This window comes from Plectropomus leopardus, chromosome 2 (genome assembly GCF_026936395.1).
Source record: "Plectropomus leopardus strain MGB_pleo_1.0 chromosome 2, ASM2693639v1, whole genome shotgun sequence".
Classification (NCBI taxonomy): domain Eukaryota; kingdom Metazoa; phylum Chordata; class Actinopteri; order Perciformes; family Serranidae; genus Plectropomus; species Plectropomus leopardus.
The window spans coordinates 18,114,423-18,222,011 of record NC_142177.1 but is presented as its reverse complement, the minus strand read 5'-3'; the positions used below and the strand labels follow the sequence as shown (position 1 = coordinate 18,222,011).

General features: G+C 41.0%; 5 protein-coding genes across 20 annotated transcripts; 3 read left to right on the top strand and 2 right to left on the bottom strand.

The window, feature by feature from the left end:
- The first annotated feature begins 1,703 nt into the window (after positions 1-1,703).
- id1 (inhibitor of DNA binding 1, HLH protein) lies at positions 1,704-2,943 on the top strand. The gene is made up of 2 exons (XM_042496544.2): positions 1,704-2,175; positions 2,400-2,943. Exons 1-2 carry the CDS (start codon positions 1,813-1,815, stop codon positions 2,433-2,435), a joined length of 399 nt encoding a protein of 132 aa, XP_042352478.1. The 5' UTR covers positions 1,704-1,812; the 3' UTR covers positions 2,436-2,943.
- Positions 2,944-7,718: 4,775 nt separating this feature from the next.
- On the bottom strand, positions 7,719-49,372 carry ncoa3 (nuclear receptor coactivator 3). 3 transcript variants are annotated; one of them, XM_088086905.1, is made up of 23 exons: positions 49,234-49,372; positions 29,947-30,014; positions 26,841-26,945; positions 26,424-26,584; positions 25,027-25,127; positions 24,629-24,803; positions 23,825-24,016; positions 23,479-23,565; positions 22,960-23,103; positions 21,332-21,479; positions 20,619-21,205; positions 18,731-19,710; positions 17,824-17,947; positions 17,400-17,639; positions 16,931-17,143; positions 15,926-16,043; positions 15,615-15,786; positions 12,953-13,324; positions 11,805-11,951; positions 10,607-10,868; positions 10,321-10,513; positions 9,896-10,130; positions 7,719-9,445 (listed from the first exon to the last, which is right to left on the bottom strand). In XM_088086905.1, the coding sequence occupies exons 3-23, from the start codon at positions 26,924-26,926 to the stop codon at positions 9,434-9,436; spliced, it is 4,749 nt and encodes a 1,582-aa protein (XP_087943031.1). In that variant the 5' UTR covers positions 26,927-26,945; positions 29,947-30,014; positions 49,234-49,372; the 3' UTR covers positions 7,719-9,433. The 3 variants fall into 3 exon arrangements, with proteins under 3 accessions (XP_087943031.1, XP_087943047.1, XP_087943037.1); XM_088086921.1 differs by having other exon boundaries at positions 10,616-10,868; XM_088086911.1 differs by lacking the exon at positions 49,234-49,372 and adding an exon at positions 48,838-49,039.
- A 2,431-nt stretch (positions 49,373-51,803) lies between these two features.
- zmynd8 (zinc finger, MYND-type containing 8) lies at positions 51,804-75,606 on the top strand. 6 transcript variants are annotated; one of them, XM_042503116.2, is made up of 21 exons: positions 51,804-51,887; positions 61,080-61,147; positions 61,949-62,094; positions 63,887-64,108; positions 64,311-64,424; positions 64,946-65,011; positions 65,207-65,299; positions 65,395-65,482; positions 66,354-66,409; positions 66,538-66,615; positions 66,735-66,850; positions 66,935-67,434; positions 68,873-69,007; positions 69,166-69,321; positions 70,594-71,127; positions 71,574-72,092; positions 72,885-73,078; positions 74,105-74,185; positions 74,296-74,374; positions 74,482-74,721; positions 74,893-75,606. In XM_042503116.2, the coding sequence occupies exons 2-21, from the start codon at positions 61,123-61,125 to the stop codon at positions 75,066-75,068; spliced, it is 3,618 nt and encodes a 1,205-aa protein (XP_042359050.1). In that variant the 5' UTR covers positions 51,804-51,887; positions 61,080-61,122; the 3' UTR covers positions 75,069-75,606. The 6 variants fall into 6 exon arrangements, with proteins under 6 accessions (XP_042359050.1, XP_087943003.1, XP_042359033.1 ...); XM_088086877.1 differs by lacking the exon at positions 51,804-51,887 and adding an exon at positions 56,025-56,140 and having other exon boundaries at positions 63,965-64,108; XM_042503099.2 differs by lacking the exon at positions 51,804-51,887 and adding an exon at positions 56,025-56,140.
- A 1,265-nt stretch (positions 75,607-76,871) lies between these two features.
- dido1 (death inducer-obliterator 1) lies at positions 76,872-100,799 on the top strand. Of its 7 annotated transcripts, none has more exons than XM_042503084.2 (17): positions 76,872-77,022; positions 78,947-79,044; positions 81,182-81,300; positions 81,625-82,705; positions 83,931-84,333; positions 85,154-85,513; positions 88,492-88,711; positions 91,636-92,197; positions 92,318-92,477; positions 92,646-92,762; positions 92,876-92,989; positions 93,344-93,506; positions 93,611-94,061; positions 94,323-94,470; positions 94,594-94,683; positions 94,786-94,981; positions 96,407-100,799. In XM_042503084.2, the coding sequence occupies exons 3-17, from the start codon at positions 81,219-81,221 to the stop codon at positions 100,189-100,191; spliced, it is 7,932 nt and encodes a 2,643-aa protein (XP_042359018.2). In that variant the 5' UTR covers positions 76,872-77,022; positions 78,947-79,044; positions 81,182-81,218; the 3' UTR covers positions 100,192-100,799. The 7 variants fall into 7 exon arrangements, with proteins under 7 accessions (XP_042359018.2, XP_042359009.2, XP_042359025.2 ...); XM_042503075.2 differs by having other exon boundaries at positions 92,876-93,037; XM_088086844.1 differs by having other exon boundaries at positions 76,906-77,018; positions 92,876-93,037.
- A 1,142-nt stretch (positions 100,800-101,941) lies between these two features.
- Positions 101,942-107,270, bottom strand: LOC121961468 (opioid growth factor receptor-like). 3 transcript variants are annotated; one of them, XM_088086887.1, is made up of 9 exons: positions 106,840-107,270; positions 106,624-106,809; positions 106,272-106,334; positions 105,655-105,693; positions 104,537-104,591; positions 104,186-104,264; positions 104,036-104,102; positions 103,804-103,952; positions 101,942-103,714 (listed from the first exon to the last, which is right to left on the bottom strand). In XM_088086887.1, exons 1-9 carry the CDS (start codon positions 107,164-107,166, stop codon positions 103,366-103,368), a joined length of 1,314 nt encoding a protein of 437 aa, XP_087943013.1. In that variant the 5' UTR covers positions 107,167-107,270; the 3' UTR covers positions 101,942-103,365. The 3 variants fall into 3 exon arrangements, with proteins under 3 accessions (XP_087943013.1, XP_087943015.1, XP_042367400.2); XM_088086889.1 differs by having other exon boundaries at positions 106,624-106,779; XM_042511466.2 differs by having other exon boundaries at positions 106,624-107,268.
- Positions 107,271-107,589: the final 319 nt, after the last annotated feature.

Sequence of the window (107,589 nt, the reverse complement as noted above, 5' to 3'; positions counted from 1 at the left end):
TGTTAAAATAAAGCCTCTCTCTCCTCCCCTCTGACAGCCCGGGCTCTGCAGGTGCGCTGGGCGGTAATCTCACCCCGCTGCTTTAAGGTGATAAATGAACGACAAAAAAGCTCCGGAGCCGGTTTGTTCTCAGGGCTCCGCGCGCCACGCAGGTGAATGGAGGAGTGCGGAGTGCGAGCTCTCTTGTTTGACGTCTCCATGGAGACCGCCCGAGCGGCGCCAGGCTGACAGGCGTCAAGGCTCGGATGAATGGGTGACGTCACCGCGCTGGCGCCTGCCAGTCTGCTCGGGCTTGTTTGGACAATCTGGGGGGAAGATTCAGAGCAGAGCGATGCGATCTGAGTGTGCACACAAGGCTGAGCACACACTGCAGAAACATGTGAAGGAATCCGTGAAGCTGCTGCTGCTTCTGCTTCTGCTCACACAGGGCAAAAAGAGAGTCTGTGCTGCGAGAAAACTGCAGTTTGTGAGCATAAAGACAGCTTTGAGTTTAAAAAGGCATGGAGAAGTGGTGTGGGAATGACTGCGCAGACTAGTTTTCAAAACACTCAACAATCTGTCCTCTTATAGTCATCTTATTCCTCTGTTGTAAAATACAACACCAACATACCGGGAAAATGTATACAGTATTATAAACGCATATATTTTAGATTAAACTAACTTCAACAGGTTAAAGTTGCAGGTATTGAGTGTGACCTCCCCTTCCGCTTAGCATGTCTTGAACTCTCTGGAGCACACAATATGACATTTACAATACTAATACTGTGGTGTATTTAGACCTACACCAGGCTGTATTCAAGACATGCCCAAAGCTCAAAACTGACTGTAAGAGCTTGACATTTGTCTGACTTTTTTGGTATACATATGCAGAGTATTGTATATTGTTTATTGATAGTATCTAATGACCCCCCCCCCCAGCTAACTTTCGCTTGTTTCCTCTCCACTCAATTTGCGTGACTTACTTATGTTACTTATGTTTCCCCATATTTTTAAAAAGAAATCAAATCATTTTTTTCAGGTTTCAGATTAAAGTAATTGCGAAAGGTGTTTTAATGCAGCACAAGAAAAGTGATGTCAATCCAGGTGTTAAAGGGTTAAACTAATGATCTGATACATTAAATAAACTGCCACTCTGTTTAGTGGCATTCTCTTACAGTTTCTTCTAAACAAACTTCTTCATCTTAAACCAATTAAAGTGGACAGAGAAGTGAATCTTTTCCCAGAATTGTTTCTGTCTCATCAATTGTCTTACTTTACTGTACCATTGTCACCCACATCTGCAGTGCCATCAGCAATTGTGAGCGGCAAATCTAGGGCACTGTGGTAGCCTAATTATCATTAGCCATTCATCCTATTCATCCTGTCCTATCCCACACACATTCTCACAGCGCATACCCATGCATTCACCACCCCTTGACTGTCCCCAGGCAATCTACACCTGCAGAGTCCCCAAGCCATGGACAGCTGGATTCCCACATATTACCCATAAAAGACACACATTTGTTTCCATTTGTAACGCCATCCCTCAAACAGATTGTAAATCCCGATAACCAGGCGCGAGCGCTCATTGGTTGAGAGTGCTGCTGTGGACCGACCCATTAATACAAACGCAGCCGTCTCATTGGCTGGCTGTCTTCAAACTGGGCGACTGTGGCACGCCCCCCGGCTCTGCTCCGCTATATATCCGATGAGGTTTGCCCATGTGGATGTTGCAAACTGTCAACATAACCTTCCCAAGATCTCCAACAGGAGGACAAGCTTTTTAAACTACTATTTCTCTCTGTGGAAACTAAACCTCCTACGCTAATCAAGATGAAGGTTGTCGGATCTACCTGCGCCCTCAAGAGCAAAGTCGGCGGTGAGGACATGGTGCGCTGCCTGTCCGAGCAGAGCTTGACCATCGCCAAGTGCAAGATCCCGCTGCTGGACGAGAAGATGACCGCCTTCCTTCACGACATGAACAGCTGCTACAGCAAGCTGAAGGAGCTCGTGCCCACTCTGCCCACCAACAAGAAAGCCAGCAAAGTGGAGATCCTGCAACATGTCATCGACTACATCTGGGACCTGCAGGTCGAGCTGGACGAGCCGGAGAAGAGCCGCCAGCACTCAGCCGGCAGCGTCACCCGCACACCGCTGACCACGCTGAACGCAGAGATCGCCAGCATCGCAGTGGAGGTAAATATCTCTTAAATTTTGCCGCATATTAAATCTCAGAGTGGCTCGGTGTCATACGGAGCTGTGTGCACTACTCTATTGCATGCAGTCAAACGTAAACACGCGTGCTTAAAGTTGCCAACTCCATGCGTAAAAGTTCCCTTTACGCACCGGTTTCCCTGTGACTGCTTTAAATCCACGCAACGCAGATGTCCTAATCAGTTTTTTCTTCTCTCTCCCCACAGAATGGATGCTCAGATGACAGGATTATGTGCCGTTAAGAGCTCGTGGAGCATCGCACCATCACCCCACAGCGAGCACCGCGAACAACCAACAAGGCTATCTGATGTGACCACATCTATAAAAAACCTTGAACTGTGCAGGGACGTTAAAAACTCCCAATGCTAGATTAAATAACGTATTGTGGACATCGTCCGACGGAGAGGATCTCTGTCACTCAAGACTCTCGATTGATCAGAGGGCCCTGAAAGAAGAAGACCGGTGGTGTCCAGATATAGACTGGGTTAGCCGGAGGACCAAGACATGTTCAGTGCAACCAGCATCGCTTGTTGCTTGTAGAGTTTCTTAAGAAAGTTTCTGTTACGCTCTTTGTATCTTGTGTAAACCATATAGAGATATTCAACATTTTGTCAAAGAAAAAAGTAAATTTCTCAGATTCCTGAGCGACAACCTGTATTGTATATTACAATGCCACATTATGTGAAGATATTGTTTTCTTACAATGTACCTTATTGGTGTTTTTATTAAAACAAGACAATTATTTTTGAACATGCATTTCTCCTGTGTTATTGTGTGTGTGTGTGTGAGAGAGAGAAAGAGAGAAAGACATAAGGTGCTGTGTCACAAGATACACCTGGATGAGTTTCAGTGTTGATTTCCCAACAAAAACCACAGTTGTGAAACATGACACTGAGATGATTATTATGGGCTGTTATAGCCTTATTATCATGGTGATTAATAGCAGAGAAACTAATACTCATCTGACTTGCTTATCTTGGTATTTTGGGTACTTGGGGAGTGTGAAGTGGTTGTCAATAAGAAGTGTTACACCTAGAAAAAGCTGTTAAAGTCATTCAGGTAACATAAAACTAAAACTGGTGGTCAAGATAATGGCTCAAAGCCAGTTAAACTGGTAATTTGCCTTTCTATGGGTCATTACCATATCACATTACAAGAGGAAGTCTCATGTTAAATCGCCAAGTCTTAAAGATCCTGACAAATTGAAGCTGTTTGAAATTAAGTTTTAATAAAATCATCAATGTCATGACAAATTTTTATTCGAAAGGCTTTGCAGCTCTTAACAGATTCGCTGTCAAAGATAAAAAACGTGTTAAATTGGATTATCTGACGAGAAAAATGAAATAAAAGTTTGTTTAACTCCATAAAACATCCATTCAAATATGGTGTTTCAATAAGTTCTCGTGTAAATCAGCAGTTTTTTAGTCTCCCCCCGGCACTGCAGGGGTTAAAATGGCTTTGGCGAGGCGATTCGTTATAAGATTTATTCTGTCTCCCTGGTGCAATGTTTTTCCCATTTCCCTGCGGTGCGATGCGCACAGCTGCAGCCCCGGCGTGGCCAGTGTGTGATTGTGTTTGTGTGATAGCTTTGTGCCAAGGGCAGGGGAGGGCGGCGGGGCCCAGACTGAGCGGCGCCTCGGCACACCTGGGGAAGTTCAGGTTAAATAGCTCCACATTCCTCAACACACAGCTGATTGAAACATTAACAAACAGTAATCCACGGGCCAGGCCGCAGATGGGCCGGGAACCACGCCAACACTCAGAGAGAGAGAGAGAGAGTTGCTCTCGGGTAGAGATTCCCACAGTACACTCGTATGGTCTAAATTTACTATTAATATATACACTTTTTTCTTTTCTTTTTAGAGACGCACACTGCTGGCGCTGTTAGAGAAGTGTCCGTTAGTAAATGAACAGAATTATTTAACAAATACAATTCTTTGATGATTTCTGTTATTTTGAAAAGAATTTATAGCTCTGAATTTCTAATCACATATAATCATCTACATGGCACATAAACATCACTGTTACATAATCTGGTGGAGCTGTGCAGAAAATGAACACCAGGCTCCATAATAAGGCTGTAGTCGAAATTTCATTACCATTAAATCCAGTGAAGTCCATGTCCTTGATTAGATATTTATTCAATTCTTCATTATTATCATTATTTTAATCCGCCCGTCTATAAACATAAATAAGACCTCATGTCCCTTCCCTTAACATGGTTGTAGTTAGTGCCCTCTTGCGAGCATTAAATGAACTTCAAGACAAAAAGTCTGTTATTAGCTGCTAGTCGTAACAACTGGTGAGTCTGTGTAGACATTAGTGGACAACAGCGCCACCTTGTGGTAACAGTCAAATTCCTGCTGACAGACAGTATATATAGGTTGCTAAAATAAAATGTACTGCACATTTTAATTCCATAAAATTCTAGTTTGTACTCATACTCCATTAGATTCACAGTAGAACGTATCTATTTTCTTTCATGGATGTATCTGTTTAGTATGCTCAACATATTATTGCCTTATTATGACTTTATGTCTGTGGATGTTTTTCTTTTTTGTTGCTATGTATAATTGTACTGCTTAGACTACTATTATATATTTCTTTTTTCTCCTCTTTATTTAGGTATTAGTCTAGCATTCACATTGTTTTATACCTTAAGTAGTCTGTACTTTTATTTTATGTTTGTACTGTATTTTAATGTGCAGGAGGACAAGTGGTACATTCATGTGCTTCTAGTGGGGAACCTTGAATAAACAATATACCACGGTCATTTACAAAATTCATACATGTCATTCCTATGGGTTAACAAAGTCCAAAAATACTTGTAAACATGAACAACTCTCTCCCAAATCAAAAAAGTAGAGTGCTAAAACTTAAAAATGTGATGTCATTATGTATGAAATGTGGAGGTGCTTCACAGACAATGAATGGTAAAAGATTAAATCGAGAGCCCCCAGGGGATTGTTCTGAGTATATAGAGACATTTTCTGTTTCAGGACTGAGAGCACCGCAACAGAATAAAGCTCATTTGGGGTATACTAAAAGAAAACACAAAATCAGGCTTCCATTCAGTGTGTGTCGAGCAGCTCCAGACGTTTGAGACTTACCTCTCTGGTGTCTGGCTTTGACAGAGAGTAGCTCGTGTTCACAAATATTGACTGAACTTTCCTAGTCCATGGAAATAAAATACGAGAATTCCTAATTTTGTGATGTTTCACTTTAAGAGAGAATTCTAGTACATTATAGTCCATTACATTAATGTGACAGCTATACTAGCTTACTTTACATTCAAAAGTAAATGATTGTTTAAAAATATAATGCATTGTTATCAAATAAAAACATTAAATAAATAAGCACACTGAGTGTTATTTCTTAACATTAGTACAATCTTGAGGAACTTGAACTTGCCAGTTTCTCCATTTGATGCTGCTTGAATGTTATAATTGTCTCAGATGAGTTGCTGGTTACTCCTCCTAAGAGAGATTTTCCCTCTCATTGAGTCAGATGGTTTCATTTAAATAGCTGTTTGAGACAATTAGAGGAAGTCTAAAAGTATGTACATTTTAATTTAAAAAGTTTGAATGCTGCTTATAAAGTTGTGTAGAAAAACTTATTTTTTTTTCTTATTTTCAGCTACATTTATCATCTCCTGAACCCCCAGATGTGTGCTGTGACCCAAAGGAGGCCTGACGTTTTGGAATCACAAGCTAATGATCTCAATATGTCTGCAGATTGACCATCCAGGTTTTTTTATGAGAGGAGGAGCGGACGGTATATTATTATGACCTTAATGGTATACAGTGCAACAGCAACAACGATTGTTAATTTTTTTTTTTTTTTTTTTGGCTCTGCAGACACAAATAGTTCCAATGGCTGGAAGTGACAGGTGTTGCCTAGCAACACAAAACTTTTTTTCCTACAAAGAGGCTGCTACTTTGTGTTAGTTATGTCTACATGTTATATGCAGGGCAGCTGCTTAGTATCATGGACAATTATCTGTGTTTACGGTGAAATAAGTTGTGTGTCTCTCTTGACTTACCGAGGCCAGTATGAGGAATCCTCACCGGCTCGGAGCTGCAGTCTCCGCCGCTGCCAGCTGTCTCACATAGCCGAGGAAACTGGTTCCTGTCACCAGTGAACAGAGAGGACAGGTCAACCTTAGAGACTCTGCCGGGCGAGACTGTCAAACATCCTCGTGCCGGTTTAAAAGGGTCCTCCTCTCCGCACCACATCTTCATAACTTTATTATCCACAGTCCTGAAGCGCCATGTTAGCCAGCTAGCTATACTGAAGCGGCTAAGCTAAAAACAACAGCACGGCTAACGGCTCCACACGTCCACAGAAAAGTCCTCACAGCGGCTTGTTGAAGTGAACCGCTGCCACCAATGTAACCGAGCACCCTGAGTTCGCCTAACTTGATAACTAATAAAACAATAAACGGGAGGGAAGACGGTGTGACAGCTCCAACTCCCGCACGCGCACGAGCCTAGAAAAGAGTGGAAGGTGTCCCCCATTAGTTTTTTTACCTCAGATATGGCAACTCCAGAGGGACACACAGCAGACCTCCAGATCAGTCTTACATTTCTGTCTACAGTGATGTTGGATAACTCCCGACCGTTAATGTAGGCCTCTTTAACGTTTAACAGCGGTTAAGGAGTGATATGTGAAGAGTTAAAAGTCCAAGTGATGTCGTACTTTAAATCAACACTTGTGGAACGTTTTTTTCTTTTTTATTGCTCTTTTTGATCCTTTTGTTTTTTTTGTTTGTTTGTCTTCTGTACATACGGTACATATCTTTATTATCATTATTTTATTTTATTTTATTTTATTTTTGCTGCTGTAAAAAACAATTTTCCTTCACGGGATTAATTAAGTATTTATTTCTTTTCTATTCTATTCTATTCTATTCTATTCTATGTCTCTAGACCAAATTGTTTGGTAACTAACTGTTTAATAATTGCTAAGAACACTGTACTTTAACTTATGTTGAATTTTGTATACAGGACACAGGACAGGTATACAGGACTTAATATGGAGTATTTTTAATGTGTGGTGCCGCTGAATTTCCTTAAGTAAAAGATCCCAATCTTTTTCTACTACTTTGACTCAGTGTATCACATCTCTATTTATATCTGTTTCAATCACTACTCTCCAATACAGGACACTTGTGCCTGTGTGAAAACTGTTAGGAGTTAATGCATCACACACTGTTTGGGCTATATGGAAGCTTAAATAGGCAATTGAATTGAAGTTTTCTACTCTCCAATATAATTAGCAGGGTCCAACAAATCTAATTAAAACAGTTTTCTTTCTGATCTGAAGGCAGGAATGGATAAATTCTGCATGAGCATTGTGCTATAACCTGACAGCAGCAGCCTCATCAGCTTTGTTTGATCAAAGTGATTATTTCGTCAGTGCAACAGACTGGCTGATATTTACTGTTACTAGAGTCAGACTGAGGAAATTGCAGTCAACATCAGAAGATAATCAGAGAAGATTATCCAGAAAACCGGAGTCAAAAGTGTTTAAATAGAAATTTGTATTTACATCAATATCAACATCAACAGAAAAAAAATCTGTAATATACATACTGTAAAATGACAGCTTATCTTACCTCCAAACAAAGAAAAACAAAAACAAACCAAATGATCTCTTGCCTCTTTTTGCACTTCATTCAAACTACAAAGTTTCTGTTTCCTGAAGTAACAAAATCTGGACATAAAATTAAGTCATTTTCCTGAAATATAGAAGAGATATTGATATGTCTTGAAGAGGATTTCATTCCATTGGCATTTCTCTTTCACAGCAAAACATGCTTTGTTTTTTTCTGGATGTAGAAACATTCTGCCCTGGGATTCAGAGTTTCCAGTCCTCTTCGCACTGACAGCCTCCCACTGTGGAACAACTTAGCCCCATGCTCCTTATGCTTACAGTACAAAACCATCAAATGTTACAGATCTGTGATATGTACCCATTTACCATCAGACTAATATAACGCATATCATAAAAAATGTACACCAGAGAGCTCAGAAACTATACAGAGATGTGGAAAAATATCTTTGGATTGCGCATGTTGAGAAGGTAGATTCAGCGAGTTGATAATAACAGTCAAAATAAGATGGTGTAAATAAGAATACACTTGACACATAACTGGTGGGAGGGGGAGAACACTGCAAGGACTTGTTGGTACAAGGAGGAGTTCACTGTACGGCAGACAAAACCCGTACAGCTCCCATTAACAAAATCCTATTTTATAAAATCGACAGTCCTGACAGAGTTCACTTCTGCCACTTTCCAATAAAACCTCTGACAGTGTGAAAGCTCAAACCTTCAACTCATCAGATCCTCGTCACAAGTAAAAGTGCCTCGCCAAAACATGAAATACATGAGTTATCTGAAAATTAAAAAAAAAAAAAATACAGCATTCGGAAAATGACAAAGGAGGGAGGGAAACCCCAAACACACTTGCAATATTTGCAAGGGCATTAAAAAATAAAAAGCAAATCAACCAAATCAGTAATGACCTATGGGACACAAAAATACAACCAGGTCTCATACTTTGTGCAATAATGGGCCTTTAAAAAGCATGTTTGATATATTTTGTATTTACAATTCATATTCACAGAAGACATTTGAGACATCTAATACTGCAGTACCATTTGTTTGCTTATAACAGGTGTTATGATGCTCAGTTACAGTCTAAAGCATAGAGGCAAGAGTTATTGCTCCAATCTGCATAACAGAGTAAACTGTGCTTATAGCTTTCAATGACTTCAAGAATGAGGCGCACCCAAAGAGTAAGAAACAAAAGAAAAAACAAAAAAAAGAAAGAAACTCATTGTTGTGAAGGCATTGAATCTCTAGTAAGGCTGTAATGATGAGGAAATATTGCATCGATCGTTGTTCCACACAGAGGCCTCCAGGTAAAGTGCAGCCACAGCTCGTTGTACCATAGTCCCGTTCTGCAGCCTGGCCGTGACGCTGCCCGACAGCCCCACGTCACTCACATCAACACACACAAACAAGCGCTCATCCACATACACTGATATTTTGGGTTTGTCCTTGTAGTCCACTTCTTCCAGGATGAGCAGCATGTTTTGCCGAGTGTCCTGCATCATGTTTTTTGCTGAAAACTCCCACATGTGTGTTTGTGTGTGTGTAGGTCCAGCTTTTCTGGGGATTCAAGCCACTCCGCCACAGCTGAAAGGCGCCAGATTCTACTGTCAGCCGTAGGTCTTCAGCAATACTTCTACAGAGAGAAAAAAAAAAGTAAGATTTGTGAACTCTCCTACAGGTTCTGAATTTTCCTTTGCCATGTCCATGATATCTAAAGTGTAACCCCTTTTCCACTAACATGGAATGGGATGCTATATAGTTTAGACATTCACACATGCACTCAGGAGCAACTTGCGGTTCAGTATCTTGCCCAAGGATACTTCCAACATGCAGACAAGTGAAGTTGGGGATCTAACCACCAATCATCTTATTATTGGACAACCATAAAAAACAGTCAAAACAATATATGATCAAAACTTTGATAAATCTAAACCATTTCCAGACCTGAAAAACAGTTGTTTTCTAATTCCATTCATTTTCAATTTCAATTTTTAATTACTCTCCATGCATTACAGGACCATGGGAACCCTAGCTGACCCTCGTGTTAAGCCACTTAACTCCTATGTGTCATTATATAACCTACCTGATCAGGTCCCATCGGCATTCTGCCCATTCCCATGGGGTTCATGCCCATCTGACCTTGCATCTGGCCCTGCATCTGGCCCTGCATCTGGCCTTGCCTCTGTCCTGGCATTTGGCCCATCTGTCCTGCACCGGCCCCGCTGACAGGCCCAGGTCCACCCATGGAGTTGTTCATCATCATGGGTCCAAACTGGCCCTGGTTGCCCTGCTGAGGAAACTGTTGCTGCGGGTATGTGCTGGAAAACCAGAAAAATAACAGACGTTTTGAAACAAGTCATTTATCTCTATAACTTATAGAAATATCACACAAGGAGAAGGATTTTTGGTGGTAATTTAACTACAAACCAACACTTGAATAAGTGGTTATTCTAAACAATTTAACTTAAAGAAGCCTGATTTTAGACTAGGAAGCCTGACACTACATACTTGTTGCGTGGCATGCCGCCCTGTGGCCAGCCTTTCATGTCTCCAGATGGGTACATGGGCCCTCCCTGTGGGTTGCCCTGCATCCCCTGCATCATGTTGTTCTGAGGAGGACCTCCCATTCGTCCTTGCATCATGTTTGCTGGTGGACTGCTACCTGGAGCCATGAATGATGGGTCCCCCTGCTGGCTCATGCCTGCAAGTACAACAACATGAGAACAGTGATGAGTGTAAAACCTGAATACCCCTCAGGACGAGCCAATACAGAGCGCTGTATTAGTCAACTCACCATAGTTACCTCCATAGTTGAAGCCCTGCTGTCCAGGTTGGTTCATAGGGGGGCCTCCCATGGGGCTGTCCATGCCTCCTGGTGCAGTGACATTTGGAGGAGGGCTGAAGCCTCTTGCTGCCCCTTGCCCCTGCCCCTGCTGTTGCTGCTGCTGCTGCTGCTGCTGCTGCTGCATCAGCATCATCATCCGCTGCCTCCTCATCTGCATGGTCATCATCTCTCTGTTGCGCTGAGCAATCATCTGGGCGTTCAGGAAGCCAGGCTGCAAACAAACAACAAACAAATACTTAAACCTTAATTCTACAAATGACTGACATTATTATGATTATTAATAATAATCAAAATAAGGTTATTTATATAGCACTTTTAGCAACACAGTTTACAAAGTACCTTGACAAACAAATCAAAGCAGAGCGAATAAACCCCAGACGCAATATAACAATAGAAGTTAGACAATAATGCAAATCAAGGGCCAGACAAGAGTTAAGGTAGAATAAACAGGAGATTGGAGACAGACGCATTTGAAAAATACAGTAACATGATAAAGGCAGTAAACATAGAACACTGATAATAATATAATTATTAATAACAGAAGAAAAACACAACAACATCACATAAAGGCCAGTCTATAAAAATGGGTTTTAAGAAGTGATTTAAAAGAAGTCACTGGTTTTGAGAGCCTTATCTCCTCAGGCAGGTCATTCAAAAGCTGAGGGGCCCTGATGGTAAAGACACAGTCACCTTTAGATTTAAACGTCAACTTTGGAACGGTCAAAGGAGCCTAACCTGAGGATCTAAGGCTGCGAGTTGGCTCACATGGGAACAACATTTCTGTTATGAAGCTTAGGGCCAGACCCAGACGAGCTTTAAAAGTGGTCTGTAAAATCTTAAAATCAATTCTAAAATGAACAGGGAGCCAACGAAAAGAAGCCAGGATCGGGAAGATGTGATGTCGTCTGTTAAAACCTGTGAGAAGCTGAGCTGCTGTGTTCTGAACTGGTTGGAGGTGGGAGAGCTATTTTTGATTGATTGAGAGGAGGGAGTTACAGTAATCGAGTCTGGAGAAGATGAATGTGTGAATGAATTTTTCTAGGTCAGAGTGTGACAGTATGGTATTTAATTCTTGAGATGGCTCTTGATAAGAAAGTGGCAAGTAAATGAGCACTGCATTCGATGTAAAGAAGTGCTGACCACATACCTGACCCCCCATGGCTGCAGGCTGCATGCCCTGTTGCATGCCAGGCTGCATCCCAGGTTGCATGCCAGGCTGCATGCCTGAATGCATTGCAGGGTTTCCTCCGGGAGCATGTTCCATCTTCATGCCTTGTCGGGTCTGGTTCATAAACTGCCAGATGATTCAAGATAATAATTTGAATTTGTTTTGAACACAAAACAACAAAAATCTAAAATCAAAAATAAATACAAATGTTGTTTAATCAAGAAAAGTAAACATAACATAGCATAACAAAGTCTATAAGCAAACATAAATGAAGTAAATCAACCAAAAGCTATTACAAAATAAAATAATGAAGTGGGAATGTGTATTTGTAGGATTGACTGTCTGTGTGTGTGTGTGTGTGTATGTTTAAAGTGTTTGAAAGCGTGTATGTACAAAAGCATACTTATTTTCAGACACTATTTTTAATGAGAGAGAATGAGAGTAGGTTTAAAAAAGTCTAATATGATTAGTTTCAACAGTTTGGTTAATCAGACAGGACCTAAGCCTATTTTTTAAGCTCTTAAGTGAGACAGACTGGAATGCAGTTTGAATATAACTTTTCCACAGCTGAGACCTCCTGCAACAGAATTCATATAGCCCAGAACGAAAACAATGGGAGGTGTAACCCTTTTGCGTGTCTCCCTGTTATAGTTATGCACATCACAGTTGAGTTGAAAAAATACTTACAAAACAAGTCACGGAAAGCGTATAAATGAAAATAAGTTTTTGATATTTATTTTGGTAAAAAAGACTGAGCCAATTGAAGAGAAGGGCTGAGTGTTCTGCCCTACTGTTAAGTGTGGAAATTCTGCAAAACCTTTTTTGTAGAACATTAAGCTTATGGAGGTGAGTGGGATACATTTCTCCCCAAGTTATACTGCAATAAATAAGGTAATGATAAATTAAACTATAATAAAGAATTAATAGAATTTTCTGGTGAACTGAATATGACTCTTCCAGGTTTAAGTTTCATCAATCAGTATTCCAAGAAAACGAAAGACAATTAAATATGTATATATACCAGCTATTTTTTTTGAAATCATTATTTATGTTCACTATTATCGACATGCACAAAATGACCTGCTGTATTTTAATATAACACTATTGATATCTGTGTGTGTGATCACCTGCTGTCCCTGCAGTCTCTGCTGCAGCTGCAGTCGGAGAGGCTTGGTGGCAGTCATCATGCGAGGTCGCATCATGTTTGCGCGGGGGTTGCCCATGCCCCCCATTCCTGCCATGCCAGGGAAGCCTCCTGTCTGGCCCACTTGATTCATCATGGGATTAAAGCCTCCAGAAGACTGTCCTTGCATCGTGTTGCCGCTATAACTGGGCTGCATGCCCATAGAGGAGGGCCCTGGCGGTCCAGGGTAGCCCTGGTTATACATGGGTTTCTGGTCCATGCCTAAAGAGGAGTCCGGCCCTGGAAAAGGCTCTGATGGCGGGCGCTGACCCTGACCTCGGTCCGGGCCCTGCTGGTTGCCTTCAGGTCCCTGCGTCTGGGGTACAGAGAAGTTGCATGTAATCTTAACTTTACTGCAATACCAACACAAAGCTGGATAAGAGTATTTATGTAATTAAACAACTGTCAGAGCACAGACATAAACACCTGCACAACAAGAAGCTATAAAACACTGACAAGGTAGCATTTAGTTGGGGATTGAAAGCCCAAATTTAAATCACATTAAACACAATTGTCTAATTAGCTAATATAAATTAATCCTCAACTCAATATAAACTTGAATTGGGAGAGAAACAAACTGATTTGGTTTCAGGAAAACTATGGTCACATGTTACCATTTTCTGTTAACAAAAAGGAATATATGATACACTGTGTATATTAAAAGGATAGTTCATGTTTTGCTACGTTCATGGTGACCAGCGTATTAGTAAATCCTTCCACTAACATGGGAAAGTATATGGAGAAGTAAAGTTCATCTGAAGTTCTTCAACTCACTGATCCCAACATAGTGATCCCTAAAGCAGCGTTGGGCAGACTGATGCTCCTGAGGACAGTGGGCTGGAAGAGCAAAAGACACAAGCTAAGGGGAAAGTGGTGTGCATGGAGGCAGAAGAGGGATAAGCAGGCCAGCCTGCTCGCCAGGTTAAAGGCTAACAAGACCATCACTGACTACAACAAGAGAGATGCGGAATGACCCAGTGACCCGTCTCTCCCTGATGGCCTGAACACAGTCTATGCCCGCATTGAGGTTTCCAACACTTCTCCCAGCACCAGGTGAGCTTCCTCTCAGTGTGTCCCCCGAGGATGTGAGGAGGTCGCTGCTGAGTCAACCCGTGCAAAGCAGCAGGCCCGGACAACATCCCGGGATGGGTTCTGAGAGACTGTGCTCAAGAACTCTCAGGGGTACTGACTGACATCTTAAACACCGCAATCTCCCAAGCTGTCATGCTGATATGCCTCTCTACCATCATCCCCCTGCCCAAAACTCAGCAGTGACATGCATGAACTACTTATCGTCCAGTGGCTCTCATCCCGATATTTATGGAATTCTTTGAACGGCTGGTTATGGCCGGCATAAAAGACACCATCAACATCAACTTGGACCCCTATCAGTATGTCTACAGGATGAACTGTTCTATATCTGATGCAGTTTCATCTGTCATCCACTCGGCTCTCACCGATCTGGAGAGCAGGGATTCCTATGTCTGCTCTTCCTGAACTTCAGTTCTGCCATTAACATGATCAACCACAAACTGCTGCTGCTTGGACTGTAACCATCACTCTGAAACTGGGCCCAGACTTTTTGACAAACAGTCCACAGATTCTGTGGCGTCTCATACTTCTCCATCACTCTTAACACTGGCTCCCACCCGGTATGTGTCCTGAGCCCATTGTAAAGTTCTGCAAACTTTACAATGTGACGGCTCGGGTACAGTAGATGTACCCGAGCCGTCACATTGTAAAGTTTGCAGATGACACAGCTGTGGAGGGACTGATCTCCCACAATGACGAGTACAGACAGGAGGTGGAAAAACCAGAAGACTGGTGCAGAGTAAATAACCTCTGCATCAATGTGAGGAAGACAAAGGAGATGGTTGTGGACTTTAGCAGGAGAGGTCACCCCCACAGCTTGTCTGCATCAGAGGAACAGCTGTGGAAATGGTCTCCAGTTTTAAGTATATGGGGGTGCTGCTACTGCTATGGTGCTGCTCTGTTATTTCTTTTTTTAACTTGCTGCTATGTTTTTTTTATTACATTGCTTTCTCATATTATAGGCCTTCTTAACATTATTTTGATATAAATCTCAGGTATAATGTTATTCTAATTTTATTTACTTATTATTATGAAGTTCTAGATATTTAAGACTTTTGTGGGGTGGCATGGTGGTGTAGTGGTTAGCACTGTCGCCTCACAGCAAGAGGGCACCAGCTTCAGACTTTGGGTGGGGGGACATGTTGACATGTTCTCCCAATGTCTGCATGGTTTTTCTGAAGGTTCTCTGGCTTCCCCCCACGTGCCAAAGACTTTGAGTTTATGTTTACTGGTGACTCTAGATGGGCTGTAGGTGTGAATGTGAGCATGAGTGGTTATCTGTCTCTAAGTGTCAGCCCTACGATAAGTCTGGCAACCTGTGCAGGGTGTACCCCGGCTCTCGCCCAATGACAACTGGGATAAGCGGTTATAGACCATGAGTCAATGAAGCCTTTTGTAATACTGTCACTTTATCATACGCTGCTGAACCTGAAACACAAGTTTTGTTCTTTTCATGTGTCAACATGTACAGAATGACAATAAAATGACCCTTAAACATTGAGTGAGTCTTGTACCTGGCCTACTATTTCAGGGATGCCTAGGGCTCGGTCTATCTCCTGCAGAGCAATGACATCAGTGGTATTGAGCAAAGAGTCCAGCTGATCGAGTAGTGCCCGCTCATCACTCGGCCCCTCGCTGTTGACTAGGGGCCCCAGCAGCTCCTCCAGAGGGTGCCCAAACTGGTCCCTAACACAAGAAATGATATAAATATATCATTTAAATAAATAATTTAAAGAGTAAACGGCAATCAAAGACACTATTAACGCCATCTTCTGAATTTAAGATCTCTTTAAATAAGAGGCATGAGGTTGTGCAAGAAGTTAACCTGTTTGTGTTACTCTGCGGTCTGTCCATTCCCATTCCAGAGTCTGGCCAGGAAGGGGATTGAGGTGGGTGCCCATGTCCACCAAATGGGCTCATGCCCATATTGGCTTCATTGGTACCTGTAGAGGAGAAAAAGTGTAGTGTATGATCAATATAGCGTGGAAACAGTGACTACGTTTACATACATACTGCTAATCCACTATTATTCTAAATGTGACGATAAAATGAATTTGATGCAAGTCATGTCAACAGCTTATTCTGTTTTCATATTCTGAATTAGGCCTTATTCTGAATGAAGCATTTTTTGATAAAGATGTGAGATATGCCGATGTTATTCAAAATTTTGGGAGCATTCATTGGACATGTACACAGCGCATTCAAAATATGTCTCAACTGGGGTTTTTACCACAGTTTGCAACACACAGCCTCTTGTCTGTTTACTGTCATCTTTGTATGTTGTCATGGATGCACTGTACACAAACCAACTTTCCCATAGTTTGCAAGGCTGTTGGATAGAGATGCAAACCCAAAAGAAAAGCCCACATTTCTGGTCAGAGGGAAACAAGCCTACTTTTTTACAATTTATGAAAGACTCAGATATCAAAAGTTTTTTGAACATGCGCAAATATTGCAGCCCCAAAATTTCAAGAAGGTGCCTGAAGCGGCTCCGGTTATTCCACTTTTCCATATTTTGACACAGTAATTGACATGTTAGAGCATGTTAATCTGAGTATGCATGGCTGCTTGTAAACAGAAATATTAGTGGAACATTAATTTTCATGAGCCATGTAAACAGCTTAGTAGTTATGATTTCGATTTAGGAGTGATGGCAAAAAAATAACATTTTGTGCTTGTACACATCAATGTTGAGTCAAATAATCCACCAGTCAATTCCCCAGAAAAGGGTTTCATTTCTAATATTTAAATTTCTTAATTAAATTAAATACTGACTAAGTACAAGCACCAAACATTCACTACTTAGTTTTATACACAGCATGTGACATACCCATATCCATGAGTTGCTGCTGCAGCATAGACCTGTTCTTTCCAGGTACACTGTTGGACCGGTTGATCATGGGTCCTCCCATTGGACCAGAGCGACCCATGCCAGGATGTCCTGGTCCACCCACAGGGCTGCCGCTGGCCCTCGGCATCCCCCAGTCCCCTGGCGCTGACATAGGAGGCCGCTGAGGCATTCCCATACCTCTGCCCATCCCTCCTGATCAACACAGAACATAAACATAGAGTGTAAGTTTGCTAATGAGCTTAGCAACATTGTGAATACTGGACCAAAAGCTTCTTAGTTATCCGTAGTTATGTTTTGTTGGTATTAGTGTTGTATTGCGTGCCTCTGCCCAACTCGGGACAAATAAAGTTATTGATGGATATCCCCATAATGTCTACTGTGCAGGACCCAAGTCGTCATAGAAAGCCAGGCTGTCTTGGTCATGCTAAGAAGTAAGTGTTTAAGTTACTTGTTGGATTGCCCCGTGGTGGACACACACTCATGCCCCCTGGAAAGCCATTCGGAACGAGCCCAGGTCGGATCGGAGCGTCCATCTTCTCCTGTTTCACCAACGAGGGACAGGGGACATTCCGTCTCCCGGCCAGGCCACCTCCTACTGCTACCTCTCCACCCATGGGCTTTGCATCCATGGACAAGGCTCTCTGATAGGCACTACGCTGAGCTGGAGGCATTGGGCCTCTCTCGCCATCTGAAACACACACAAATCAAACTTTTGGTTAGTAACTGACAGCCTATATGCCAAGGTAGCTATGACCAGTGTGTGTGTGTGTCTTAGTATTGCATACTCTTCTGTGTTTTTCAACATTAAGCAAGAACCTTTTGCTGTCCAGCTAGATCTGATCATGATACACCAACAGACTGACATGACTTACCATGTAAACTGTCAGGCATATTTCCCTGCTTGTTTCCCACTTCCTTTCCTGCTCTGGAGTCTGGTTCAGGGTAGAAGCCAGAGTTGTTTCTTGGGACTCCCAGAATTGTCTCCAGGGTCTCTGCCTGAGTAATCGAGACACGAGAATGATGAGACAAAAAGGTCGTTCTAAGAATTTTAAAGTACATCTTAAGCCTGATTTCCTGGAGGGAACTTGACACTTTTGATGAGTGTTGCTTGAAAAAATATACTGAAAACTGTGCCACTTGACACTTTCCTTTCATGTCGTGCACCTGGAAAATTTTGTTATGGCACCGACACTGTAGTATTTAGTCACACAATGTGACTGGGTCATCACGGTGGGCCTCTCTGACACATCTACTGGAGTTTCGTGTATCCCAGTCTGAGCATCATAGGTCCAAATCTGGTTGACCACATCATCAAAATGGTTGACAGACATCCGAAAATACAGACAGTGCATCTCATCATCCATGCACCAAATTTGTTGGACACTGGACATTGATTGGACATTTGATTCAAAGGATGCACTGACCACCTAATTAGAAGTCTGAAGAGACTTCTACTAAGAAAACAACTAATTGAATAACTCACATCTCTCGATCAAAATGCAAAACGATACAAAGTAGTACAATTCTAGATACATAACAGACAGGTGTGCTAGGAATATATATATATATATATATACACAAACACACACACATATATATATATACCATTGGGGCTGGTGGATAGCATCTGATTAGCATGGAGATGACAGAAATCTTTTCCCAAGCATTTATAGAAAATATGTGGCTCTTTACTTTCTGTCAAGCAACACTCACTCAACCTGTCATGTCCTGCAACATAAATCAAGTTGAACAAAATATAAATATAGGCAAGAGCTTTACCTCATCAGATGGCTCCAACTTGACCTTCCCATCCATGCAGTGGGGGTCAGAGCTGGTGACCCCCGCCCCCTGAGCTCCTCTCCCCTCCAGCTCCTCCAGCTTTGGCTTGATATCACCGCCTTCTTTCGAGTCATCCTTATTGAGGAGGTAGTGCAGGAGGGCGTGGGGCTTCTCCTTCTTCGGACTGTGCTGCTCCTGTTTAGGTTCTGATCCCCTGACCCCTCCAGGGGCCACAGGCTCCGGTAGCCCTGTGTCTACGCTGCTTTTCCCAGTGGCCTCAGCTGTGATGCGAGCCACATCGTCAGGAGTGTTGCCATTCTGCAGGAGCTTGTGGAGGATCTTGTGCTTCTCCTGCAGTGACTGACTCGATAAATGTCCTGTGCCGCCAGAGGAGGACACAGCGCCATGATTCCCCCCCGTGGAGGAGGACACTCCTGTTGACGAGGACGGGCTGGTGACGCCGGCCATTCCGTCTTTAGCGTCAGGCGTGGAACTGGGCCCAGAGCTTGGTGTGTGATTAGGTGGCACCAGCTCATCTGTAGGGGAGGTAAGGAGCTGCAGAAGCTTCTTGTGGCACTTGGTGTCAGGGACTCGTCGGTTGGGTTCTCCCCCGTTTGGACCCGCCTCTCTGCTGGCCTGGCTGTCTGGCTTGTCAGGAGGGCCCTCGCTTGTTGGGGTGTGTGGATGCTGCTGAGACTGCTGCTCTCCCCCGGCCCCCAGTGAGCTGCCTGGGCTCTTGGAGTCAGAGTAGGCTGGGAGGTTTGGTTTACAGGCTCCCCCTGGTGCCTGGTTGGTGGAGTTGATGCTCGGGGAGCTGTCAGGCTTGTGAGGTGGAGGAGAAGTGAGAGGGGAGGGCATCGGGTTGCCCACTCCCTCACTAATGGCTTGGAGGGCATTCAAGGAGCTGCTGGAGAAAGTAGTGCCTCCTCCTCCACCTCCAGAGTTTCCTGGATGACCTGAGCTCATAGGAGAGTTCATACCTGCAATTGACACAACCAGAGACATGTCATCCATCCATTAAGTTAATCTTACCACACAATAAAGAAACTCTGTGAGTCTGTCTGTGTGCCTCGAGAACATTACATCGGATCTACTTAACACTTGATGGGTGTATTGCTGGGGACTCAAGGACATGACGGGACATTTTCAATATTAAAAATATTTTAAGAAAAAAATGCAAACAGCCTCTGTGGCTCTGTGCAGCGGTGGGGGTGAGACTTCAGGGTTCTGCAGTCTAAATGAGCATGTCTTACTGAAAGGATTACATCATGTTTCTAGCTGCAAGTAGCTGATCCTTGGTGAGTTTCTCTTTGCCATACCTAGAACACTAATAACTTTACCGCCAGCGAAAAACCTTGGCTAATTAAACCCATGATCTACTTTAAAACTGCAGTGGTTATGCCAAAGCAAGCAAGAAAACACCCTCTTTGGAAATGACTACCTCCACTAAGTGTATTTCAATTGGTTTGTAGCTACCATAACCAGTAGCATGTCTCTATCAGATATATGTAGTAGTACAGTGTTTTGCTCTAAAGGAGTACAGTAAAAAGTATACCAATGAGTTTCACACACAAGTGTTTTAATAGGACCTTTTGTACTTTATGTTGGGGTACAGTGAGTTCAATATTTTTCACATCTAAAGATCATAGCTGTTTGGGGCCTAGCTGTGTTGCTCAGGACCCAAAGAAGTGCAATGTGGAGTCTGAAGTTGATTGTTTGAGTGATTCTGGAGAAAGCTGCAAGCAGCAATACCACAGGCAAAACAATCAATCTGTTCCAAACAGCCATGTTCATAACGGGCACTGCACAATCACAAAAACTGTGAGTTAAGAAGTCTTTTTACATGTAATCGAAATTTTTTAAGAGTTCTACAAAGTTTCGTTCCTACCTCCAGGAGAAAAGGGGCTGGCACCCATCTTGGGGCTTCCTCGGACTCTGGGTGAACCCATAACATTGTGTGGGGGGCCATTTATCCCTGGACTGGCCTGAGGTGGGCTGGTCATTCCCATCCCGTACCCTCCACTTGCAGGTCCGCCTCCCCCTCCATGAAACTGACCCATCTGCTGATGTTGGTGCTGCTGCTGATGCATGCCATGGTGGCCCATCTGATTCATGGGCCCCATCTGGTTCATGGAGTTCATGGGGGAGTTCATTGGATGCATGGAATTCATTTGATTCATCTGATTCATTTGACCCATGTTGTTCATCTGATGCATGGAATTCATTTGATTCATCTGATGCATAGGATTCATCTGATTCATTTGATTCATCTGGTTCATGGGATTCATGCGGTTGCCCCCAGTGTACGGAGGCACTCCTCTTTGTGGCATGTTGCCCTGTTCAGCCATGCTGTAGCCTCTGTTCATGCCCATTCCCCCTCCTGAGCCCATGTTCATCTGTTGGTTCGGGTTATTCACTCCCATGTTTTGGGACCTCATACCACCACCCTGGTTTCCACGATAACCATTAGGTTCCCTAGAAGGGAATACAATTACAACAAATGAAAACAGAAAAAAATCAGCGCATAAACATAGTCTGGCAATCATCAAATTCAGGAGGGAACTTTTTTTTTGCTCGTTGCAATTGTGAAAGCATTTGTACCTTTGTAGCAAGTGTGTGGACAGAAAAGAGTGTGGTTCATTGGTGTTGGGATTCCTGCAGAGGTCACTCCTTGTCTGAGCTGTGACTGGGGTGCCATCAGAGAGCGAGAAGCGGTAAAGTGGTGTCTCTGCATGGCCATTGTGGAAAGCTAGAGTAGAAAAAAAGAGGAGTTAAAAACCTCAAAAGAGCTAATAACATGACAAAGCATTCGCACACTAACAACAAAAAAGATTTCTAAACAACTGTCAAAGTTTGTGGGAGGAACTTTAGCTGTATTTCCACACAGTTGATACAGTATATAATGAAGTTCTGTAATGTGAAAGCTGGGAATAGTCAGAACCTGTGATGTGGTCACAACACAGATCTTTTTTCCACATGACACAAAGGCATGCTAAAAAATATTGCTCAGCCTTCAGTTGCCAACACTGGTAACATAAAACTTCCATGTAGAATTCTCCACAATTAAAAGCCTTCCAGTGTTTACTATCTGCAACCTTTTCATCTAAAGCTGACTGTATTAATATGGCAATTACAGCTGTCTTAAGTCATCAAAGAGGATCAGCAGCTGCCGTCTGTTAGTTGAGTAAGAAGAAGACAGATGGAACAAAACTCCAAACCACAGAGACTCTTACATTACACACTAGTTACAACAGTACTGAAAATTGAATATATATATATATTTTAAAAAATATGTTTTCTTTATACCACCCAACAGATACATGTGTGTTATTATCAGGGGTAGGTATCGGTACTTAATACCAAGGAATTAGCCAAACAACCAAGTACAAAGAAGTACAAAAAACTTTTGTATAGAAAAAAAAATAAGACTATTTGTATGGTTTCGCTCGCAACCATTTACTGCAAGTGTTCTTCCTTTTACTGCAACATATGGTGGGCACACTTCTGCTGTAGCTTCTACCCATATAGTCTGTGAGGTGGTGAGGTCGTGCTCCATGTTTTTTTTTTTTGTTTAATTGTGAAATGCAGTGACAACAAAACAAGTGAAAACAAGCACAACAACATACAAGCAGTCAAGAGAGGCAAACTATGACACATACAATGAAACTAAAGACAGCGAAACGAAACAATACAAAACAAAACAGAGATACAGCGCGTGCGTGATGTATCTATTGGCGTTGGCAGTTCAGTGTGCCGAGATGCCACCAAAATGTTTGAAAATATGGCTATACTACACACCTGTGGCATCTGGTAGCATTTAAAAAAAAGGTATATAAAGAAGTACTCTATTTGTATTGGTATCACTTTAAGAGTATTGGTGTTGGTGCTGGTATCGTAACTTTTTAAATGATACCCAACCCTTTTTATACGTCATTGTGTCTTACAAATCTGGTAATGTCTCCTGCTGTACTGGAGATGACTCGTTAATAGTCTGAGCCTCTTATTCATCTAGCATGGGCCATGTCGCACATACCAAACATGTTTATGAGGTGACTTGTGTTCTGCTGCATTCCTTGTATACTTTTGTGATTGCTGTATTCTTTTTGACAATGCTCACACCTGCCCTCCTGGCGTCCATAATAAGGGATCACAACTTTGCCAAAGTCTGTGACCATGATTTCATTCTAGGTGATTACAGGTTAAAAGTTAGGAAGTGCAGAAATATGTACCATCTTGATAGTGTCGTTTGTAAGACCACGGTTGTCCTTCACTTCGATTTAGGAACATCTGCAGACAGCGTCTCACTAGGTCCTCCCACCCTGGACGCATTGTGGTGTGAAGAGAGGTGTTCTGTTCAATTTCAATCATTTTACCTGCAAAAGAAGATGCACCATTGGGATGACACAAAAGATAATGGTTAGTGATGAAGCTTAGATGTTGTGTATATGCATAATGCTGTGAATTAAGAATCTAAGATGTACATCTTTAAATATCAAGTGACATAGCTTGAAAGTTACATAGTCTTAACAGCACAAGTAATGAGTATAAGTGGGGAATTTTATAGTTGATTTTTTTAAGAAGTACACAACACCAACTAATTCCATCAATCACAACATATACAACCTAATCTGGTTTGACTAAGGTTTTTTTTAAGTCAGTGAGGCTAACAAACATTCCAAAAGGTCATGTAACATGTACACAAAATGAATACACCTGCATCTATTAGATATGTCACAAATTAAACTTACCAGACAGTTCATGTCGTGTGCTAAATCTCTCTGTCCTCTCCACTGCAATGATGCGTCGTGCCACACAGATCATACATGACTGCAAATCTGAGTACAGAGACAAAGCATTGTGAAGTAACCACTGCTTAAGAAACTGGACATTCAAAAATCTTAGGGTTGTGGTATTATGTGCAACATTTAAGTACAAACTCATATTACAGTAGAAGTTAAATGCAAGCCAAAAAGTAACTTGGCAATCGAAACGAGTCCTACATTTCAGCTGCCTGTTAAACAGCACATGCATGATTACATGTAAATCTGTTATCACATAGGAAAGTGAATATAAACTTTTAACGAAGAGTTTTACCTTCTCCCTCCTCCATCATGGCCCGGGGCTGAGTGAGGGCAAAACACTGCATGGTCTCGTAGCGCTGGCCCCCGGGCCGCTCTTCTGACATCCCATGACTTTGACCATGAACAAAATTCACCAGCATACGACAGTTGAAGGTGTGGCTCTTCTGCCGGGGTGCCTCTCCACCCCACGACGCACCGTTTGGTGCTACGAAAAGAAATAGCATGACCACGACTCTGTGTTAGTATGTGTCCAAGAGCATTCAGATGCTCAGGTGTTTAATCATTTATAGATGTGTGTCTAAGTGACTTTGTTTGAGAGTTAACTTAAGTTATAACCCTTGCAAGGCAAATTAATAGGTTCCCAATTACAAACAGTTTCTGTAGAAAATGTCACAAAAATGTGCTGATAGAATTCGTTAAAACAGATGCTGTATTGTGCTCATTGTCCTCCAGTAAGTTTGCTACAAGTGATGTTATGTAGCCTGAATGTGATTTATGTGGAGTAAGTACTGCACTGAAGTGACGCATTTTCCTTATTAGATAAATGCTGTGCCATGGATCTAATTTATGCCGATGTGAGGAGTGGTTCATGTGGATTGTGAGCTGGGAAAAGTGACAAAGAAGAAACTTTAGAAAACTTTTGAGTGTTCAGTTTGTGAATGGTATTTGATGTGGCGGGAGGCAGTGGAATGGATGTGATATTGGGTTAACCCCCGCTGTCAGGTCAAAGCAGTCAACCTAGAGGAAAGACTGCAGCACTAGGTCTGTGTGATCTTGAATGTGTTTGCACACACACATGTATAAACCCCTGTCTCACCATTAGACTTGGGGAGATTCTTGTGAAACTCCTCTCGGTCTTCGTCATGGATGATGTTGTACACACTAGTGTTGATCAGCTCCTCCTGCTTGTACTGCAGGTACTGCGTCACGTTGTCCGACACAAATACGATGCTGCCCTCTCGGTTCACCACAAACAGAAAGCCATCCAAGGCCTGAGGAGAGCAGGGCCACAAAAATGGAGAGTTGAATGGAGACTTATATTTGAATATAACATTATATACTATATCTGGTTACCATGTCTGCCCCGTTGTACACCGGCTGAGACACTTCTATCAACTCTAAGTAAGCGGTGACAGCAAAGCACTGGTCCAGCATATGGACCAGGAGCTAATTAGTGTTTTTCTTTTGCCCCCCAGTGATTGTCCCCAAGCTGACCTGTAGGAGCAGTGGTCCCAGATGGTCCTTGTCAATGACCCCTTGACCAGTGGAAGACACATCCGCCTTCTGGACATCGTCATCACTGCAAGAGCTCTTTCCTAAGGACAGACGGAGCACATCACACCATTGATGACAAGAATGATACTTTTCTGATAGCTATCGAGACTTTTGGATTTCTTATTCGGTGCTTGATCTGTAATAAATTATTTCTATGGTGTGACTCAACTGAAACAGCCGTTGTTTTTTCAACCACAGTTTATGTTATTTTATAATGTTTTCCATGATCAGACTATGATGTACAGTTAGCTGTGGGAGCTGCTTCCTTAATACAGTGAAAAAACATTTCTCTGGCCAGCAGGTGGCACCCTGAGTCACGGATGAATGATTAGCATGCCTTTCTATTTTTAAAGTCAGCATGTGTCTGAGGCTTTGTTAGATACCACTCTATATAGCAGGGCCATCTGTGGTGCGAGACACTGAGCAAGATGACAAATAATATGACACTGGATTTAATTCAATTTCCAACCAAACAAGCTGTGTGAGCAAACAGAGCTGAGAACGCAGTGGCTGACATAAAAAAGGCAACACCAGAGAAACTGATTGCAAAGATGTGTAAACAGGGGGAGGGAAAAGGTGTGTTAAATGGACAACAGACAAAAAAGACAAGAAAAAAAACAGTGGCCCTCCATCATTCCCATCATGTAACTATGGCAACCTGGCTGCATAACACTGAGGCCAGCAGTAGCCAGCTGTGACCCTCTGGGTAGATTCCAGTATGATTGCTCTCTCTCTCTCTTCCTTACCCACTTAACCTCACAGATCTAATCTCAACCAAGCTAAAACAGGTGGAAGAAGATATCCTCTTTTGCGTATCCAATCATGTCAAATCTGCAAAACGATTGGAAAATGGCCTGTGGATAGGAGCAACTCTCTGTTAGGTCTGATTTCTGAGTCACCAGTGTCATTTGTCTCCCAGGGAGAAGCATGGTTTGGCACTAACAGATACACGCTGTCACAGTGACAGCCTTGAGCCACGACCACCAAGGATTGGTCTCAATTACTGGTGTTCGTTTACTCCCAGCAATACAAACAGCCCAACTGGCTGTCAGTCTGAAGCGGCCTGGCCATGAACCAAACACACCACTTCATCACTGGCATCATCTGTCCTGCAGCAGGGTACTTGACGAGATTCAGTCAACTCAATTCACCGTTTACTCCACAAAACAAAAACAGACAAAACATTGAGACAAATGTAACAATAAAAATAATAATATGAATAATAACGATATTAGTAGTAGTAGTAGTATGAATAGTATTAATATATTAATATGAATAAATAATAATAATCATAACTATTTTGACCAAGAGTGTATGGTATGTGTGTATTGAGGTACCTTGCTCTTTGATTTGTCTGATCTGTCTCACGGTCTCCTTGAGGATGGCACATTTGTCAGGCTTGACGTTGAAGCTGTCAATGTTGGAGAGGTTTGCAGAGATGAGCTCTGCCAGCTCCTCGATGTACTTGCTCTCCTGTTCCCTCCGACGCTTGTCACACCTGCCGTGGAGCCAAGGGGATTAGACATGTTGCCATGACAACCTCACCTCCCAATGCCCCGTCCGTATGCAGGCCATACGGCCTTGGCTCAGATGCTTCAGATATTTTGCTCACAGCCGACACGTTTGAAGCAGCGGTGGCAGAAGGAGGTGGCAGGTGGAAAGGAAGCGAGCTCATGCACTTGCTGACATTCACATGAGAAACAGCAGCAAACAAAGTGGACTGATATGTGATCGACAGAAGTTACAGCACTCACCCTAGGCCTGGTGTGTCACAGGTGGACAGTTTACGTTTGCGGTCGGAGCACAGTGGCTCCAACGAGTTGTCTCCTACGCCACTCATCTTCAGCGCATATCAGCACCTGCAAGCACAAAACGGCACATCTTATATACATGTAAACACACACATACAGGGGGTGCAACATGATCAGAGGGAACAAACTGAGTGTGGTCTTATGAGCTCATATGTGTGTGGTACAATCAAATCGAAGGATAAATGTGGATTGGAAAGTGCCCTCAGCTGTTGTCTCTTTGCAAAGTTCAATCAGAAATTATGCCAAATTCAGGCAAACCTTGAAAGCTTAGTTGCAAGTTATGGAAAAAAAAAATCTAACAAATCCCCAAGCTATTAAGGTTACAAATTAAATGACTTCTAAGGGAAGAGTAGATTGTAGATTTCTACAGATTTATGAGGGTAGACTATCCAGTTGGTAAAGCAGCCTTGGTTCCTGCTTAGTGCTTGATGGGAGTGAAATCTCATCTGTTCCACTGCGAGGAGCGACTGATGATGATGTAGTGATTTGGAGCCTCGGGGGAGATGGGTCATCCTGCGTTCAGCCAGCCTGCCCGCTAGAATGATACCACTCTGCTAGCAGGGGCAACACATATACACACTGCATATACAAACTGTTTCCAGTACACTTGCATGTTCAGGCATGTTGTGGCACATTCTACAAGAGAGATGAGCTACTGTCCAAGCAAGGCACATATTCACCAGCCTGTCTCTTTGTCTAACTGCCTGGGACTGCAAGGGGAAAAATACACACTGCTGAGGCTTGTGGAGCTCAGAAACTAACCAGGCGAGGCCCCACCGTGACTTTCAGGGACAAGTAAGAATTTACTCTGCATTCTCCATACTGGGCTAAATCTGCTCTTTCTTCCAATAGATTTTACTACTTCCCTGACATACCATCCTTAGACAACCCCTCCATCTCTGGGTGTAGCAGTCGTAGGCTGAGGACCCTGCCCTTGTTTTCTTGCTCTGGCATTGCCCTGCGCCTGACCCCCTCAAAGTTCACGTTAAAGGAAACCTCTGTAGCCAGCCTCTAAGGTCACTGCTCTTTCCTATTCCCACCCAGAAACACACACAAAGCTGTAGCGTGCGGCTGCACAACCAGATTGTTCCACTACAACTCTCTCCACGGCTCTGTGTCTGCATGTGTGTGTGCGTGCACACCAAATGCTCCTGAGCACAGAGTGAGCTCATTCCTGAGTGGAAAAGTATAGAACGGATGGGAGCCATTATGCAACTCCTGCTCCGCAACTGCAGGCTGGGACATGCAGCCCAGTCACCCACCACCAGTACTCCTGCTAGAGGAGCACGAGAGTCTCAGACACGCACTCCGCACCATAAATCTGCACTGCATGCTTCTTGTCTGTCTACCTTTCACCACCCCTCTCTAAATCTGCCCGTCCTGCTCCGGCTGTGACTCTCACTGCCTTCCCTCCTCTCTTTCTTCCTTCCTTCCTTCCTGGTTTCTGTCCTAAGGCTCACCTCTGCAGCAGTGGAGAGAGATGACATCAGCCCTCAGTCAGCCTCACATCCTGAAACGGACAAACAGCAGAGCTGGGGGCTGCTGGGGGCCTTTTTGAGAACAGGGAATGCTCAGCAGGGTAGCACAGTTTCTACTTTGGTCATGGGGAAACAATGTTGAAAACTTCTGAGCTTCTAAGCCTCTTTTTTTTATATGTAACTTTGCCACAACAACTATGGCAGGGGTGTCCAAACTTTTTTGAATGGGGGCCAGATTAGATAATATGACATACCTGGGGGCCAGCTGCTTCTTGCATTATGTGGGCTATTTTTTTTTTTTTAAATCCAGTAAAAATGAGACAACTGTTGACTTACTGTAGGGCTCTGTGTTGGCAAGAATTTGGCGATACAACACATACCATGCCACAGGTTGCGATTCAACATATTGTAATATCATATAATATTCTCTAGATATATTTAATATATATAATATTCTATTATTAATATTATATTATCCTCAATATTATAATATAATGCAATAGTGTAAACAATGTGGTATATTGTGGAATTTTTTAAATCTCATTTTAAGTAAAACTGTCATAAAGACCACTCCACCATATGCAGAAAATTTGAGTAGAAAAAGTTAATGTTTTTAATGTAATGAGAACATTAGGATCTGTATTTATCGCAGCCACTGTATAAAACTAGGATTATGTTGTTAGGTTGGAGTGGAAGAGTCATATGACTGAAAACAGATTGCAGCACTGCTATCTAGCAGTCAGGGGTTTAAACATAATACATGTAAACTATTAATTAAAAGACCAACATTGTACTGACTCTCAAAAACACTGTATCACAAAACATAAAATGGCATTACTCAGTTGTACTTATATATATATATTTTCTTTCACTGCTACTTTGCTGTGGCCCTGTCTGCTAACAGCAGGAAATGTCTGCTGTTAGGTTGCTGTTCGCTTGCTTGTTTACTGTCTGTTCACAAAAACACATTAGCTCCACCTGCGTAGTTCCTACTTGGTGCATTTTTACAAACTGTGTGATAGTCCTGCATTGTGAGGTGAATGTAAAAAATGCAAAGTGATCTGGCTTTATTAACCAATAAGTGGGACCACATATTGTATATTTTGAACAACAAGCCATGGGTTGTTTAAAATATGTCAGGGGGGCAGGATTGGCCCCCGGGCCAGTCTTTGGACATGTCTGAATTATGGTATCTCATGGGATTTTAAACAAAACGTGCTGTGTTTTTTTATGTCCATATTTTCAGTTTTGAAAAGTTAAACTGAAATCTGAAAACTGACAACCCAAGTGCACCTCACTTCTAGAGCAGAGAGAAACTACAGCCCACCAAACCCACAGATGAGTCTCAACAGGCCTGGCAGTATGCCACTGACCTGAATCAGCTTCATCTGACGATGTGAAACTTGCTCAGGAACAAGATATGTTGCACACACAAACAGCAGCTGCCCATGTGTGAAATACAACATCTCAGAGTTAAAAATAAAAATGGTCTGCACAGATTGTCTACCTGGGGTGTGTGCATGAGTGTGAGTGTGTTTGCGTTTGTTTTTCTGCATGTAACACATGCTCACCTTGACCAGCACAAGCCCCAGTCAAGCTCCATTCAGGGTCTAGTGTCGCTTCAGTGTCTCAACATCTCCTGAAAACACAAACAGGAAATAAAATGGTCATGAACTGTTGCGTCCTCTGAATGTTTAGATGTCAACACGACTCCATAATGGCTCCTTATGAAAATAGCACAAGCTCTTTGTATGTTTAGCTTTCACAGAAATTCATGGGAAAAAAAATGATTTCTAAAATTGCACAGGAAGCCACAGCAGATAGCATCCTGTTTGCGTCCTCCCCTCAGCCTGTTCCACTGCGTCATCACTTCCCTTTCCTGGAAATGTGGCCACTCATCCACTCCATTTACATATGCAGTTTATCAGGCTGGACCCCTGCCCTGTTGTCCTGGTTCCTACTCACACCTTGTATTACTACTAATATCCATCAGAGGCTTTTCAAAGCTCAATTAGCTCAGCATTAAAATACAAGACAGTGTGTAAGTGACCCTGTCTTCAAAGGTCAGGAAATTCCAACAAAACATCAGATGGTTGCTGACACTAAATTCATACTCTCATTGGTCAAAGAAACTTCCATGCTGTGCATATAACCAAGCAGGTGGTCTCTTATTTGTAGCTGCATCATTAATTATGGTAAACAAGAAGCTGTCATCTTTCTTTCCTACCATTTGTGAAAAATATATAGTGCTTATATAACTTTGAGAAATGCGTCAGACACTGCACATGTGCTGGTTACCATTCTGTCAAAGCTTCTTTAACCTTCAGTACTTTCATAATCACAGCAAAAAAGCCCCTCTGGGATTTTGTGTTTTCTCATCAGAGCAATTGGATAAGCTTTCATCAAAGCAAAAGAGAGGAACCTCTCTTTAGCTGGCCAACAACATCTATGCACAGTTTCACCATTTCAAAACAGCTGTTACAATATTATACTTAAACACCTTTTTGTTTGATTTTTTTTTCTGACCACATTTTCATGTCAAGGGACAAGCCATGGGAGGGCCAGGCTCTCAGTGTTTGGGTACAAACTGCTCCCAAATCCAGTGACCTTTAGTACCACCATGCTACTGCCACAGATAAGCCTGTCAGATGTTCTTTCCTTAATGAAATCTAATAATAATCACACTGCTCTAAACACAAAGTCTTCATAATACAGCTAAAATCATCTTAAACACACATGGAGCTCAGTGGAGTGGAGGAAAGGCAGACAGTTGGTGAGTTAGAGAGCTGATCATGACTGCACTAGTTGCGTTGCAGTAAATAAAGGTTTTGCAAATAAAAACACCAGCTGATGTAAAACAAAGGATCATATTGTGCTCCACTTAGCTTAATAAAGCCAATTCTGATCAGTTAAAATACGCCTTGATCGGCCCCCATACTGATCTTTGCTATTGAATCGGGACATCCCTTGTTTCAGTTCTGCAACCTCACCGCTAGATGCCACATAACCCTACAAACCAAACCTATAAGATTCACTGTAATACAACTATCCCTTACTGGTGACCACAAACAACATGCTAAAAAATATAACAGATAAAAAAACTGCTTGAGCTCCTGAAAAGAAAACAAGTTCAATCATGATATCTCCATTCAGGTTCAGTCTTAATGGTCAAAAGTCTAACTCACAATCATCCCAGCCACACATCAGTAATTGCGAGCCTGCAACCTACTCTGCCCACAATTTGTGTGTGTGTGTGTGTGTGTGTGTGTGTGTGTGTGTGTGTGTGTGTGTGTGTGTGTGTGTGTGTGTGTGTGTGTGTGAGATCCTCCACCACAGACCACTGATCACATCAGTCCTAAACGCAGGGCTGCTACTGAGCTAATGCTGCAGCTGAATAATTTAACACAGAGAAAGAGAGAAAAGCGTTCCCTTTCTGTCAACTGTCCAAACACAGTTTAATAATTCTGACTCCACTCTTACGGAAACCAAAACAACATATCAACAATTCACAGATTATTTCTGAGCATCATTTAGTTTTGTGGTATCCTCAACTCTCATTCATGTCCACTATTACTCTTAAGCTTTGCTAATGGCTGTGTTGTCTGTCCTTGTTTATTGACACAGGCACAAACACACACATGCCACACGTGAATGAGCAACTTCTGGAAGTGAGATGTAATCTAAACCAGGAGATATATGCAGTGGTATGAATATGGGCCGCAGCAGGAGGAGGAGCCAAGGCAGATTGAGTAGAATAGAGAGGGGGATGAGGCGGTAGAGCAGGGAGGGGGAGGGGAGGAGAGAGGAGACACAGTGCACTGACATAAATAGTGCTGGTATGATATTGGTAGCAATACTGTGTATTAAACATTGAAACATAAAACATAAACATAACATTGAAACATAAACATAACAACATAAATTTAACCTGTATATTTGTGTTGTTTTAAAAACACAAAGTATTCAAAAAACTGCCTAAAAATTAAAATCTCTGCTTTTGAACCAACATTTAAAGTTATCTACTTCAATGCAGTACCATAAAAAACAAACCAGTCCTACTGGAAAGGATCAAAATATTAAGGTAACTGTAAAATGATAAATAAGTGCAAAAACAAAAAAGTTGCACATGGCTAATGTTGACTGATGCTGAGTAGAGTAAGTTATGCATTATTGTTGCCATCGGGTCCAAGCAGGGTTTTACCTGCAAGGCTAGCAGGCATCTTTCAGGCTGCTACCAAACAAAACAACTTTGTGATGGCTGGTATTGTCTTCACCTTAATAGTCTGTATGTTTGTGTGTGTCATCATGGGAAATTGTGGACACAGTGACACTTGTTTGGATGTCTGTCTGTCTGTCTATGGAAAGATTTTGTCACTGTGATAGCACAACTGTGCAAGTTATGAACAAAATGAAGGTCAAGTTTGAAGATGGATGTTGTCTGTACGAGGGTGGTAGAAGCAGGAAGGTAGAAGTAGGGAGGGCAGAGGGCGGTCTGATGAAGACCATGTAGCTTGAAACGTCACTTCGGTGGTAATTATATTAAATATTCATGGGAGCATTATGTTATGTGCAGATTTTTTTTTTTCAGGAAGGGCCCCAACTTGAAGTGCCTGGTACACATTCATTTTAAATCACTGTATAACAGCTGAAGTGATCTGATTGTAATATGGTAGATAGTATTTACTCTATAAAACAGTACATGTACTGTCTGCAAATCACATTTAGAAATAAGTACCAGAAATTATAAAATTTCAGTCATGCAACTCAACAACTGTCAGTGATGATGCAAACTAATGATGAGCAAGTGCTCAAATTCAAAATTCACGGTTTGCTTTATAGTTAACTATTAAATGTCTGTTTCAGTAGTGAACGAGTGAACGAGGGAATGATTTCAGAAAGTTAAGTGTCGAGTGTACTGATGAGTCCTTCTTAAAGCATTTCCAGTCATTTCTCCTGAGAAGTGGAGATGAGTGGTGCCTGCCGCTTAGCAGGGTTTACAGCATACAAGTTTACAGTTGATTAAGTCAGTGTGTTTATAGATCATCTGATTATGTCCTGTGAAACAAACTGCTAATGTAATGAATAAATAATCCCTTTATCTTGTTTATTGCTGAGAGAGTCTCACAACTGCCACTGAAGTAGTGCTTATGTTTTACAGTTAGCAAAGTTCACTCAAAACCATGACATGTTATGAATTTGACACTTTATCAATTAAACATGGCTATACTATCTTATGAATTTAACAGTTAATCTCTGAAATGACTGACCATATTGAGTTTTAACGGTGAATTTGCTTGTTCAGCTGGTCAGAATTGATAGTGAGCAGTTAAAGGACAGACAACTTCTCTTGTACTACAAACCTCTTTGACTGTGACCGGTTTTGCTTCATTGCAATCATGCCATACCCATCATTCAGTATGAAGTATATAGTTCATCAATGACATGATTATCTGAGAATGACATAATCATTACAGGCCTCAGAGCTCTAGTATCAAGCCTCACACGGACTAAATAAAGGAAATGTAGGGAGCATCCTCAAAGGCAAAGGCCATATATCCCTTATTTTTGTGTTCTCGCAAGTGTTTTACATTCAGGTCTAATCTGAATCACTTCAGCAATTCTGCAGGCTCAGTGAAAGACCGGGGAGTTGAGGAGATACAAACATGCAAAGCAACTAATGCTAGCTAAATTAGCTGACAACTCTGTGGTTATTTTGCTATCAGATAGAAACAGCACTCTTCTTTGCAACTAATAACATTACTCATTCAAGTTATTGTTTGAATATGTGAACGTGTTTGAAGGGACTATATGAGGGAACACATGAATGAGTGTTGTTTTTCTCTGTGTACATTCTCGGTATAAGCAAGAGAGTCAATTCCCTTTGTGGAATAAAAACACATTCTCTCACAGATATGCTGCTGATGCGATTGCCTTGGTCAAGTTGAATGACACTGCATTTTCGCACGCTGTAGTATCAGTTAGTATAATAAAAGTATATTCTTTTCGATACCCAGGCGCTTGGCTGAAGGCCAGAAAGGCAGCAGCGTCAGTCCGTCAGGACCAGAATAGTGAGGAGGACATTCCTGCTCAGCCTTAAATAAAGCCTGCAATCTGAGCTCCCTGAGACAATGAGTGGCAGGCCCAACAATAAACACTGGCCCACCCAAAACAAAGATCACACAAAGTGAGGCACACATACACACAATTACAGACCCCCCAAAACACACCCAAAGCACATGTGTCTTTATTACAACAGTGTGAGTGTGAGAGTGTGGAAAAACACTGCAAAAAAAACCCCCAAAAAAAGTGTAAAAATAATATTCGCTTCTTTCTCTTCAAACCCATGGAGGACTACTAGTGGCATTTAGCATTATTACTTCACTGCTGCACTCAAACACACAGACACCACACAGACAAGGTTATAAAGCAACAAAAGGTGACCACTAGAGTTTAGAACATCAAGCGCAAAAAAGAAACAAGAGGACAGAATGACTTCCTGTTTTTCTTCAAAGGACTTCTCCACCTCCTGCTGAGCATACATACAGCTACTGGGTTAAGTGCAACTGGAACTCAGACAAACCCCAGTCACGACCAAATCCCCAAATTAAAAGTCATGTCTCTCTTAATCAAAAATTATTTAATACAAAATAGATTTGCAAACTGGGTCCTCTTGGACTTCAATCATGAATATAATTAAATAATTGAAGAAATAACTTTATTATTATATTTCATAATATAGTTTATATTATGCTGTATGTTTGGATTACAGTTTATATTGCCCCTCTCATTTAAAGAATCACCTTCAGTTTTGAGGTAAATCAATTCATAACGTACTAAAGTATTGGTGATATGAATTTCATCAACTCTCATTTTCTGTGAGTGCCAAACCAAGAAGTTTTTCAGCAAACCTGAACGATGGAAACCTGTTTGTGTAGTCGTACATGTATGCCTGCATACGTGACGGGAAAAAAAAGAAAAAAAGAAAAGCAATTTGGAAATTTAGACCCCTCAAGCTAAACAGATTGTTGTAATGTGAGCTACAGTTAAGCTCTCTATCCTCACTGTAGAATGGGTTGCCTTTATAACTGGTTTGATGTATAACACGCTGAGGAATGTATTATCTATTACAACTACTAGTAATTTTACACAAAATAGAATACTAACCTCAGCAATGTGGTTAAAAGGAGCACCTTGAGGAGCTCTTTAGCAATACTCAACCTAATGTGCCACTTGGTGCAACTAAATTTATCTAAATAAATCACAAGCTTTCCATGATGTATTAATGAGGTTGTGGCGTACAGAACAGCTTGGATAATCACAAACGAATGAGCTTTGCATGGTAACATCGGCCGCTTAATTTAGAGCAGATAAACATGCTATTACATCGGTTCCTTGCACCTTTCTGCTTGTTTTTCCAGAGAGGTATCCAAAAAAGCTGTGATCGGAAAATCAGGGGAGGGGTTTAGCAGAGGGTCATTGGCAAATTGTATTTCTTTAGCCCTTTTTTAACAGTGACACTGCAATACTGCCATAAAGACAATCCATTATTATGCTGTCTTTTTTCTCTCTCTTTTTTTTTTTTTAACACTGAACCATACAACGGCGGCATATTGCTGCCATAGTTTATGTTTTTAGATGTATGTCATTGTTCCAGAAACAAGAGACGTGACATGTAACACAACAATGTCAGCGTCTAGTGACATTTTACATAGATTTTGATTTAACTCTGCGACTACCTCCGCTGACAGCTCAAAATAATGCCTCCCCCATTCCATATTTGTATGCTTTATACAGAACAGCAAGGCTGAATAACTGCACAACATTTCTGCCCTGAGCGGGCTGTCACTTAAATGTCTTTACTTCAGTGTACAAAATATGAAAAGATAGAGATCCGCACACCAGGGAGCTCCCCTTCAAGGATTTTATTCTGCAAAATAAGTGACATTTCGAGCCAAAACGCTCTTCTTCAGACTTACTTCAGTGTGTGCCCAAATTGTTAGACATTTCACATATTTGCATGTACCAAAACTCCTGTGCTCCTCTGACCCTCAGCAAGGAAAGAAGGTAAAAGAATTGGCTTGAGTTGAAATCAAATGGCCTGTACAACCAATAAGAAGAGCTGCTGTCGTAACAAACCTCTATTCGTTTGAGTGAATGATGAGTCAAAGTGATTGGTGCTCTCTTTGCACTTTTTTTGGTGCATTTTTTAAAGACAGTTCTGTTTACGTTGTAGATGACAGATAATAAAATTTAGAGAGATTTAAAAACTAACTATACATTTTGAATCCAGAATTTGAGTTAGGAAATTATCCTTGCCAAAGTGCGACCACAATTTCTGACACTTGTGAACTTTCAATGCTGTCAACTCCATGGGACCAAGAATTTTGTGTGCTTGCACAAATTCAGGAAAAAAAAAAGCAACCATGGATGATATTACTGCTCTTGCTTCATATAATTTAACACCATATTTTATTTTGTTTAGAAGTGATCCATCATCTTGATAGTTTGGGGATCTCCCCTTAATTTTGAGGGAAGATAACTTCCAGAAGCAGACATTTTTCACAGTCAAATGCGCCCTTGTTGGTAAATATCGCTCAATAGCTGTTTTCCTGCCAAAATCACACATGATTTTGATGAAACATGGGGGAGTGGGCCTAAACTGGAGTCAAAAGGTTTAATGGCAAGATGGAGGGTGCCGCCACACAATGTGATTCAGGGATAGGGATGGGGAGGACATATGTCAAGCATGTGTGTACAAGTGTGGATTTTGAAATAGTGAAGCTGTAAATTGTTCAGAGAGAGACTCCATTTAGTTGCTGCGGCAGCTGTGAAATTCCAGCAAGGCTTAAAAACCAGACTGAAAACACAGGCTGTGTATCTGCGCTTGTCTATAGTGTGTCTGGTTGTAAAACAAGATGTCTCTGTCTCTTCATTCCTCTGCATATCTTTTATATGATGGCCCATTCAAAGCATGTCCGAGTTCTGAACTGACATTCGATTAAAAAAAAAAGCAGAATTAATTTTATTTCTGTTTAACCAAATTCACTCACTTGTTTTCCAACTGAAATGCCTCAACAAGTCTGATTTTGAGTGCAAGTCACTCAAGAAGCAGTTCACAGTGGAATAAAGCACACCTTTGAAAACCATGGTGTGACGCAAATGTCAGAGAAGAGGACGGGGAGGTGGAGTAGGGAAAGCAGACAGAAACACACCCTCACAGAAGCTTTTTGGAGTTTGTAAAGTATTCAGAAGTGCATCGGTTAGAAACCCCAGTCCTTGAGGAATCCAATTTAAAGGCTTAATGAAGGCCTAAAATATGTGGCTAACACTGCATTCACGTTCCTGTCACATGACCGCATTTCCTGTGCTGGAAACAGGGGTGGAAATTAGCACCAGCTACTGGCCAAATGTTGGTAAGATAAGCAAGTGGCTTGTAGATATCACTCACGAGCCAAAGAAAAATGGTATTATACTGTAATGGCTGGTAGATTCTGGAAGTAAAATAAGTTACTTTCCAACCCTGGCTGGGATGTCATACTTCCAACTTTGATAGGTTCATGAGCTTTAAGTCCTACTGAGGAAACAACATGGACGCTACCAACAGTTTGAGGATATATATATTACACAGATATTTGTTAAAAAAAAATCCCTACTGCTAAAATTTACTACTAAACTACTAAAATATTGTTTTATCTGACTAATGCTGCTAAAAGGTTGAACCTTAAATCATATTACAAATTACATGTGTGTAAAAAAATTGATAAGCGGTATGTAAATTACTAAAAAGTTAATCAAAATCAACCAAACATTTACTTTCGTCCGCCATGTTTCTGCACATAAAATATCAAATCGGTAACTGGTGTACCAAAATTTTCCCAGACTTTCCCACTTGTTCTTCAGACTTGAGGGAGCGTTCATGTGGATTTTTACAGTTAATTCTGTTACTCCGTTACAGCACGAATGCAGGGTAACGCAAATGTAGTCTGTCATGTTCCACAGATTTAAACACTTTTCAGATCTAATAGTCTACGTTACACATGATTTTTGCAGATGAAAAAAAATGTGGGGGGAATTATCAATAAATTAAATACTACTGAGCCCATCTGCAACTCATTTACACTGACTGCAAAACAACTAACTGTTGACGGATTTTCTATTAGAAATTTTCTCATAAAATAAATTCACAAGGTCACATAAAAAACATCATTCAATAAATAAAAAAAAACAACAGTTACTCGTCTTGGTGGCTTTTCCCTCAAACTTGTAGCGTACATGGTGCCTACAGATAAATGTGGATAGAGAAGATAGTTCAGAGCAGAGAGAAACTGCCTTCACAGGATTGCTTTTTCCCATAGAAAAAAACATCCCCCACCCAACGCACACAACACAAACAGATCTCAGACAGGCTGTGCGTGCATCTCCCCGATTTTCTCACACAAACTGCATCGTGTAGAAAAACCAGGGAAAATAAATGAAGGTGGAAACAAAGAGATGGCAGATTCCACTGTGTGTGTGTGTGTGTGTGTGTGTGTGTGTGTGTGTGTGTGTGTGTGTGTGTGAGACAGAGAGAGTGTGTCACACATGCATCTACGACTATCCATCATTAATACAGACAAAGAACAGAGAGGACCAGGAAAAGACGCATGCGGGCACAGATTCAAACAGTCTAAAAAAATCTTTAACAACCCCAGTATTTTCTATAAGCCTGACATGTTGGTGTGTATAGCGAGGTGATAAGAGTGAGGACACGGCGTCATCCAGAGGATACCACAGCAACCAAACAAAATGCAGGCGGCTGTGATCACACAAGGCTAATATTATGGAAATTAGTTCATTAATCAATGGCTAAACAGCCTTTTATCTGGAGAGCCAGAGCGCCAGGGCCTGATCAGCCGCCATACTGCCCATTGTGATAACACACACATCTTCACTGGCAACTGATAGAGATGCAGTGAGAGAAGAAATCTCATGTAGTTTCAGATAATTCAGTGTGAAGATATGTCAGCCATTGTAATTACTTTTAAATGACCCAATGTTGATATTAAAAAAGGCTGTGCTTGGTTTAACTTTCAAAAGCAGTGTGTGTTTGTGTACACGTCTCAACTGTGCCACTCAGTAGAAAAGCAGATATTCATTTTCAGACCGCAGCGCAGCCAGCTCTGACGATTTTCTCTCTCTCCTTCCTCCCTCCCTTTCCCTCTTGTGTCTTTCTCTCCTCCCTCTCTGTGCTCCCTCCCCCCTCCTCTTCCCACCGTCCCTGTTGGATTGGTGGAGTAAACACAGGAAGAGAGCGGGCTCTGTTCCACCACGCCAGAGCTGGGGCTGGGCGTTCCTGCAGAGCTCCTGCGCCGGGGTCAAAAGTTTACTGTGGTTTTCATTTCACCTTTCCTCAGCCAATCACAGCGCCACACTGCAGCGCCTGAACTCTGACCCCTGCAAAGAATTCCACTCAAAAGATGGTCTGACGCCAGTTTCACAACTGCACCCCCTCCCATCTCCCATTTTTCCCTTTACTACTCTTTTTCCTTTCTTTCAACTGGCCAGTTTCATGTGTTGACAGAGCCTAGGTGAAAAAGATTCCAGAAATGAGGTACGGAGGGTAACGGAGAGCTGGAGCAGAACCGGGGGGTTTAATCCAAGCAGCAGTGCGTTGCTAGAAAACTATCAATACTTGCTTTCTTTTATTTCCCAGGGTGACAAACATTTAAACGTGGCTTCATAAAAACCAAAATGACACAATTTACTTAAAAATCTGAGAATTACAAGCATCATTTTACAGTCTGACACATGTGTAGGGAACATTTAAGTTGACTTTGCTTCAAAATCAGTGCCATAAAACCCACAGAATAATTGATTATAAGGACAGAACATAAACTTAATCCTTGTTTACTTGATAAGATGCTTTACTCTACTCTTTGGTTTTGCTTCCTAATGTTCCTTCATCTACCATTCTTTACAGAGCCTGCCACACATTCTGCTCACCACATGCTGCTCAGTTCCAGGTTAACACTATTAAAAGTGTGTTTAAATGACTTATGAGGACAGGCTGGATACAGGGGTCACAAGGACCAAGTGCTGAAAGACAGACAGGGAGAGCAAATGGATGAAAAGAAACAAGGCGCTCTGCTGGACGTGTATCACAACACTCAGGAATCTGTTTAGGAATCAAATCAGAGTTGGACAGTCTGACTGAACACACACACGCACGCTGAGCCATGATCCAACAGTGGGTTTGTTTTTGTCATGGTGACACTGCACTCTGTTCCCATCTGCTGAGTGATTAAGCCTGCACTGCTAATCAAGTCCCTCACACTGTAAGGGTGTAGGCAGAGGACGGCTCACACTGATCGAGCTGACACATGCTGACACACACTGACACATGCTGACCTGTCCTTTAAAATGCCTTCTTCGTTGTCTCACACACACACACACACACACACACACACACACACACACACACACACACACACACACACACAAAAAAAAAAAAAAAAATCAATGTTCCTGCAGAACCAGATACTGCTTCTTATGGAAACACATTTAGTTGTGTCAGTCAATGTTTGCATGGAAGAGCCGGTAAGGTGCTTAAAACTGGAATCAACTTTTGTCAAATCAAATATGATCCTACACCTGTCCATCAGTGGACCTGTGATTGTGTAACAGTAATGCTGCATTCACGTGAAATTCAGCAGACGGCAAACTGGATGTCATTTTAGTGAACACGACCAAATTGGTAAAATTAGGTCACACCAGCAGAGAATACTTAGAAGTTAAACATTTTTACCTTTTTGCCGTCACCCAGAATTGAATTTTCAACCAAATGTTGCCCACTCAACGAGAAAACATGGCCCATCTGGACAACAGGAAGCTAATAATTGTGGTGCAAAAACACCGAGAATTGTATCATCAAAATTTGAAATTCTACTAAGATGTTACAGGAAAGGCGGACATATGAATTAACAAATACAAATGTATGAATAAATAAATGACTTTTTTAAACGTTTTCCAGGGAATTTAATGATCATTTTTAGTTTGCAATAAAATATGAGGAGAAAGCTTCCTTTTATTGCTATGTAAATTGCTACAGTAATTACATAAAAAAATAAACACAAAATTATGTTATTTACTCCAATTTTTTACACATAACTATAGCAACATATTGTCATGCGTATTATATTTTGCCGTCCTGCCATTCCGTCTAATTTTCTTCTTTTTTTCAAATACTCCAGGAGGTGGTCTACTATCTGCCTGATTCCATATGAACACAGCATAAGAGTGAGAATTTTTTCAAACTAATGTTGCCATCCCACATAGTCGCAAAACTAAGCTAAATAAATATTTAGCATCTATAGAGGCCTCAACCAAAGAGACTTCTTAGACCGAACCAAGAAGGCCAAGTTTACTACTTCTTTTAACTTTGACCAAATAAGCCCCTACCAGATCCACTACTGCTGTTTTTACCTTTCACAATAAAAGCTCACCTCAGACAGACTGCCAGACACTGCTCTGGATCAAAAGGATCCTGCTAGCTGTTGCAAATTTGCATCCCTGCTGACAAAATATTCAAATCATAACCTTTTGTAGAACAAGTGTTGCAGCTATTGCACCTTTGCATTACCACCAAAATAAATTTCACATTTTTATGTTGTTTATCCATCACTGCAACCCAGTGTTAAGTCCTTAAGAGTACCAATAAGTATTAATTGTCCCTGGTACCCATTCTTAAGGACATCAGTTTCAGTTTGCTCTTCCTTTAAGATAGTCTTCATACGACTGCATTACTGTGCTAACGTATTGCAGCTCATGGTATGCTACTGGTGTTTTGATGAGTAAAAATGAGGCTGAACAATAAAATGACTGATAAAAATAATTTTGTGCAGGATCGAAATTATGACCACCATCATTATTCTTCCAATTTGGAAGTAAAAGCTGTTATATTGAACCTAAACATGCACAAAACACAAAGTGTCAGTACTGTACCAGGTCAAGTTTAATTGTAGAGGCAAACATCTTAATGACAATTATTACCAAACAAATTGTGTAGCCTTCATAAAACTTAATTTGCAGCCAACTTATCTCTGAGGCAGATGAACTGATCATTGGTCCCTGTAACATACATTAAATGCTACATTTTTAAGTTTAATAGTAATGTATTCCAATGTGTTTTTTGGCATTGACACAGTATGTGGAGGTAAAATACATTTTCCCTAGAGTATCTACAGACATGTTTCAATACAATGACTAAACCCATTACAAAAAAATATCAACATGATCACATCTTCAGGGAAAGGAAAATATGGTATCCTGTTTCTTACAGTTCATGTGTGAAGTTCAACATGATGATAGACTTCTTACTGTTGATTGGGTACAAGCTGTTCTTGATGGTAGCGACATATCTCCTGCATATCGGTGAAGCAGGTGATACAGTATGAAGGCTGTACAAGGGTTAGTTAATTGGACAAATATCTGCAGTTGGTTTTTTGGAGGATTTTTAAGATTTCATTTTGATAAGTTAATGGTCTGCCACTAAAGAATGAGTGAGCGCTGCTGCTTAAGAGACAGCTCGAACATCACTAAAATGAACTGCAAACACAGACTCTCATTCAGCTAACTAACCCAGTAACACAAAGAGGCCTGCAACAGAGTAAGAACTGGGGAAAACAGCATGCAGATCAGCATATTTTCACAACTAACTCTGTGAATTAAGGGTTTATTTCAACCAAGCCAAAGTTGGTGAGTGCTGGAACAGTGACTAACCATGGCAATTTCTGTGAGTTTAATATTGTTTCTGTTGAGCCTGAATAACGTGTGTTTACAACATGTTAGCAAAGCAATTAAGAGGTCTTAGTTTGGTAAAAGAGAGAAACTTGATTTCAGAAAGGGGGCATGAATACAGTATATCAGCTGTCACTGGTTGTTGGGCTGATGGTGGCCAGTTGGACAAATTGTAAATATGGCCAAACCCTAGGCTGCTCAATTTAACATCAAAATGTAACTCAGTAAATCTCTTTGCTGTTGTTTCTTCAGTTAGGTTTTAGGTAGAGCATCTGATTGCAAAAATATGTCAGAGATTCAATTATAAGAATTTTCAAATGGATTTCACAGTGACATTTTAAGAACTGGCAAAACTTCAAGATAATGTTTTGCACATTTTTTGCCTGTGGATTAACGAGTAAGGAATCTTCTAGTCAGTCTGTTTTGAAGTAAAATAAAATACAAAGTAGTAAGTATTAACCAGTGAACATTGTACTCTGTACTGACTATCTTGTTATTACATCTTCTTGTAATTACTGTATGTGCCTGTCTGTCAAAAGAAATGTATTGAATCTTACAAGACCATGTGTGTTTACTTCTATATTGTGCCAGTACACACTTATGCTGATCTGCCCCACTGATTGTGTTTTTGGCCCCCACAACTGCCAGAACTCTGCCATCTCTGCTTAAAACCAAACTCATAAATTGCTCTAAATAACATTTAGCTTTAATCCCATGTCAAGGGTGGCCACATGGAACAGTGTAGCACAGACGCTGGTGCTAATTGAACAGGGACTTTACTTTTCTTATTTTAGTCCTACCACAGTCATATAGAATCACTTGTTCCAGTATAGCAATAGTAATCAGATGCTCTCATATATGAGCACCACAAGAAACAGGCTGAATGGAAACATGGTGATCACTTGCCAGAAGTAGAGCCAGCTCCATACAAAATACTGGGCCGGACTATGAGGCCAACTCTAATGTGTGTTGTTTTGTATATTAAACACTGTGCCGATGCAAACTTGATGCAATCGTGTGACGATGTCAGGAGGAGGTAACCTTTTCATTGGAGTGTTGCCTTAACAACAAGCCACATACACAAGGGTGACGTCACCAGGCAGAATGAGAAGCAGTAAGTATAAGAGGAACATTTTCCACTTTATCCAGAAGGAGAGAAAAAAAAATCAGTCCAATTAAGAAATGAGTGTTACAGTGAAAAGAAATGGTAATAAATTATCCGACACATGCCGTGCCAGTGTTGACATGTTCAAGTAAGTCTGGAGCCTTTAACGATGGTGTGGAAGTCTGTCATTCACAACTTGACTTTACTTTGAACTCAAAGCTGCAATAAAGAAGAAATTACACTTGTGGAAAATCAAAATGCCTAGCACAGAGCTGTGAGCAAATGTCTGCACACTTGCTGCAATTTGTGGTAATTTCTTTTAATGAAAGGAGCTTTCAAATTACAGGTGAGCTATAAGATCGGAGGCCCGCAGCGCCTCTTCGGTCCCTGCTTGCACGGTCACATACGTGCGCATATCCTCTTGCAATTTGCAACTGCAGCACCATGCCAGACCAGCTGCCTCTCAATCCAGACAGACCCAGAAACCACACCCCACTGCCACATAAGTCCAACATCAAACTGTTTCATCTTGCATGTACAGAGAGGAGGAGGAACACAATGTAAACAAAGGAAATAAATGCAACAAACCATCTGACATTGTTATATAGGACAGGGTTAGGTGAGCTCTGTCAAAAAAACTAGGGCAGAGAACCTGTGCACTCTGAGGAGATCAAGGCCAAAACCCTGATTTGGGCTGCACAGTAACTATTTAACCTCATATGCATTTAAAGGAGCTAGATGGGACAAGAAACTTGTAAACAGGGAGAAGATGGAGAGTGCGCATGTATCAGTTGAGAAGTTCATCCAGAAATGACAGTGTGTCTTTTCTCTTCCCCTCTTTACCAGTCTTTCTTTCTCCATCTCTTTACACTGAATAACAGACAGAGAGAGCATCTGGTAGCAGTTATCTCACAAACCAAACTTTTTTTCACCCTTGCTGTCTCTCCCCCAAAGCATTTTTTATAAAAGGGGGCCCTAAACAAAACACAAACAAGGTCCTGCTAACATTTTACAATGGTAACAAAACTAGGCCAGGGAGCTACCCTCCCACTGGCTTGTTCAGGTGAACCCGTTTTACGAGCATTCTTCAGCTGGGGGAGCGAAAGTTAAAGGGGGAGTTGAAGTTAAAGAGGAAGGGCAAGGAGGGGAGGGGGGGACAAAGCTCTTGGCACCCCCTTCCCTAATAAACTCTTGCCTTCGTCCAATCAGCGAGAACTACAGAGAGTGAACTGTTCCAAATCCTTGCTGGTTATAAACTGGAATTGGGTGCAATGATTGCTTCAGGCTGCCCGTTTGGCTTTTAGAAGTGTGTGCATGGCTCACATATGGCTCAGCTAGCCTAACACTTGGGTATTACCTCAGAGTTGAAGAAGAGGGGACTGAGGGGATGAATGAGATGTGACTTCAAATAGAGTCGGAGTGCAAACTGCACCGCTTGACTTTGGACTCAGTGGGACGGCTGTCTGGCTTCCTCTCACTAGTGAATAACAATCTGGTTTCAGTAGTGCTCATCTCATATTCTCACTCTCACTTGTTTAGGCAAAGTAGCTGTAAATATTTTAGCAGTGGAAACACGACTGTCTTGTTGAGCAGAGTTTTCTATATTTAGCTCTACAGAGGTAGGCAGAACCTACCTGTTGAGTACTGCCACACCAACACACCTGTGATGGGGTATGGGCACTTATCCAAACACAAGGACAGATCACTGTCACTGCATGAGTGACCTTGAGATGTGGGGACTTAACAGGATGTTTTACACAGCTTGAACTGACTACAGGAAACTTTCTTAAACCTTGGTTGTAAAACAGCCTCCAATAACAAGTCAAGTCTGAATGGTATGGAGTAAAGCTTTGGAGAATCCAGTACAAATTTGAATACTCTAATTTGGAAACAAGTAAATCTAAGTAATATTATAGAAAAATCAAATAGTGGAAAATATTAAGATGTACTTTCTCCCTAGCTGTGAGCTATCCATCAGAGGCAGCATCTGTGGTATATTCCTTGACTAACCCAACACTACCTGCACTGCTGCCAAACACAAAGGTACCAAGACCAAGGAGTCATATTTCAATTAGGAGAGCAATCAGGCTTTCCTTTCAGCTTTGTGTGTCATCAAGAGTCTCCTCAGAGCGGCTGCACACCCACACAGCTATTAATCTTAAATTGTACACATACCACTTAACCGATTGGCAGTTATTCGAAACGAAACTTATTATCTCGGTCTCGATTTGCACACACAGACTGACGAAACACGAAAAGAATGCCATCTATTCAGACATCAGTGACACAAAAATGCAGCTTGACAAAGACAGATTAGAGACTGATATCAAAAAGTGGAAAGCACTCCCCTTATTTTTTCATCCTTTTCTATGATACCAGAGAGTATTGACAACTTGACATAGCAGAAATATTTACCCATGGCTGTTAAAAGGTTGACCAAGCAGCAAAATGAAATTAAAAATGCTGTGAATTTTTTGGCCTCAAGTTTTTAATTTTTTTTAAAAAGATTTAATTTTGAACTCATTTATGAGCACTAATGTTACGCAAGATTTCTAATTCAGCGTACCGAGTTGAAATTCACTTTGGACCTACTGTGCTTCCATATCTATCTATAATTACACAAGTGTATAGTGCTTATAACACAGTGGGCTGGAGATAGCACTCAAAGGGAAGAGAGCTGGAATCAATACAAAGAATCAGAATCGACAAAATCCAAACATTACCCCAAATACTGGGAAGCTAAAGATGTAAAAATAAATAAATAAATAAATAAATAAATAAATAAATAATCATAAAAACCCTCAAATGGACAAATCTTTTATATTTCTTACACGGATATATTCTCTGACAAGCCTGACCCAAGATGTATTCCGTTTGGTAACAATCTCACAAAAAATGCTAACAAATTTACATTAAAACCAATCTCTATGAGTAATAACAAAACAGCAGTTATGACACAAAAAAATATACTAATTCAATTATCAATCAGACAATGTGATGTAACCACAGAATCTGCCACCAGAGAGAGACTTCTCCCCGTCCCATGAGAAAAAGTGATAAGTTAATGAATTATTGAGAGCACAGGGGCCAGCAGACAAAGAGCAAAAGCCATGCATCCCAGTCACTTCTTCACCCCATCTGCAGTCAAAGAATCCCCCCAAAGATTGATTCATTGTTAACGCAGCCTGACACCCTGTGTGAAGGAGAAAGAAAGTGGCAGATAAAGGGACAGAGAATGGGGGACAGAGGGCTCCATTTGCCAAGAATATGAGCAGAAGCAGTTCATTGGACAGATTCCCACAGTGGTCATTCTACCACTTACAAAAATACCACATACGTGGGCTTGAGTAATGGCATTCCATCAGACTCAAAATAAAGACAAGTTAGCTCATCTGACGGCTGAAGACTGCACAGCACCGTGCTCTCTTTATTCTCATCTTAAATGCCCACATTACTGAGATATTGCAGCTTATTTAACAGCATGAAATCGCATAAGCAGCTGCATTCATCAGTAAGCGTCATCCTACTGAGTAGACTGGGTGGCAATATAACAAAAACACCTAGATGATTTCAGACACTCTCACGTGGGAATGAGCATTGAGCTGTAAATACCTGTAAGTATTGGCAGGGATGGCCCCAGGCAATGAGAGCGACAGCACACCTTAACCTCAACCGTTTGAGCAGAATGACTAACCTACCTCCTTATTGTCTGCCTGCACATGAGCACACTCTCCAACAATGTCCTCTTCCCACCTCAGAAACTGAGTGCTCAGCATACACCATGTCGAGGGAAAGCAAACCTGGACTCTACCTGAACCCTGGGAGTGATCACCCTCCCCTGCATTGAAACACATCCATCTCCCTCTGCCAGCCTGTCTCTCTTTCTCACACACATGCGACTAAATATGATTTATCAGCGGTGAAAACCAACATTTATCATACTGTGATGGGCCATTATACCAGCCATTACAATCACGGATACGTAATCTCACTACAGCCATGCAAATAAATAACAGATGCTGAGGATCCTCCAGAGCAGCCACACTGAGCTGGTCAGCTCAAGTTTGGATGTCAGCAGCAGTGGAGGACAGTGAAAATACTAAGGGGTTGATCATGCCTTACAGCTGATGAACATCAAAAATGTTTTAACCACGAAGAAAATAAGTTTTTGAAAATGTAAGCATCGTTCCTTTTCTAAGTTTTTTGTTGGCCTATTTGTTATTAGACGGTGTTGCATTTGTACGTCAGTTTAAAGGTAAAAAAAACCAAAAAACTATTACATAAACAAAATGCAGGTACAACACATCATTCACGTGCTTGTACATTCAAGGTGAAGGGTAGGAAAGAGTAACAAACAAGCAATAAACAAATGAATTTTCATTTTATTTCCCAAAGACAACTACTGCGGTGTAGCGAGCTGTGAACACAGACTGCAGCTCCGCTTGTACCGAAACTGTAAAGCAAGTCAAACCGTCTGATAAAAAAAATAGAGCCCAAAGCTGTTAAGCTGTGTTGTGTACAGTGATCACCGTCCAGTGGCTCTACAAAGTTAGCATTTTAAAACACAAATGAGTTCACTCACCATCAGCAGCGTTGTGTATTAACGGCTAACGTTGGGGCTATTGCACCCCAGCGAATCAGAGAGCCTGTATCTCGTAAACTTTGTAGCTAACGGATAATGGAAACACAAACGAACACCGTAACCGTTGAAATGGCATTTTAACAAGAAATGCCGAACGTGAATTATCTTCATATTGTTAGTTTTGGAGCCCAATAATATCATAAAAGACATTCCATAACAAATAGACAGCGGTAAGGTGGTTCGTTGTATCACGGTAGCTTAAAAAACCACAGCCTGCTCGGAAGCGGAGCAACACCAACTGTCCCTGAGACAAAACTGCACGTTCAAACACACACCGCCGTTAGTGTTCAAAACTTGGGTATAATTAAATCAAAAACTAATTGCAAAAAAACTCACCGGCTTCGACGCGTTCATTGAGTAGAGCAGTTTCTTTTACGCCTCTACAAACTCTCCGCCATCTTCAGCAGTACCGTGTTTGTTTAAATGCGAAACACTCCCAGAGCGGAGGGAGCCAGCTTGTAGCAGAGCGACAAGGCTGCTGGGTAATGTAGTCGTTCTCTTTCGCGAGCCTGATTAAAACGGTTTGACACGTTCTGCAAACGAACTACACGTACGTCAATACCCATGGGCGATATGAGCAGCAGTCACTGATATTATTAGGGGAGCGATTTAAAAACTTATTTATAGGCTGGCAGAAAAGCAGCTTTATGCAAATGACTTATCATACCCCTAGAGTATTACAATATTATGTTATTCACTTTGCATACAAGTACAACATATGTTTCACAAAATGCAAATAACTGAGTGTTGTTTTAATTTTTTCTGAGACTTTACAAATGTGCAGGGACTTTGAGAGGATGCATGATGAGTAATGCTTCCTGAATCAAGCAGGATTAAATGTAATTGCCAAATATTAATTTTCAATCATGATATAATCACTAAACAGAGCACTCGATGCACTGCATTAACACCTGGCTTTTCAGCACCTTTCAGTTATGTCAGTTATAAATTGAATGACAATAAGTGCCCACTTGTCCTTTCCTGTCTGAGCATAAAACTGCAATCTGCTTAAAAATTTTTCGGTGAAAAAATTGAAGGGTGTATATACAGGGTCAAAATATTGTTACTTTTTTGTGTTTAAGTACAAGGCTGCTGAGAAGGTTCATTACCAAAGTCACAGCATTTTATGTTGTGCTACCAATTCATAAAATTTACTCAGACAAAGCTTTTGTTGGCAAACATAGTACTTCCTGAAGATTTACACAATTAGTAAAGATGGTTAATAACTCATTTGTACATTATTCACAGTACTGGTGCAAAACATGTTTAAATAGGCTAAAGATCAGTCTAGATTTTTTACTCATTGTTTGTTGTAATGTTCTATGACATTTAATGGCTCATGACAATTACCTAAGAAAAAAAGCCTTGTGCATTTTTGTTGTGTGTTTTTGGTTTGTTTGTATATCTGCCTGAGTTAGAGAGCCTCAATTACATTCCATGGACACCCAAAGAGGGGCCCAGTGGCCCTCTGTTTGTGCCCCTTCCCCCACAAAACATGGCAAACTGACCTCCCCCCTCAATGAGTGTGAGACACTTTATCCCATCCCCCCCTCCCCACTCAGCCTCTCTACTTTGAAAGGACAGGAGATAACAGTTTGAAAGAACAGGAGATAGCCCCATACTCATTAATGTATTCAGATTAGTTTACCTGCAAACAGCTAACAGCATGCCTTTCTTTGCTCCAATCCTATTTCCATCCCCCAAATTCTCAACACTTTACAGATGCAAAAGCACAAAAACATCTTGCATAACCGTAATCATCTATAGCACAAGTTATGACTTAATAAGGTGACAACAAAGTTTGTATTTATTTTACAAGTTAAAAGTTCAGTTCAGGTTTCTCTGCTGTATTCTCTATTCAACTATAACAATAATCAAAACAAGTCACTAAAACACAGTCAAATATATGTATGATCAGATTCTGATCCAGGTCTTATACACTTAAGGGACTGTGCATTAATTATCAGAGGAGGGAAGTGGCTAGGGTGTGAATTTTTTTTTATACCTTGACCCTCCACAAAGCTACAGATATTTTTTTTCCTTTAGCCTCCCTGCGTGACTGGGGGAAAATGAATAATGTGTCGAAGGTCTGCCAGAAATTAAAAGCTGAAACGATTCTGGCCATGATTAATGGTTAAATTTCAATGATTTTTAAGAAAACTTTTTTTTCAAACCTGTCAGAGGAATTTGGGGTTCAGAGGGAATTTAGAATAAATACAAATACAACCATACAACCACAACCAACCAAGTTATAGTACCTTCCCCGAAGACAATTTTAAAAATTTATTTATAAACAAATTAATTAAAATTAGATATATTAATTATTTATAATATTATTCTAATTATTAATTATTATTATTAGCTATTATTTAAATTATATTTAATTCAATCAATGTATTTATAATTATCATTATTTTTTAATTAGGTGACATGCCTCCCCCTTTTTGCACCACCCCTCCCCTCTCATAAACAGTGAACAGTCTCTAATCAATCATCTCTTTTTGGGAAAAGGAGAAAAAAAGACAATTTGTAAAATGTCTTAAATGACAACATGAATATGATCTGTTTAACTATCGCAGAAACTACATAAGCCTATGTCTGATTATTACTCTAGGCTCTAAGTCTGGAGCGGCGGATAAAAAAAGCATTTTTTTACCTAACAGAACTCTCTGCAGGTACACAAATGTATTTTTCATTGGCAGCTCAAATAAATGTCAATGCCATTGTGAAATATAAATAAATCATAGGCTACTGTTGATTCAGACTTCAACACAGCACGTGAGATTTAAAGAATACAACAGTCCTCCTAAAACGACATTTACATGTATTATATTCAAGGCCTTGAATCCAAGGAGGACTCAAAACCCTTCAAGGACTGAGCCGAGCAGGGAAAGTCTAGCTACGGCGCCATCTTGGGGCGAGCAGGGCTCGGTACCAGTCGGTCACTTGTGAAGCTCGCGGGTCGTCGTGTGCAGTCCTGACACTTACCGGTAAGTCACAGAGGAGACTGACAGGGGTGACAGTGATAACCTGTAAAGTAAAGCGAGATAAGGATTTATGTGTGGTGTCAGCAGAGTAACCATGTTTTTGTCGTTCAAACATGTGATAAATGGACAGGCGTAGCGCTTTCACGTCGTCCTCAGCTGAGAGTCCCTGTTTAAATTTATGTGTTTTTGGCGGAAGCTCATGGCTAACATTAACTTAAGTTAACTCACTAGCTAATTAGCTAACCTTACTGCATGTCAGTTATGCAAATATAAGCATCATTTGTCACAATGTTTGATTAAACTTCGCAATTTTATAACGTAACTTACACTGGGAGTAGGAAAGGCAACCTTTTTTTTACTTTAAAAAAAGGAGTCACTTTATAATATAGCTAACGTTAGTTTACTAGTAGAGAGAGACTAGCTTGCTAACCGGAGTAAGTCTAGCTTAAGTTTTCATCTTTTAACATTTAAACGTTGTATTGAGCAAATTTGATGTCCCTACTTTTCTGACAGCCTACATTTTCGAGGCTATTCCCTCCTCCAAAATTTTTAAATTCAGTTTACCATTCTGACAAAAAGATTTTTTCTTTATTCAGTGCACCGTCTGTGTTTAGCTAACACATGTGTCATTGTGTAAACATCTCTTCCTGGCCTGCACTGATTTTAGAAACTTATACCGTTGGTGATGTCCAAAAGCAAGGGTGGATAACCAGTCAGAAACTTATTAAATCTGTTACAAAGTCTAGTTGTAAGATGTAATAATAATAATAATGATAATAATAATAATAATAATAATAATAGAACATGCCCCCCCACCCCCCCCCTCCAAAAAACTAACAAACCAACAAAAAAGACAATAACAACAACATGAAAGAGGACATTTACAGCATACATTGATCCAGAAAAGGCATAGTAGATGCAAAAAATATTACTAGAAAGTATGGAGTTAAGTATCTGACGCTTAAAATTTTCCAGCAGATGTCCCCCAAAGCTATCATGTGCCCTTCAAGTATTAAAACAAAACATAATGACAGAAGTAATAAAACATAAAGGAAACCTACAAAAAGCAGCAAAGCACCGGCATCATTAAATAAATCATCAAATCATAAATCATTAAATAAATAAATAATAAAACATAAAATATGTATGAACTGATAATAAAATGTACAATAATCAACAGACCATAGCATAGCAATGACTGAAAATCTGTATGGAATAAGATGCAGTGGATGAATTTAAAGTGTGTAAGCTAGTATAAAAATATTTTAAGAGCAGTTTTGAATTCTGTAATGGAGTCCAGTATGCCGATGTGAGGAGGAAATGAGTTTAGATTAGTGAGTTTATTTAGTGAGTTTAGTTTAATTTACCTTAGATGTTTGGATGCTGTATAGAAGAAGGCCCTAGCACCGACTGTCCTATGTCTTGTTGACAAGGGGCACACAAATGGCATATTCCTAAAGAATGTTTTTTTTCTTGCTCTTAATATACTAACACAGAAATAGATATACAGCTAAACAAGACAACACAGTGACAACAACAATGAAAACTGTACACATTTAAATGATAGCAATAATCTGATGGCCTGTTTGGACAAAAGGGGTAAAATGGGATACCTGGTCAACTTATTTTTTCTCTACATTATTATGTTTGAGAATCTCTTGGAGAGTTTGTTTTGGGCTTCTATAAAGTTTTCCCACAAGAGGTCGCTGCTGTCTTTCTTCCTGTAGAAGGAGAGGCCACAGCAAACTGAACAGTGCAGGCAGGTGCTTCTTAGCAGCCTAATTACAATAAGCTGAGTATAATTAACATTATCACCAAGTGAACAAACATAGAATCCCCTTATATAATATTTGAAGTACAGAGAAGCAATCATTTGTTTTACCCCCAAAACAAGTTAGCCCAAAATATTGAATGCTTCATACTATAATACATGACATGGGGTAACAATATTCATGTCTGTCTAAAGTTTTGAATAACCTATTCTGCTGTTTAATGTTAGGTAGATTCACTAAGTTCCATTTTAGTTTTCACAATGAGCATTGAGCCTAGTCTACAAACAAGCAGTTACCAATTAATTCTTATAGATTTGAATTGTTATGTCACAGTTGCAGTACACAGATGAATCACACACACACACACACACACACACACACACACACACACACAATAGCACAAAAAAACAAATATCAAAACACAAGTGCTAACATAAATAAAAGTAAAAAAGTATGCCCTAAATAAATCTGTATGCATACAGCGTGGCTATTTTTTTAATGTGTATAAACTCAATATCTATGTAATTTGCTTTGCTAGTTTTTCTACAAAGTTTGCATTCAGTTCTAAATGTTTACATTTGATATTGCATAAATGACAAATTTTTAGCTATAAAGTTTGAATCTTTGGTTCACTCCCTCACACATTCAGCATGTCTGACTTTTAGCAAGACACTAAATCTCTCTGCTGCTTGCTGTGTCTGTGCTGACAACTCTCTGGTATGTGTGTGATAGAGCTGCATAGGCACTGCATAGTGTTGCTCGAGTCAAAAATGATTTTTAAGACTGTGAAATATGTAAAAAAAAAAAAAAAAGACTTCTGCCTGTTAAAATGATAATGTATTTTTAAAAAATTAGTTAATTGTTAACAAAATGGTGGAAGGGAAAATAAACATCAGATTAGGCGAGACCCCCCCCCCAAATATTGTAAAAGCTGTGCTAACATTTGCCAATGGACAATAACTTGTGTAAAATGAATGAATTTTCAAAAGCAAACTTTGAAGTAATTAAAGTGTACCTCAGGGATGACATTTTTCTGTAGGCATACGTGGAAGTAGCATCCCACTGGTTCCCTCATCAAAAAGCCAAGGAGATTTTTTTGGGATTATTGCAGAAAATAAGCTTTTTTGGTAAACAAATATTGACATGTTTTGTTCAGCAAAACAATCTTCATAAATGAACATTTCTTTTATTATTGTGAAGCCTAAATGCAATCGGCAGTAGTAAAAAGCTAATGTTAAGCTATAAATGAACTACACAGTTGCACGACTTAGCGTCCCTACCACCACAAGGCTGTGAAGCCATGTTTAGCATGGTGATGTTCTATAGTCTGATTTAGCCACTTGTCAGTAACCACCCTTTTAAAGACAGAAAAGCTTCAAAATTTTAGAAGTGGGCCATTTACTGACTTAATTAAGTTGTAGAACATAAGCTTGTGTTTAACCAAGGACCTTATTTCAGGCATCTAACCAAAAACCCATTAAAAGACCACTGATTTCAAGAACAGGGAACTGGGAGTGGTAAAATGCTAACTCATGCCTGAGATTTAGGACTCATTACTGCAGCACTCTGTAACATTAATATTAGTTCACATGTCTCCATATAATGTACATTTGGCAAACAAAAAAGTAACCAAATGGCTCCTAAAATGGCAAGATTGCAATAAATGCAGGACAGTTCTGCTCATAGTGAACTCTGGGCCCCGTATATTTTCCCCACTGAAAATCTTGTTAAAATCTTGTTGAATTATGCTCCACGGTTCAATGGTATTATCGAAACTGAAAATTACTGTTTCTTTAACAGTGTAATCTTGGCCTTTTAGTTGTTAAGATACAATCACACCAGTTCAAAAGCCAGCGTCGGGCAAATCACATGGCTGTAATTTAGTCTGCATTTTTAACATTGTTGTTCAGCCTCTATAGGTCAAAGAAACAAGAGTACATTTCATTCAGTGCTTGTTTACTAATTGCTTTTATTTGTATCGCACTTTTTATCTTTCACATAAAGGCTGGTTAAACTTGAGGGTGGGAACTCGTGACACAAATTCCTCCTTAAGAACACAGCCGCAGGACAGGCCTGTCCTTTGTGTGCACATCTGCTGCCTACCCATCGCAGCTATACCAGAGGCCTACTTTATAGCAAGTTTATTAAGCAACAACAGCTGTATGGAGTCGTATTGGTAGAAAAAAAATGTGTGCAGAGGCGTACTATTTTGATCTGGGCCTAAGTCCTCTTGCTCTGCGTTTTAGCTCGCCTGTGCTAAACAAAAGACAAGCAGCCAGGAAATGCACCAGCCAATCAGCAGCTGCCTTACATTCTGTCGGCATGCGTGGCCAGTCTGAGTGTGCCTTATATCAGAGCACTGAGTTGGACAGCTTGGAGAGCCGTGGCTGTGCTCTGAGCAGGGTGAGGGCTGACAGGACTGTCCTCCATGTTTTAATAAGCATTGACATATCACACAGAGTTTGTAGCCATGCATCCACAGAGGTAAGCCTTATTTTCATTCTTTTACATACACAACACTGTTGATAAGGCACCAGCCACTGTGTGTGTGATCCGTGCCTGAGTAATAATACAGGTTTTTCTGACAGACTGGGGGAGGGGGAAGAGTATTTCACCCAACAGCATAGGAGTGGAGCTTGCAAAGTATAGCATGGCACAGTACAACAGGCTGCTAACTGGCTGGCTGTCTGGACACATACAGTAGGAGGCCACAGGTCAAGCGTAAGGTCATTGTATATTCATAGCATACTGACTGAGAAAACCTGCTTTCTTTTGTCAAGATCAAAAGAGGATTGAGTTTTTGTGGCCGCCCCTGGCCTGTGCTGTCAAGATGGCAGGCCTGGTGAGGGATTCAGGCAGGATGGGAGAGACAGGGAGCAGTGCAGAGGGGAGTCCCCAGAGGAATTAACAGATGGTAAACTGACAGCACAGCAAGTTTAATTTAGGCCTCAAACTGGCATGAGAGCCAGGCAGCGGGACAGTGTTGTTAATTGTTTGCCAGACTAGCATGGCAATGAAGAACTGTAAATTGCCTAATTTTTCCAGAGTTTACCCCAAAACCCAGTTCATCTCACCGCAGTTCCCTTTTTTTCACTGGGTTAATTAAAAATGCATGCTTTTAACAGGCCTAATCCTGTAGGCTGCTCACCAGTTTTCTAAAATACCAATTGTCTGTGTACTAAATATGCCGTAGCTGTTTATTTATCACAGGGTTGGAGGAATTGCCTGAGCCTAATGGTGTGCACTGCCTCCCAGTGTTGTTCTGTGCTGCTGAGTGTCAGCCATTTTAGAGAGCTTCCCCTTTCTGTCCCTCTGCTCCAAGCACACTGAGTATTTGTATGTAAGAGAGAAGGAAAGAAGGGAAGGACTTCCTCTGAAAAGGCTCTGCATAGAAACCTCATCCCATCCAGAGAGGCTTGAAAACCTGTTTGCAGTCGACCAGGTTAGATCTAATTCTCTTTATATGTGATGATGTTGGGGATCTGTGTGCATGAATCAGATAAAAAAAAGATTACAATTGTTTTATGATTGTATCTTTTTCTACCATTTTATCAGTGTTGTTATTATTTAATATATTCTAGGTGGCATATCTGATATTTATTTTGTCATTATTAGTAGATGATGTTTGACAAATTAAAATACAGCCAGGGGAACTATGGTCTGGATTTAATGGTGCGCATAATGTTGCTTGACCAGAGTTCAGGAGCAGTCTGCATTGACTGCAACAGCAAATCCCCTCAGTGTTTTGTGAATGGTGCTTGGTAATTCGTCTAATCCCTTCATTCCACTGTGGTGTGTGGATTGGTGTGGGCACCCTTAAATCTGCATTACACCGTCAAACACGGCCTATTTAGTTTGATGTCTGTCTCTGAACTATACACCAGTTGACATTCTTGGACCTGTGTAGATGATGGTGTTGGCCTTGACATTTTTGGCCTAGATGTGTTTCTGTATTGAAGAATGGTTTATACTTGTGTTACGCTGAGCATGCACTAATATGTTTTGTGTGCATTGTTTGTGTTTATGCTTTTAAGTTCTGTATTGATTACATGAAATGCATACATTTGGTCAAACAGAATTAAATTCCACAGAAGGATGGAAAATATATATTATTGCTCTCATTTTTAATATTTTTCATCTTAATGTTGCTCACACTGTCTCCAGGCTGATATTGATTATGAGACAGTTTATGTTGAAGAAGCATAGCAGAGAGAGGTGGTGAGGGAGGAGGTTATGTCTTTCATGCTGTCTGGGAGGCCTGTGACATTTTCAGTCCTGTCTTTGTGTCCAGTGTTAGGCCCATGCTCCATATCAACATGCTGGGGCACATAATAAGCTGCATGTGGTCTTTTACAGCAGATTCGACTGGTGCCGTGTGTACGTGCTGTGTGTGCGGTGCGCACAGTGGTCAGAGAGAGAGGGAGAGAGAGAGAGAGAGAGAGGGGGGGGGAGAGAGAGTGTGTTCAAAATGGATGCCATACACATACACTGGCTGAGAGCACAGCGAGGGAGGAAATCTGATCCTCTCCCTGTCAAGCCTGTAGAGCTGCATCTTACATGTCTGATAAAAGGCACACGACCCGTATATGTCTGTGTGGGGTTTAAAGGGAGCGAGAGACTCGGTTTTCAGGAGGTTTTTAACAACAGTGAGGAGCAGTCCTCTCTGCATTGCAGCACTGTGGCTGAGGAGAGCGGGGAGAAGAGAGCCTGTGTGGCACACCGAGCTGAGCACCCAATCAGGCACCTCCGTGTGGTGCTCAAGCCAATCGGCAGCCTGCAGCCGAGGTTAAAGATTGACAATTGCAGGAGAGAGCAGCAGGGAGAGAAGGCCTTCTGGGAAACCTGGACCCATCTTTTCCCTCATCCCCCAACGCCCTCAATAATTGAAAAAGATTAAAGAATAGGCTGAAGAATCTGTATGTGAGTAAGGAAAAAAAAGGTATGCTGTTGATTTCCTACATTGAAGCATGGGTGTTGTGGCAGTGGTGGGTGTGGAAAGGGTTGAACCAGTAGGTTACAATAGGCTGTTTGTGTGATCTGTGGTCTTTGATTTAAAAATGTTTTTGTCAGGATGGGCAGCATTGATTTGTGTCCTTGTGCCTGTCTCTGTCCCACTCTTTGTCTTTTGATGCTGTATTTCCTGCTCTGGACAGGACAGGATGTTGCTGGGCTTGATTGTCTGAGGCTGTCCAGACAGGTTAGATGAGGAGGCCAGTAAAGCCATTTCACTGCACTCCTGTCTATCTCTGCAGATGTGCTGTGCTCCTGTCTGATATTTCATCCTTCTTTAGTGATGGAGGAGGAGAAGGGGCGTTGATGAACAAGATTGTTGAAAAGGAAGCATTATTTTTGTGTTCATTGAATTCCTGCTTATTTTTCACACAAACATTCAAATGGTGCTTTACTCAAGAGTAAAAACTGGCAAAATAGAAGCCATCTGAATGGTGAGGCCGCTGCATTTGCAGTGGCGTCAGAGACAGTGGCAACAATAATAGGATCGACAACAGGGTGCCTGCAAACCAAGGTGAATCATGTTAAACTGATCCTGAGAAAAACCTGTTGGGCAGATTTTGAATAGGAGGTGGTTCACAGCAAATTGTAACTTGCATTTCGAGGAAACGTTTTTCATCAGATCTGGGACTGTGATTGTGCAATCAGTCATGATATGCTGTCTGTTATTAGGCCACTTGATCATTGAATATTACATGGTTTTAAAACAACAGGGAAGTCTGAACTACATGCTTTTCACCTGCTGGATGTCAGATGGTTCAGACGCTGCAGATTCTACTGTACTGTGTTTTCACATTTCCTATTTATAGATCCTCGGTCAGTGGAGAAAGGTGCCTGCTATTTATGATTGGAGAATGGCCCTACACATTGTGCCGCCTTTGCTCCAGTATTGGTTAACTTTCGATGTAAATGAGTTTAAAGTACATTAACAATATATCACAAAGGTGTGGTTTAATTCTGCTCTAGAGCTTACCATTTTTTGCATGTCTTCAAGCTGTTGATGTATGGTGTGAGTGATGTAAATGCAATGTTATCAGCATTGTCAGTCCTGATGGGTCTTGAAAGTTGTATTTCATTTTTGGTAAAATGACTTTAAAGTACCTGTACCATGTCTTGCATGTATACAGTATGTCTGATATTTTGGAGACAGGTTTCCAGTTGTTTTCATGCAGACTATTGTAATGTGTTGTTGTGTTTGTTAAAGTCACATGACCTTTAGCAGAGAAGAAATTGCTGAAAACTGTGTTTTTGTTAACTGCGTACAGTGCTGCTGGAATCATACTCTTAAAGTCATATTTCAGTATTTCACTTAACAATGAATGGTTGGTGAAAAACTTTCACAGACACAATCATCTAGCATCCCATAACTGGTGATAGCTTTATTCACTGACTTCATCATTCAAAGCCCTTGAAACCTGTGTTATAAGCATAGCACTTTGTCAGAAGTAGTGTTTTGAAGATGTGTTTTAATACAGTTTTTTAAAAAGATGATTTATGATGCTTGTGTTCCCAACTGAGCAGCCCAAATCTAACAGAGAACTAAAATCATGTCGAGAGACAGCCTGCTGTAAAAAATGGACTGTTCTTTTCTAGAATAACCCCACTGTGGTAGTGTGAGTGAAATTTATTAAGAAGAATATGGAACTGCTTAATAAAAAACCTCTGCAGGAATGTTTTACTGACTTGAAGGTCCTGTGTTTACAATTTAGGGGCATCTAAATTAGTTACGAGAAGTAGTATATAATATTCATAACTACGTTTGCATTAGCTTATAATGACCTGAAAATAAGACATTTGTGTTTTTGTTACCTTAGAATGAGCCGTTTCTATCTACACATAGAGTGAGTCCTCTTCCATGGAGTCCACCATGTTGTTCCACAGTAGCCCAGAACGGACAAACCAAACATTGGCTCTAGATACGTCCGTTAGCGTTTTCGATATATACCAAAAAAGGATTTACATTTCCTCTAATGTAGCACACAACTGGAGGGCAAAAATAATCACAGTTGTTCCAATTTGTTGGCACATCAATCAGTTGTGTTTGGTGATATGAAATGGTCAGATTTTAGTTCAGATGCAAAACTTGGCCTTCAGTGGCGGTGAACTTGCTAGGCCAGTAACTTTGGATGTTGCATGTGCTAAGGACATAATCGTTCATTACACATAAAGTTTGGCATTTTTGGGAGCGTTTCTTTTCTGTTTTAATCAGAGCTGACAGGAAATGAGGGACAAACATCTTAAACCCCTCAGTCACCAGGATGTCCCAACTAAAATGTGTCTCTAAAGAGCATTTTGTTCAAATTGACAATTACAAATAACGTAATGATAACAGCATAAGTAATAGATGTGAGGATTTTCAGCTGTAGGTCAGGCTTAACTGATAAACCTTTTATGATGCTCTTTTCTGCATCAGTTTATCAGGGGAAGAGGATAAGTCTGAAATTACAAGAGAAGGAATGGAGATCTCAACACGATCCAAAGGTAAGAACACGCTGTACAAGTTTGATTTTGGATAGGTTGGCAGAGCTCTGTGTCTCTACTCATGCAGTGATGTGTAAAGTAGTTGTTGAATTGGTATTATATTAGCCTATAAACTGTATGAGGTGTGTTAGGATTCTTCAAATCCATGATTCAGTTTATTTATTTATTTTATTTTCGAATCACTGATGGCTATGCCACTGTATACTGTCATGTCGTGATTTGTAAAGATCATCATTGCTGTGATATTACTGCCATATATTTCCTGGACCATATGAGGGCCATTTGGTCAATTAAAAATAATTTATTTAAAATGTAATAATAACTGATTTCACTAGTCAATTGGGAACAAAAAAGAAGAGTCACTAGATGGCAGAAGGGTACTTTACAACACCAGCTTGCATTTTCTCAGTTTGCTTTACGTTCACTTTCGCTTCACTAGCGTAAGCTACAAACTAGTGTTCCGGTCAACCAAGCATTTGTTGTTTACATAACTAACATTTCATGTTCGACTCCGGCAGTGGCCATGGTATCTGGAAAAGTTTAGCTGCAAGCCAGCAGTAACCATGCTGCTTCGTCTTTAAATTGTAATTTTTTTTCTTTGGCCGAATGCAAGGGGGGGGGGTTATTTCAATCAATAATCAAAGCATCTAACTCTCCATGCTTACTAACTTCAACCAAGATTGATTTCTTAGAGTGTAGGATAACTGAGGTGTGTCATTTCTGTTATTTTCCTGCTTTCAGAAGGCCATCAGTGTGACCCTCTGGGTTTATGTAATTTTTGACCTTTGTCTGCATTTCCAGACACAGGGTCATCAGAAAGGGTGACCCAAAAACGAAAGATACCGAGTCCCTCTCATTCGTCTAATGGTCACTCCCCTGCTGAAACATCCCCCTGCCCAGTGAAAAAGAAGAAGAAACCAGGTGCTGTTAGCAGCAGCAAAGACCAGGTAACAATCACCAAGAAACAGGATTTAAACCTGCTATCAGCCTGAACTGTTGTTTGGTTATAATATTCAGACTTAAATTAAAACAGCATTTGAGATTTTGTTTCAATCATCAAGAGTTCAGTCTCTTTGATGAAAGATGTGAACAAAGCAGTCTCATGCACAGAGGAGTTGCACACCTGTGCCAGTGCACGGCTGTTAATGCTGAAGTGATTAAAATGGAACGGTTTTAGCAAAAATGCATGTGTTTTGGGAAATACGGCTAGATAAATGAGTCTTGGATTATACTGCTCGAGTTGTGTGAGAGTTTGTGAGTTAAGTTATGGTTTGATATAGTTTTTCTGTTGTTAAATGCGTCCCAGTTTTGCAGAAACACCCTACTCCACCTCAACAACACTAGGCACAGTTAAACACATCCCCACCTCGAAGCTGCCCAGTATTACCACAACTGTTGGCCACTTTGCAGCTCTGCTGGGGCAGATAGTGGTGAAGAATTAATTTCATTTCTCATAAAAAATGGGATTTTGTGTATTTTCTTCTTCAATGTGCCCCTTTTGCCATTGTCACCAGTATTTGTCAGTTTGCTCAGGGGTTAGGACAAAGTGATTTTGTGTCCTGCTTTATATTATTGCTAAACTGGCAAAAGTGGCACTATACACTCTCCTGTGATACTTTATAATAACTTGTTACAATTCTTTCCTTTTGTTGCATACATTTAATAAGATCTAAACTGTTCTGTATTGTGGTTGTTTGCAAGACTATGGGTATTAGAAATCTGAATAATGGCACATCGTTCCATATAACTTAGACTCTTTGCACTTTAATACATGCTGTTTTAATTCTAGCTGTCATAAGTCCAATTCCTGATTCCATCAGAGGCTAAATATTGTGATATAATAACAATATATCACAAGTTACCCTGTTATTTCCACGTCTTGTCGGCTTCATTTAGAAATATAATATATTTTAATATAAATTAGTATTTCAAGAACAGTATGAGGCATGTTATTAACATGTTATGTCACTGTTCTATTTTATGGTGTTATTATTTTAGAGTATGTCACATGTCTGTCGTATGAATATTTTTGCACACTTTTACGTAATTGTTCAATCTCATTGGAAACTACTGGTAATTAGAGCTGTGTTTTGGCAACAATCTGGTGACATTATATGTATTATGATGCAGGGGTTATGATCCAGTGAATTGTGATAGTGTAAACAGGGCAATATGCAATGATTGTTTAAAATCTAATTTTAGGAAAACTGTTAATGCTAGCACGCCTTCATGACTGTGTCTTTCATATGTCTGTGTTTCTTTGCTAATGATATGTTGTTGCTTTGGAGTGGAAAAGATAGATTACAAAACATCTATCTAGCAGTCAGGGAGTTAAACACAATACAAAATGAACCACTGCCAGGAATATTTGCGTGTAAACTATTAATTAAAAATGAATACAGTCTTTTTGGTAACTGATACAGCATTGCAAAACACAGTATCATAATGTCCACATTGTTTGCCTGTCTGCACATTGGTGATGGTTGTGTTCTGAAACACAGACTCAAATCAGAGACCTGAACCTAAAAAAACGTGGCTTAGAATAAATAAACGGACCTGGTGTCTTTAGAGGTCATTTCTCATCTCATCAACCAGCAAGTCAGTGTGTAACACAGCAGTCTGTGTTTTGGACCTATGTGTGCCTCTTTTGATGCTGTGTGTGCATGCCTGCTTGGCTTCTCTAATCTCTGGCCTGATTTTGACTTCCCCAACTTTGTCTTTCTTTTGCCTGCATTCCAGTCAGAACTAAGACATGGTCCCTTTTACTATGTGAAGCAGCCAGCACTCACCACAGACCCTGTTGATGTTGTACCGCAGGACGGCAGGAATGACTTCTACTGCTGGCTGTGCCACCGCGAGGGCCAGGTGCTCTGCTGTGAGCTCTGCCCCAGGGTGTACCACGCCAAGTGCCTCAAACTACCAGCCGAGCCCGAGGGCGACTGGTTCTGTCCGGAGTGTGAGGTACTCACCCAGGAGTGTGTAGAGTGTATGGGTGTTGTGAACCACATTTCAAAGCCTTTAGTTAAAACCTGTGTAATATTTGTCTGATTATGGAGGACCTATAAGTAAGTTTGGACCTATGTGATTAAAAAAAAGTTAGGCCTGCATACATTTTGTGCAATAATGGAGTAAGGACAACTGTTTTCCTCTCAATGTCTTCCAGAAAATTACAGTTGCTGAGTGTATAGAGACTCAGAGCAAAGCCATGATGATGCTAACTATAGACCAGCTGTCTTACCTCCTAAAGTTTGCCCTTCAGAAGATGAAACAGCCAGGTGTAAGTACTCTGGTCCCTCTGTCTTTTTATGGAAATTATGCTGCCAAACTGATGATATTGTTTCAAGACAGAGAGTCTAATCACAGATGGGGTATACTGTATATTCTCATTTCTGCCTTTTCCAATTGAACATTCAAATTCTGCATTTTCGTTATGCTTGCATAATGAAAAAACAGCTCTTGAATCTTGAATTTTGAGATTTATCACTTGGATATTGGCATGTGCTCTTTTCTAGCCAGTCTTAATTTTTAGATTGCTTGTGCAACCAAAAGACACGCTTTTGTTCTGGCCATCATTTTTCCCATGAGTCGTGCCAGATGTTAAGATCTGCACCCTCAAGTACTACCTGTCCACATTTCAGTCCAGCATGATATATGATTGATTTGCATGTGCAAATTATATCAAATAACAAAACTAACAATCGTAGTTGTACTATAATGGGCCTGTCATGGCTGGAAACCATGAAGGTGAAAGTGCTAGCTGGTGGTGAGGATACAGCTGCCCCTCTCACTCTCTTTCAGGATCATCCCCGCTTGTCATCTCGCTCCCCCCATGCAGCTTCCACGCAGAGAAAGACTTTTAATTGGGTAATAAATTACACCACTAACAAGACCCCGTCATGATTTCTTCCTCCACTGGTTTTCCTCCTTTTGTTTGAAGCGGCTTTTAGATTTTCTCAGTAGTAGCTTGGTGGTAGCATGTTCATTTGCGGTAGAGGGGAAGGTTGTTTAGTGAATTTGGCCCGAGAGTTTATTTTTCTTTCTGTCTACCCTCTTTTATAGACCGAACCATTCCAGAAACCCGTGTCTCTTGAACAGCATCCAGATTATGCAGAGTACATCTTTCACCCTATGGATCTTTGCACACTTGAGAAGGTAAACTCATAAATCTGTCACTTCTTCTTCTTTTTTTTTGATAACACGAATGTATAAATGTTAAAAAGTTATTTGCTTTGCTTTTTGCATTGCAGAATATTAAAAAGAAAATGTATGGCTGCACAGAGGCCTTCTTAGCAGATGCAAAGTGGATTTTGCACAACTGTATTATATACAATGGAGGTATGTTTCACAGTGTGGAAACCATAACAAGAATAAGCTTGAGTGACACAAATAAAATTGATATCATGCTATATAGTTTTAGGGCCTGTGTCCCCACGGTGTTGGGTAGTGCGTCATCCCAGCACTTCATAAAAAAAGCCCTTCCAGCGCTCGTTTTATGAAGTGCTACATGTCGTGGCCTTTGCTTCTGTGAAAATATCTTCACATTAACGTTTGCTTGGTAGCTATCATAATGCTAACAGTTAGCATTAGCATAATGTTAACAGAGGGATGACTACACAGCTAACACAAAGGTTATTATGGTACCTTGATAACAGCTCAACACAAACCTCAGTGCCTGGCTGATCTACTACAGCAAATAGTCTTTTCTGTCTTTGTTATGATTCAGTTTTTCACTGAAACTTCATATAGCTTGGGATAACTAGCGAAAGGAGTGGCAGTAACAAGACCAGCACCTTACCGAAAAGTTCAGAGATTTTCAACTGGAAGAGCTTGGAGTGGTTGCACAAAAAAGCCACAGTGCTCTGAAAAATATGCTTGGCGCAGCGCTTTTTCTCTCAGCAGCTGCGTACGTTTTTTCCTCACTGGGAAGAATTGAAAAAAAGATGCAAGAAAAAAAATGCTATGCTAATTGATGTTGGTGATATCAGCTGTCTTCCAGTGTTGATTATCAGCTGTCAGTTACTTATTTTGTTAGTTTTCGTTTACAGTTTGTTCAGAATAATAAATTAGAATAACTGAATTTTGTAAAATGATAACATACTGGTATTATTACAATACAATTCCATGTGATTATTAAAAAAAATATCAAGTATTGAGCTTTCTAGTGACTATTTCTATTGTATAACATAAACCTATGTTCTTGTTTTAGGGAATCACAAACTCACAGCTACAGCTAAAGTGATAGTAAAAATCTGCGAACACGAGGTGGGTGTGTGGGTTGGGTCCAAAAATTTTTTATATTTGAGCTGGATTTTGATTTGCTGATTGATTAAAATCCCCAGACATAACAGCTGAAACTTCATTTCATTTGTCTCTTGATTCTTTAATTGCAGATGAACGAGATTGAAGTTTGTCCTGAGTGTTATCTGTCTGCTTGCCAAAAGAGAGACAACTGGTTCTGTGAGCCTTGTGTAAGCTAGCTGAGTAACTTGACGTTTCTGTTGATGGTTCCACCAGGTTGTTTACCCTTTTAAACATAAATCACTGGAATACAACCACTTAGTTCCAGTGTTTTACTGTATGTCTGCAGAGTAACCCACACCCTCTAGTGTGGGCCAAACTGAAAGGATTTCCATTCTGGCCTGCTAAAGCTCTGCGGGACAAAGATGGACAAGTGGATGCGCGCTTCTTCGGTCAGCACGACAGGTATCAAAACCATTCGTGCATCAGCTGCTCAGTTACTTGGGCACATTTCAAACTTTGTTTAAAATGTCACATTTTATCCCTCAGGGCTTGGGTTCCTTTAAACAATTGCTACCTCATGTCCAAAGAGATCCCATTCTCTGTGAAGAAGACCAAGAGCATCTTCAACAGCGCCATGCAGGAGATGGAGGTCTATGTGGAGAACATGAGGAAGAAGTTTGGAGTGTTTAACTACGCCCCCTTCAGGACACCCTACACTCCTGACAACAACTTCCAGATGCTGCTGGATCCCTCCAACCCCTCATCCACCCCGATCAAACCTGAGAAGCAGGAGAAGATCAAGCTGAGCTTTGATATGACGGCATCCCCCAAGATCCATTTGGCCAGGACCATACTGTCTCCGGCTGGAGTGGGAGGAAGCACTGGAAGTCGCCGGCTCCCTCTCAGTGAGATGCCTCGCTCCCCCATGAGCACCAACTCCTCTGCCCATACTGGCTCAGATGGGGAACAAGAGTCAGCAGACAAGCCCCAGACAAAAGCAGCAAACAGCCAGTTCGTTGCAGGAGAGGAGAACATGGACTGTACAGGTATTTCATCAGGTGTATCCCAGAAAACAGTGAGAGGTTGGATGACTGCTGTTTAACCCTTTGAAACCTGGAGTGACATAACTTTTCTTGTGCTGCTTTCAGACTCCTTTCACAAGTATTCAAACCTGTAAACCCTGAGCAAAATGGAGCGATTTCTCTTGAAACATGTTAAAAAGGGCAATGAGCAAGAAATCTTCCACATTGTAAGAAATTAGCAGATTTAGAAAATTACTTTTAAAAAGCAAGGGAAATATGTTTAGAAAAAAGGGGAAAAAGTTATAATTTTTAAAGAACTTTTTTTCAGGTTATTTACTCTTGTTTTTTTAAAACTATTTATTTTTTTAAATTTTTTTAACTTTTCAGGTTTATGTACTTTTTACTAATTTCTTGCTATTTTTGCCTTTTTTCTTTTGCTGTTAATTGCTCTATTCCCATGTTTTTGAAAGGCATCAAGCCAATTTGCTCAGATTTTGAAGGGTTAAATGTCCAGTCGAGATGTCCCATTATGGTTCAAAAATTGTTTTAAAAAAATTAAAGTTGTTGGCAATATTACCTGGGCGTCCAAGAAACATTGGATTTTGATGTTAACACAAACAAATGTGATTCACACAGAAGTCAAACCTCAGTCTCCTGTATGAAAGTCCCGTGCTTGACCCATTCATCCACCATGACTCCTTCCATGTGTCACCTGCCTCTCTAGCTAAAAGCACTGGGGTTTAACTGTCCCATGTGCAATTAAAGATAGCATGGATAAAGACTTTTGGCTCTTTCTTTTTTAAAAATATATTTTTGGGGGCTTTTATTGCCTTTAGTAGATAGGAGAGATGTAGCATGAAAGGGGGAGTGAAAGAGGGGATGACATACAGCAAAGGGCCGAGGTCGGACACAAATCCGTGGCCGCTGTGGCGAGGACACAGCCTCTGCACATGGGGCGCCTGTTCTACCAACTAAGCCACCACGCGCCCCAACTTTGGCTCCTTCTAACACCATGTGCTTAAAAAAAATCAAAGAAACAGGAATTTGACATACACACGATATACATGGATGGCGTAACCATCTTTTTTATATACCTGTCAGTGGACATGGAGTGGACTTCACAGTGTCACACTGATCACAACCATTTAACAACCACACAAGTAAATTGCTAACAAAATTATATTGTATTAAAAAGATATGTGCATTTGCTTTTTCATAATAATACGATCAATATTTCCAGGTTTGTCAGAGATGGTTGGACTGGACCATTATTGGATGTGGAAACAATGTCACCATCTGGCTGTCCACCATATAATCACATTGCAGATTTTTGCAGGACCAATTACGACCAAGGACCCAACATCACTGTCCAACCCATGTTTGCGGGGATTTTAATTGTAGCTACAAGTTTGTTGTGTCAAATGAGAGGACATTTAATTAAACAGTGAATATCTCTAAACAGCATCACCTGCCCATCCGCGACCTGGTCCTGCAGGCACTTCTTTGGACAGCCCTAAACCATTCCACTCTCAGGCTCCAGGCATCCCCAAGCAGGAGAAGACACCACCGACAGGAAGCATCCTGAACCTCAATCTAGGTGAGTCTTTTATGGCACTTATGTAACATGCATGAAAGTCTTTGATAATGTCCATTCTTTGCAAATATAGGTCACCATTGGACATGATTCTGCTAGAATTAAAGTCTAGATATTGCTTATATTTCTGTTTGGAGTCATTTCACGTTGTATTCTTCCAGATCGGAGTAAAGCAGAAATGGACCTTAAGGAGCTTAGTGAAACGGTTCAGCAGAAACAAGGAGCCACACCGGTCCTCACTTCTCCTAAAAGACAGATCAAGAGCCGTTTCCAGCTTAACTTGGATAAAACCATTGAAAGCTGCAAGGCACAGCTGGGTTGGTATAGTATGCTATATGCTATAAGTTTTTTTTTGTGATCACTTCTTCATATAGACAAAACAAAATTGTAGATCACTAAACACAAAGGGAACTTCACTCAGGGAGCAGGACTTAGCCTGCAGAATAATGCAGAAATAACTAAATGAAGACGATGAATATTAGTTCACAAATAAAAGGCCTAAATAAAGAAAAACAATAATGAGTCAACGTGAATGCACACGTAAACAGAACACCGTGGATGCAGAACAGTGTACAATTATTAGTAACACAGTACCAACCATCACAACAACAGAGAACACAAACAATGTTTTCTAATTACAAACACATAGAATTTAAAAATGCAAAGACCAGATTATGTGCATGGCACATAGAATAGTGAGAGGGTTATGTGAAAGGGAATGAGGTCAAGGCGAGGCTACAGGCTGGGTTTAGTTAAACATCTGGATGATCTTAAAAGCTTTAGACTAGTTATTTATAGTAATTAACTCTAGCCCCATTAATTCTGGCTGTGGACCTTTCACGTAAACAAACATCTGAAAAGAAAAGTTAGCCAATTTAGTATTTCTGTTGTTTATAGTCAGCAGGATCATTGCCCTGTTTTAGAAGTTGTTTAAAGAAGCACATTTTGGAGATGTGGATATAACGTGGTGTGATGAAATCGGTCAATATTTATCCAGTTACTTGCTTATTTTTGCTTGTTGCTCATGCTGTGTTTACGCTACGAGGGGCATAGCAACAGCATGATAAGCCACATTATCGCTGAGTCGTTGAAGTTTTGCTCAAACTTCTATTAACAGGTCTTCACAGGCTTGTGTGTGTCTGCTACCTGTCACAGAGCACCTTAACTGATTGACATCTAAATATCTTTGCTTTTGATCAGTGTATGAGCCCCATTTTAACATCACATTTTGCCATTCTGTAACATCACCCTGTGCACCACAATGCATAAAGCTACCACTGCACCAGCTTGCTAAGCTAAAAAATACAGTGCCACAGCTAGAAACAAAAATATATGATTGGTTGATGCTTCGCCGCATCATTGACACTGAAATAGTTAAGGCCAGCTCAACTTTGATTTGTGGCACGTCACACTGTCTGCAGCGACAAATGTTGGTTGTCAGTTTGTAGCTTCATGCCACCGGCTTCCATTCAAAAAGGCTTGTAGCTCGTTGCTGTGTTGCTCATAGTGTGAACACAGCTTTAATAGCTGAACCTTATAACATATTGAACGGTGATGTGACATTTCCCTCCTATCACTTTGTTTTGCAGGCATCGATGAGATCTCTGTCGATGTGTATAAAGGTGTGGAACACAGTGACACAGAAGACTCTGATAAATCGGACTCCAGTGACAGTGAGTATGCCAGCGATGAGGAGCAAAAGACCAAGGATGGCCAGGATGCAGCACTTGATGATGAAGCCCAGAAGGAGCCTACCAAAAGTAAAGTCAAAGACAAGCCCTCCCCAAGTCAAGAGAAGGAGGCTAAAGCTGATACACTTGTGGCATCTGAGACTGAAGCAGGTGATGTTACTGCAACAACAACAGATTCTCCAACTAAGGAGAAAATAAGCACGGATTCTGAAAAAGAGAGCCCAGAGAAGACCAAAGCACCTCCAGCATCACCTGGTCTCAGGGACAAGGCTCCAGTGAAAGAGGAGGCAAAGCAGCCTGTGCCAGTGGAGGACTCTGACTCAGAGAGAGAGCTGGTTATCGACCTTGGAGAGGAACACGGAGGCAAGGACAGGAAAAGGAGCCGAAAAGACAACACCACTGCTAAAGAGTCATCTGCTGGTAAAGCTGAAGGTAAGAGTTGTACTTTTCTCTGCTGATCCCACAAGAAATAATCCAACACACACTGGATGTGATGCCCATTCTTAGTTTATGTAACACAGAAACATCATTATAGTGACTGTTTCCACGTACTTTCTCGTTGTCTTAAAGCACAGCATCATCATATTCTCTATAATCGTGAGCTAAACTGCCTTATGATACCATAGCTGTAGTAAATTTCTTAGCTTGCATTCTAACACAGAAATAATACAAGTAATGTAAATATAAAGCTAACCTTAGCATAGTCCGCTGCTATTTAAATTATACAGGAACTGTAGTAAAAACTTAAATAATATCAGAACATTTGTAATATATCTTATACCAAAACAAGCATTTTTAACAATACTAAATTATGTGATCAGGTGGCTCTTACAATCAACCTTGTAACTGGTAAATAATGTAGGTACTTTCTCTTGTAGGTAAAGCCCTGACGCCATCATCACTCCCGTCTCAAAACAGTACAGCTCCTTCCACACCCTCCAGTGTTTCCACACAGTCCCCTTTGGCCATTCCTGTCACCATGGTCTCCTTCACAGCTCCCTCGCCTGCAGCCATAAGCCTTGCAACAGTGTCCAGTGCCACAGCAACACCCCCCTCTTCCTCCTCCTCCTCTGCCTCCCCCACACCAGCTTTGAAGAAACAGCGACCCCTGCTGCCCAGGGAGACGGTACCGGTGGTGCAGAGAGCTGTGGTGTGGAATCCCAGTGCCAAATTTCAGACCTCCTCTCAGAAGTGGCACATGCAGAAGGTGCAGCGTCAGCAGCAGAACCAGCAACCTGTGGCGACCACGCAGATGCAGGCGTCGTCTCCCAGGCAAGGTCAGGCTCAAGTGCTGACACAGACGCAGGCCACTGGGAACGGCTCGACAGCGGTGTCCTCATCTTCAGCACAGCAATCTTCACAAAGTACGCGCTATCAGACCAGACAGGCTGTTAAAGGTAAATAATGTTCCAGGTCAGGGTTCCCACAGTATTGGAAAAACCAAAAAAGTCATGGAATGCCTGGAAAAGTCATGGAATTAGCAAAAATCATTGAACGTTTTGGAAAATTCATGAATATAGTTATGTATAATGAAATCAATTGTTACAGTTATCTCCTGTAATGCAACATAGCAAATTTATTTCCTGTAAGTTAGCTGTTCACATAACATAGCTCAAACATGCATCAACTTAGAGCTCCATGATATATTGTTTCAGTGTTGACGCTGCAATGCATAGCAGTTGTATCGAAGGATGTGTAATGTCAATTAAGAAAAATTAACTGTAATTACTAATTTGCCGCTTGATATTAAAGGAAGTCTTGTGAGGTTTTCTTATTTTCCATGGCCCATACCGGCCGAGACTTCCTCTTAAAACAGGTTACTTTTCTTTTGTGATGTAGTGTGCTGACACACGTGCGAGACACACGTGCATGTGTGTTGTACGTACTGTAACCGGGCCGGCAAGTGACACAGTGAAGCACATGCTTTTTTACCCCAAATGGAAATGTGGGTGCTTGAAAAGTCTAGGAAAGGTTTTGAAATGTTGTCCATAAATTGTGAGAGAACCCTGTACTGTTCCAAATATGACTTTACACAGTGTGTGGGCCAGTATATATCAAAATTTACTCATGTCATAGCATTTAGAAAATCCTAGAATTTACCCTCTACAGCAACAAATTTGATGGCTAAATATTTCACTGTCCGTTTGTACCGTTTGTGTCTGATTTATAGTGTTTTCTAATTCCTGCAGTTCAGCAAAAAGACACTCCACTCAGCACATCCACGTCGGCTGTCACCCTCGTATCCGGTAGTCCAGCATCTGTAGCCATGATGGCAGCATCAAGTTTAGCCACAGCTGCTACATCTTCACCAGTGGCAACAGACTTGTATATCCCCACTGCCTCAGCGGATGTAGCTGCAGACATTGCCAAGTACACAAATAAAGTTAGTATAATTTTTGGTATGCATTTGCTTTACCACTGACTTTAGCCCTGTTTGATCTTTCTCTGGCTAAAAAAACCTAGATAAAAACAAGCGCTGAGAGCAGTTTGTTTTATTTCTTTGTACAAATGTCTGCTGTCTAATACACATAGATACACTAGATTCCAGTCTTGATAGTTTTCAAACTACATATTTTTGACTTTTGTATATAAAAGAGACTTAAAGACCTCAAGACAAAGAAACCAGATTAGTCTTGTTAGTAGGGGTGCGATGGTTCTGAGACAGAGACTGGAACTGTGCCACAAACATCCTTGATCTTGCAGATCTGCCCTCTGTGTTATGGTCTCCTTCCAACCTGCTGACACTAGGACTGCTGTGGGTGTGTCCTGTTGAGTCTAAGCTCTCATTATGTTATGGGATGGAGCTCTCAGGATGTCTGCAAAAATTTCATTTACAATAGCATCACCCAAATTTATGGATTAGCGGAACAAGACAAAAACAGACTGGAGGGCAAGTCTTTCTCCCCACAACACTGCACATTCGAACCAAAGTAATACAAAATGCCATACAGTGTTTATCTCTGTGTACATGGTGATGTACTCAGGTCTGCTGAATGCTGATTTAGAGCATATGATCAAAGTGCTTGAGACCCGCTACAGTGTGCCTTCCCATGTGCATTTGAGTCAGTCCATTGTGCCTGCCCTGTATAAACGGTAACTTCATGCTGCAGTTTGGGAGTTGTTGTTTATTTTTATTGCAAAATGCCAGTATTAGAGTGCCTTAATTCCTACAGTAGAAATTATGGCCAATGAGCTACCACTGGATAGTCACATTTTTCAAAATAAATGAAAAAAAGTAAATTTATGTGTTTTTAATTTTGTTTTGTTTTCCCTGCTTTATCAAAAAGTGACCCAGTGAGCCAAAAATCGAGGTACATACATAATTGTGAACTTTGTGTAACACTGCACCCCTCGTTGGTAGGGCTAATGTCAGTGAAATTTCAGAATTGTATGCTCCACTCTCTTTCAGATAATGGATGCAATCAAAGGTACAATGACTGAAATCTACAATGACCTTTCTAAGAGTACTTCAGGGAACACAATAGCAGAGGTAGGTGTTTCCTCTTGGCCCTGTAGAGACTCAATACTATACTGGTCGTAAGAGTGGCTTTGCATGTGACCCTTCACTTACTCTAACATACTTATGGGTTTTTAATTCAGATAAGACGACTGAGAATCGAAATAGAAAAATTACAGTGGCTGCATCAACAAGAGCTGTCAGAAATGAAGCACAATCTCGGTGAGAGTTTCATCAATCAACAAAATACTATGCATGTAGTCGTCTTTCTTCCAAAACTGTGTGATGAGTTTACTTGTGTTTGATGATGTTTGTGGTCTTGGATGTAGAGCTGACAATGGCGGAGATGAGGCAAAGCCTGGAGCAGGAGCGAGAGAGGTTGGTGACTGAGGTAAAGAAACAGATGGAGCTGGAGAAGCAGCAGGCAGTGGACGAGACGAAGAAGAAGCAGTGGTGTGCTAACTGCAGGAAAGAGGCCATCTTCTACTGCTGCTGGAACACCAGCTACTGTGATTACCCCTGTCAGCAAGCCCACTGGCCAGAACACATGAAGTCCTGCACTCAGTCAGGTAACAGCATGCTGTTTTTTTTCACACAAGGAGTAAGGGCTATTGTTTTGGGGGTTTTTTTGGCAGCTCGTTGCCCTGTGTAAAAGACTCCAGTCCTTTGCCTGCCTGCATAATCGCAAGCCATATTTTCGTGCATGTAATAAATATTTTTCACTTTTGTTCTATTTGTAGCCACAGCCCCACCACAAGAAGCTGAGGCTGAGTCGACAGTAGACCTTCCAAACAAAGCTTTAGGGCAGACTAACAGTGGCCCAAACTCTCTCAGAGACACGCCGGTCTCTGCACCATCTGACAAAGACTGTGACATGGAGAAAAGCACGGATAATGTTGCTGTCACTTTGTCCTAAACAAGCTTACAGTACTTGAAAATGTAAATGTGTATAGATTTTTTTTCACTATAAGGATATGTCTACGTAAATTGTTCTGTTCAAGCAGCTGTTAAGGGAGCAATCAAAATTCTTTTTGTTTATATATTTTTGTTTTCAGGGCTCACACACTACCCCCACTGCACACAGTGGTCTTTACATTTTAAATGTGGAAACAAGACTGACAGAAAATAGTTATTAACCACTACAGGGGGCAGTTTAAATAATGTATACTGCGTATTCATGCACTCTTTTGCAGTCTATAGAGAGCTGTCGGTATAAAGATCTCAAGAGCATGCCTGAGTGTCAAAAAAACATACACATAGTGTAAAGAACAGCAGTTAAAGAGTTTAGGACTGCAGAAATGTAACCCATGTTAATGGACCACAGAGATTTAGATTAGACCTGTGACAGAAATGTCTGTAAATTCCTTATTTTGTATTCTGTTAATTTATTTGTTATTCTAATGTTGCCTGCTGTATACTGCAAAGACAATAACAAATACAAACATTTTAAACAAGCTGTTTCTATGGTTACCCTGTGCACCAAGTAGTTATGAAGCAGTCTGCAGAATGTAGTTTCAACAATAGGTTTCAACTTTTGAAATTGCACAAGTCCAAATATATACAATTTTAAACAACCTTTAAATTAATATTCTTTCACTTGAGCAACATCTTGGAAAAAATAAGCAAAATCCTTTTTGATATATCACTATTCCTTCTTTAACATCCATTTTATATTGCTGTGAAAACATCAACATTTCTCCTTCAAACAGCTGTATTTATTCTATTTATTCAAGTTGCTTGCCTAATTCTTGTTTTTACTGAAAAGAGCTTGAATGCATCACAATGTTAGAGCAGCCTCCTTGAGTTAGTTAAGGTCACAGGCTGCTCAGAGGTAACATTAACTAGCTCTCCTCCTGCCGATTTAAACAGAGATGTGCTGTTTCTTTTTCGTTTTCTCTGTCTCCACATACACTCCTCTCAGTGGTGTAGTGGATGTTGATGAGGTGGGCGTACCACGAGGTAGAGAGGTGGGTTACAGAGGAGGAAGCAAGTATTGTCTTTTATATATATGGATGTTTTTTTGTCTGATGGATGGGTATACTGTAAACGGCCGGGAAAAGGCTGACGTCCACTTGACTCGAGCATTGTGACAGTGCATTTTAAGTTATATCATATAGACGTTACAAGGAACCTTGTTCATGTGTTGGATTAATTTTGATATATCTTGTTTTTATAAGATAATATTTTGTCAGCTCCACGTTGACTGTACTTTTAAATCTAATGACTGAGGCACATTTTGATATTTCAGGACTTGGTATGTCAGATGTCCAGTAGAACAGATTTTCATAAGGCAATTAAAGACAGACTTATGAGAGGTCAAAATACTGCAGTTCTGTATCAAATATCAACTGAACTGTCACAGATGGAAGATGAGAAATATGACTTTATGACAACCTTTTACTCATGAGAATGAAAGATTACCTGGAAGACACTTTAAAACAGAAGAATTCATCAGACCCATAGCTTATTAGTATAATACAAGTGATATACTCAGTATAATGTCTTCTATTTTGTCAGAAATTAGTTTAAGTGATAAGATTCAGGCGAATTCCCATTCAGCTGAAGGTCGTTTTCAATTAAATAAAAAAAAAGCCCCTAACTGTAGTTTGTTAATATTTGCTATTTTTATTATAAGCAGAGGGCCGTCTGTTAATAAACGTGTGTCTGACTGGTACGCCTGCAAACAACCCCGGCACGGTTGCCTGTGTGCGCAGTTATCCTCCTGACCAGAGGGGGCGCCCCACACACAGGGAGCGTGTCCCATAAACCGTCAGCCATCTGCCGCAGTCAGTTAGCTAGCTCCAGCGGGAATGGAAAATGGAGGACTGACCGAACAGCGAGGGCAAATCATCGGTATTTCTAGCGTGTAGGTGGGTTGAATTCAACAGTATAATATCTTAGCAGTGTTATTGTAGTTTTAGTAATGTTGGAACTCGTCCATGTTTATGTTTTTGTCCTGCTGCAGGAGTTGTCCAAGTCAGGGTCTTCGAGTGTCGAGTGTGATGCGCCAGACGTTAGCTATAACGACCACTTGTGCACAGATTTACTGTGATATTATGTCTGACTCTAGTCGCACGCAATGGTTAGTTGGCTGTGTCTCTTTCTATGGAACTAAATGTCGTCCACGGCTTCGTTTTTAGTAGTCAATGTGTGCTTTTTAGCTAAATACCTTAGCTACATGTTGAGGTTGGTTAGCTTGTCTATGTCCGCGGTGGCTAACAGCGTTAGCCGTGGTTGCTAGCTACACGTTTTGCAACACGTAATTTCACATTGCAAGACGAAGCGATTGACGACGAAAAGTAACGAAGAGGAGCCCAAAACACGTCGCGTCGTGCTAAACGTTATTCAAGGAATTGCGGAGTGTGCCCCGCCCAGTAATGCAGAATAATTTGGGCCACTGTGCGTACGGTGCACGTTTGAAACGGTAGATCGCTGTGTAACGTTAGTGGTTTAGCAACATGTTGGCTTAGCGGCCATCATCGGGTGTGCACAGGAGGTAAGGTCGTCGTAGTTTGTTGTGTGATTTCTCCAAAATAGCTCAATTTGTGTCATGCATGCTTGCATATAGCGTTTGACAGATTACGCGTGATAACGATGCATGGTTGTTGTTACTGGGATTTTAGATATTTTTTATAAGATGCGCACTAAGGCCCTGTGCAGCCTCGCTCCTTCGGTGTCGAGCAGAAACTACTGGACCTTAATACGTCACTAACAAACACAACATCACTTTGTCGGCATGTCACATCGCCAACATATACACGGAATAAATGTGATTGTATCGCATTGTTTGTTGTAGGCTGTAGTGTTAAATCTGATCTTTGTCCCGGACCCCTCCCACCTCTCATGGCAACAGTTTTCCTGCTTCTCACGTGGCACGGTGTCGTGACCGCGGGCACACCAATGGAGGGATCCTGTGTCCGGGTTCCTGCAAGGCATTTTTACGACTTTATAGACTGTTTTAGATGCCATTCGGAATTGAGTTTAAGACCAGTTTGCAAAGGCGCAATTTCATTTTATCCAAATATTTATTGTAACGTAAAATACGACTTTTTTGGTACAGTGAAAAAGTTAGATCATCTTTGTTGCACCCCCCCCCCCCAAACCCTTATTAGAGCGTATCATTTAAAAACTATGAACACACTGTATAATCATAAACACGTCTGTTTTGTTTACCAGCAGAAGTGGGAAATATCTGGCATTTTTGGTTGGCCGTTTTTGTGGGCAATTTTGTGTTTCTTACAATGCAAGTGAGACTCCAGTGCTTGGATTCACATCATGAGGAGTTTTAGAAAAAGGGTTTGCTTGTTTTAAGTAAGATTAATAAAATCTTACTTATGGCTGCGCATTTTCAAGATTTTTTAGAGATGCTTTTAAGTCAATTTAATTAATTAAAATAAAATTCATTTAAAAATTAATGAATCAGTGCCCCTCAGGACCCGTGGGAACCCTATGCCTACCCTAGCTACTGTGAAGCTTTTATTTACCATCAGTTGTCAACAAGTTGCCCACTGAAATTTGGTTCTGTGTCCTTTTGCAGTTAGTTTAAATAACACTGTAAAGTCATTATCGCGACATATGAAAACAAGTCAAAATTCACTTTTGTTTGGTTTCATTTTTTGATCATATAAACTTCAAACTTTAGCTGAACAGGATTGTGGAATTGATAAATGCATCAGTTAGTGAAGATCTTTAATTTCCAGATTATAAACATGATTTGTTGTTGTTTTTATTATGTAAACAAGTCCTCAGCTGGAGCAGAGTGCTTTTATCCTAACTTGTGTTTTCCTCTTTCAGGCAGACCCTTTCACCTTGTGCTAAGACCGATGATTACTGGTGCGAGGCCTTTGTTTTGTTTGAAGAACAACTCTTAAGTCATCGCTGCTGAACCACAGGTACAGACATTGGCTATTTTCATCATGTTTTCTTAAATCAAATCAAATTTCACACTAGTGAATCTAAAGCAAAGTACGGTTTCTGTAATTCTCATTTTTAGGAGGACTCGATAGAAAGAGATACAATCATGATGATCAATAATGATTTCTTAGTTGTGTTTGGCCAAAATAAATTTGGCTATAGACTTGTGACTATTAAACACTTTTAAATATAATTTTCTTGTTCTCATCCCGACTGTGATCTCTTAAATCCCAACCTTCTTAATTGGCAGACATTTAAATCTGTGATTAAGTAAAACAAATATATATATATATATAAATTGTAATATTCTACAAAGTGGTTATTTTTCAGTATTAAACAACATTCAATTGCAGCATTAGACTATAGAGGGTATGCATGTGATGCGACTAACACAGACAGTCTGCCTGAGTAGCAAACATGCTACAGTCAGCATCTGTTCTTAAGGAAAATACTGCCATAAATGTTAAATGCTGTTGGGCAATCTAATTTGCAGATTAATGAAATTTAGGCACACATTTTTAAAAGACTGCACAAGGCCAATCATGCAGATATTTTGCAAAACTCAGTGTCCTTTGGAATTTGATGAGGCTGACAAATGTGAAGTAGGGAGTAGTGGGATGAGGCACGCTCTCCTGGTACCCGACACACACTTGAGATATGTACATGTGTCGGGAAACTCGCTCATATCTCAATGTCCGGTGTAGTCCGACCAATACTGTATATTTGAGGCAAATATGATAATTCGTAATTATATAAACATATTTTAATATGGATGGATGATTTTTTTTTAGAATTGTGACCGAGATACATACTAAGTGGAACATTTTACAGTTAAAATGAATATGTCAGTGCTCTCTGGTGGATAAACTAGACCATGATGCAGAGTTTCCAAAGTAACTCAACCCTAGGTTGTCATTTCTGCCCTTGCAGTTCCTTATTGATCATCATGCATGCCCATATATCTGCAATAAATTAATATTCACCAATATAGTGGGCACACGATTGATCTATTGATGTCCTTTGTTTTCAAGATAACAAAAAGTTTGTGTTCTCCTTAAGGTTGCATCTCTCCCTGTTCATAGATGCCATAACAAGAATTGCAGCTAATCTGTGATGGTATTAGTATCACGCCAAAAAGTCATTGCATGACCTCAATAGCACTGCCATTAAAATGATTGTTAAAGTAAAATGTAAGTGCATATATTTTAGTGCTAGGTTTGAGCTAGAATGTAATACAAATGAGTATTTTTTTAAAACTTTTTTTTAAAGATATTAAATCAAGTATCACAATATTTTATATATTTCATAACTACCTCCATCAATATTGCAGATATCTTGTAGAATTGACTCTTTCACAAAATATTTACAGATTGACATTTTGTGATAAATAATAATCATTACTGTTGATATAAGGGCTGGGTGATATAGCCAAAAAACAAAATCTCCGATTATTTCACACCAAACCTGATTTACGATTTTAATTGATTTTTTTTTTCCCTCTTCAAAACAAACAACAAATGACAAAGACATCACCCAAAACAAGTTTTGCTTTTATTTTAGCAATAAATATTAAAGGCAGACTGAATTTCCTTTCTGGTAATTAATTAAGCTGAATTTCTCTTTTGGGGTTTAAGTTCAAGCTGCAAACTTATATTTAAAGTGCACTATAGTTTCAGAGTTGAAGTTTGCGCTGAAGGCGGCCGTAATTTTCATAAAATGTATTTACATGACTTCGTATGTCATATCTTTTAAGAAAAAGAAAAATAATTCTTCATTGTCACATGTACATTGTACACCAAAATTGTTCTCTGTATTTAACCCATACTTCCAGCCCAGCCCTAGTATAAAATTAAGTGGGTTAAGGCAAATAATAAAACAGCTACAATAGTCTGTTAAACTCAGAAAATTGCATTACTTTACTGTAATATGGCCTTAAAAATCAGAAAGTGACAACACTTAAGATATTACATCCAAAATCTAAGATCTAGTCTCATATCACAATATTGATATAACATTGGTATATTGCCCAGCCCTAGCAGCCCTCAATATTTGCCATATTTTTAAATCATAAGAGTGACTCATAGCTGGTCTCTTGTGTTCTTCTCATTGCTGTAGACATTCTGTTTGAAAGTAGTGATTGACTCCATCATCTATGGAGGAGAATGTGAGCCCTGAGCTCTCTCTAGCTCCTGAGCCAGAGCAGAGCCAGGACTGCATGGATAGCTGCTCTCAAGGTACCTTGGCTGAGCTTCTTTTCCCCTCATAATTAAGGGGTGGGGGCGTAATAACGATTCTGGGCACAATTGTGGTGAGAGGTTCTGTGATCTTTCAGTGATATTAAATTTGGGTGGAAAGGTAGGGTAAGTACGGGTAACATCCAAGTCAATTATTTTTTTAATTTGTTGTGGTTTAAATGTATGCTTAATCACAAAACAATCAGTAATTTCTTGGTTATGTTGTTGTTTGTTTTTTTTTTGTTTTTGGGGGGTTTTTTTGCACTGGTGATCGCACGCAATCCTTTCTTTGGCCCACAACCTTCTTTGATTGTTCGTTCACAGGTTCTGGAGAAGCGGATACAGAGCAGAAAGAAGAGTTTCAAACTGAAAGCGAGAATGTGGCTAAAGAGACACTAGAGGAGCCAGATAAATCTTCAAGGGCTTACAGTGAAGTGAAAAAGACTTGGGCCTTCAGACGGTCCACTGTTGCAAAGAGAGAGATGCCAGTGGAGGCAGCGACCGACGGTTCTGATAACCGCTTTCCTGTACGTCGTAGTGGCAGGCAGTCTAAGCGTACTGACAAACTAGAGGAATTCCTCTTGACTGCCAAAAGAGGGTTAAGAAAGAGCGCCCCGCCAAGTGTGGAAAGTGGTGATCCTCCTTCTCAAACCCCAACTGATGCAGAGACTGCCTCAGAGGCCAGCTTTGATGGTAACGCCGACTCCAAGGCTGTAGAGGACAAGGAAGAGTCCCCAGAGAGGAGGACGAGAAGTGGAGTGAGGAAGCTGACTGGAAGGAGAGGTCGAGGCGGCAGACTGACTCGAGGACGCGGTGGAGTGACGGTCAAAGATGAGGGAAGCTCCGAGAATGAGGAGGACACCGAAGATGCTGCCAAGAAGGACCAGGTACCAGATAAAGAGGAGGAGAAAAAAGATGGAAAGAGTGACCCCAGTCCTAAAGACGTAGCGAGCAGTAATACAGCGCAGCCTCAGCCAGAGCAGAACTCTGAGAAGAAAGAGGCTGTCGAGGAGAAAAACCAGCACAGAGATGAAAATGTCAAAGCAGAAAAGGAGACTCAGAAAGACAGCGACGAGGACAGCACAGACAAGCCCGCCGGAATAACAGTAAAACGTGGACCAATGAGAACATATATCAACAAAAAGAGGGCAGCCAGCAAGAACACTACGCTCGGTAAAGGTTCGGCTCCCGCCAACAAGACCTCCACTACTGTCAAGAGGGAGACCAAGCCTAAAAGTGCCCAAGCTGCCGGAATAACTCGCATGGCCCAGACGCCAGGGGGCGATGATGATGAGAATGACTCTTCAACATCTTCATCGTCTTCATCATCATCCCTTGATTCTGACGATGGAGGTTACGACCCCAATGCACTTTATTGCATCTGTCGGCAGAAACACAACAAAAGGTATTTGTTTTTTATTGCACTTTTTTGGTGTGAAAAGAATTCCTTTCACTTTCGATCACTTAAAGCACATTTAAAAAAATTTTGCAGTATGTTTGACCACCATTTAACAGCCCGGCTCGTTCAGAGGTTTTCTTTTGTAAGATTAGCTCAAAGATATTATGCAGGATTTTCTTCCAAAAAAAAGAACAGAAGTAAGCCGTCTCATTTATCACTTGCAATCCACTTGAAGTGCGCTGTGGTGTATTTTTCCGCAGAGACTTTTCTGCCCTCTACCTGTATTTTTGTGTTTTGATCTTGTTTTCTGTGTTTGGGATGTTTATGGGCGTGTTGCTCCACAGCGCTCAGGTGAAGTTGTGACTTTATGAAAAGGTAGTGACCAGGTGCAAGACCATGAGCAGCAGGTTTCCAGGAGACAGAGTGCTGAAAACAGTGCCAAACACCAAACGAGAGTGAATCGGGGGCTGACTTTTATTTTCACTTTTGCTGGCGAGTGTGTTTACAAACGGTGACTGACAATCCTGCTTAGTGTACCTTTAATTACTTAAAATTGAACATGGAAAGCTCTCACTTTAGATATTATTAAAAAGAGAAAAAAAGAATAATAAGCTTGTTATATGTGACAAAGTAATACAAATCTCATTATATCCACAATTAATTATTCAACCAAGTCAGCTAAAGTCTGACCTTAGAGGTTAATATACTCAGTCCACTTAGTCCAAATCTGGGGAAAATCTTTTTTTTTTTTTACTTTGAGGAAGTATAACAATCTTTCCATAATATATATTTCAGATATTATTTTTATCCAACCTTCAGTGGTGGGTGGCTCAGACTTTAGTCACTTTCTTGTGACAGCCTTTTTACGTGCTGACAGAAGTATTTGTACCAATTACTATCACCGATACGCCAATCTTCAAATGAAATGTACCCCATGTACACATGATCACAACCTAAAGCAGTGTCCATTCCTAATACAGCATTAAGATGTTTTATGATGTTTTTTTTTCTTTTTCAAAAAGACATATCATCATTGTACTAAACTCTGCATGTTAAAGTTACATTTTATGTTGCCTCCTTGTTTTCAGGCTCATAGGTACATTAACTGTCTGAGTCCTTGTGTTCATCCTGTATTCATGCTCTTTTTGAATGTTTGAGGAAAACCAGGCAAAGTTTGCATAGAGCTCTACTTTGAAGAAATGTGGCGCTATAAGTGTTGTGTGCTCACTAGGTTCATGATCTGCTGTGACCGCTGCGAGGAGTGGTTCCATGGAGACTGTGTGGGCATCACTGAGGCCCGTGGGCGCCTGATGGAGAGAAATGGGGAAGACTACATCTGCCCCAATTGCACCGCTAAGAAAAACCAGGTGGTCAGACCCGCCACATCTAGCCTCTCTACAAGTCCAGATATCGGAAAGCCCAGAGCTCCGACCTCTGCCGCCCCTGTTTCTGCTGTGACTTCTGTTGAGAAAATGAATGCCAGCGGGGCAGACGCCAGTGTGTCTGCTGTTCAGGCTGTGGCAACGCCGGCATCTTCTACCACTGGGACTGCAGGAGAGGACCAGGGCATCAAAGGCAGGATCGAGAAAGCTACTAATCCAACAGGGAAGAAGAAGATAAAGATCTTTCAGCCGGTAGGTTACATCTGACCTCCGCTTTATTTAAAGCTTTGAATTACTGTGTTGATATAATGGTCTCATTTGCTTTGCCTATTGTTCTGTCAGCCAGTACTTCATAGTGCATGTTAAGTGTTGCCTTGATAATCTTAATTGCAAAATTTCTATGATCAGGGTGTCTGCAGGTCGTTGAAAAGTCTAACATGGTTCAAATTCAGTTTTGTAATTGCTAGGTCTTAAAAGTCATTCAGTAGTTCATTTGAATTTTTGACGTTTTAATTGCTATATACATTTTATTGAATCTTTTTATTTCTTTTTGTTGAACCGTCAAGCTCTTCTGCATGCAAGATTGCATTTATGATATTACATGTTGGCAAAATGTAGATTAACCTAACTCACTCTAATGACCATAATCCTACATAAGACCTACCTCTGCACCGGACCACATTAATAAGATGTACCGTTACACTTACCTGCAATACTTGAATAAGAAATAGGGTTTGTCAAAAAAGTCTGTCTTAAATGTGGTTAAATATGATTTTCAAAAGGTCTTAAAAAGCATTGAATTAAAGTTTCTCATACCTGTAGACACCCTGTTTGATGCCAGGTTAAACATTTAATGCTGTTAACAGTCCACACTGACAAGTTGACATTTCAGCACAGTCTCTGTCAGAGGTCTCAAATGTGTGATTTAAATGTAACTTGTAACTGTCAGTCCCTCAGTCGGGGGGTCGCAGTGCTGCATGACTCCAACTTTGACAGTGTTTTGAGTCTGCATGGGTGGTTTCCTGGTTGTCATCATCAGCTGTTAATTTTATATTGTACTTACTTGGAGCAGGCCTTACAGCAGCCAGCCCAAACCCAAGCCAACCAGAAATCAACGCCAACTGTGGCAAAGAAGGCAGCACCCACATCAGAGCAGAAAGCACTACCAGACACGGACCAGAAAGTGGCGTCAAACGTGGAGGTGAATACAACAGTGGAGGTGCCAGTGGTCGGGCAGAAAGCTGAGGAGGACTCCTCCCTTCCCAAATGTATCGGGCCTGGCTGTGAGAATAATGCCCAGCAAGACTCTGTGTACTGTGGCAATGACTGTATCCTGAGACATGCTGCTGCGGCCATGAAGTCCATCACTGATGTCAAAGATCCCAAGCAGAAGGACAAGCCCAAGGGTCAGAAAACCAAGCCTACACCAAAGGTAACACGGACAACTTGAAATGATGCCTTTTGCCTGTCCTTAAAGCAAAAACGTTGACTTTAAACTAGTGGGAATCTGTGCAGGGAGCAGAGTGATAATGTTGGCAATAGAAGTAGAAAGCACTTTCTTTAAAGTTATGTATGACCACAAAACACCTGATCTCGCATCCTTATCACATTTGAGAAATTATTTCTTTAAGTGAATTACAAAGAACTAACCATGTGTATTTGTCAGTCATAACCTAATATTGACACACCCAGGTGTTGTTACCATCATATTTAAGAATTTAAAAAATATAAAAATTCCCTTTTGAGATTTGTCTCAGCTAGGTTCCTTGCTGTGGCCCCACCCTGTGCAATTATATAATGTTACAAAAGGTCATATCTTCTATCTATCTAAAACTGTTCAGAAAGCTTCACTGTTATTCTTTAATTGTATTTGGAAGTGAACTTGCTTAAGAAATGGTAACTGGCAGCTGCTACTCTCTGTCATAGTGTCTTGATGTTAAAGTGCATGTCTCAAGAAATAAATTTAGTGGGTTAGCAACCTAAATGGTCTAAATTGGTCTTAGCATGGCAAACAAAAAAAACCCTGACATTCAGCAGAGTCAGATCACAATGGTAACCTGCTGTGGAGCAGGATAAATTCAGGGGATTGAGCAAATGGCCTGACCGCTGACATGTCAGCTCATGGCAGCCATCATCCTCACTGGATTGTGAAATGCACAAAAGCATTGCAAGCAGATTTAAGTATATTAAAGTGTTGAGCAGTGTGTTTAGACTCCCTAAATCACTTTGCTTTACAAGCTAATTAATTATATCAGTGATAACGACGTGCTATCGACCCATAATGCTGCTGATGTTCCCCAGCCTCCCGAGAATGCGTGGTGACTTTATGTGGTGATAATTGTTTAATCAATTAACAGACTGTCATGCATTTCATGATATTGTATTTAACAGTACAGGGGAAAGTCCAAGGGAAAAACTTAACAATAGACATTGTTGATTTCATTGTCATTAGTTTTATGTAGATGAATTTAGTGCTTATGCCCTGTATCTTTATTAGCTTAATATTAACCCAGTTTTGTCTCTGCAACAACTAAAAATCTCCATTACAGTCAACAGTCCTTCTCTGTCTTATATACTTTTCATATGCTGCTGTTAGAAGTGATTGGCCATTTATTACAAACCTCGCCTTTTGCATGTGCACTTGTAGCTGGATTAAAAAGTCTGTGGTCTCGTTAAAAGTTTGAAACCCTAAATAGACACTTGCAAGATTGAATCCTGCAAGGGCTGGAGCAGCGAGTAAACAATGACGTACACAGTAGTGGAACATCTTACTCTGCGTGGAATGCGATGTCATTTCAAGCAAAAGATTTTTTTTGTGTCTTTTTTTTGCATCAATGCGAAAGAAGGAAAACAACATTTCATTTTCTTTTGTTATATATGTGTGCTAATTGAATTTCAGATCAGCGTGATCAGATCTTCACTGTATTTGGATGTCATTTACTGCTGCTCCACTTCACTGGTTCCCAACCACTGGGAACCAACCAAAACTTTACAGGTGGTTGTTCAGCCATATTGATAAGGGTTGTCAGAAAAGTAAAATAAAAAAAAAAAAAAACAAGAAAAACACAGTAGGCTTTTATCTTAGCATTTCATTCATTTCTGTGAATTGAACTGAAGTTTAAATTATTTTCCAAAATATCATCTTGAAAGGAAGTAGCTATGTATGATTGTTGATAAAGTATGTATAAAAAGTCCCTGAAACTATCAGGAAACTCATCGCTCATAAATTCTCAGGAAATAATCTGCTCAAAAAAAAATCTGCAGTTATGGCATTCACTGTTAAGTTTAATTTTACAGTGTAACAGTTCTGTATTGTTATAGTTATGCATTGAATGTAATATGAAATATGCAGAAAATGTGTCACTTAATCAGGACTTGTTAGTTGACTTCATGATGAAAAATGGGTTCCTAAAGAAAAAAGGTTGTAAGCCACTGCCCTAGTCTCTCTTTTCTGGATTTCACGGAGGGCAGGGCTTCGCCCGTCCACCATAGCACAGGAGAGAAAAGACGGGTGAAGTGAAGTACTTAAGTTTACAACAGCTTTTCACGGCACAAATATTGAAAACAAGTTCCCTAAACCAAAGATGGACAGACAGCACATTGTAATTGTATGAATAATACATGTAATTGGTGAAGATTCGAGTGGAAAATCCAGTAGCTGCTAGGCTAAGTTTTTGTCGTGTCAAATGCCACCGACTTAAGCTAATAATGGTGATTAGCAAAAAACAGTTGTTTTGTTTAGGAACCTTGACACTCGTTATTATTGAGCCAAATTCGATAGTGTTTGTAAATGTTCTTGTTAAGCCATGTTTCATGCATGACAGCGGAGTCAGTTTGATAGATAACTATAACCTTATAAATAACAGCAGCCCCCAAAGCAGTCAACCAAGGGGAGACACTGCATATTGTTAAAATTTGAAGAAAGCCTGAGGTTGAACTTGCTTTGTAATACAGGTCCCTGAAGGCAAATTCTGAAATTAACTTTTTGTCTCTCTGGCATAGACAGGTAAAATGGACCTGCCAGGAATAGTTTGGTACATTATATTTTTTCATAGAAATGTGTCTATATTTACAAGAGCTTAGATACTACATGCAGAGCAATGTAAAAGGCTACCAATGGAGAACCGAGTGTATGCAGAAATGTTATCAATTTACCCTGAATTGTGCTATGCGTACAGTGTTTAATAGACGAAAATAGAGCAGGCAGACCGAAGACTGTAAGAGTTAATTATGTTGTTTACCATGGACAGATTTTCCTGGCATTTGGCAGTGCGTCATAGAGGGAAACTATTTTTAAAAGCCGACACAACTCAAGTCAAACTTTTCTGTAATTTTAGTGAAATGATATCAAACAATGCTTGCTGAGTGCTGTAAATAAAGGTCTGAATGTGTGTCTTCCTGTCCACGCAGAAGAGCAGTGCTGGTGGGAAGAGGACGCAGAAGAAGACTCCGGAGGAGTCGGACAGCGAGGAAGACGACAACACTGACCCAGATGAGGACGATGAGGATGAGCATGCTGAGGAACACCCACCCCCGCCGGCCACTGCATCCTGGTCCAGCGATCATAATTACATTGCAGTAACACCAGAAAAGACTACACCCATATCACCAACAGTGTTAAACAAAAAGTGTATGTATCTCTTTGAAGGTCTCAAACTGTTGTTGAAACCACATATTTATTTTTCCATTATAAACGTTGCTAACATAATTTAGAAGTAATCAGTACATACAGGGATGAACTGGAGATGAACTCCGCTGTATGCTAGACTTAAAAATTATTTGCAAAATGTGGTGATTTTGATAATGTGACTTTTTTTTAATGAAATGTTGGCAGCTGTGAAAAAAGGTAAGTGCTGTTTGTCGCTTTGGGTAAGTATTGAATAATCCAGGACGTTTATTTTTGAAAGGGGCACTCCACGGGTTGCACTCAAGATCAATTAATTTTTTTAGGTAGTAAGCCTTTGAAAGGAATTGCAAAATGTCTTCTGTGGCTGTAACGCTAATTTGGGTGACTTTAAATTCTTAATAGATATAAACTCTAAACTGAAGGAAGGAGATAAATATAGTCCTTCATCTGGCAAAGAGTCTCACAACTGATGCTTATGTATTGTGGGAAATGTAGGATCCAGCTTTTTTTTGTTCCGTTTTGGATCCTGATGCGTTATGGACTAACATAAAACCTCGGCCCAATCAAATTTGACTATTCCTCTTTTAACATGACTTTCAGTGGAGTACCTCTTTTGAATACCTTGAAATGCAGGGCTGTCAATAACATACGAAGCAACACATGGTAGCGATAAAAGGAGGGCAGTATTCTGTTGTGCTTTACTGTGAGACGTATGGATGTGAGGAATGTGCTGTTGCTTGTGTGTGTGCGCGTGTGTGTGTGTGTGTGTGTGCGTGTGCGTGCGTGCGTGCGTGCGTGTTTTGAGTGTGATTTCAAACTACCTCCACAAGTCTCTCCCGTTCCTGGGTTCATCACCTCAGCTGTTGACCCATATAAAAGGTCCTCCCCTCCCTTTCTCCAGCAGGTAGGTGTCCTTAGAGTTCCCCTATGTTAATATGGACCAATGAAACTAACATAGCTCACATTGAGCTGATACTATTCAGCTGTGAAGCACAACTTTTGTGTTTTTTCTACCCATAATGTGGGAAACAGGCTGACTTGAAAGTTTTTTTCGATTCATATTGAATATGATGCATTACTTATGGTGGGAAACTGGCTTTGAAATAAAAGGTGATATAACAGATTTTAGGATGGCTTGATTGATTATGTGAGCAGTTTTGGTTGCTGTAGGATATCCTGACCAGCTCAAACAAGCATATACAACTGATAAATCTAACCACACTGAAGATGTGATGTGCATGAGAACCCCGATGGCAAACAGCTGGGGAGGAAGAAAGCTCTGCCACAGAGACCAGACCACCTGGAGATACCGCAGAGAAGTTCAGAAGGGCCATGGCAGAAGAAGGAAGCTGAAGACCTGGACTGAGCACACCGAGTCAGAAGAGGGGGAACCATGCTCAATTTTTTTCACACACATTTTGCAACTGATGAGATCTGATACATATTTAGAGGAACGTTTGTTGCAATGATATGTGGACAGTTTTTTACCTCTCCTTTATGAGAGGACATTGAAGGCAATACATGGATCTTAACTAATAAGTTTGTGAGTGTTGAGCCTAAGTAAATGCATTTCTCAGGTCAAGATCAGTATGACCACTGGTTGCTGTGTGATTCAGGGAGGCAGGAAGTTATTGCTCCTCTTTTGTTCTTTCATAGCCCATATTTTGGTGTGACAACCTATTATCTTCAGAAGATGGTTGACTGTGGTTGCTTTGGGTCTCAACAATTGCTCTGCACAACATTATTGTGGATAATGCATTTTATTGGGTGTATAGTGTGTCTGTGTGTGTGTGTGTGTTCAAGTGGAATAATGCAGCCTTAACATGCAACCAGGACAGATGAAGCACATGCAGATGAGAGATTAGATGAGTGTATTGCCATGCAATTCTTGGTGCAAATTGGTTGACTTTACACAGTTTTATAACTTTACACAGTTTTAGTTTAAAATGTATTATTGACATGCACCATTACAATTTATTCAAATCAGAGCACCATTAACAAGACTGAAGTTACATTTTGGTTCAGAGCTCATTGCCTTTTTTGCTGGTTATAGTGTTAGTGATTTTGCAACTGAGCACATGATCTGAAATAATGTTTAAATCAACTGCTTAAGATTGATTGCGTTATGAACTTTCTCAATCATTAACTTTTATTCTGCTCAACATATTCCATACATGTAGGAGCATTTTTGCTTTGGTGTAAGGGAAACAAAACACTTTAAGCAGTGAATAATTGGTTGATGTTGCTTGTCTCACATTCAAGTGAGAGAACCTGGTAGTTGTAGTCCTTTTTACTAACTGCAGATAGTAAGTTTGCAGTTATAGTGTGCACAGAACCAGCCACTAGAGTCTTGTGTACACCTGTACTAAGGGAAAGCGTAAACTGATGCACTAGAGCTATGTGCATCACCTTCCTCTCTCCTGTGTGGTTCTGTTGGTAGTGAGAATCAAGTTGTCTTATGACAGCTTAAAAAGACCATTGCTACTAAATTTTCGTGGAAAAAAAAAACTTCTTTCTTCAAAAGACCTGCACAAACTGCACAATGTATCTGCCATCCACTGCCACAAATAAAGAGGGGCTTTTTAACTGCCCAGTTGTCAACATTGTGTTTATTTCAACAATATTTATAGCAATGTGTTAAGCATACACAGACATACACACAATTGTGTAAATGACTTTTTTTTTTAATGATGAGGGAAGGCTTCAGTGTAACTACTGCTATATAATGCCACTGTTTTGACTGTGAAGTTGATAATTGTCATCTCAAAACAATGTGGAGCTTCATAGTGAAGTAGCCTCTTGCAGACCTGAAATCATGATTATCTGCAGTGACTGTGGAAATAATGTCACACTTAATGTTGTATCTGCTGATATTGTAAATCATAGCATATTTTTACATTTCTGATCTTTTCTCTCTTGGTTTCCAGCCCCCTCCAAAGAAGAGAAGCAGAGTGAGAAGGACCAGAAAGAGAAGGAACCAGCGCCAACTCCAGAGAAAATCCCTCCAGCATCCACAACACCAGTCAAAGGAAAAAAGACATCCCCGCCTACTAAAGCCACCAAGGTTTCCAAAAGAGGCAGAAAGCCTGGTCCTCAGACCTCCAGCTCAAAGGCATCCAAGAATGCCATTACACCTCAGAGTAAAACTGCAGCAAAGTCCAAGAAACCAGTTCCAAAGCCCACCCCCACCCCATCGCCCTTTCCTCCAGGTCCGATCCATGTCACCGGAGCACTCCGAGTCACCAAGTCCAACTTTACCATTCCTAAGAAGCAACCGCCACCAAAGGATGCACCATCCCAAAATAAGTCACCCCAATCCTCCAGAGTCCCATCATCTCCAGTTTCTTCAGCTCCACCCAGCCACTCCTCATCCTCCAGACCTCCACATCCAGCAGCTTCAGCGCCTCCTGTGTCCCCCGTGCCACCACCGATCAACAACCAGATGAGAACAAACATCCGCCGCTCGCTAACAGACATCATTTACAAGAGGTAAGAGCCCCACGAAATTTAGTTCTGAATGCTTTTGTTGATTACATAATGCTCTGTTTATCTCTGGCTGAGTACCTTTAAACATCAAACATCAGCATTTGTTGTGTTTCTTAACACCAGGGTGTGTGACAGTGATGATCTGAAGATGACTGAGGTTCAGGTGGCGAGGTTGTCAGTTGCCATTGAAAAGGAAATGTTCAACCTCTGCCTTCACACTGACAGCAAGTACAAGAACAAGTACAGGTCCCTCATGTTCAACCTGAAAGATCCAAAAAACAAAGTAAGTCAATCAAAACATGCATGCTGTTATATTTTCAGTCAACGACACATCTTTGGAGTTATGTGTATAAAAGCAATGCCTACTGCCTGAAAAGCGTTGTTTTTCTTGAGTTTGCTTGAAGTCCGTCATGTGGAGATGTGAAATGACTGTGTGGTATCTTTGTCTCAGGGCTTGTTCTACAGGGTGGTGAGTGGTGAGGTTGGTCCCTTCAGACTGGTGAGACTAAGTACTGAAGAATTGCAGTCCAAAGAGATATCTGAATGGAAAAAGGCTGATGCTCCTGAGGTAAATGTTAACTTTCCTTTTAACACCAAGAATAGGTCAACTCCCTGTTTAGAGTTTGGAATTAAATAGTTCTACATAAAATTGCAACAGTGTTATATGGTTGTCTCCTGCAGGCCCAGTCTCCCAGTGCAAAGGCCCATTTGGGGCATCCCAGACTGGGCAACAGGCATGACTCAAGCTCACACAGCATGGATATGGAGGATGCTCCGCCAACATCTGATGGAGATGTATGTATCTCTGCCACCACTTCATCTGCTCGCATGGCTTCTGCTGCAGTAAGTGGCGGCATGCTGTCTTTCTCCAGCTTTCACACTTTTCTTTTCACCTTTGCATGTGGTGCTTAGTAGTAAGACATTTTAGATAAGCAGAGATGTTAGTTTTCTTGCCAGCTCTCCTAATTTTCCAATGCTATTTCTTTCTGTCAAGCTTTGTCTTTCTTCCACATTAAGCGTTAAACCTCGCATCTACCTTGCACAAAATACAGAGTTGTACATTATAGTAATCCAGAATTGTGGGTGTCATGTGAGTGACTATCCCCTGTTCCAGTTCACCTAAGATTTGGTCCTTTTTTCTGTCCTCAGGACCAAGATGAGTCTTGCTCTACTCCTTCATCGTCGACTCAGCCCTCTGCTGCAGAGGGGAACAGCGGCAGCGGCATGCTAGACACATTCAGTAACATGCTCAAAGACACCACAGCTGAACATAGGACTCATCTCTTTGACCTCAACTGTAAAATATGCACAGGTAAGTAAGAGGATGACATGGAAGTGTCAGGGTAACGTTCATCCAGGGAATTAAACATGATTTGTATACAACAGATGATTTTATTGTTGAGTCTTGCCATCTAGGTCAGAAGACAGAAGATGAGCCGGCAGCAAAGAAAGCCAAACTGACCAAGAAACCTGAAACGAGGCTTCAAAGACAAGACCTGCAGCAGCACCAAGACCCCATGGCCTCACAACACCCGATCCCTCCATCCCACCAGTTAAACTTGGAGCCAGCTGTCCTAGAATCACAACCACAGCTGGACCTCAATATGCTGGCACCTCCAGCTCAGACACCAGCACCCATCACTCCCACCGTGTCCTCTGTCAGCAATATCCGCAGAGACCCCCGCATGGCCAGGCACAGCTCCGGTGTGACTGTCACCTACACTACCCCAGAAAAACCCGCAAACAACTCATCAGAACCACTTCCAGCTTCAGTAAGCGCTCCAATGGAGGTTGTACCCAAGGCCGCGCTTCCAATGCCCCCACCTCCACCATCTTCAGTAGTTGCTTCCAAACCAGCGAAAACAAGGTGCTCAATCTTAAAATGCTTTTATATGTTCGCTTGTTCCAAACATGCTGGGTTGTTAGTATTATGTTTATAAATTGTGTGTTAAACTTGCATGAAAAAATACATGTAAAGTTGATTTTTTTAACAGGATTGTTGGTGCTGCCGTAGAGTATGATAGGACAGAGTAATTGTTCCGTTCTTTTAGAAATGTGACAAACTGTGTACGGGCTTGAAGCATGGATTTTGGGTTTTCTCTAAAAGGAAGAATGTTTGGTTTTACAGTTCATCCGATCCTCCTCTTGAGGGTGAGACGGCCATCTTCCTCCATGGTCAAGAGAAGATTTGGAAAGGATTAATCAACATGCAGTCTGTGGCCAAGTTTGTGACCAAGGCTTTTCTGGTGTCAGGATCCTTTGAACACCTGAAGGAGGTAAGCAGTTTTAAGTTTCAGTTTTAGACTGAAACTTCGCGTCAAACTAAATCGTTAAATGCAAAACCTTTGGGCATGCATGTAAGCAAGAACATCATACTTACTGTTGTTAATGTTGCGCAGGATTTGCCAGACACCATTCACATCGGAGGGCGGATATCTCCAAACACAGTGTGGGACTATGTTGGGAAACTGAAAACCTCTCTCTCAAAGGTGTGTGGGGAAAAAACGCATTTGTTAAAAGGGCTTAGCAAGTTTATTTAAATCCCTTGCATCATTTAAATACTGTTTTTTGTTTGTTTCCTCTGTTTGTAGGAACTGTGCTTGATCCGTTTCCACCCAGCAACAGAGGAAGAGGAGGTGGCATACGTCTCGCTCTTCTGTTACTTTAGCAGCAGGAAACGATTTGGCGTGGTGGCTAACAACAATCGTCGTATCAAAGACCTATATCTCATCCCACTGGGCTCAAAGGACCCGTTACCCTCCAAACTCCTACCGTTTGATGGGCCAGGTAAGCATTTACAAGGTTTCACAAATAAACCTTTGCGGTGATTTGAATGTAATTGTATGTGTTAATATTATTATTAATATGTAAAATTGTGTTTCATCTTCTTTCCTGTGGTGAGTATATTTAATGTCATCTTTGTTTTTGGACTCAGGTTGAAATGAGAGCTTGTTGATTCATAGGTCTGTACTGTAGGGGGCACTCACACTCCTTGTTGAGTCTCCCCCAGTGTTGTTTTGCTTTGTATCTGACTTTGCATCACACATTTCTAATAAAGGAAGTTTGCATCGCAGGTTGGTGCCATTTCAGTCCAATCTCAGCCTGTTGTTTTTTAAGACTTGGCTCCTACATTATTAAACAACTGTGTAGTCAGTTCATTGTTATTGATTGACTTGTCAGCCATTTTATACAATAATGGTGTTCATATGGTAGCATGCTGCACCACTAGGATAAACCAAAAATAATCTTGACACATCCTCCTGAATGAAGAATCAGCACTTGGTGTGAGCTTTGCATCCAGTAATTGTACACAGACTTGTATAACACTTAACTCTACCCGCATTGCTATTGCAGCTGCAATGGCTGTACATTTGAAGGGAGTCAAACATTAGAGGCTCTACTCCTGCATATTGTGCCTCAGAAAGAGTATAGTAAATGCACTAGATTTTTTCATCTATTAAGTAGATTCAGAAAAATAATACTACCCTTTTTGAATTTGACTGATTTTTCTTAGACCAATGATCCTAAATCAAATTTCAATAGGATCTAATGTATGCATCTGACTGTGGATTAAACTGAATTGCATATCAGAGTTTAGATTTTGTTGCGGTTTGTCTTGCAGTAATATTTTGGCAATTTCCAGGTGCAGTCCAGTGATGTCGGTGAATGATTTAGAAGGTTTTTACTTGATTCATTTTGACTTCTGGCTGTTTCTTGCTGAAGCATAATCCATTCACTTAGAAAAAATATCAGATTTAAAAAAAAAAAAAAAAAAAAGATAATCTTATGAATTCTCATTTTTTTGAATAAACAACCTAGTAATATCATTAATTATGAAAAAAATGGGCAGTGTTTTTTTCTCTCAAATAAAGTCATTATGCGCCACAATATCTGCAGGACATATACAAAAAACACTTCAATCACCAGCGAAAGCCTACTGATGACAAATGTTTTTCTTCAGCTGGTATTCATTTACTCATGTTAGCATTTTTTTTAAAGTTTTGTTTTATAATTCAACAAGTTTAATGACGACTTAACTGTAAAACTGAATATTTCAACCAGTCATTTTCAGAAGCTCTCATTTCATCTGTTTTTGTCTTAACTGTGTAAAACAGAAACACTCAGTTTAATAGACAGAATGGCAATCTATTTTGTGAAATGGTATGTTTTTATTCACAAATGTTTAAGATCCTTGTTTTGTCCATTTTGCAGGACTTGAACCCGCTCGTCCCAACCTTCTCTTGGGGCTGCTGATCTGCCAGAAGGACAAAAAGCGCGCTGGTGCTCCGTTGGAAACTGAGGAAAAACGGTCCAAGATTCAAACCAAAGATACTGATGACATTGGCCTTCCAAAGCTATCTGCTTTAGTCAGAACTGAAAGAAGCTCACGACAGAGTCTTGAAATCCCCCTCAGTACAACTCCTCCTGGTTCTCCTCCACCCAGCTCCTCTGAAACCTCAAGCAGCACTGTGGCCCCCTCCTCAGTCCTGTCCCTCATGTCCTCTGCCAAAGCCACAGCCACATCCACTACCACCGGCAAGGAGTCCCCATCCTCATCCAGCTCTGTTGCCTCCTCTGCAGCAACTGCCACTCCTCTTCAGACCATCCTCAACACTCTCTTTGGGAAGAAAAAGCATGATTCAGAAAATTCCAACTCTCCGTCTGATCAGACTATGGAACACTCCCTCCCATCCACTACAATGCTGGACCCCATTGTGCAACGGTTTGCACAGATATCCAAGGAGAAACAGGTGGAGGAGGACGAAGATGATCGACCGTATGATCCAGAAGAAGAGTATGACCCCAGTAGGGGCTACAATGTGCCTAAGAAGCCTGTTGAATTAGTAAGCAAACCTGAAATCTCCAAGCAGCCTGAGATGGTTGCAAATGAATCTGATGATGTGGCTTATGACCCAGAGGATGACTCAATTTTTGATGATGTCAAACCTGTAGTATCAAGTCAAGCTAAGGTTGCAATTGAACCTGTAACTGGTCCTCAAAAGATCTTGGAGAGCCTTAAACAGATTGGGGATCAACAAATGTCATCTGCAGGAACACCTGTTGCCTCATCCATACTTCCAGACTCACTCTTAACTCAACCTACCAAATCCCTTTTGGCAAATACTCAGCTACTGCAGCTTGGCAAAAAAGTTGAGGAACTAGTGAAGACATCATCAGTTGCTCCCTTAATCAACCAGAAGAGAGATCCTCGACAGAGCAGGGATCCTCGCCAGGCTGTGGCTGACCCAAAACCAACTGATGAACCCGAGGAGCAAGAGGAGACATCTGCTCTCTCGGTCGATTTTACACCTTCACAACCTGTGGCTCAGGAGTCTCAGCCGTCTAATGTAACTGAACTCCCAGACTCCTCACAAAGCCCAGAGACATCAGTGCCTCATGAGGAAGTGAAAAGTGAAACGCTACCCTTCATGGAGTCAAACGAGGCGGAGGTGGCAATTCCATTACTAGGAGAGGAAGTGGAACCTGATATGGAGGTCAACTACATGGATGAGAAAGAAGTGAAAACTGAGGAAGCTGAGCCAATCAAGGCTGAAACCGAGATGGACAAGTACAGTATTTGGCCAAATGCTGCCAGTATTTTAAAAGCTAGCGAGGACTCGGAGTATGAGGAGAACAGCCAAGATGCACCAACTACAAGTTATTATGACGAGCCTGCAAACACCTCCACGGTAACTTCAACAATTCCTGTACTCACTCAGAGCACAACAATGGTCGACACTCCCCGATCGCAGTCCCATCACATGCCGCATCACATGTCAGCGACAGGCTTCGACAGCGAGTACAGACCTCCAGCTGATGTTCCCCCACCATCCAACTTCCCCCCGCCCCATACTATGCAGGGACAGAATCTGATAATTAGGCCTCCACCGATGTCAATGCCACCACCCATGCAAGGCCTTCCTCCAATGTCAGGTCCTCCTCCTATGCAGGGACCACCTCCGCCCATCCATATTCCCCCCCCTGTACGTGGTCCTCCCCCTTTGCAGGGTGACACTAGCCAGCAATATGGTCCACCCCCGACTGGATATCCTCCGTATCAGAACCAGTGGCCAGGTACCCAGCCTCCACCACAGCAGCAGCAGCCTCCTCCTGGACCTCCTCCCCAGGGCATCATGCCACTCAGAGGACCTCCACCACCATTCCCTCCAATAGCCCAGAGGGGCCCTGCCCCTCAAATGTTTGATCCCTCCGTACCCCCACAGTACATCAGACAGCAAGGCCTCCCTCCAGGTCTCCCCCCACCCCCTACCTTTGATGGACAAAACAGTTTACCTCCACCAAGATTCACTAGTCCTCCACCCCCATTTAATTTCCCTGCAAGCAGAGGTCCTCCTCCACCTTTCACGGGGCCACCTCCTGGTCACTTTGACAACAGACTCCCTCCTCCGTCCCACTTCCCAGGACCCAGGGGTCCTCCGCCATCTCAGTATGGTGACCTTGCGGCACAACCCTCACTGGGAGACCAATCTCGTGTCTCTGCAGAAACGTATAGTAAAGATACTTCCAACACTTTCAAGCTAAATGTTGACCAGAATCCAAACCCTCTACATATTTTTAAAGACAATCAGGGTCCCCCACCAGGTCCAGCATATCGGGGACCTCCACCTAACCAGTATGAGGACAGAAGAGGCCCACCTCCCAGTGGCGAAATGAGTGGACAGCACTTCAGTCCACATAGCCAGTATGGGAGCTCCAGACTACACTCGTCACCACCACATCGAGGATCTTTTGATGAGCATCGTGGTCTGCCCCCTCAGGAGAGCAGACCCCACCCTTCTCAGCGTTTTGGAGGATCAGAGCGTTACCTCTTAGATAGACACTCTGATGAGGCGAGACCTGTTCGCCACAGCGGGCCACTTCTGCCAACTCCTTCAGAGGCTCCCATAGGCGCTCCAAGTCGCCTGGGTGCCCACAGCCCAGATTTGCACCGGGACGACCCCTGGCGCCGCCATTCTCCTGAAATGAGGAGGAGGAGCACCACCACCCGAGAGGACTCAGAGCCCCGCATCGGAGAACGCCTGAGTCGCTTTGAAGTCGGGCACAGAGAACCTGCTCTTGGTCCAGCACAACCCTCTGAAGAAAGACAGAGGGAGCTGTCTGAGGACCGTCGGAGGGAAAGAGAGCGGGATGTTTCCCACGCTGGCAGGCTGTCATGGGACAGGAGTCAGGGCAAGCGGTGGAGCAGAGAGCGAGAGTGGGATAGAGCCAGAGAAAAGGACCACGACCGGGAGCGTAGCAGAGAAAGAGATCCGGAACGTAGCCGTGAAAAAGATCCGGAGCGTAGCCGAGAACGAGACCGAGAACCAGAGCGTAGCCGAGACCGCGAACCGGAGCGTAGCCGAGAGCGAGACCGTGAACCAGAGCGTAGCCGAGAGCGAGATCGCGATTCAGAGCGTAACCGAGAGCGAGATCGCGATGCGGAGCGGAATCGAGAGCGAGAACGCGATTCAGAGCGGAACCGAGAGCGAGATCGAGATTCAGAGCGTAGCCGAGAAAAAGACCGCGATCCGGAGCGTAGCCGAGAAAGAGACCGCAGCAGAGGGAGGGAGGGTGACAGGCACAGGGAGACGGAGGGAGAGCGACACAGGGATCAAGACACAGACAAGAGAAGAGACCGGGAGAGAGACAGGGAAAGAGACAGAGCCCGGGATTCCGACAGGAGGGACTACGACCGCGACAAAGGAAGAAACCGTGACCGTGACCGAGAGCGTGACCGTGACCGTGATCGAGAAAGAGAAAGAGACAGGAGACGGGACAGATCCAGAAGCAGGGAACGAGACCGGGACAGAGATCGTGGGAAAGACCGGGGCAGAGATCGAGACAGGGAGAGAGAGAGAGATAGAGACAGGGACAAAGACCGGGATCGTCGGGACAGGAGCAGAAGCAGAGAAAAGAGAGAAGAGAAAAAGGACAGCAAACATGAAACCTCCAAGGAGAGTAATAAATCTGCAGAAAATGAGAAGAACTCGTCCTAGTCTCTGTTTTATGGACACTACATTACGGTTCTGAGAGACACTTCAATCTTTCACCGGTTGAAATCCAGTTAAATCACTGTAAATGTAGATGAGCAGTATTTCGGTAAATTTCCACAGTTGTGTTCGTACTAGAAAAAAAAAGTTTGACAATGTTTGTATTCTTTTTGTCACTTAAAGGTTTCTTACTTTGTTTTATCACATTTGAAAAACAAGAAACTGAAGGCCATCTAAGTTGCTTGTGTACAAGATGTATTAATAAGGCGACCGAGTCCTATTACATGTACCTTTCTCCTATCCAAGCAGTCTTTTTTTAAGAAAACAATAATGTAACTGAGTAACACGCCACTTGCAATATGTAAATATGAATGTATTTGTGTATATACTGATGTTTTTAATCATACTTTTCTAAGTAGAGAAAATAAAAGCCATATATCTGAGATGGATAATGTGAAAGTTAAGGATACACTGTTTACACACAAATGTGTGTTTATATGTCCAGCAGCATTAAACTTAGAGGCTGCGACTGTCCACAGTAATACATCCCATCAATGGCTGTTATGAAATGTTCTGATTTTGTTCCAGCTCAACCAATTAAACCTGTTTGATGACATGCGTTTCTTTGTTGTAAAAGGTCAGTTGTGGAGAATTTAGCATGATATATTGGCAGAAATGGAATTTAAGAGTATTGTCTTTGGTGTGTAATCAGCTGATAATAAGAGTCACACTGTTTTCATTACCTTACATTGAGCTGTTTATATCTACAAAAGGAGTGGGCCCCTAATCACGGAGTGCACAATGTTGTACCACCATGTTTCTACATAAACCAAGAGTGGACAAATCAAACACGAAGACAAGGTCATTGGCGTTTTTGCGGCAGCCACCATAGCTAGCGGCCACTCAGCAATAAGCAGTGTCAGAAAAACACCCTGTTTAATGTGAAACTGCTTTATTTAGTGCTTTTACCAATTTAAATCATCTGGTCCTGGTTGTTGTGGAGAGATAGAGACCTCTACGGATAATCCGGCTCCTGGTTAAAACCTCCTGAACAAATACTGAAAGAATTTTAATTGGAATAAGTTTTTTCATCTGGTTTGTCTTTGCTGCAAAATGCCACTAAATCCTGCTAAATCTGTTTCTTTAACGTCTTGATCCCAACTAATGTGAAATCGTTGTGTGATTTGGTCACACATAAGTTATTATGGGTGGTGAGCCTTCACATGACAGCCAGTTAGGTCAATTGCAGTCAACGTGTTCTAGGCTGTAGCAGCACCTGCTAAATAATTAGTTGTTTCAGTATTTGGTGTCCTGGGTCATACTGAAACCACAGCTCATATCTAAATCTATGGGGTCTCAATTGCTTATTTTTAATTTTAAAAAAATCCTGCTTGACAGCAGGATAAAGAGGCTGTATCAGTAAGATGTCAGAACCTTTCATGTATGATCAGGATTAATACATGAATTGAAACTAGAGGGAAAAACAGTTTCTTCCTGTTCCTAAACCATGGGATCCCAGTTAGACTGAAACACAACTCCCAAACAGCAATAATGCTAGAATCTACCTTCTTTTTCAGTGATGATCTAGCAGTAAATGCAACATTACTAGCACAGAACCACAATTTGATGTTCTTTTGCCATTATCTGTTAAAAAGTGTTGCGTGAGCATAATAATATGCATAATGCAATTACTTTAAAAGGAATAAATGCAAGCTTGAGAAGTCTGCAATCAGGAAAACTGGATGTAACCACAATGAATAGGAAATTAGAATTTATTTAACAATAGACTTTGCATGATGAGAATTGTCATTGCAGGCTTGTTAACTACATTCAAACCCGTGAGCAATTTATACAACAATCCTTCATTAGCGCACCTTGTCCACATGCATCATAACACACACACACACAACTGTCTTTTTGTTGTTGGATCTTTTTTGATTAAAACATGAACCCAGTTCAGAATATTGCACCCTTTTTGTTAAGGTTAAATAAGTCCAGAAACAAAACTGTGAATAATGAAGTAATCAAAAGCATTTGCACAAAAAAAGGGCAAAAAAGCAAACAATAAACCATGATGTAAACTCCTGAGAAAGATAATTCAGTGTTTGGAGTGTATCTGTCGCTTCATCACTGGATTATAATTCATCATCACTGCCTACGTCTACTGTTGTTGTTGCTTTGACTCCGTGTGCTCTTCTCTTCGGGGCTGAATATTTCATCTGCACACAGCGTGTCCTTAGTCTACACTACAGTTGACAGTTAAGTTTTAGTATGTAGTGTGTTCACATTAGACAAGAAACAAAATGCAGTTTATTTCAAGCAGACAGCAAGCAAACTGTCAGTATCTGAGTGTGCTGTTTATGCACACCGTCTCCAGCAATTCAGTGCACAAAGCAAAAAAGAGAAGCTACTCACAGCTGGAAAAAATGCTCACAAATTGTTGACAATGGCGAGACAGCTCCAATAAATCTTGCAAAAGTAAGAAAACAAGTATAATCATTTTGAAAAACGTTTTGGTGTTAATTTGTATAATTCAATTGGAATTGAGTGGTGCATTAATTACATGTGCATTAATTACATTTTTGTAGGCCAACCCAGAAGTTAGTATCACCCTAGTTCCCCTGACAAAAAGACAATGGGTTTTTTATGGGATTATTGCAGAAATCAAACTCTGTGGTCAACAAATAATTATGAAACTTTTTAGTTCAGAAACGTAATCTTCACAAATTAACACCACTGTTGTTTTTTTAAGAGTAAATGCAATTGTCAGAACGACAACGCTACAGGTAGGCTTAATATGAACTACAGTTGCATGACTAAACGTTACAACCACATCGAGAAAAAGCCACGTTTGGGGTGGTGGCGTTCTGTACTTATTTATCCACTTGCTTGCAGCCACCTTTTATAAGCCTCGTAAGAGCTTTAGGATTCACAAGTATATTTACCGATGTATAATATGCCGTTGAAATAAAACATCAAAGTCTTAAGCTTGTGTTAACTATAGGCCTTATTTCAGGCATAACCAAAATCCAGATTTCAAGACTCATTCCTGCACCTTTCTATTCTAAAGTAACAGACGCATCATTTCCTGTTCCTTAATCTGTGACAATAGTATCCCGTACAAACTATTTAGTACAGTATACATTAGTATGCAGAATGTATGTGGGTACAGTGCTTAATTTAGTTTCCGGCTCCATCCTCATTGCTCAGACTCAGGTACTCCACATTCATTCCCTTTTTTGGCATTAACTTCTGTGACCATTTCATCTGAATTTTCTTTGGGCACCAAACAAACTCATCTTTGCGGTCATAGTTTAAGTAGGCAAACTTGATGAGACTCCTGCGTTGTCCCTTGTCAAGGACGGCAAACACAAAGTAGCTGAGGACACTATCTTTGACACTTGGGAGCTCTCCGTGGACGAGCGTCTCCTCCAGGAAGAAGTGGACCAGTGGGGCTTGGTAGTGAGGGTACCCCAGGGTGCCCAGGCACTTGAGGATGCGGGTGATGCGCAGGTTGTTATGAGTGTGGCTGTCAGTGACAAACAGTAAAAAGACATTATCTAGATGTTTTCTGTTACTTTTAAAAAACATAATATTTTATCAGAATTCAGTGATCACCTGTTCAGGTTGTCAAATCTCTCTCTCCAGTTTTCTGCCCTCTTGACTTCTCCTGTTTCCTCATCGCACAACTCGATACCATAAAAGTCCAACATAAGCCTGTATGACTTCAACAGGTTTTCCTTTGCGGTGTTGTTTTGGAGAAACTCCTGAAGGGGTAGGTAGAGCATCGGTCTGAATATGTGATGAACTTTCTTTTGAGTTTTTCATTTGGTCATTTTTAGCAGTTTACCTTTATTTCTTCTTTTGTCAGTGTGCTGGCCTCATAATTCATCCCTGGTTCCTGCAGGGGGAACAGCCTTTGAGAGAAAAAGGTGATCACAGATTGTGTCAACAGGAACTGAACATTTTACATGATATCTGTGATTATAAGGTAACTTACCATTGAATATAGGAGTGTACAAACTCCAGTATGTCATACGCTCCATACCATTCGTTGTGGAAATCATGTATGAAGGCACCTGATACAAATACGAAACAAGCAGATCAGTTTGGTTTCCAGCCTGGTAGCTGCACAAGATTTTTCTGTTTATCAAGACTGTATGTTTTTTCTTACTTTCCTAAAGTAATTCAGTGCTTTACTCTATTGAGGTAGTGTACTGTTTTCTCCTTCAGGGCTCTAAAAGTTATTGAAAATACTCTCATTGTCACAATCTTGAGATGAGGGGTGGCATCATTAAATGACAATCGAGGACTGTTTACGTTGTGTCTGTGCTTTTAACTGTGGGCCTACCATCAGGTACGGAGGACTTCAGTCCGAGGTAGAACTTCAAATTAGGCTTGTCATCCTATTCAACGGAAGAGAATTTCATTTAGATATTTATTTTTTTATTCACACAAAGGAATAACCAGATCAAATATGTCACATAAATGCACAGAGCCTGTTTACACTTGGTATTAACATGCAACATGGGTGATCCGATCATAAGTGGACAGCTCAGAGTTCACACCTGGCATTAAAATGTGTCTCCAAATACTTGTAAAGGGACCACTTGTGATCAGATCTCATTTCCTCGCTCGACATGAACATTAACACGTACATCATATCGGTTTGTTTTAACTGGCAGAAGGTGTGTCTTGTTTACCCTAACCCTTACAGCCAATTTGAAATGAGGAAAATCTTATTAGTCTACTGCTGTGGGAGTGTGAGCTCTGTACCGGGAATGGGAACAGCTGATGAAAGTTCTCTTTTACACACTGTTACCTATCTATTATTCAGAAATCAGAAATACTTTATTTATCCAAGGGGGGCATTGGAATAAAAGAATGGTTTAACAACAGAGTTGAGGCGTTTCGGTGCTGTTGTGGGTTTATTGGGACCATTTAACAGCTGCAGCTGTGTTAGCTCATGCTAACTGGGTATACCTTGAACTTATTACACAGGGCCATAGCAGCTCAGGGGCAGCAGCAGCAGACAGTATCTGGCAAGCAGTCAGATAAGCCACGAGGCCAGCTGAGTAGGTGGTTCTTCGGTCTGACTCAGGACACATGAGCATACACACTGCTAAAAGAATGTGGCCCCTGACCTCCTCCAAATGTCATCTGAGGATTGGATCTCAAGACGCACAGAGCCTTTTCACAACAGACATTTTGACTTGTCATAGTAGCAAAAGCACAGGTGAAGGTGATACGATTAATGATGGTTCAGTTCCATTAAGTGTTCCAGTGAGCCAACATGCACAATGTCATCACCTCCCCTCAGAGGAATGCAGACACCACCAATGTTATTAAACACAACTTTGCTGTTCCTACTATGACATTTAAAAATGTCTGTACTTAAAGCCGCCCACTTGACATCTCATCATATGCATCTTAATACCAGGTGTAAACAGAGCCACTGTGTGTACTTACAGATACGGGCTTCATCCAGCGTTGTGGCCTGCTCTGGAACTGTGGGGAAATATATAAGAACAATGTATGCTTGGTTTACAATTAACCCTTTGAAACCTGCAGACATCAGTTTTTCCTCTGCTGCATTTAGGTGCCTTTCGCAAGTATTTAAACCTTTGAACTCTGAAAAACATTGGTTTGATTTATTTCAAAAACATGGAAAAAGTTAATGAGCTACTTGTCAAGACATACCATAAATTGCAAGAAATCTAGATTCAAGATTCAGAAAGTTATTTGTATTTTTTAATGCAGAGGGGAAAAGAACTACATTTAAAATATATAATATATAATATATATATTGTAAATAATGATATATTTCATTAAAATAAAATTTTATTAAACATATATATTTTTTAAAAATCTTGTTTATTTCTAGTTTCTCGTTTTCCTTTTTTTTTTTTTTTTTACAGGTAATCTTCTTGTACTTTTTACTAATTTCTTGCTAATATCTGAGTCATTTCTTAAGTTGCTCATTACTTTCTTCAAATGTTTTTGAAAGAAATCAAGGCAATTTTCCCAGGTTTCAAAGGGTTGAACTGGGACATTGTGTAGTCTGTGTATGTGTGTTTTTAACTTACTGGGTAGTTGTGCCTGTAGTTCTGCATGTCTCTTGCGGCACTTTCAAATCTGCTGAACTTGTACTGACAGACAGACAAGAAATTATTATCAGTTTAAACTCAAGACATTCAATAATTACAGGGGGCCTTACAACAATCAGTGAACTAAATCCTGCCAAGTCACCTTTGTAGAAAAAGTGTTGAAAACTGTCTAAACATTACAGTGAAGTACTTGAAAGTGAAGTACCACAAAATAGCCACACCTTAAATGCAAAAATAGACAGTGACTCCACTGCAGGCCTCAACAGAGCACCAGGCTCTCTCACTCAGAGCTCTGCAGGCCCAAAGTGCAGCACACCTCCGGGTTACTCACATGCCTGATCCTCCTGCTCCCCCTGAAACCGTCCTCCTGCTGCTCCTCGGCCTCCCAGGTTGAATCATATTCGCAGTAAAACTCATCCGAGGTCTCAACTCGATACTCCTCGTCGTCAGGCTCTCCATCTTCAGACACGTCTTTCTCAGATTCACCGTCTTCAGACACGTCTTTCTCAGATTCACCGTCTTCAGACACGTCTTTCTCAGATTCACCTTCTTCAGACCTCGGCCGCTTGCAGGTGAGCTCTCGGTCGGTGTCTGCGGCCCTCTTCCTGGCCGCAGCCTCAGGTTGACCCTCACTGCAAGTCTCCTCTTCCTCCTTTGGGCAAGTCTCTTCGTCGCTTCTTTCAGGCTCCTTTAGACTTCCGTAATCCTTTTTCCAGCGTAAAACCCCATGTCTGACCATAGAGCCAAACATCCTGATGTAGCGCCATATAAAACCTGCTGTGCGCCATATTAAGTTAAACACAGAGTTAATGCCAAACCAGACCATGATAACAACAAGTCGACACACACCACACAACAAACTCACAGTCCTCATCTAGGATTTATGGGGCCGTTCATCTGTTTCACTTTCACTTTCTCTGAACTTCAGTCTTTACTGAAAATAGAAACTTTGCTGACACACTACACCAGCAGCTTCAGGCTGGTGAGTCAGATGGCTAAAGTGAGATACACATATTAACTTTCTCATGGGTCATTTATTTTCTCTTTCAGGTTAAACCTTTGAAACCTTATTTTTTTAAAAAAAAAAAAAAAAACACACAGGAAGAATGCAATAAGTAATGAAAGCAGAAATGAGCCCCCCAAAAGTAAAATAAATAAATAAATAAAATAAATAAATAATAATAATTATAATAATAATAAATTAAATTAGTGAAAAGGTAAAAGTAAATTACCTGAACACTTTTTTTCTTTTAAAAAAAAGGGTTTAAGTAACAAAGCAACAACAAAGGAATGACCT

Coding starts and splice junctions, on each gene's coding strand:
- ncoa3 (XM_088086905.1), bottom strand. CDS start 26,926: ATGAGTGGCGTAGGAGACAACTCGTTGGAGCCACTGTGCTCCGACCGC. Junction 21,480..22,959: donor CAAACGACACTATCAAGATG/GTACATATTTCT, acceptor TTTCTACTCTAG/CTTTCCACAATGGCCATGCA. Junction 10,514..10,606: donor CAACTATGGAGGTAACTATG/GTGAGTTGACTA, acceptor TTGTACTTGCAG/GCATGAGCCAGCAGGGGGAC.
- LOC121961468 (XM_042511466.2), bottom strand. CDS start 107,166: ATGAGGACTGTGAGTTTGTTGTGTGGTGTGTGTCGACTTGTTGTTATC. Junction 103,953..104,035: donor TGACAAAAGAAGAAATAAAG/GTAAACTGCTAA, acceptor CTACCCCTTCAG/GAGTTTCTCCAAAACAACAC. Junction 103,715..103,803: donor AGATTTGACAACCTGAACAG/GTGATCACTGAA, acceptor TGTCACTGACAG/CCACACTCATAACAACCTGC.
- id1 (XM_042496544.2), top strand. CDS start 1,813: ATGAAGGTTGTCGGATCTACCTGCGCCCTCAAGAGCAAAGTCGGCGGT. Junction 2,176..2,399: donor TCGCCAGCATCGCAGTGGAG/GTAAATATCTCT, acceptor CTCTCCCCACAG/AATGGATGCTCAGATGACAG.
- dido1 (XM_042503075.2), top strand. CDS start 81,219: ATGGAGGAGAATGTGAGCCCTGAGCTCTCTCTAGCTCCTGAGCCAGAG. Junction 84,334..85,153: donor AGATAAAGATCTTTCAGCCG/GTAGGTTACATC, acceptor TACTTGGAGCAG/GCCTTACAGCAGCCAGCCCA. Junction 94,471..94,593: donor CCTTTGAACACCTGAAGGAG/GTAAGCAGTTTT, acceptor AATGTTGCGCAG/GATTTGCCAGACACCATTCA.
- zmynd8 (XM_042503099.2), top strand. Junction 74,186..74,295: donor CAGGGAACACAATAGCAGAG/GTAGGTGTTTCC, acceptor TTTTTAATTCAG/ATAAGACGACTGAGAATCGA. Junction 74,375..74,481: donor AGAAATGAAGCACAATCTCG/GTGAGAGTTTCA, acceptor TCTTGGATGTAG/AGCTGACAATGGCGGAGATG.